The sequence below is a fragment of the Vipera berus genome (assembly GCF_964194415.1).
Source record: "Vipera berus genome assembly, chromosome: 7".
Classification (NCBI taxonomy): domain Eukaryota; kingdom Metazoa; phylum Chordata; class Lepidosauria; order Squamata; family Viperidae; genus Vipera; species Vipera berus.
In genome coordinates this window covers 1,977,074-2,099,254 of record NC_138209.1, presented here as the reverse complement: position 1 = coordinate 2,099,254, position 122,181 = coordinate 1,977,074, and the positions used below count along the sequence as shown (strand labels likewise).

General features: G+C 47.8%; 2 protein-coding genes across 2 annotated transcripts; both read right to left on the bottom strand.

The window, feature by feature from the left end:
- Window positions 1-2,051: 2,051 nt before the first annotated feature.
- Window positions 2,052-68,945, bottom strand: LOC308670952 (transcription factor COE1-like; the record flags this gene model as incomplete). The annotated part of the gene is made up of 13 exons (XM_081332793.1): window positions 2,052-2,294; window positions 3,279-3,367; window positions 5,459-5,585; window positions 9,647-9,780; window positions 11,241-11,358; window positions 15,181-15,262; window positions 28,401-28,469; window positions 30,117-30,190; window positions 36,732-36,787; window positions 38,004-38,067; window positions 39,795-39,951; window positions 67,394-67,515; window positions 68,553-68,945. The coding sequence occupies 13 exons, from the start codon at window positions 68,943-68,945 to the stop codon at window positions 2,052-2,054; spliced, it is 1,728 nt and encodes a 575-aa protein (XP_081188919.1).
- A 5,767-nt stretch (window positions 68,946-74,712) lies between these two features.
- LOC308670603 (RING finger protein 145-like) lies at window positions 74,713-90,247 on the bottom strand. The gene is made up of 10 exons (XM_081332187.1): window positions 89,981-90,247; window positions 87,479-87,587; window positions 87,154-87,245; window positions 85,989-86,224; window positions 84,073-84,251; window positions 81,633-81,773; window positions 80,450-80,632; window positions 79,626-79,773; window positions 77,607-77,963; window positions 74,713-76,324 (listed from the first exon to the last, which is right to left on the bottom strand). The coding sequence occupies exons 1-10, from the start codon at window positions 90,240-90,242 to the stop codon at window positions 75,860-75,862; spliced, it is 2,172 nt and encodes a 723-aa protein (XP_081188313.1). The 5' UTR covers window positions 90,243-90,247; the 3' UTR covers window positions 74,713-75,859.
- Between the last annotated feature and the right edge of the window lie 31,934 nt (window positions 90,248-122,181).

Sequence of the window (122,181 nt, the reverse complement as noted above, 5' to 3'; positions counted from 1 at the left end):
TCCCACTCTGCATTTTTATTTTCCTCTGGACTTTTCTTTGTTCACTCAATCACCTTTTGGAGATTTATTTATTTTTCTAAAAACATGCGTTTAAATTTTTTTCAAGCTCTGAAACTTAGGATGTAGCCATGAACGCTGCTTGCCGGCCACCACTGCCGACTTCTTCTTCTCTTCTTCTTCTTCTTCTTTTTTTCTTCTTCTTCTTCTTCTTCTTCTTCCTTCCTTCTTCTTCTTCTTCTTCTTCTTCTTCTTCTTTCTTCTTCTTCTTCTTCTTCTTTCTCCTCCTCCTCCTCCTCCTCCTCCTCCTCCTCCTCTTCTTCTTCTTCTTCTTCTTCTTCTTCTTCTTCTCTTCTTTTCTTCTTCTTCTTCTTCTTCTTTCTTCTTCTTCCTCCTCCCCTCCTCCTCCTCCTCCCCTCCTCCTCCTCCTCCTCCTCTTCCTTCTTCTTCTTCTCTTCTTCTTCTTCTTCTTCTTCTTCTTCTTCTTCTTCTTCTTCTTCTCTTCTTTTCTTCTTCTTCTTCTCCTCCTCCTCCTCCTCCTCCTCCTCCTCCTCCTCCTCTTCTTCTTCTTCTTCTTCTTCTTCTTCTTCTTCTTCTTCTTCTTCTTCTTCTTCTCTTCTTTTCTTCTTCTTCTCCTCCTCCTCCTCCTCCTCCTCCTCCTCCTCTCCTCCTCTTCTTCTTCTTCTTCTTCTTCTTCTTCTTCTTCTTCTTCTTCTTCTTCTTCTTCTCCTCCCTCCTCCTCCTCCTCCTCCTCCTCCTCCTCCTCCTCCTCTTCTTCTTCTTCTTCTTCTTCTTCTTCTTCTTCTTCTTCTTCTTCTTCTTCTTCTTCTTCTTCTTCTTCTTCTTCTTCTTCTTCTTTCTTCTTCTTCTTCTTCTCCTTCTCCTTCTCCTCCTCCTCCTCCTTTCTTTTTCTTTTTCTTTCTCTTCTTCTTTTCTCCTCCTCATCCGCGTCCTTCTCCTTCCCCAACATATAAATAACTTCAAGCACCAATCACCCCAAATTCATTTGCCTAAAGGCTTCGGACAAATACACGGATGAGACAAAGAGCCTCCATAGACAGAGACCATCTACCTCCAGAACCATCTCAACCGCAGCATCTACTCTCCTGTTTCCTTAATTCCAGGGAGAAAGCTGTGTCTAGGGAACCCGTCCTGCCTGAACTCCATCTCAGCAAATCTAATTCTGAAAGTAAATTAACTTGGATAAAAAGGGTCCTTCCTTCCAAGAAACGACAACCTCTCCGGGGCCTTCTTAGAAAAAGACCCCAGACTGGCTGAAGGGGCTGAAAAGGGGGTGGGCAAAAAGAGAGATCAGATAGTAGGGGTGGTGGTGTTATGTCCACCGTGGGTGGGTGGGAGGCTTCTGAGCCCCCCAAGGCCCGCAAGGCAGGAGAGGGGAAGCCGTGGGGGCAAACAGCAGCCAGAGCAGCTCCTGCATCCTTGTCAAGCCATGATTAATGGCTGCAATTTGGTGGCTGCCTTTAGCTGTCACTCGCCATCTGAAGCCCCCCCCCTCTTTCCGCCAGCTGCTCTCTGCTCAGAGGCATTAGCAGGCTTTCCCAAGGACGGCGGGCGGTGCAAAAGCCAGAGGCACCCAGACACCACGGCAGGAGCCCAGCGGTGCCCTCGTGCCGAGGGTGGGCACCAACTTCTCCTCCGACCTTGAGGAAGCCCTGGTTGCCCGTGCCATCCCACTTCCCTGCTGGAAGTCCCTCCAGGGTCCCTTTTCAAGGAGCGACGTGGGGGAAAAAATAATAATCCAAAAAAAAAAACAGATCCGCGAACCACTAAAAGCCCAAAAAAAAAAAAGTTAGAACTAGTAGCCAGCACGGATTGGTCAAAAAGAGATCACGCCAAACTAATCTTATTTCGTTCTTCGACAAAGTGGCTAAACCAGTGGGCCAGCGAAACGCAGTGGACGTAGTATAGTTAGATGTCGGTCAAGCATTCGAGAAAGTAGACCGCAACCTACTCCTTGTTAAGCTAGGAAAAGGCGGGTGGGATAAGACAACATTCACCACCAGACAGATCCGTAGCTGGCTGGCCAACCGTACTCAGCGAGTAGCCCTCGACGGCGCTACTACATCCCCTTGGAGAGAGGAGTAAGCAGTGGGGGACCACAAGGCTCCGTCTCGGGCCCAGGACTCTTCAACATCTTCTTCGTCAATGACTAAGATGAGGGAATGGAAGGGGAACTCATCAACTTTGTAGGTGACACCAAACGGACAGGAACAGCCAACAGCCCGGAAGACAAACTCAGGATCCCAAAAGAATCTCGGCAAACTCGAACGATGGGCCTTGTCCAACAAAAAGAGTTTCAACGTGGAGGAAAGCAAGGTTTTACATTGAGGCAGGGGGAAAATAAACACAAAAAAACCCAACGGTACAAGTAGAGATTTCCGTCGCTAAGCGAGACAGTCGTTAGAGTGAGTTTTGTCCCAATCTGGCAAACTTTCTTGCCGCAGTTGCTAAGTGAATCACTGCAGCTGAGGCGGGGAGGCTGCACACAGTTTGTAAGTGTGAAAGCGGGCGTGACTCACTTTTCCCAGGACCGTCGTAAATTTGAGGGGTCACTGAAGAAATGCTTGTAAGTCGAGGACTATCTGCAATGTGGGGTGTTGAGGGTGGGTGGGGGGGGCGCGCGTTCTTTTCCTTTACATTTTGCTCTTGTTCTTAGGATTTAGGGCCGTTACGTCTCACTTAGCAACGGAAATGTCGGGCTCCGTTGCGGTCGTACGTTGAGGACTGCCAGCATTTTTTTTTTTTTATCTTTAATCACACCTTGCGGTCACTTCGACCCCCACCTTGGCCACCGCCATCTTCCCTTTTTCAAACCAAAACCACCCCTGAAGTAAAAATAAATAAATAAATAAATAAATGCAGGAAAACAAGCAAGACTTCAGGACTTCTAAACGCTTCCGCAAGAAACGAATCGATGTGAATGGGAATAGAGCTGGGAGGGACCCTGGAGGTCTTCTAGTCCAGCCCGCTGCTCGAGCAGGAGAACCGATATCACGACGAGAACAACAAGACACAACTCCCTGCAAATGACAATCCAAACCAGCAGATAAAGAACAAAACCAGGTTTACTCAATATGTTTTTTCGTTTTTCGTTTTTCCTCTCATTCTCACCAGAAAATTCAACAACCCAGGACGGGCTCCTGTTTTTCCCCTCCAAGTTAAAACCGGGAGCAGCGCCCGGCGAGAACTCTCCCAGTGCGGCTGTGTTCGACGCAACGACACAATGGGAAGACGCTTAAGGGGAGAGAAGGGGGTCCTACCTTTGGCAAACGTTCGGGGTCCCCGGGATGCCGCGGGATCACCTTTTGGAGGCGCTGGAAGCCATAATCAATCGTTGGCTCATTCAGGGCTGCGGAGGGAAAGGAAGAAGCTATCAGACTGGCAGCGGGCGAAGAACGACAGGGAGTCCTCAGCTTACGACCGTTTGCGACTTTGGGGTGTAGACCTCAAGGCTATTCTATCGCCAGAGCCTGTTTGCTTTGGGCTTGAAGGCACCAGGGTAGAAGCTGGGAGACGGCGAGTTCTAGTTTTGCCTTAGGCACAAAAGCCGGTGAGTTCTAGTCCTGCCTTAAGCATGAAAGACAACTGGGTGACTTTGGGCTGATCACCAGGAGACCGTGAGTTCTAGTCCCGCCTTAGGTATGAAAGCCGACTTGGTGACTTTGGGCCGATCACCAGGAGACGGTGAGTTCTAGTCCTGCCTTAAGCATGAAAGACAACTGGGTGACTTTGGGCCAATCACCAGGAGATGGTGAGTTCTAGTCCTGCCTTAAGCATGAAAGACAACTGGGTGACTTTGGGCCAATCACCAGAAGACAGTGAGTTCTAGTCCCGCCTTAGGCATGAAAGCCGACTGGGTGACTTTGGGCCGATAACCAGGGGACGGTGAGTTCTAGTCCTGCCTTAGGCATGAAAGCTGACTGGGTGACTTTCTTGCTTTCTCAGCCCAGCCCAGCTTGCAGGGTTGTTGTTGTGAGGAAATTAGGAGGAAGACGAAGGTGTATTAGATACATTTGCCTCCCTGAGCTATTTACAAAGATAATAAGGCAGGATAATAGTAAATAAGTAAGGATCAATAGCAAGCCCAGTGCATCAGGGACCCCTGCCCCCTTTACCTGGATCCCCTCCCAGAGACACAGGGGCAGCTTCCTTGAACTTCCTCCTCTTCCTCCTCCTCCTCCAGCTCTGTTCCCCACCCCCAAGCCCAGATTGGCATGTGCTTTGTTACTACACTGGGATGAAGATGGATTGCTTGATTTAGTGTAAACATATGCTACGATTTCAGTTCTGGGCATCCTCCCTGCAACCTTAATTGCTATTGATTTCCCAGGCTCCCTTTGCTGCCCCCACCCCCACAGACCCCTTTTCCAGGCCACAGCATGCATGATTAGCCATGCAATGAGAGGGAGGGGGCAGCACACCCCTCCCTCCTGGCTGGGGTTATGTCCAGGAGGGCCGTCAAAGATTGGCGTGTGTGTGTGTGTGTGTGTGTGTGTGTGTGTGTGTGTGTGTAGATTCTTGGCAGTGGTCCCATCTTATTATTACTGTTGTTTTGCATGTACACTGAGAGCTTCTGCATTGGAGACAAACTCCTTGGGTGTCTAATCACACTTGGCCAAATAAAGAATTATATTCTGTTCTGTCCCTTCCTTCCTCTCTATCCATCCAACTACTTTTCTTTCTTTCTTTCTTTCTTTCTTTCTTTCTTTCTTTCTTTCTTTCTTTCTTTCTTTCTTTCTTTCTTTCTGTCTGTCTTTCTTTCTTTCTCTTCCTTCCCTTTCTTTCTTTCTTTCTTTCTTTCTTTCTTTCTTTCTTTCTTTCTTTCTTTCTTTCTTTCTTTCTTTCTCTTCCTTCCCTTTCTTTCTTTCTTTCTTTCTTTCTTTCTTTCTTTCTTTCTTTCTTTCTCTTTCTTTTTTCTTTCTTTCTTTCCTTCTTTCTTTCTCTTTCCTTCTCTTTCTTTTTCTTTCCTTCTCTTTCTTTTTCTTTCTTTCTTTCTTTTCCTTCCTTCCTTCCTTCCTTCCTTCCTTCCTTCCTTCCTTCCTTCCTTCCTTCCCTTCCTTTCTTTCTTTCTTTCTTTCTTTCTTTCTTTCTTTCTTTCTTTCTTTCTTTCTTTCTTTCTTTCTTTTCTTCCTCAGCCATCTCCCCTACAAGGTGACCCAGGGATCTTTTTACCTTTGAGATTTCCTTGTGGTCTCCCATCCAAGGAACACTCAGTTACATTAGTGCCACCTAGCCCTTGGAATAGAGTCAGTGGGGCAGACGCCTGCGCTTGCAGTCATTGTGTGGGGGGGCGTTTCATTGCCTGGCCCCTGGCCAACAGCTTTGTGACTCAACCGGCCCCTGGCAGGAGCCGTGGATGTCTCTCTCTCTCTCTCTCTCTCTCTCTCTCTCTCTCACTCATTTTTTCGTGCTGTCGTCTTCACTCTCGCCTGGCTCTTACCTGTGTAAACAAAACGCCCAGGTGCTCCTTTGCAAAACTGCTTCGACTTGTAGGAAAGCGTCACCTCCACCACGCCGGGGATGTGCCGGGGCGGCGTCTGGACCCGGATGGCATGTGGCGTGATCAACTGTTACGGGGAGAAGACGACGGTCAGACCAGGAGGGGAAGCTTTGCAATAAGGAAAGGGGGGTTGGGCAGGGGAGAGAAGCCATGGATGTTTGAGGCCGGTAGCCATCTCCTTCTCCTCTTCCTCCTCCTGCATCCCTTCTCCTCCTCCTCCTAATCTTCTCCTTCCTTCTCCTTCTCCTCCTACATCCGTTCTCCTTCTTCTCTTGTTCCTCCCCTTCCTTCTCTCCCTCTTCCTCCTCCATCTCTTCCCCTTCTCTATCTCTTCTCCTTCCTTCCTTCCTTCCTTCCTTCCTTCCTTCCTTCCTTCCTTCCTTCCTTCCTTCCTTCCTTCCCTTTCTCCTCCTCCTCCTTCCCCATCTGTGGGGTTTATTGTCCCTCACTCTAGGCCAGGGGTAGGCAACCTTGGCTCTTTTTATGATTTGTGGACCTCAACTCCCAGAAATTCTGGGAGTTGAAGTCCCTAAGTCATAAAAGAGCCGAGGGTGCCGACCCCTGGCCTAGGCCACACTTCTCCCTCCTGGCCACTCCACTTGGGAAATACTCAAGTGAAATACTCCACTTGGGAAATACACTTGGGAAATAGATAAGGAGCCACAGCAGTGGGTCAGAGAAATTTCCTTTTAGGAGGTGGAGAACGTTTTTTGAATGTGGCTGACTTTGCCCACAAAGGGGGTGCCAATAACCCCCAGCCCCCCCCCCCCCCAAATGAGGAAGGTGATGTGGCTCGGACCTGAAAACGTAAACTATTGACGCCTTAAATTTGTTTTTTTCTTGGCAACCAGAAAAAGACCCAGTTTCCCCAGGGGCCCAGTGACAGGAGCGCCAAAACCTATTTTCAGCTTTGGAGCCGAAGCAGACCCCTGAAGCAGCTGCTGGTTTGACCCCAGACCAAAAGCCGCTCTTTGGCTGAATTTCTCTAACTTTTACATTGTTTGGCCCGCTGGGGGTGGAGGTGGGCTTTGCGCCATTCATGCCTGCAGTTAACTTCATCTGGATTGCTTCTGCAAACTCTTGTGGGAGCAAAAGCTGAAGCCAAGACAAAAAAAAGGAGTGAAATCAGCCTGAGACTTTTTGCATTTGGCTGGGACTCAAAGGTCTTGCACTGGGGAAGATGGGAAGGAAAGGAAGAGAAAGGGGGGAAAAAGGGGGGGGGGAGAGAAAAGGGAAAAGGAAGGGAAAGGAGGGAACAAGACATAAATTGGTGGGATAGGAAGGGAAAAGAGAGAGAACAGAGGGGGAGGTAGAAGGAGAGGAGAGGAGAGTAGAATAAGAATCGAATAGAATAAAATAGAATAAGAAGAATGGAATGGAATGAGAAGAGAAGAGGAGAGGAGAGGAGAGGAGAGGAGAGGAGAGGAGAAGAGAAGAGAAGAGAAGAGAAGAGAAGAGAAGAGAAGAGAAGAGAAGAGAAGAGGAGAAGAGAAGAGAAGAGAAGTAGAATAAGAATCGAATAGAATAAAATAGAATAAGAAGAATGGAATGGAATGAGAAGAGAAGAGGAGAGGAGAGGAGAGGAGAGGAGAAGAGAAGAGAAGAGAAGAGAAGAGAAGAGAAGAGGAGAAGAGAAGAGAAGAGAAGTAGAATAAGAATAAAATAGAATAAAATAGAATAAGAAGAATGGAATGGAATGAGAAGAGAAGAGGAGAGGAGAGGAGAGGAGAGGAGAGGAGAGGAGAGGAGAGGAGAAGAGAAGAGAAGAGAAGAGAAGAGAAGAGAAGTAGAATAAGAATAGAATAGAATAGAATAGAATAGAATAGAATAGAATAGAATAGAATAGAATAGAATAGAATAGAATAGAATAGAATAGAATAGAATAGAATAGAATAGAATATGTGAAGTGGAATGGAATGGAATGGAATGGAATGGAATGGAATAGAATAGAATAGAATAGAATAGAATATGTGAAATAGAATAGAATAGAATAGAATAGAATAGAATAGAATAGAATAGAATAGAATATGTGAAATAGAATAGAATAGAATAGAATAGAATAGAATAGAATAGAATAGAATAGAATAGAATAGAATAGAATAGAATAGAATAAGAAGAATGGAATGGAATGAGAAGAGAAGTAGAATAAGAATAGAATAAAATAGAATAAGAATAAGAATAGAATAAGAATAGAATAGAATAGAATAGAATAGAATAGAATAGAATAGAATAGAATAGAATAGAACAGAACAGAACAGAACAGAACAGAACAGAACAGAACAGAACAGAACAGAATAGAATAGAATAGAATAGAATAGAATAGAATAGAATAGAATAGAATAGAATAGAATATGTGAAGTGGAATGGAATGGAATGGAATGGAATGGAATAGAATAGAATAGAATAGAATAGAATAGAATAGAATAGAATAGAATAGAATAGAATAGAATAGAATAGAATAGAATAGAATAGAATAGAATAGAATAGAATAGAATAGAATAGAATAGAATAGAATAGAATAGAATATGTGAAATAGAATAGAATAGAATAGAATAGAATAGAATAGAATAGAATAGAATAGAATAGAATAGAATATGTGAAATAGAATAGAATAGAATAGAATATGTGAAGTGGAATGGAATGGAATGGAATGGAATGGAATGGAATGGAATGGAATAGAATAGAATATGTGAAATAGAATAGAATAGAATAGAATAGAATAGAATAGAATAGAATAGAATAGAATAGAATAGAATAGAATAGAATAGAATAGAATAGAATATGTGAAATAGAATAGAATAGAATAGAATAGAATAGAATAGAATAGAATAGAATAGAATAGAATAGAATAGAATAGAATAGAATAGAATAGAATAGAATAAGAAGAATGGAATGGAATGAGAAGAGAAGAGAAGTAGAATAAGAATAGAATAAAATAGAATAAGAATAAGAATAGAATAAGAATAGAATAGAATAGAATAGAATAGAATAGAATAGAATAGAATAGAATAGAATAGAATAGAATAGAATAGAATAGAATAGAATAGAATAGAATAGAATAGAATATGTGAAGTGGAATGGAATGGAATGGAATGGAATGGAATAGAATAGAATAGAATAGAATAGAATAGAATAGAATAGAATAGAATAGAATAGAATAGAATAGAATAGAATAGAATAGAATATGTGAAATAGAATAGAATAGAATAGAATAGAATATGTGAAATAGAATAGAATAGAATAGAATAGAATAGAATAGAATAGAATAGAATAGAATAGAATAGAATAGAATAGAATAGAATAGAATAGAATAGAATAGAATAAGAAGAATGGAATGGAATGAGAAGAGAAGAGAAGTAGAATAAGAATAGAATAAAATAGAATAAGAATAAGAATAAGAATAGAATAAGAATAGAATAGAATAGAATAGAATAGAATAGAATAGAATAGAATAGAATAGAATAGAATATGTGAAATAGAATAGAATAGAATAGAATAGAATAGAATAGAATAGAATATGTGAAATAGAATAGAATAGAATAGAATAGAATAGAATAGAATAGAATAGAATAGAATAGAATAGAATAGAATAGAATAAGAAGAATGGAATGGAATGAGAAGAGAAGAGAAGTAGAATAAGAATAGAATAGAATAGAATAAGAATAAGAATAGAATAGAATAGAATAGAATAGAATAGAATAGAATAGAATAGAATAGAATAGAATAGAATAGAATAGAATAGAATAGAATAGAATAGAATAAGAAGAATGGAATGGAATGAGAAGAGAAGAGAAGTAGAATAAGAATAGAATAAAATAGAATAAGAATAAGAATAGAATAAGAATAGAATAGAATAGAATAGAATAGAATAGAATAGAATAGAATAGAATAGAATAGAATAGAATAGAATAGAATAGAATAGAATAGAATAGAATAGAATAGAATAGAATAGAATAGGAAGAACGAGAAGAGAAGAGAAGAGAAGAGGCGAGGCAGACAAAGCAGAGGATAGATAAAGGGAAATGGAGGGTAGTAAGAAGGAAGAAAGGGAAAGACAAAAGAGGAAGATAAAGCTGAATCCAGAAACGGGGGGGGGGCGGGGGGAAGCGGGGAAGCAGGCAAACTCACCTCACTCCAGACCAACATGGTGCCGAAGACCACCTGAAGCCCATCAAAGAAGTTGTCCCCGATCACAATCACGGTGGCCCCTCCCGTCGTCCAGCCTTCACTGGGGCTGATGGCTTTGATGCAGGGCGTGGCTGCTTCAGGAGGGGAGGGGGGAAAGAGGGGGGAGCAAAGGGTCAGGAGTCCCCCAGGAGGAGAGAAAAGACCCTCAGAAAGAAGGGGAGGGGAGGGAAGCAGGGCAAGGACGGGGGGGGACACCAAAGAGACCACGGGTCCCGCTCGCAACTCAGAGGAGATCAATCCTCTTGGAAGGAACAGCAGCCTGATGCGCCTTCCTCTTAATTAAGATCCTCAAGCCAAGCCAGCTTGTGGCCAGCATTGGCTGGAAAAGAGGTCATGCTAAACCGGGGTTAGAGATACCTGGCTTCCATGCCTGGTGGGTGTTCTTCTGCCTACAGGTAGGCCTCAACAGTTCATTTAGCGACCGTTTAAAGTTACAACGGCCCTGGGAAAAAAGCGACTTAGGACCTTTTTTTCACACTTATGACCCTTGCGGCATCCCCAGGGTCACGTGATCAAAATCCGGATGCTGGGCAGCTGTTCACATTTTATGACGGTCGCAGTGTCGCCGGGGGTCACGTGGTCCCCTTTTGCGACCTTCTGACAAGCAAAGTCAATGGGAGAAGCCAGATCCACTCAACAAATTAGTGTTACTGATTTAACACGGTGGCAGCATTCCAGTATTTGGGGGGCTGCCACCAAGAAGAGGGGGGGGTCCACTTATTTTCCAAAGCACCAGAAGTCAAAACAAGAAGCAACGGATGGAAACTAATCAAGGAGAGAAGCAACCTGGAACTAAGGAGAAACTTCCTAACAGCGAGGACAATTAACCAGTGGAACAGCTTGCCACCAGAAATCGTGGGCGCTCCATCCCTGGAGGTTTTTAAGACGAGACTGGACAGCCTCTTGTCTGAAATGGTATACTATAGAGTGTCTGCTTGAGCAGGGGGTTGGACTAGAAGACCTCCAAGGTCCCTTCCACCTCTATTGTGATATTATTATTATTATTATTATTATTATTATTATTATTATTATTATTATTATTATTATTATTATTATTATTATTATTATTATTATTATAAAGGTAAAGGTTCCCCTGCACATGCGTGCTAGTTGTTTCCGACTCTAGGGGCCGGTGCTCATCTCCGTTTCAAAGCCGAAGAGCCGGCGCTTGTCCGAGGACATCTCCGTGGTCATGTGGCCGGCATGATAGACGCCAAAGGCGCACGGAACGCTGCTACCTTCCCACCGTAGTGGTCCCTATTTTTCTACTTGCATTTTTACGTGCTTTCGAACTGCTAGGTTGGCAGAAGCTGGGACGAGTAACAGGCGCTCACTGTTACGCGGCACTCGGGATTCGACCCGCCAAACTGCCGACCTTCCGATCGACAAGCTCAGCGTCCTAACCCACTGAGCCACCACATCCATTTTTTATTATTTTTATTTATTATGGTTATTATGATATTATTATGATTATTAAGGGACTTTTGTGGTTTCTGGTGTGCAAAACTGAACCGTGTAACAGGCCAGGGGGTACCTTCTGAAGGATCCAACCGCCGCGCCCGGCGTCCATGTTTGGAATTGTTGTGGACAAACATGTTGTCGGACACGGCAAGGACATGACCGTCTACATTCACCGTCGTTGACACCACCACCTGCGGAGAGGGAAGCATCAGGAGGAGACGTGCGAAAGACAAAACAACCAGAAAGAGAGCTTTGAGGATGGTCGGGAGAGAAGCAAACGCGGGGGCAGCAGTGTTAGAAATGTAGCTGTTTGAAAAAAGCATCCTTCTATTGTTTGGGTAGCCGGTTGCTGTTGTTTTGACAAAATTTAACTTTTATTATTAAAGTAGCGAGAGAGATTAGTAAGAGAACAATGACTTCCAGAGAATGCAAAAGAAAATATGTAAAAGAAAGCCAGAAAGAAACCTCCCCTCCAATAAAAACCTAAATCTGTCTCTTTCTATATATATATGTGTGTGTGTGTGTGTGTGTGTGTGTGTGTGTGTGTGCACGCATGTGTGTGTGTGTGTGTGTGTAAAACAGAAAGACACACACACACATATGTGTGTGTGTGTGTGTGTGTGTGTTAAATGTTTGTTAAGCATTCAGAATACGCTTGCTTGGTCCCAGACACAGGACAAATCTTATTTCCTATTTCAGCCTAGCCCAAGGCCATCTACAGGCAGTAGCCACAGCAGTGGCAGCTCATATTTGTGTAAATTTTTTTTGTTAGCAAGCCAAAAATTTTTTACACACACACACACACACACACACACACACACACACACACACACACACACATAAAGGGGATATGTATACACACACACGTGTGTGTGTGTGTATGTGTGTGCGTCTTTCTCTTCTATCCTCTCTCTCTCAGAGAGCTATTTATCCTCTATCATATAAGGCCGCCTGCTTGGACTAGAAGACCTCCAAGGCCCAGCTCTATTGTGATTGATCTTTATATCTACATACAGTATCACTTCACTCTATCCTGCCCTGCCCTGTCCTGTCGTCCTTTGTCTGTCTGTCTGCTTACTTTCTTACCCACCTACCTACCTATCATCGTTATTATTATGGTTCATCACAGTCAGATGTTGAGATCTATCTATATCTCTCTCTCTATCATCATCTATTATCCATTATCTATCATATACCTTTCATCATCATCACCATCTATTCTGTCTGCCCATCTCTCTCTCTCTCTCTCTCTCTCTCTCTCTCTCTCTCTCTCTCTCTCTCTCTCTCTCTCTCTCTCCATCTATCATCTCTGTCTGTCTGTCTGTCTGTCTGTCTGTCTATCTATCTATCTCTATCATCTCTGTCTTGTCTGTCTATCTATCTATGATCTCTGTCTGTCTGTCTGTCTGTCTGTCTGTCTGTCTGTCTGTCTGTCTGTCTGTCTGTCTGTCTGTCTATCTATCTATCTATCTATCTATCATGTCTGTCTGTCTGTCTGTCTATCTATCTATCATCTATCTATCTATCTATCTATCTATCTATCTATCTATCTATCTATCTATCTATCTATCTATCTATCTATCTATCTCTATCATCTCTGTCTGTCTCTCTCTCATGTCTGTCTCTGTCTGTCTGTCTGTCTATCTATCTGTCTATCTATCTATCTATCTATCTATCTATCTATCTATCTATCTATCTATCTATCTATCTATCAATCATCTATCTATCTATCTATCTATCTATCTATCTATCTATCTATCTATCAATCATCTATCTATCTATCTATCTATCTATCTATCTATCTATCTATCTATCTATCTATCTATCTATCTATCTATCTATCTATCTATCTATCTATCATCTCTGTCTGTCTGTCTGTCTATCTATCTATCATCTATCTATCTATCTATCTATCTATCTATCTATCTATCTATCTATCTATCTATCTATCTATCTATCTATCTCTATCATCTCTGTCTGTCTGTCTCTCTCTCATGTCTGTCTCTGTCTGTCTGTCGTCTGTCTATCTATCTATCTATCTATCTATCTATCTATCTATCTATCTATCTATCATCTCTGTCTGTCTGTCTATCTATCTATCATCTATCTATCTATCTATCTATCTATCTATCTATCTATCATCTATCTATCTATCTATCTATCTATCTATCTATCTATCTATCTCTATCATCTCTGTCTGTCTCTCTCATGTCTGTCTCTGTCTGTCTGTCTGTCTGTCGTCTGTCTGTCTATCTATCTATCTATCTATCTATCTATCTATCTATCTATCTATCTATCTATCTATCTATCTAATCTATCTATCTCTATTCTCCTCCCTGCAGAATATTAATTTTGCCTACAAAATTAGTAGTCCACATTGGCTGGACTACAATACCCATTGCCCCAAACACCAAGTTTGGGAGGGCACAACTGGACAATCCTCTGCCTTCGAGGTAGGTAGCCAACCCTCTGACTACATATTAACCAAGGATGGTCAGCGGGGCACAAAAGCTGCCATTTTCAAATGCCTTGACAAACGAGCACAAGCCACGATTCAAAAGCAAGACCATTTGAGGATGAAAAAGTGGCACATTTTTTTCTCTCTTTTTGTCTTGCGTTGGCCATTGGCCGGAAATCTAAAAGGAGCCGAGAAGGGCTGTGCAAAGTCAGGTTTGTGGGCCAGGACTCCCCAGGTATCCCCCAGCCCTGGCTAGCTAGTAGCTTCATCAGTTTGCTTGTATAAGCATATGGTAATTGTGACATTTTTACATGATTAACAGCCATGCCAATTTGCATAGCCTCGGTGCCAGGCGGCCGGGCGGTTGCTAGAGCAAACACACCCACATTGATGAGCACGCTTGAGCCCCAGCGCTGCAAGAGAGCAGCGTCCGGGACCAAGAAGAAGAGCCGGTGTCCTTCAAAGCTGCTGGACTTTCAGAGGACTGGCCAAATATTTTAGCTCTTTGCATTGGCCACCTGGATTACAGGTGGGGTGTGGCCGGGGTATTGTTTGCTTCACTGACCTTTGCTTAAACAATACCCCAATCAAGGAACTGCCAAACAAGCTAACACTAAATGGCCCAACCGGAGAACTTCCCAGACCACCCCCACCAACACGGACTGGGCAAGCCCCCGGAATATAAATTGAGAGCAAACCCCACCCCCTTCTGGCACTGGTAGTGTTACCTAGTTGGGTCATGAGACGTCTGCAAAGAAACCATCAAGCTCAGAGAGCACCAAGGACCCCACAGTCGTCTTCCTCCTCCTCCTCTCCTCCTCCTTCTCTTTCTCTTTCTGTTCCTCCTCCTCCTCCTCCTCCTCCTCTCTTCAAACCCCACACCCTTCTAACCCTGATGACCTACTTGGGTCATGAAACGTCTGCAAGGAAACCACTAAGCTCAGAGAGCACCAAAGACCCCAGTCACTACTACTACTACTACTACTACTACTACTACTACTACTATTCTCCTCCTCCTCCTCCTCCTCCTCCTCCTCCTCCTCCCTTCAAACCCCACACCCTTCTAACCCTGATGACCTACTTGGGTCATGAGACGTCTGCAAGGAAACGACTAAGCTCAGAGAGCACCAAAGACCCCAGTCACTACTACTACTACTACTACTACTACTACTATTCTCCTCCTCCTCCTCCTCCTCCTCCTCCTCCTCCTCCTCCTCCTCCTCCTCCTCCCTTCAAACCCCACACCCTTCTAACCCTGATGACCTACTTGGGTCATGAGACGTCTGCAAGGAAACCACCCAGCTCAGAGAGCCCCCAGGACCCCTTGCTTTCCACGGTGCACGCAGGGGCACCGATGAGCCATCTTCTCCACAGCACCTCCCCCACCCCAACCTATGGGCCACCCTCTTCCTGGAAGTGAGATGCACGGCATTTTGTGCAAAGCCCCCCCCCCCCCGGACTCCAGGCGGCTGAAGCGGAGCAGAGGAGCAAGTGCTACAGAGGTGGCTGTCCCCTTTTCCGGAAGGGAAGGGCTGAAAAGAAGTGCCGGCCTCACCTGGAACCGGCGCATATCTCGGGGGTTACCAGCATTCTTCAAGCAGTTCTGGTTGCATTTGAGGAAGAACTTGAGAAAAAACCTAGAAACGGGAGAGAATAGGGGAAAAAAAAAAGCAACATTACCTGCTTTCAGGAATCCTTATTAAGAGTTCCACTATCGGCTTCCTCAGAACACACAAAGGATCTCAGGATTCCTTCCTTCCTTCTTCCCTCCCTCCCTCCCTTCTTTTTCTTTCTTTCTCTTTCCTTTCTTCCTTCCCTCTCTCTTCTGTCCTCTATCCTTCCATTATTCCTCTCCCTCTTTTCCTTCTTCCATCCATTTTCTTTCTTTCCTACCTCTTCCTTCCTTCCTTCCTTCCTTCCTTCCTCCATCCCTCCCTCCCTCCCTCCTTCTCCCACCATTCCTCTTTCTTCCTCTCTCTTTTCCTTCTTTCCTCCCTCCCTCCCTCCTCCCTCCCTCCCTCCCTCTTTCTCCCTCCCTCCCTTCCTTCCTTCCTTCCACCATTCCCCTTTCTTCCTCTCTCCCTTTTCCTTCTTCCTTCCTTCCTCCTTTCCTCCCTCCCTCCCTCCCTTCCACCATTCCTCTTTCTTCCTCTCTCCTTTTTCCTTCTTTCCTCCCTCCCTCCCTCCCTCCCTCCCTTCCTTCCTTCCTTTCCTTCCTTCTCTTCACTCTCCCTTTGTCTTTTCTCTCTCTTCTCTCTCTCTCTCTCTTTCTTTTTCTTTCCTTCCTTCCTTTTTCTTTCCCTGCCCCTTCCTCCCTCCCTCCCTCCCTTCCTTCCTTCCTCCCTCCCTCCCTCCCTCTTTCTCCCACCATTCCTCTTTCTTCCTCTCTCTTTTCCTTCTTTCCTCCCTCCCTCCCTCCTCCCTCCCTCCCTCCCTCTTTCTCCCTCCCTCCCTTCCTTCCTTCCTTCCACCATTCCCCTTTCTTCCTCTCTCCCTTTTCCTTCTTCCTTCCTTCCTCCTTTCCTCCCTCCCTCCCTCCCTTCCTTCCTTCCACCATTCCTTTCTTCCTCTCTCCTTTTTCCTTCTTTCCTCCCTCCCTCCCTCCCTCCCTCCCTTCCTTTCCTTCCTTCCTTCCTTCTCTTCACTCTCCCTTTGTCTTTTCTCTCTCTTCTCTCTCTCTCTCTCTTTTTCTTTCCTTCCTTCCTTTCTTTCCCTGCCCCTCCCTCCCTCCCTCCCTCCCTCCCTCCCTTCCTTCCTCCCTTCCTTCCTCCCTCCCTCCCTTCCTTCCTCCCTCCCTCCCTTCCTCCCTTCCTTCTTTTTTCTCCATGAATTATCAACTCTTCCTATCTGCAATTTCCCAACTAGACTGAGCTGACTTTTGGCATTTCCTGCTTCCTGTCCTCCCCAGAAGCTGTGGGTGAAGATAAAAAGAAGAGGTCGGCGTCCATATCAGGAGTGGCGGCATGTAGAGCTTAATGGCAAAGACGCCTCATAACTCAAAAACGGATCTAGCTGGCTAATTTCAGCTGGATTAAACTTGCCCTACACAGTATTTCAAAGAACTGCCCCTCGTTTAGGATTAAAATACAGTGCTTCTTTTCAAGTGTGTAACAAACATGGTTTGTTCCATTTGCAGCTTGGCCACAATGCACAATAACGGCAGAAAACAGCTTTAATGACAAGCAACATTAAATCCCCCTCATTTCAAAGCCACTTAGTTATAGCTAATTTGTTCTAAAAGTTACCAGCCAATTCTAGGAACAACTTCCTTAGAAAACTGCTTATTACTCATTAAATTAATATATCTATTAAGTTGTCACCCTGTTTCTTTTCTAATGTAAGCCTTTAAAATTTTTAGAATTAGGTTAGTTACAGATAGTCCTCAGGTCGTGACGATCATTTACGTCGCGAAGTGAGACAGTTGTGAAGTGAGCTTTGACCCATATGACGACCTTTCTTGCCACATTCGTTAAGTGAATCACTTCAGTTGTTAAGTTAGTAACATGGCGGTTAAGTGAATCTGGCCTCCCTATGCGGACTTTGCTGGTCAGGAGGTCACAAAAGGGATCGATCGATCACGTGACTGAGGAGACTGCAACCATCGTAAATGTGAGCCGGCTGCACTGCGTCTCAGCTTTGATCCGGTAATCGTGGGGACGTCGCAAGGGTCGTGTGTGTGAAAAAAGGGTCCTAAGTCACTTTGAACGGTTCTGTAAGCCGAGGAATGTCTGAAACGGTCTAGGGGTCTCCTGCGTGAGCAAGGGGGTTGGACTAGAAGACCTCCAACGTCCCTTCCAGCTGTATTCTGATTGAGGACGACCTCAAGTCAGAGGCAGGGCTTCGAGTGACAAAAAATTAAGGAGGAAGGAAAACGGAGGGGAGGGGAGGGGGTTGTCCCCAAATTCAGCTCACGAGGACTAGAAACTTCCCAACAAAACCCGAAGTGCCTTTACAGATGGCCGCTGCCTGCCTCTCTGCCCTGAAATTAAAAGTCCTGCCGGGGCAGATTCTTCGCTTCTCTCCTTCTCCATCCCGCCGTGGTCCCTTTTAAGGCAGCTCAGAAATAGATCCCTGTTTCTCTAAAAGGGTATTGATTGCAAAATGATCCCCGGCTGCCTCACAGGCAGCTAATGTCCCCCCACACACACACACACACACACCATCCCTGCAGAGAATGATCAATCAGGAATATGAACTCTGGGGATATCTGAGCCCCCAGGGAGGGTAGCGTGGCAGTGTTGGAAGCCAAAAAAAAAAAAAAGCTCTCGAAGGCAGGAGAAGAAGCAACGGGTGGAAACTAGTCGAGAAGCCAGCTGGAATTAAGGATAAACTTTCTAACGACAATTAGCCAGTGGGACGACTCGCCTTCCGAAGTTGTGGGTGCTTCGTCACTGGAGGCTTTTAAGAAGCGTTTGCCTGAAGTGGTCTAGGGCAGGGGTGTCAAACTCAATTTCATGGAGGGCCGAGTCAGCATTGCGGTTGCCCTGGGGAGGTAGGGGGTGGGCATGGCCGGGGTGGGCGTGGCTGGAGTCCGTATGGCCTACTGGGTGGACGTGGCCAGCTCTACATCGTTGGCATCAAGGGTGCCTATGGGGGGACCTGGGCAGGAGTGGGACAGATCTGGGGGTCTCTGGCAGAAGGAGGGTCTCTGGGCCAGAGCCAAGGCAGTGGGGGCCGTTCCCTCCCTGTTTCCAGGATGGCTTCGCGGGCCGCATGAAACCACTTCGCGGGCCGGATCCGGCCCCCGGGCCTTGTGTTTGACGTGTCTGGTGTAGGGTTTCCTGTTTGAGCAGGGGGCTGGACTAGAAGACCTCCAAGGTCCCTTCCGGCTCTATTCGGATTGAACTAGGGAGCATGGGATGAAAGCCCACACTGGGACAGGTCCCTTTTGCGCCTTCTCTGACGGGCTAGTAAGCAGGGGGGGGGCTCTGAAAAATCCCAATGAGAATAATAATAATAAAAAAACCTAGAGGTGTTAGGGTAGCAGTCTCCTAATATTTGAGGGGCTGCCCCAAAGAAGAGGGGGGGGGGTGGTCCACCTCTTCTCCAAAGCACCAGAGGGCAGAACAAGAAGCAGCGGATGGGGGGGGAAACCACCAAGGAGAGAAGCAACCTGGAATTCCTGACAGTGAGAACCGTTCGCCAGTGGAACCGCTTGCCTCCAGAAGTCGTGGGTGCTCCAGGTTTTTAAGGAGCTTTTTAAGGAGGACAGCCACGTGTCTGAAATCATATTATAGGCCAGGGGTCAGCAACCTGAAACAGTGAAAGAGCCACTCGGAACCGGTTCCCTCACAAAAGGAAAAACTGGGAGCCGCAAAAAATGTGTGCATTTTGAATTGATTGGATGAACTTTTTTAGTCCCACTTTTTTTTTTTGGACTACACCACAGGTCTGCAACCCGCGGCTCCGGAGCCGCATGCGGCTCTTTCAGCCATCTCCTGTGGCTCCCAGTCCTCTGCCATGTGCAGTCCAAAAAAAAAAGTGGGACTAAAAAAGTTCAACCAATCAATTCAAATATGCAGGGTAGGTGCATATCTCGCCTTGGCTCCACTCTTCAGTCAAACCCTGTTCTGCGCATGCGCGCATGTACGCACATGCGCACACATTTTTTGCGGCTCCCAGTTTTTCCTTTTGTGAGGGAACCGGTTCCGAGTGGCTCTTTCACTATTTCAGGTTGCTGACCCTTGGACTACACATAGCAGAAGACTGGGAGCCGCAGGAGATGGCTGAAAGAGCCGCATGCGGCTCCAGAGCCGCGGGTTGCAGACCTGTGTTATAGGCGAAGGACGGCCAACCTTCAGAACTTTTAAGACTTGTGGACTTCAAGGCTAGGCTGGCTGGGGAACTCTGGGAGTTGAAGTCCACAAAGGCTTAAAAGTTCCAAGGTTGGATAACTCTGGTCTCCTGCTCAAGGGGGGGAGGGAAGGGGGGTTGGACCAGAACAGTGGGGGCCTCCCATGATCTCCTTTTCCCGGGGAACGACCCACTGCCTCGCCTCCTCAGCCTTCGGTCGGCCATCCGGCTCAGAGGCGGCTTCTTTGAACTGCTGGCGGTGGGCTGCGGAGCCCCAGAGTGCGCCCGCCGAGGGGCCGGCAGGCTGTGGCTGCTGACGGACACCGTCGGCCCCCGTGCGCTCGCTGGCCTCTGTGTGCGGAGGCCGATGGTGTCAGGCAGCAGTTGCCCCAGCCCTTGCCTTGCCCCATGGCAATGGCACCCCCACAGGACGAGTCTCCTGCCTATCGCCCCACCTGCCAGAGACCCCCTTGGATCTCCCCCGACCCTGCCCACCTCCCCCACAGGCGATAAGGAGAAACCGGGGGGGGGGAGCGGTGAGGGAAAGAGGAGAGGAGAGGAAGAAGAGGGAAGTAGGAAAGAAAGGAGAAAGAAAGGAGAGAAGAGGGAAGAGAGAGGAGGAGGGTGGATACAGTGAAAGGGGAAATGGGACGAGCAGCACCCAAACTTACGTGTATGTATTTATGCATATGGCGATTTATAATACCTACAGCATTACTGATATAACAAATGTTAAATACTTGAAAAAACAATGTTTATATTTCATTGCTTATTTTGTGGTATATTAAAGGAACTGTGGAATAGATCGATAGATAGATAGATAGATAGATAGATAGATAGATAGATAGATAGATAGATAGATGATAGATAGATAGATAGATAGATGACAGATAGATAGATAGATAGATAGATAGATAGATAGATAGATGACAGATAGATAGATAGATAGATAGATAGATAGATAGATAGATAGATAGATAGATAGATTGATTTAAAAAAAGGGCGTCCCTCCCCACGAGCAACATTGAGGTGACCACACCCACCTTGGCCACACCCACCCAATGTGCCATGACCCCCACAGCCATGCCCCCCCCGGCCCCCCGGGAATAAATAAGTGGGTTTTGGGTTGCAGTTTGGGCACTCGGTCTCTAAAAGGTTCGCCACCGCTGGACTAGAAGATCTCTACGGCCTCTTCCAGCGTTGTGCTATTCTGCTTCTAACAGCAGATTCCTCCAGGAGAAGATGATCCAGGATTGCAGGAATCTCTTGCTGGGAGAAAGAACAGCTTCCGGCTTGACGGACCAATCGTCTCCGAGGTTGAAGTTCCTCCTGGCCTGGGCTCCAAGGAAAAGGGCAAATGGGGGTCTTGGACCCAGAAAGTCAGCGGTGGAGACAAAGCTGCCAAGAAAAGGGCGGGGGGGGGGGGAAGGACGCTCCCTTCCCCTGCCGCCTTTGAGGCTGATGAAATATTTAGCCTGCTTGTGCAAGGACCTATAATTGTCATTCTAGCATCAATAATTAACAGGTAGCAGCCCCCGGGCTGGCTGCAAGAGGAGAAAGGCAAGAGTAGAGAGAAGTGGGAAGAGGGCTCAACCGCCACAAAAGTCCCTGAAGAAGCCAAAGGCCCCCAATCAGCTGGTAGAAGAGAATATTCGTAGCTCTCTCGGTTGAACTGGGGGTGGGTGGGTCTGAGTGTGGTGGCTTTCTTGCAGGCGTTTCATGACCCAACTGGGTAACATCATCCGTGCCAGAAGGGAGTGGGGTTTTTGGAGAGGAGGAGGAGGAGGAGGAGGAGGAGGAGGAGGAGGAGGAGGAAGATTGTGGGGTCCTTGGTGCTCTCTGAGCTTGGTGGTTTTCCGGCAGATGTTTCATGACCCAACTAGGGAACATCATCAGTGCTAGAAGGGAGTGGGGTTTGTGGAGAGCAGGAGGAGGAGGAGGAGGAGGAGGAGGAGGAGGAGGAGGAGGAGGAGGAGGAGGAGGAGGAGGAGGAGGAGGAGGAGGAGGAGGAGGAAGATTGTGAGGTCCCTGGTGCTCTCTAAGATGTTTCATGACACAACTAGGTCATTATTTTTATTGTTATTTTTAATATATGTATTTACTGTTTTAGTTGGGCATATGTTTAATTTTCTTTTAACTTTTGTATTTTTGTATTTTTATATATCTGCCCTGTTCACCGCCCTGAGTCCTTCGGGAGAAGGGCGGTATATAAATAAAAATGAAAATGAAAAAAAAATGAAATCAGGGCTGGAAGTATATAAATGGAGATTGCCATCCCTCTCTCCTAGCACTGATGAAATGACCTAATTGAGTCATGCAACAGAGAGAACCAAGGAACCCACAGTCCTCCTCCTCACTCTCCTCCTCTTCACTTTTCTCCTCCTCCTCCTCCTCCTCCCCCTCCTCCTCTCCACAAACCCCACTCCCTTCTAGCACTGATGATGTTCCTTAGTTGGGTCATGAAACGTCTGCAAGGAAACCACCCAGCTCAGAGAGCACCAAGGACCCCCACACAGTTCAACTCTTGAGCTACAAAACTCCTCTTCTATCAATAAAACAGATGAAATTTGTATAAAACTTTCAGATTTGGTGACTTAAACTGTGAGAATTCCCTTAATTAGCATGGGTGGATTTCAACTGTTAGTACGGTTTTGTAAAGCCTTGGTAAGGCCACACTTGGAATCCGGCATCCAGTTTTGGTTGTCACTATGTAAAAAGATGTTGAGACTCTAGAAAGAGGGCAGAGAAGAGCAACAAAGATGATTAGGGGGCTGGAGGCTAAAACATACGAAGAACGGTTGCTGCAATTGGGTAGGTCTAGTTTAATGACAAAAAAGGAGTAGGGGGTGGCATGATATTTGAGGGGCTGCCACAAAGAAGAGGGGGTCAACTTATTCTCCAAAGCCCCTGAAGGCAGGACAAGAAGCAATAGATGGAAACTAACCAAAGAGAGACGCAAGCTGGAACTAAGGAGAAATTTCCTGACAGTGAGAACAATTACCGTATTTTCCGGCGTATAAGACGACTTTTTAACCCATGAAAATCATCTCAAAAGTTGGGGGGGTCGTCTTATACGCCCAGTCGTCTTATACGCCGGAAAATACGGTAATCAGTGGAACTCCTTGCCTCCAGAAGTCGTGAACGCTCCAACACTGGAGATTTTAAAGAAGAGACCGGACAGCCATTTGTCTGGAATTATATAGGGCTCCTGCCTGAGCAGGGGGGTTGGACTAGAAGACCTCCAAGGTCCCTCCCAACTCTTGTTATTTTGTGAAATGTCTAGGAGTTCATCACAGAAGTGAATGATTTCCAAGGAAATCTCGGTTTGGACTAGCAGTTCCTGAGGTCTTTGCAGGTGGTAATCAAGGGAGGGAAGGAACAGAGGACGGAAGAAGAAAAATTCATAAATTGGGGAGGGGGGGTGGGTGGGAGAAGAGGGAGGCAGCGCTCCCCATCACAAGATTGACAGTGGATTTGAAATTTTACACACACACACACACACACACACACACACAAACGCAACATGCTGCCCTCCCCTCGGTTACCTCCACCTCGGAATAAAAGAGAAGAGAAGGCCATAAGAATAAACACATGTCCGACTCGCTCACCTTCTTAAGTAGCCGTGGTGCATAGAAACCCAGGGAGTTAAAAATAAAGACAATGTGCATACATTAGCATAGCTAATGTGCCACGCTCCCCATTTAACATGCAAATTCCCAGCGACGCTGCCGAACACCTTCTGTTCCGAGCGCATAAATTTGAATTCGCAATTAGAATAATCTTGTATAATTAATGAAAAGCGTCAATTTTAGCTCCTAAGTAATTTGATTAACATGTTGATAGGGCACTTACCATGCTCTCTAAACCAGAGGGGCTGGCCGCCGTCGTCGGAGAGAGGAACGAGGGGATGAGAGAACGAGGCAGAGAAAGAGAGAAAGGGAGGGGGAGGGGAGGGGGAGAGAGGGGGAGGACGCCCCACACTCCCCAAACGTGTCAGACGGAATGGAAGGACGGCGTGGCTAGAGAGGAGAAAGTGGGCGGACGGGAGCCAGGAAGGGAGAATTAGGGCAACATTCGAACCCACTCCTGCAACCAAGAGACAGCAGGAGCCACCCAATTCAGTTTAGGACTTGACCATCTGAGACCCGGTCAAATGCAGGCAGTCCTCAACTTATGACAGCAATTGAGCCCAACGTTACCGTTGCTGAGTGAGACACTGAGTCTTGCCCCATTTTACGACCTTCCTTGCCGCCACTGTTCAGCGAATCACCGCAGTTGGTAAGTTGGTAAGGTGGTTGTTAAGCGAATCTGGCTTCCCCGTTGACTTTGCTTATCTGAAGGTCACAAAAGGGGATTGTGTGACACACACACACACACACACCCCAGGACATTGCGACCGTCCTAGGTACGAATCAGTTTCCAGGTGTCTGAATTTTGATCACGTGACCCGGTTGGTGGTGGGGGAAAAGATGCTGAAGCGGTTGTCTGAAAAATGGGCATAGTTCACTTTTTCCAGGACTGTTGCAACTTTGAACGGTCACTAAACAGACTGCTGTAAGTCGAGGTTGTACTAGAAAATGGCCACCTTGCTCATTTGCAGACTCCCGTTAGCACTCTGGCAATTATCTCCTTATTGCCTGTAGCCAAATGCTACCCTTCTTTGCAAGAACGGTGAAAGCCGTAGTCAGATGGGTTTGCAAGATGGCTGGTGGCGAGGGAAGGATAGGGAACACGGTGCCCCGAGTGACCCCCAGAGGTCCCGCCGGGCCCTTGCGGAAGGACAGCGTCAAGCAGGAACAACCAGACCCACATGGGATGACTTTAAACTAGCTACTTCATTGCTTGTGCCTATTTTACAGGAATCTTCCCAGACTGGCTGGTTTCTACCTGTCCCAGAATAAAATAAGGCTGAATGGAATTCAGAGGGGGCAGACTTTGCATTTTGTGGCCACGTAGGGATTCCAGACTAATTCCCTGTTTGACTCCTCCACTAGGCTGGGCCAATACAGGTGGTCCTCATCTTATGCGACTGTTCGAAGTGGGCGATGGCGCTGAAAATAGTGACTCATGACTGTTTTTCACACTTAACGACTGTTGCGACATCCCTAGATCGTGCGATCAAAATTCAGCCGCACGGCAACTGGCTCATATTTATGACGGTTGCAATATCCCGGGGTCCTATGATCCCCTTTTGCGACTTTCTGACAAGCAAAGCCAATGGGGGAAGCCAGATTCGCTTAAGAGCCGACTTAACAACTGCAGGGATTCAGTTAACAAGCGTGGCAAGAAAATGGGGGGGGGGAAATTCACTTAGTCACTGTCTCGCTTAGCAACAGAAAATTTGGGTTGAATTGCGGTGGTAAGTCAAGGATTGCCGGTATTCTTAACCTTTGGAGGTTTCGGGTTCTCGGAGAAAGGCTGCATCTGGAGGGAATAGGTCTGTGGGTGGGTGTGTGCGCACACACGCAAGCGTGCCCACCAGAAGGGAGGGCAAAAGCTCAATCACTCATTCCTTCTCCTGCTGCGTCGTTGACGTCTTCCTGTCGGATATCCTCAGCTTTGGGGGAATCTGGGTTGTGCCCAGAGATTTCCAAAGCAGCATGTAGGATATAGACCCGTGGTGGCGAACCTATGGCACGCGTGCCACAGGTGGCATGCAGAGCCTTCTCTGTGGGCATGCACGCTGTTGCCCCAGTTCTAGGCCTTCAGCCGGGTGTTATAAAACCTTTTCGCTTTAGGCCTCCGCCGCTGTGTGCAAAAAAAAAAAAGGTTCCATAAATCAACCAATTTCAATTTCTCGCAGGAAAAAAAAAAGATCTCGCAAAGTTGGAATTGATTGATTGAACTTTTTAGTCTCACCCAGTCTGCTGTTACCACTGCAGCCACGCCCACCCAACGGGCCACACCCAGCCAATTGGCCACACCCACCCAAAGAGCCACGCCCATTCAGCACCCGATGATACATAAGTGGGTTTTGGGTTGCAGTTTGGGCACTGGGTCTCTAAAAGGTTCACCATCATTGATATAGACCTTGTGCTGCAAATTCCTGGTCTGTACTGGCCCGGCTCCAGGATTTGCAAAGCTGACACCAACAAACTTGCTGGAATTTAAGCTGAAGGCGGCTGGATTTTTTTTTTTTGGTCCTGGGTGGAAGGAAGAATAAGCGAGAGAGCCGATGGAAGGAAAGGCTAAAAGATCAGCAGGGACAAAGGCGAGACAGCCTCTAATAGCTTTGATTCTTCTGCTTCTAATCTCCCCGCAGGCTTGTCAGTCCTCATTCTTCTCCACTGGCGGTCGGAGGCCTCTGCATTGGGGCTGAGTGACAGGCCGGTCTGCCCAGCTATGGGGCCTCCTCGCGCGGTGCCCGATGTTATCGGGAGCGGACAAAGGCGGGGGAAATGTCAGCGTGTTATCAAGACCCCCCAACTGCCACCGGGATGCGCCAGAAGAGGAAGGCTCCTATCATTGCCTTGGTGTATTGTCTGGGAGAGGGAAAAAGTGACTTGCATGAGTGCGTGCACAGACACGCACAAACACACAAGCACAGAAGGTGACAATAGGAGAAGCTTCCTGATTTCGGAGGGAAGGAAGCAGATGACTTGTTGAAGGGACAAGACGAGCTCCAGGCAAACCAGAAGTTAATTGTTTGCAAGGATCCTGGAACATCACCTTTCCTTTCCAGGTTTGGGTTGGGCGGGGCTGCTTTTTCTGCCCACCCCACCCCACCCCACCCTGCCCCCAAATCTTCCTCCAACAGCTTCCGCTGGGTCTTAGATACACCAGAGCCTTGCAAAGCAAAGACATTTCCCTTTTCTCCCAGGACACGACAGGTAGAATGGTGGAGCTGGGAAGCACCACAAGTCACAATGTGCGGCAGCAGCCAGAAAAGTCAACGCAGTCCTAGGCTGCATCAGCAGAGGGATAGAATCAAGATCATACGAACTCTTAGGACTGCTTCAGAAGGCCTTGGGAAGACCAAATGGGGAATATTGCCTCCAATTTTGGTCGCCACGATGTAAAAAAGACGTTGAGACTCTGGAAAGAGCGCAGAGAAGAGCAACAAAGTTGATCAGGGGTCTGGAGGATAAAACATACCCAGAACGGTTGCAGGAATTGGATATGTCTAGTTTAACAAAGAGAAGGGGGCCAGGGGTGACATAATAGCAGTATTCCAACATTTGAGGGGCTGCCACAAAGAAGAGGGAGAAATTCAACCGACTCTCCAAACAGCTGGAAGCAGGACGAGAAGCGACGGATGGAAACCAATCAAGGAGGGAAGCAACTAAAGAGAAATTTCCTGACAGTGAGAACAATTAACCAGTGGAATGACTTGCCTCCAGAAGTTGTGGGTTGCTCCCACACTGGAGGCTTTTAAGGTTTGAAAGAAGAGATTGAACAACCATTGGTCTGAAATGGTAGAGGGTCTCCTGCTTAAGATGGGGGTTGGACTAGAAGACCTCCGAGGTCCCCTCCAACTCTGTTACTCTGTTATTCCGAGAAGAGGCTGAGCTGTAAGATGGGGTTAAACCCGTCATCTGTTTAGAGTCATTGCGTTGTCGCAAAGACCTATGTCCTGAATTCTGTTGTTCCTTATCCAGTGTTCTGTACCAGCCTGCTACCGGCCCTGCAGAAAAGGCAGGGACAACCCCTTTTACAATAAGGCAAGAGGCTGGAATTACACCTGCCAAATTTATTACTACAAAAACAAACGGAACAAGACAAACCAAGAAACAGGAGCTTAAAGAAACAGGAACAATCCAAGCGGTTGCCTTCAGCAAACCAGCCCTCCCCACACATTCCCCTTATATAGGGTTCAGGGCGTGGCTTCTCTCTGCCTCCTTCCGAGAAGCCCCATTGCCTTCCTCTGTTTGCTCCTAATTGACTGCCTCCTGCGACGGGCGTCCTTGAACAGGGCCAGCTGTGGGTCATCTTCATCCACGCTGTCAGGCTCACACAGCTGGGTCTCCGTGGTGACCAAGTGGGAGGGGCCTGGCTGAGGGCTCTCATCAGCAAGATCTTCAACCCCCTCAGCAAGGTCTTCAACACCTCCCTCCTCCTCCTCTGAGTCATCCGACCCAACTGCCGAACCCACAGGCTGACCCTGAATCACAACATCCAGTACCAATTTAACTTTGACCATTATTTGTTTCTTTGTTTATTGCAGGGGTGTCAAACTCAATTTCATTGAGGGCCGCATCAGCATTGCGGTTGCCCTCAGGGGGCCTGGGTGGGTATGGCCTGGGTGGGCGTGGCCTACTGGGTGGGCGTGGCTGGAGCGCGTATGGCCTACTGGGTGGGCGTGGCCAGCTCTACATCATTCACATCAAGGGTGCCTATGGGGGCCTGGGAAGGAGTGGGACAGATCTGAGGGTCTCTGGCAGAAGGAGGGTCTCAGGGCCGGGGCCAAGGCAGTGGGGGCCGTTCCCTCCCTGTTTCCAGGATGGCTTTGCGGGCCGCATGAAACCACTTCATGGGCCGGATCTGGCCCCCAGGCCTTGTGTTTGACATGTCTGGTTTATTGTATCAGACCTTTATTATTTTTTTTTATAAATGACTCGAAATGGCGAACATATACAACACACGTTCCTCTTCCTCTTTTACCAAGAGAACCAACTCTATGAGTTAGGTTGGCCTGAGAGAGAGAGTGACCGGCTCAATGTCCACCCTGCCGGCTAGCTTGCTTTCGTGGTTAAGGCAGGACTAGAGTTCCTGGTCTCCTGGTGATTGGCCCAAAGTCCTCCAGCCAGCTTTCTTGGCTAAGGTGGGACTAAAATTCACGGACTTCTGCTTTCTAGCCTTAACCAAACTAAAGAAAGAACTTGCAAACAATAAGTGTTATTTGGTTAGACCGCGAGGGCCGGCCTTGACTCCCTCTCAAGGCTACTACGACTTAACCCTTCAACCAAATCTGGGTTTAGTTCTGCTCACAGGTTCTGGCTATCCCAGGACAACTGCAATGTGGACATTCAGAACTGTTCTTACCTGTCAATGATGACCGGATCGGAGGGGGTCTCGTTGCGGTTGCCACAACTTTTCTTGTCACAGCAGCGGCTGTCGGGTTGGGAGAAAACAGAGGGGTAGTCAGGCCAAAGGAGAAACTCAGGATTGTATATGATCTTCCCTGAACATCTAAAGCAGGGGTGGGGAACCTTGGCTCTTTTATGACTTGTGGACTTCAACTCCCAGAATTCCTGAGCTTTTTAAAGCAACCACATCTTTTCATAGAGGGCAGCTGTTTCATCCAGGGAAAAGAAGCAGCTGCTTTAAAGAGATGCAGACAGGGACTCGTACTCCGAAGCAGTTGCTAAGTTTGGACACCTGGGAACAGGGCTTACATTCCCCTCGGGGAATCCTGTTTTGCAAGAAACTATGTAATGGAATAATAGAGTTGGGAGGGACCTTGGAGGTCTTCTAGTCCAACCCCTGCTTAAGCAGTAAATCCTATACCAAACGTAGTTAATCCAGAGATGAAAACTCACTAACACAGCTAGTTGAACATGGATTTCTGGATTTATCCTCTCCAAAGGAGAGAGATGACCCGATCTTGTCTCAGTGTTAAGCATCCTTGCCTTTGCACGGCATACTTTTCGAGATCCCTACCCAATTACTGTTTTCTCAATCATTAGAGCAAGTACCATCCCTCACATTAAATATAATTAATCTCTGATCTGATAAACAGCCGAGAGCTCTAAATTCTTCCCCCCAACTCCCCTTGGGGGACCGGCAATTCCATCCCTCGTTCCATAAACAACAAAACCAAAGGCGTGCGTGGAAGCCACAATATTTTGCCATCTCGGAGTCGCTCCTACAAGTCCCGAGCCACCCCACCTATTCCCTTAGCCCCTGGGATCATTAGCAAGGTTCCTGAAGATCAATTAGCCATGAAACTTGGCAACGAGGCAGCCGTGCTAATTTGCAAAACACCAAGAGCAAACGCGCGCGGGTAAACAAAGCAGGCATTAATAGGTCACTCGGGAGCCTGGCTGTCGAGAGCGTGGCTCCTTCACCTTCACACACACCCAGTGGACCCACCTCCCAGCATTTGCTGAAGGAGGCAGTCCCCCACTCCTGACTGGTCCTGGGTGTGAGTTTAGCTACAGAGGCAACGTATACGCACACAGCCTGCCCAGTCTGAGTCCTGTGATTCCACTTAAGCCAGGGGTCTTCAAACCTGGCCCTTTGATGACTTGTGGACCTCAACTCCCAGAATTCCTCAGCCAGCCGCGCGCTAAAATGCTTTAAGGGTTGAAATGCTCCTCATTAATCTTAATTTAAACCACTTCACCAAGGCCCTATGAACCAGGCCCTTGTGTACAAGAACGGACGAACGACTGATTTAAACTAGACCTGAAGGATTAATTCGGGACACCCTTGTTGTTAGTTCAGAATGTTGGACAAATTTTGGCGCCACAGGTCCAACGTCCGACAAATCCTACATCCTGAATCCAACAGTGGGCAGCCAAACCCCCTTTCTGAAATCTAAATGGCTGTGGTTGCCATTTTGACTTTTTTGACCCTGTCCCTGCAGACATCCCCCTTCTTCTAAGCCACCGACTCCAACCTCCAGATCATCCTGGTTGTTGCCTCTGGTGCTCTGCGTAATGGTCTACGCCTACACACTCCAAAGTGTCCTGCTTCAAAGCCTCCCAGAGGTCCCCTTGAATGTCAGCCAGCCCGCCGTGCCCAGCCACGACTTACCTGCACATGATCTCGTGAGTTAACAACACCCGGCACATCTCGGGGTTCTTATCCTGACCTTCGTAGATGATGGCCTGCAATCAAGAAGGAGACACAACTTTAGGAAGTGCCCGGATAGTTGCAGACCTGCTGGTCTCCTGCAGGAGACCATAGTTGGTCATTCTGTGCAGAACGTCAACTATCAATACCATGAAGGCCTCCTTCCTTCCATCCTTCTGTCCCTTGCTGGGCACCCCTGACTCTATCTCTGTTGGGTCATCAGGAAAGGTCAGATATTTCTGTCCCGGACAGTTGGATCTCTGCCAGCTTCTGAAATAGGTCCACCATTACACAATGTGATGGTTACCTCCATGTAGAGCTCTACATGCAAGGTGCCCTTCAAGACCAAGAACAGAACAGAACAGAGCTGGAAGGGAACTTGGAGGTCTTCTAGTCTAACCCCCTGCTCAGGCAGGAAATCCTATACCATTTCAGACAAATGGTTGTCCAATCTCTTCTTTAAAGTCTCCAGCATTGGAGCATTCACAACTCCTGGAGGCAAAGTTATTCCATTGATCAACTGTTCTCACAGTCAGGAAACTTCTCCTTAGTTCCAGGTTGCTTCTCTCCTTGATGAGTTTCCATCCGTCGCTTCTGGTCCTGCCTTTGGGTGCTTTGGAGAATAGCTTGACTCCCTCTTCTTTGGGGCAGCCCCTGAGATACTGGAAGACTGCTATCATGCCACCCTAGTCCTTCTTTTCATTAAAGTAGACATACCCAATTCCTGTATGTTTTAGCCTCCGGTCCCATAACCATCTTTGTTGCTCTTCTCTGCACTCTTTCCAGAGTCTCAACATCTTTTTTACATCGTGGTGACCAAAACTGGAGGCAGGATTCCAAGTGTCCTGGTCTTGATGGGCACCCTTGCATGTAGATGTCTACAGGCCCTTCTCCAAAGCAGGAACCCACCATCTCCTCCTGCTTGTCTTCTTGCATGTGGTCAACTTCCAGGAACCGCCTTGCAGCAGAGAGAACCCTGAAGACAGCATTGTAAGGCCCATCAGTCCCAACTAAACCTAGCCTTAGTCTAGCTCGGGGCGCTTACTACAGCTCTAAAATGAAAACCAGGTTACCCTTGATTCAAGAGAGAGCAGTCCGAGACGGTTAATGGTGGCTTGGTCCACTGGCTGTATTTACCCGCCGTGTTGAAGTGGGATTCAAAAGGTAGCTGTGTTTTGCACAAATGCCAAAGCTTGGTTGACTTTAACCATGGTTTGTTTTTTCTGGAGAAGGGAGAGGTATATAAATAAGGTGTCTTGTGCAAATGCCACCTTTGAGGCGGCTTGAGGCTTCAGTGTATTGAGCGGATGTGGCAAACAGGCCGATTCAGGAGCAAAGTTCAAGGCGGCTGGATTACTGCGCTTCCCTCTAGGTGGGGCTGCCCTTGAAGACGACTTGGAAAGCTCAGCCAAGTCCAGCATACTGCAGCCAATGTTCTCCCTGGCCAATCCTGGTTCTGTCCCATGAGATTGTGGCTGCGTGTGTGTGTGTGTGTGTGTGTGTGTGTGTGTGTGTGTCTAATGGCTGTTGCTGAGCTTGTGAGTGCAATTCATAGAACACAGCATAACACAGTTGGAAGGGACCTTGGAGGTCTTCTAGTCCAATCCTCTGCTTGAGCAGGAGACCACCTCCCATTTCAGATAAATGGCTGTCCAGTCTCTTTTTGAAAGCCTCCAGGGATGGAGCACACACAACCTCTGGTGGCAAGTCGTTCCATTGGTTGATTGCTCTGGCCGTTAGGAAATTCCTTCTTAGTTCTAGGTTGCTTCTCTCCTTGGTTAGTTTCCATCCCTTCTTTCTCGTCTTTCCTTTTGGTGCTTTGGAAAATTGACCCCCCCCACCTTTGTAGGAGCCCCTCAAATACTGGAAGACTGCTATCATGTCTCCCCCAATCCTTCTTCTCATTAAAGGTAAAGGTTCCCCCGCACGTGCGTGCTGGTCGTTTCCGACTCTGGGGGCTGGTGCTCATCTCCGTTTCAAAGCCGAAGAGCCAGCGCTTGTCCGAGGATGTCTCCGTGGTCATGTGGCCGGCATGACTAGACGCCAAAGGCGCACGGAACGCTGTTACCTTCCCAACGTAGCGGTCCCTATTTTTCTACTTGCATTTTGACGTGCTTTCGAACTGCTAGGTTGGCAGAAGCTGGGACGAGTAACAGGCGCTCACTCTGCTACGCGGCACTCGGGATTCGACCCGCCAAACTGCCGACCTTCTGATCGACAAGCTCAGCGTCCTAACCCACTGAGCCACCGCGTCCCTTTTTTTCTTCTCATTAGGCCTACCCAATTCCTGTAACTGTTCTTCGTCTGTTTTATCCTCGAACTCCATAATCATCTTTGTTGCTCTTCTCCGCACTCTTTCAAGAGTCTCAACATCTTTTTTACATTGTGGTGACCAAAACTGAATGCAGGATTCCAGTTCTTGACTTACACCCACTTGTTTAGTGACCATTTGAAGTTACAACGGCACCGATCAGTGGTGGGATTCAAATACGCGAACAACTGGTTCTCTGTGTGGATGCCGCTTCCGGAAGTCCATTCTGGCCCTGGGCAACAAAGAATTTGCTACCGGTTTTGCCAAACTGGTGCGAACCAGCTGAATCCCACCACGGCTTATGATCGGTTTTCACACTTACAACCTTTGTAGCGTCCCCAGGGTCACAGGATCAAAATTCAGATGCTTGGCAATTGACCCACATTTATGATGGTTTGCAGTGTCCCGGGGGTGTCACGCGATCCCCTTTTGCAACCTTCTGGCAAGCAAAGTCAAAGGTCAAGCCAGATTCACTTAACAACCGTGTTATTGACTTCACAACGGCTGTGTTTCACTTAACAACTGTGGCAGGAGAGATTGTAAGATGGAGCAAAACTCACTTAACTGCTGTCTCATTTAGCAACAGAACTTTGGGCTCAAATCGTGGTCGTAAGTGGAGGACTACCAGTATGTTCCAGTTAATTCAAATAATGCTGGGCAATGTCTCTTTGGGCAAACAGCTGGATTTCCCAGGTGCAGACCGGGATCTGTAATTTTTTTTTTTAGCAAAGGTTGATTCTTTTCATTTAAGGTCAAGCATAAAGGGACGCGGTGGCTCAGTGGGTTAGGACACTGAGCTTGTCGATCAGAAGGTCGGCAGTTTGGCGGGTCGAATCCCGAGTGCCGCATAGCAGAGTGAGTGCCTGTTACGCGTCCCAGCTTCTGCCAACCTAGCAGTTCGAAAGCATGTCAAAATGCAAGTAGAAAAATAGGGACCACTACGGTGGGAAGGTCACAGCATTCCGTGCGCCTTTGGCGTCTAGTCATGCCGGCCACATGACCACGGAGACGTCCTCGGACAAGCGCTGGCTCTTCGGCTTTGAAACGGAGACGAGCACCAGCCCCTAGAGTCGGAAACGACTAGCACGCACGTGCGGGGGAACCTTTACCTTTACATAAAGTCAGACCTCTGGGAGAAAATCCAGGGTTCAAAAAACAGCGCTGGGCACCCCTCGGTGCAAAGTAGGTGTTAAACACCCACTGTCCCATCTGGGCCAGGCGCTCTTAACGCCCAGCCAGGAATCTACCTCTCCACTTAATGGTGTTGATTAATAAGATGGAAACTTAATGAAGCATCTTCAATTATTTTCAAGAATTAATTCCCTGGGAGTTCTCCAGAGCGAGCTTGTTCAGAGCGTGCAAATTCTAATGGTTACCGGTACATGTTTTTACCTCAGAGACCAATTGCACTTTTTCTCCGCCGGCAAATTTTAGCAAAAGGCCTAATTCTGGGGAGAACTGGGGAAATGGTCTGTCTTTTCATAACCTGGGTTGATGGGGACATTTGATTTGATTTAATCCTGGATGGATCAGTGATAATGTTTGCAATGATTTGTAGTAGATAAACTATTGGGGAGTTTCTATGAGTAAAATACAATAACTGATAATTAACCGAGAGCCTGGAATTTTTGCTTTGTCATTAATTTTAACTTATTTTTTCCTTCGTATATGCAACGTATCATGGGTCATATTGAGTTGCAAATGGATGTAGAAGTTTATAAATTTTTGACCTGTTTTGGGGGGACGTGATTAGTGTTGCAATATACAAGTAGTCCTCAGTTTATGGCCACAATTGAGCCCAAGATTTATGTTGCTAAGTGAGACATTTGTTAAGTGGGTTTTGTCGCATTTTATTGTTTTTCTGGCCACATTTGTTAAGGGAATGGCTGCAGTTTTTAAATGAATAATACAGTTTTTAAGTAAATCTGGCTTCCCCATTGACTTTGGCTTGTCGAAAGGTTGCAAAAGGTCATCACGTGACCCTGGCACAGTGCAACAGTCATAAATGTTAGTTGTCAAGTATCCAAATGTAAATCACGTGACCCTGGGAATGCTGCAATGGTCATAATTCACAATTTTCTTTTTAATGCTCTTGTCTGCTTTTGTTTTGCTTTTTTGGATTTTGTATTTTAACCTTTTTGAATAAAAGCAAGATTTAAAAGTTTACAGAAGTTGCCAGGCTCCTGATCTTTGGCTATCAGAATCTAACACGGTCGTCTTCCTACAACTAGCTTTGGACCTTAATGGTTGATTCTAAGTTGGATCCAACGAGGTCTTAAGTTAACTCACTGAAACTCCTGCTTCTCACTTAAGTCACCTGCTCGAAGTGTTTCTCTTTCTTTGCAATTAACTAAGCCTCAGAAGAGGTTGTTTTTACTTTCCGCGCCTGCTCTAGAACACAATTTAAGATTTGTTGCTTGGCTGGGCGGTTGAGAAGGCAAGAAACGGACAGTGAAGGGACAAGGAGAGAATTGAAGGAGAAGACACAGGGCAAGGCTTCTCAATGTTGGCCCTTTGAAGATGGGTGGACTTCAGGTGGCCAGAAAGGCCCAACAGAGACTCCACTTTCTCAGGGTCTTGCGGAAGTACAGGGTAGAACAACGGCTAATGACCCTCTTTTACCGGTCTACTATAGAGAGCGTCCTCTTGTATGGTATTGTGGTTTGGTATGCTGGTCTGAGAGCTGCGGATAGGAAAGCATTACAGAGGGTGGTGAGCACAGCACAAGACATCGTGGGCTGTCCCCTGACACCACTGGATGACCTCACCAGGGCCCGCTGCCTTGGAAGAGTGAGGAAAATCCTCAGGGATGACTCACACCCTGGACGGTATCTCTTTACTCTCCAACCATCGGGTAGGAGATATAGGAGTATAGCCAGCCGTACCAACAGGCTGAAAAACAGCTTCTATCCGTGGGCTGTTAGGCTTTTGAACGGGAAATAACTTTTATAAACTTTATGCAGAATTGACTTGCGAGGCCGGTGTGTGGTGCAATCAGTTCACGTGGTGTAATAAGATGGAGGTTTGTTGTCACTGTGAGTTGCGGGGTGGGAGCACGAAGGGAGGCTCAGCTAATTTCAATGTACACATGGTTGTACTTTGACAATAAAGGTTCATTCATTCAACTCCCAGAATTCCCCAGCCCGTAGTCTACCCATCTTCAAGGGGCCAAGGTTGAGAAACAATGCATTGGGATGACTCAGCATAGCAGTAGGGGTCTGTGGTGGTCTCTGAGATTGTTTTCTTGCAGACATTTCAATTAGCCAACTAAGTAACATCATCAGTGCTAGGCTGAAAGGGAAAATCACTAGTATAAACGAAGAGCAAACCCTTCTAGCTAGCACGGACAAGGTTCTCTAAAAAAGGTAAAGGTTCCCCCGCACATGCGTGCTAGTCGTTTCCGACTCTAGGGGCCGGTGCTCATCTCCGTTTCAAAGCCGAAGAGCCAGCGCTTGTCCCAGGACGTCTCCGTGGTCATGTGGCCGGCATGACTGGACGCCAAAGGCGCACGGAATGCTGTTACCTTCCCACCGGAGTGGTCCCTATTTTTCTACTTGCATTTTTACGTGCTTTCGAACTGCTAGGTTGGCAGAAGCTGGGACGAGTAACAGGCGCTCACTCTGCTACGCGGCACTTGGGATTCGACCTGCCAAACTGCCGACCTTCCGATCGACAAGCTCAGCGTCCTAACCCACTGAGCCACCGCGTCCCTTTAAGGTTCTCTAGTCAGGTAATAAAACATCTGCAAGAAAACCACCAAGCTCAGAGACCACCAAGGACCCCACAGTCCTTCCTCCTTCTCCTCCATACAAATTACCCTTCTAGCACTGATGTTATCTAGTGAAGTAATGAAACATCTGCCCAAACACCACCAAGCTCAGAGGGCACCTATGATCCCACAGTTCAGACCTGAGATGCGACTGGGGATTCCCTTGATAACGGTGCCCAAAAGGTCGTAAAATGGGGCAGGACTCACTTAACCTTGCTTGGCAACGGGAACGTTGGGCTCAACTATGTTCATAAGCCACCGACTGCCTGTAGGGTCCAGAAGGTAGGAAAGCCGTTTCTCTGTGTGAAAAGAGGCCCTTCATTGCAACTTCCTCCAAACTACAATTCCCAGCATCCTTTGGAGGACCTTGCAACGGGCGGGGGGCAGGGGTCTGCTTGTTCTGAATCCCAGAAATGTCAGCTCTGACCCTCTTAAGCACAGCCGAAAAAAGGTAAGGGCGCTTCCCCATCGTACCCCAAGCACAGGGCGTGGTTACCTGCTTGGACATGGAATCAATGAGTCGTACGTAGAGATCTTGCTCGGTTCGAAGCCCTGTGGAAAAAGCAAAGTTTGGAGAATGTTCAGAACAGGCTGGGGAATTCTGGGAGTTAGGAGCCCACCTCTCTTCAAGTTGCCAAGATTGAGAACCACAGCATAGGAGCTCAATATAACCATCCCTTGTTTTTTTACGCTCACAAGATTATTAAGTTGCCTCGTAGAGTCTCCACAATGTTTAACCATCTGTCTCCCTAGCCTGGGTCTATAGTACCAGGAGTAGGCCGCCTTGGCTCTTTTATGACTTGTGGACTTCAACTCCCAGAATTCCTCAGCTAGCATGGGGGAACTATGGCTCCCTTCATGACTTGTACACTTCAACTCCCAGAATTCCTCAGCCAGCATGGCTCAGCTTGGAAACCTCTCCCTTTCCCCTCAGCATAGCTGACTCAGGAATTCTGGGAGTTGAAGTCCACGAGTCATAAAGCGGCCTAGGCCTAGGCCAGGGGTAGGCAACCTTGGCTCTTTTATGACTCGAGGACTTGCAACTCCCAGAATTCCTGACCCAGCGTGGGGGAACTATGGCCCCCTTCATGACTCGTGGACTTCAACTCCCAGAATTCCTCAGCCAGCCACACTGAGGGGAAAGGGAGAGGTTTCCAAGCTGAGCCAGGCTGGCTCAGGAATTCTGGGAGTTGAAGTCCACAAGTCATAAAGCAGCCTAGGCCAGGGGTAGACAGGCTTGGCTCTTTTATGACTCGTGGACTTCAACTCCCAGAATTCCTGAGCCAGCATGGCTCAGTTTGGAAACCTCTCCCTTTCCCCTCAGCATAGCTGACTCAGGAATTCTGGGAGTTGAAGTCCACGAGTCATAAAAGAGCCCAGGTTGCCTACCCGTGTGATTCAAACTTAGCCACTCTTTCACAAGGCAGGAACGGTTTCTTACAAATGCTTTAGACCGGCTTTGCTTCCAATTTGCAAGAAGCCCAGAGTGTGGTTAAAAGAGGAGACTCCAAATGCAGACCTCCGAGTTGGGGTGAGGTGTGTGTGTGTGTGTGTGTGTGTGTGTGTGTGTGAGGTGGGGGGTTTGTCCTCTCCTCATCTGCTTGCAAACATACCTTGCAAGCTTCTGAAGCCTGAAGCCTCTCTTGTCTAGTCAACTGCAGGTGAAGGCTCAACCCAAAAGTTGCGTGAGCCAACGTATCTCAGCAGCTTCCGCCTTCACCAAAGGCAGCAGGGCTTCACCGCAGCCCCGGTTGTTGGGGGTCCTTACCGTTACTGTACAGCAGCTGCAGCCGATAGTGAATGCCGTTGTTGGTTTTCTCCCCGTTCTGCTCCTGTCAGGAGGAATGGAAAGAAAAAAAAGGCGCACGGTGGAGATTTTTCAACCTGGTGTTCCTCCAAGGCACGTTCCACCAGGAATGGCGGGCAAGTGGGAGACACGTTTCTTTGGAGTTACAACAAAGTGGAAAGGGAGTGGATAAACTGGGATTGCCTCTTGCTTTCTGAGTCTCGGGGAAATCCCCGATCTTCCTTAGGTCAAGATAGGGAGTTTAGGAAGGAGAGGCAGAGAAGCCAACCGTCTGAAAGTGCATCTTGCTGAAATTATCCTGGGGTGCAACCATCCCTCTTTTCTGCCTTGACATCCTGTCCAGATTGACTCATTCCTCAGCCCCCTCCTCTCTTTCTCTTTCTGTCTCTCTTTCCCTCCCTTTTTCTCTTTTTTCTTTTCCTTTCCTTCCTTCCTTCCTTCCTTCCTTCCTTCCTTCCTTCCCTCCCTCCCTCCTTCCTCTTTCTTTCTTTCTCTTTCTTTCTTTCTTTCTTTCTTTCTTTCTTTCTTTCTTTCTTTCTTTCTTTCTTTCTTTCTTTCTTTTTCTTCCTTCCTTCCTTCCTTCCTTCCTTCCTTCCTTCCTTCCTTCCTTCCTTCCTTTCTTTCTTTCTTTCTTTCTTTCTTTCTTTCTTTCTCTCTCTCTCTCTCTCTCTTTCTTTCTTTCTTTCTTTCTTTCTTTCTTTCTTTCTTTCTTTCTTTCTTTCTCCTTCTCCCTCTGTTTGCATGTGTGTGTGTGTGAAAATCTAGATGGCACCCCCCCCCCCAACTACACACTCAGTGCCCAATACACATCACCCTTATTAGATCAGGGTCTTTGCCCAAACACTACCCTTTAATTGTAGTATGGAAAATTAGATTTCTAGCGTGGATTGGACATATCGTAGTCAACCAGTTTTAAGGAGCCATTCACACTGCGCTAAGCAGGTAACTTGACAAGGTGGGCAGAGAAAAGGGCCGTTTTAATCTAAGAGAATTTATCGAGGTTTGTTTCTACTTGGAAATTGTTTCTGGACTTTTTGCCAGAAACTGGGGGGGAAAAATGGAAAGCTGGATTTTGATGATTAAAATGGTTTTGTTATTATAGGAACGACCTGAAACACTGTGGAGTGTAAAGCAAAATGTTGAGGTTGTGGGGATTTTTTTGTATTTTACTGCACTGAAAAAGGTCAGGAGCCACCCCTTGCACTTTCTTTGGTTTTCTAACATTTGGGTTTATTTGTATTTATATCTTGGAAGGACACCTGATAAAATTTATTAAAAGGATTAACCTGGTGGTTTTAGGTGAAGGCTTAATAAGAGGGATTTCCCTTCTCTTTTTCAAAGATAGATATTGTTCATAATGCCATAAGTTACAAGGATATGTTGCAGCAAATTTCCCTTGATGCTATTTTAGATTCTTGGGTGTTTCCACTTGCCACTTAATCCTGGTTCTTTTCTTTCTTTTATCTGCTGTGTCTCCTGCGGATTATGTTTTTTTCCCCCCTACAAATGTTCAATAACAAAATAAATCTGTGAATGACAAAGGCGCTCAAGGAGCCATCGAGGATATTTTCAATATTACTCCAGCAACCGTCTAGCTCTGCTGGATTCTGATGGCTGCAGGGGAGGGGAAAAAATATATCAAAATAACTGCAACTGGAAAGCTTTGGGGATATTCTACCCTGACTATTTCCTCTGCGCCTGTGTGCGTTTGGGGAGAGGTTTGAAAGAACCACATATGAGTTTGGACCTTACTCTGTCCTTCTCCACGAAGTCGATGAAAGAGGTCCTCTCGATCTCCACTGGCTGTCCGTGACGGTCATATATGGCAAGCACAAAGTGGAAAAAGTTGGATTTCCTGAGGTTGGATGGGGGCTGTTTTTCAAAGTGGGCCCGAGCCAGCCCAATGCCACTGGGAGGGAGAGAAAGGAGAAGGGGGTCTTTAAGTGGCTGTAATCCCAAACGTTTTCAGGGGCTGAGCTCAGCCTCCCTTTGAAGGCCAAAAAGCAGAATAACAAATAACAGAAAACAGCGTTAACAGAATAGCAGAATAACAGAGGAGTAACAATAACAGATTAACAGAGTAACAGAATAGCAGAATAGTAGAATAACAGAATAACCAATTAGCAGAGTAACAGAATAGCAGAATAGTAGAGTAACAGAATAACCGATTAGCAGAGTAACAGAATAGCAGAATAGTAGAGTAACAGAATAACAGATTAGCAGAGTAACAGAATAGCAGAATAGTAGAATAACAGAATTAACAGATTAGCAGAGTAACAGAACAGCAGAATAGTAGAGTAACAGAATAACAGATTAGCTGAGTAACAGAATAGCAGAATAGTAGAGTAACAGAATAACAGATTAGCAGAGTAACAGAATAGCAGAATAGTAGAGTAACAGAATAACAGATTAGCAGAGTAACAGAATAGCAGAATAGTAGAGTAACAGAATAACAGATTAGCAGAGTAACAGAATAGCAGAATAGTAGAGTAACAGAATAACCAATTAGCAGAGTAACAGAATAGCAGAGTAACAGAATAACCGATTAGCAGAGTAACAGAATAACAGATTAGCAGAGTAACAGAATAGCAGAATAGTAGAGTAACAGAATAACAGATTAGCTGAGTAACAGAATAGCAGAATAGTAGAGTAACAGAATAACAGATTAGCAGAGTAACAGAATAGCAGAATAGTAGAGTAACAGAATAACAGATTAGCAGAGTAACAGAATAGCAGAATAGTAGAGTAACAGAATAACAGATTAGCAGAGTAACAGAATAGTAGAGTAACAGAATAACAGATTAGCAGAGTAACAGAATAACAGATTAGCAGAGTAACAGATTAACAGAATAACAGAATAGCAGAATAGTGGAATAGCAGACTAACAGTTGGAAGGGACCTTGGAGGTCTCTTAGTCCAGGGGTCCCCAACACCCAGAACCGGGCCGCACAAACAAGCAAAACCCCATCCGTGAGATGCAGGCAGCACACAAAACCACGCACCCTCCGGTCCTCAGAAAAACCTCTCTCCATGGAACCGGTCCCTGGTGATGCCCAAAAGGTTGAGGACCTCTGTCCTAGTCTATTTTCTTCTACAGGTAGTCCTCGACATACGACCATAATGGAGCTTGTCCATGTTACCCAATCAGGTCATGAAATGTTTGCAAGAAAACAACCAAGCTCAGCGAACAACAAGAACTCCGCAGCTCCAAAGGTTTCACCTTGGAGCTTTGAGAATTTCAATCCAGAACATCTAAAGAACTTCAGGGCAGGAAATTTGTCCCATCGCCCCTTTTTTTCTGCTTTGTGGACAGCCTCCCTCTGAGAGTTCCCAGATAGTCACTTGCAAAAAAAATCCAGTTTTCTTATCTGCACACCACGTTGCATTCTTCTCAACGGCATCCTTTTGGGTGCACAACTTTGTGCCTTCCTTTAGAAGCAGAGGGCAAAATTCACACAACATCTAACAACTGGCCCTGGGAAGTCCAACGAGGAGACGTTCCTCGCGTTCTCCTTCCATGTGAAACTTCATCTACAGGTAGCCCTTGACTTCAACCACAACTGAAGCCAAAATTTGTGTTGGTAAATGTGTTCCCCCCCCCCGTTTTACAGCCTTTCCTGCCACGGTTGTTACATGGATCCCTGCAGTTGTGAAGTTAGTAACATGATTACTAACATGATTAAGTGACTCTGGCTTCCCCATTGACTTTGCTTGTCAGAAATCACAAAAAGGCAGGGGTCTTCAAACTTGGCCCTTTTATGACTTGTGGACTTCGACTCCCAGAATTCCTCAGCCAGGCCTGGCTGAGGAATTCTGGGAGTCGAAGTCCACAAGTCATAAAAGGGCCAAGTTTGAAGACCCCTGCAAAAGGGGATCATGTGATAGTGCAACCGTGATCACACAACCATGGGGAAACTGCACCGGTTGTAAGTGTGAAAAATGGTCATAAGTCAGTGAATTTCCAGCGCCCTTGTAACTTTGAACAGCCACTAAAGGAGCTGTTGAAAGTCCAGAACTATCTACATATTTTTAGGCCTGCCTCTGTATTTGTCAAGTCTGGAACTGCAGATTTTCTGCCAAAAAAAAGCACATTTTGGCGATACAATAATCTCTGCCCTAGCTGGAAAATGCCCACTGTGAGTATTACAATCCAGATAACAAATACTTGAAACTCCTGGGAACTATAACCAACACTTTAGGCACCTGGACGTGTACAGAAAGTGTGTCTGTGTGTGTGTGTGGGGGGGGGGGGAAGCAGGAGTTTCAGCTGCTTTGGAACTTGGAAAAACGAGTAATGTTAGGTACAAAGGAAATTTACTGCACTGGTTTCATTTATTTGGGTAATTAAAGTATAATGCCACTCTGCCAAACCCATCTGTGAGAAATAAGAGGGCTGGAGGAAGAAAAATAAAAATAAACGAAGGAGAAAATTTAGGAGATTAAAGGAAACCTGAAAGAGACAAGAAACAGCTGTCTGGATTGATCCAAAACCCAATTAGGGCCTGATACAGGTAATCCTCAACTTACGACAATTGAGCCCAACATTTATGTTGCTAAGTGACTGTTGCCCCATTTTACAACTTTTCTTGCAACAGTTGTTAAGTGAATCATTGTGTTTGTTACGTTGGTAACACGGTTGTTAAATGAATCTGGCTTCCCCCTTGACCTGACCTGCCTTGACCTGCCTTGGTAAGGCAGCACCTGGAATACAGTGTCCAGTTTTGGTCACCACCATGTAAAAAAAGATGTTGAACCTCTGGAAAGAGTGCAGAGAAGAGCAACAAAGATGATCAGGGGACTGGAGGCTAAAAGATATAAGGAACGGTTGCTGGAATTGGGTATGCCTAGTTTAATGAAGAGAAGGACGAGGGGTGACAGGGTAGCAGCCTTCCAGTATCTCAGGGGCTGCCCCAAAGAAGAGACAGTCAAGCTATTCTCCAAAGCACCAGAAGGCAGGACAAGAAACAACGGATGGAAACTGATCAAGGAGAGAAGCAACCTAGAATTAAGGAGAAACTTCCTGACAGTGAGGACAATTAACCAGTGGAACCACCTGCCTCAAGAAGCTGTGAATGCTCCAACACTGGAGGTTTCCAAGAAGAGATTGGACAACCATTAGTCTGGAATGGTATAGGGTTTCCTGCCTGAGCAGGGGGTTGAACTAGATGACCTCCAAGGTCCCTTCCAACATTATTATTATTATTGATCATCGCACAGTCAGCCAGATGTTCAGACTGGATTTGCCATTTTTGTCTACCTATCAAGTCCTTACCAAGGACCAGGGATAGGCAGATGTGGATATTTGATGGTATTACACATATCGTTGCAGGATGTAAGCAGTTCCTATTTATTATTATTATTTATTATTATTATTATTATTATTATTATTATTATTATTATTATTATTATTATTATTATTATTATTATTTGTAGATTATTCAAAGGAATTTTGAAGGCAGAAGGGAAAATGTGTGAAATCTCCAGCTGTCAACCTCAAGAATTTTAAGATGGGTGGACAACTTCCAAAGTCAGTGCTAAGAAGGGAGGGTGAGGTACCACTGATGATGTTACCTAGTTTGGTAATGAGATGTCTGCAAGAAAACAAGCCGGCTCAAAGGGCACCAAGGACCACACAGTTGGTGTTGATTATTGGCAAGGACCTGATAATCACTGACCAAGGAACTACCAAGAACACTCCCGCCATCATTGACGGGGCAAACCACTAGCATATATACAGAGAACAAACCTTACTCCCTTCTAGCACTGATGAAGTTGCCTAATTGCGTAGTAAAATGTCTGCAAGAAAACAAACAAACTCAGAGAGCGCCGAGGAACCCACAGTCCTCCTCCTCCTCTCTGCAAACCCCACTCCCTTCTGGCACTGATGATGTTCCCTAGTTGGGTCATGAAACGTCTGCAAGAAAACCACCCAGCTCAGAGAGCATCAAGGACTCCACAGCTGTCCTTCTCCTCCTCCTCCTCCTCTTCCTCCTCCTCCTCCTCCTCCTCCTCCTCCTCCTCCTCTCATTCCCAAACCCCCCTCCCTTCTAGCTCTGATGATGTTCCCTAGTTGGGTCATGAAACGTCTGCAAGAAAACCACCCAGCTCAGAGAGCATCAAGGACTCCACAGCTGTCCTTCTCCTCCTCCTCCTCCTCTTCCTCCTCCTCTCATTCCCAAACCCCCCTCCCTTCTAGCTCTGATGATGTTCCCTAGTTGGGTCATGAAACATCTGCAAGAAAACCACCCAGCTCAGAGAGCATCAAGGACTCCACAGCTGTCCTTCTCCTCCTCCTCCTCCTCTTCCTCCTCCTCCTCCTCCTCCTCCTCCTCCTCCTCCTCTCATTCCCAAACCCCCCTCCCTTCTAGCTCTGATGATGTTCCCTAGTTGGGTCATGAAACGTCTGCAAGAAAACTACCCAGCTCAGAGAGCATCAAGGACTCCACAGCTCTCCTCCTCCTCCTCCTCCTCCTCCTCCTCCTCTTCCTCCTCCTCCTCCTCCTCCATTTGTCCTCCACCACTGTGCAAAAGTCCACCAAGGTTTTCTCTGGTGTCCAGTTTTGGGGTCGGACTGAGGTCTTCCAGGGGGCTAGAAAGAAATTTTCCAGACCGGATAGTCTCTCCCAGACGTTTGGTCTCTCCAGAAGAGGTCAGGTCCATTCAGAAGGATGTTCCCTTGTAGGAGTTGGTGATGGCCATCAAAACCAACCAAGCCTAGAGTTGTTGGACCCCACAGTCCAACCCTGAACTATGGATATTCTCTTCTATTACTCCAGACCACCTTGCCAGTGGTTGTTCAAACCACAATCACCAAACCCTGAAGCTCAACAGATACCAGTCATGGGAACCAACCTCATTATATTGACGGGAGACAGTGGATCAGCGAAGAATCATTCAAGACCATCTAAGCCAGGGGTCGGCAACCTTGGCTCTTTTATGACTCGTGGACTTCAACTCCCAGAATTCCTGAGCCAGCATGGCTGGCTCAGGAATTCTGGGAGTTGAAGTCCATGAGTCATAAAAGAGCCAAGGTTGCCTACCCCTGATCTAAGCCATCTTCAGCCCGTGGAATCCAGGAAGCGCATCCTGTAACCACCAAATGGATGGCAACCTTAAAAAGCCCCTTTGAGTTGCAACGGTCCAAGAACCAACTGCGCCGACTTCACCACCAATTCCTGTGCCAAAAACACTTAAGAGCGGAAATAGGGGCCTTCGAGGTCTTCTAGTCCAGCCCCCTGCTCAAGCAGGAGAACCTCCTAAACCATCTCACTTGCCAAAGATCAAACCCCATATTCTTTTTTCAGTCCAAACCGAGCTGCAGAGGTAGAGGCAGTTATGAAAATGTATTCAAATTAAGTCAATCAGTTAAAAGGGTGATGATTAATCAACCAGGAATTCTTCCCCTGGCCCTCATTTTTATGCATTAAGGTATTCTGCACTTTGATATGAACTGAAAATTGCTTTTCATTCTTTTTTTTGGGGGGGAAACTACCCAAACTTCCAGATACGCATTTCAGAATGACAGAATAATAACAGAATAGCAATAACAGAGTTGGATGGGACCTTGGAGGTCATCTAGTCCAACCCCCTGCTCAAGCAGGAAGCCCTATACAATTTCAAACAAATGGTTGTTGCTAAGATATTTTAATTTAGTAGCTGGAAGAGTCGAGATACAATGAGGCAGAATACACAGTTGTAGTTGATTGGTTGGAGACAGAGAGAGAGGTGGCTCCTGCATGAGGCAATCTGTTCTGTGATTGGCTGCTGTGGGTAAAAGGGGGTGTTTCCGCGTTTCCCGCCTTTTTCTTTGTGTGTGCTCTGCGATTTACCTCATGATGATGTTCCTGTGTTGATTTTACCTCATGATGCTCCCGTTGGCCTGACTTGACTGATATAAATAAAGATGTTAAATATATTCATTTATAGAAAACTACAAGTTCATGTCAGCGTCTATGCCTGACTTCATTTGGACAGCTGCTGTGCAATTCCCTGACAGCTGTTCAGTCTCTTTTTGAAAAACTCCAGGGTTGGAGCAACCCACAAACTTGTTCCACTAGTTAATTGTTCTCAATGTCAGGAAATTTCTCCTTAATTCCAGATTGTTTCTCTCCTTGATTAGTTTCCATCTGTTGCTTCTTTTCTTGCCTTCAGGTGCTTTGGAGAACACAAGGTGAAGGCTTATTCAAGAAAATAGAAAACTGGGTTGGAAGGGACCATGGAGGTCACCTAGTCCAACCCCCTGCACAAGCAGAATACCCTATACCATTCCAGAAAAATGATTGTCCAATCTCTTCTTAAAAACCTTCAGTGATGGAGCACCCACAACTTCTGGAGGGAAGCCATTCCACTGGTTAATTATTCTCACTGTCAGGAAATAACAGAACAACAGAGTTGGAAGGGACCATGGAGGTCATCTAGTCCAACCCCCTGCTCAGGCAGGAGACCCTATTCCATTCCAAGCAAATGGTTGTCCAATCTCTTCTTAAAAACCTCCAATGATGGAGCACCCACAACTTCTGGAGGGAAGCCTTTCCACTGGTTAATTGTTCTCACTTTCAGGAAATATCTCCTTAATTCCAGGTTGCTTCTCTCTAATAAACTAATAGTTTCCATTAATTGCTTCTTGCCCTGCTTTGGAGAACAGACTGACACCCCCTCTTCTTTGTGGCAGCCCCTTAAATGTTGGAAGACTGCTATCCTGTCCCCCCCTAGTCCTTCTTTTCATTAAACTAGACCAGGGGTAAGCAATCTTGGCTCTTTTATGATTCGTGGACTTCAACTCCCAGAATTCCTGAGCCAGCTATGCTGGCTCAGGAATTCTGGGAGTTGAAGTCCACGAGTCATAAAAGAGCCGAGGTTGCCTACCCCTGAAGTAGACCTACCCAGTTCCTGCAACCATTCTTCATATTCTCCATCCCCCTAATCATGTTTGTTGCTCTAAAAATCTTCTTTATATCACAGCGACCAAAACTGGATGTAATACAGGTAGTCCTCGATTTACAACAGTTCATTTAGTGACTGTTCAATGGCAGGGGAAAATGTGACTCATGACCATCTTTCACACTCATGACCATCGCAGCATTCCCCCATTGTCACATGATCAAAATTCAGATGCTGGGCGACTGGTTCCTATTTATGACGGTCGCAGTGTCTCAGGGTCACGTGATCCCCCTTTTGCAACCTTCGGAGAAGCCAAGTCAATGGGAGAGCCCAATTCACTTGACCACTGCAATGATTCATTTAACAACGGTGGCAAGAAAGGTCGTAAAATGGGCCAAAACTCACTTAACCAATGTCTCGCTTAGAAACAAACATTTGGGGCTCACCCTGTAGTCGTAAGTCGAGGATTAGCTGTATTCCAAATGGGGCATTTCAGCTTCCCTGTAAGACTTCTTGAACAGTTCTCAAAAATAAATTGCTTTAAAGATAATAAATTGCTGATCTATTAGGGAGGCTGATTTTTTCCTCTCTTTCTGTCCTCCCTGATCGGGGCCAGGAAGAGCTGGTTTGGCCTTTCAATCCAGAAAAGGAAGAATAATCAGAGAAAACAGAGAGAGGACCGTCTTTTTTTCTTTAAAAATGCAAAACAAGGGTTCTCCCCAATTTGCAACGCAGACACAAAAGTGAGGCAAACTCCCTCTTTCACGGTGCAATTCCCTAAGGAAATAACTTTTCCGTCCACTGTTTTCTCCAAGATCTGTTTAGCTAAGAAACGAGAATCCAGAGAGAGAAAGAAGGAAAGTACGGTGGTAGCGGTGGAGGCAATGCAGGTAGTCCTCGACTTACGAGCACAATCGAGGCCGAAATTTCTGCTGCTAAACGAGACAGTCGTTCAGTGAATTTTGCCCCATTTCTTGCCACAGTTGTTAAGCAAATCACTGAAGTAACAACGTTGTTAGTGCAAATGGAACCAACTTCCCACGGAACTCAGGACTGCCCCCGACCTTCGCTCATTTCGCCGGGACTTGAAAACCTGGTTCTTCGAGCTGTTTGGCCCAGACTGAGGGGTTTTAATTTAATTTAATTTAATTGGGTTTTAGTTTAATTTCAGGGACTGTAATTTAATTAATAGTTTTAATTGATTTTAATTTTGTATGCTATGTATTTTAATTTTCCCTGTAAACCGCCCTGAGTCCTACGGGAATAGGGCGGTATATAAATTTAAATAATAAATAATAAATAAATAAATAAATCTGGCTTCCCCATTGACTTTGCTTGCAAAAGGGGATTCCCGGGACCTAGGGACCTTGCAGCCGTCATAAACATGAGTCAGTTGCCATGTGTCTGAATTTCAACCACACGACCACACTTGTGAGCGTGCAAAACAGACATCAGTCACTTTCTTCAGGGCCGTTATAACTTTGAATGGTCACTAAATGAGCTGTTGTTAAGTTTATCTGCAGACGTTGGGCTTAACATTTAAACAAAAAAAGCATTTAAACTTTTGTGCCTGGAGATCGCCGTGAAGCCTTACACACTGGACGAAAAACTTGACCAAGTGAATCATAGTTTGTTGAATGTTGGACGGGGGCCTGGTTGGTGATCAGCCAAACCAAGCAAATGGTTATCGTGGTTACACGTGTTGGCCCATCTCTTTTTGTAGCTGGGCTGACCCACAACAGGGTTTCTCCATCTCAGCAGCTTTAAGCTGGGTGACTTCAACTCCTGGGAGTTGAAGTCACCCAGCTTAAAGCTGCTGAGATGGAGAAGCACGGATCTAAGATAGGCTTGCGTGCTACAAGTAGTCCTTGACGTACGGCCACAACTGAGGCCAACATTTACATTGTTAAGTGAGACGTTGGTTAAGTGAGTCTTGCCTCGTTTTACGACCTTCCTTGCCACCGTTCTGAAGTGAACCGCTGCAGTTGTTACGTTAGTAACACGGTTGTCAAAGGAATCTGGCTTTCCCCATTGACTTTGCTTGTCAGAAGGTCACAAAAGGGGATCACCTGGGCCCTGGGACGCTGCGACCGCCGTAAGTATGAATCAGTTGCCAAGCCTCTGAATTTCGATCAGGTGGCCCGTGGGGATGCTTCAAAGGTCATAACTGAAAAACAGCCAGAAGTCAACCCTTCTTAGTGCTGTGGCAGTGTGCTTCGAGCGGTCATTAAGCGAACTGTTGCAAGTTGAGGACTATCTGTATTTGAAAGGTTTGGTCAATATTGCACAGAGAAGTTTCAGAATGTTAATGAATGAAGAGAAGGGGACCAGAAGTGAATTGACACGTTGGGTATGTGCCAAATGTCTACGAAAATAACCAAGCTCAGAGAGTAACAAGGACCCACAGTCCTCCTCCTCCTCCTCCTCTATGCAAACCCCTCTCCTTCTAGCACTAATGATGTTAGCTAGTAGGGCAATGAAACATCTGCAAGAAAACCACCCAGCTGAGAGAAGAGCAAGTTTTTATGTGTCCCTGTTCACAGTTTGAGGAGTAGTGATGAATCACCTCTCAATTTCCCCTGGAATACCTAATTCTAGGGCCAGTGTGTGTTCTCCTAAGGAAGAAGACTTAGGAACCATTTCCTCCTAAAACAAGTAGGAATTACAAGGAAACTAATAACGGGGCAGGTCTCCTCAGAGAAAAGAAACTGATTTTGCTAACTGATTAGAACAGCCGTTTGCGGTGCTGGTCATCCTGGACAGAAACTATCACGGAGGACCCTAAAAAGGCAGCTTCTCCCATCACACAGCACAACCACCCTGATCCAGCTTTCCCCAGCTTTTGCCTGACTACAAGTCCCATGATTCCAAGCCACTGCGTTGGCAGGGGATGATAGAATTATTGGTTTGATCCAGGCAGGAGATCTCGTATTACGGAAAACGGAAGCCATCCTGAACTGGGTGCTTCCAATTTAATTCCAACCAGTTGCAGAAATATTCCTTCCTTCCTTCCTCCCTCCCTCCCTCCCTCCCAATTCCTTCCTTCCTTCCTTCCTTTCCTTCCTCCCTCCCAATTCCTTCCTCCCTCCCTCCCAATTCCTTCCTTCCTTCCTCCCTCCCTCCCTTCCTCCCTCCCAATTCCTTCCTTCCTTCCGATTCCTTCCTTCCTCCCTCCCAATTCCTTCCTTCCTTCCTTCCTTCCTTCCTTCCTTCCTTCCTTCCTTCCTTCCTTCCTTCCTTCCTTCCTTCCTTCCTTTCTTCCTCCCTCCCTCCCTCCCTCCCAATTCCTTCCTTCCTTCCTCCCGATTCCTTCCTTCCTTCCTCCCTCCCTCCCAATTCCTTCCTTCCTTCCTTCCTCCCTCCCAATTCCTTCCTTCCTTCCTCCCAATTCCTTCCTTCCTCCCTCCCTCCCTCCCTCCCAATTCCTTCCTTCCTCCCTTCCTCCCTCCCTTCCTCCCTCCCAATTCCTTCCTTCCTTCCTCCCAATTCCTTCCTTCCTTCCTTCCTTCCTTCCTTCCTTCCTTCCTTCCTTCCTTCCTTCCTTCCTTCCTTCCTTCCTTCCTCCTTCCCAATTCCTTCCTTCCTCCCTCCCTCCCAATTCCTGCCTTCCTTCCTCCCGATTCCTTCCTTCCTTCCTCCCTCCCTCCCTCCCTCCCTCCCAATTCCTTCCTTCCTTCCTTCCTTCCTTCCTTCCTTCCTTCCTTCCTTCCTTCCTTCCTTCCTTCCTTCCTTCCTCATTCAATCACACACTTCATTCGTTCACTCACTTATTCCTTCCTTCCTTCCTCTTCCTTCATTCACTCACTTCTTCCATCCATTCATTCACTGATTCATTCATTCATTTTCTATAGCCGCCCATCTCAGTTAATGACTTTGTGCAGCTTTGCAATTCAAAAGAAATAAGATTACGGGTAAAAACTTTTTAAAACATTTAAAAGCAGTAAAAACAATAGAAAAACATCCCAAGTAAATATACACAGGAGCGGCGATCCAGGTAGTCCTTGACTTAAAATAGTGGCTATTCGAAGTTACAACGGCGCTGAAAAAAAACACTTATGACATTTTCACACTTACGACCATGGCAGCAGCACACACCCGCCCAGGGTCACATGATCACAGTTCCGATGTTTGGCAAATGACTTGTATTTATGACAGTTGCAATGTCCCGGGGATTACGTGATCCCCTTTTCCCACCTTCTGATGAGCCAAGTCAAGGGGGATTCACTTAACGACCGTCTTACTCACTTAACAAATGCAGCGATTCATTTAACAAGGGTGGCGAGGAAGATTGCAAAATGGGACAAAACTCACTTGACCAGATAAATCGAGGACTCTCTGTTTTGCAGGATAATCCTCCTTCCCCCAGTTCCCCAATTAGTGAGTGCTGGATTATTTATCAGAAAATCTGCAATTCTGGATAAAATCATTATTGAGACAGAGAGACCCACGCTTAGTGCAAGACTCTGGAGTTGCAACGAAGATTGCGGTAGCTCTTCCTTTGATTAAGCAAATGCGTAAATAAAATAAATGACTGGTGCATCATCCTTTGCACATCATCATCATCGTCATTTTAGCCACTGCCCACCCACAGCAGAATGAAGGCTTCCTCCTCATGTTTCCAACCAACATGATCCTAAGCTTTCGTTTCCCAATTGGGCCCTTGCTTTGCACTTACTCTCTTTAAAGTAACGTAATAACAGAGTTGGGAGGGACCTTGGAGGTCTTCTAGTCCAACCCCCTGTTCAAGCAGGAGGCCCTCTGCACAAATGGCTGTCCAGTCTCTTCTTCAAAACCTCCAGTGATGGAGCACCCACAACTTCTGGTGGCAAGATGTTCCACTGGTTAATTGTCCTCACTGTCAGGGAGTTTCTCCTTAATTCCAGGTTGCTTCTCTCCTTGATGGGTTTCCATCCGTTGCTCCTTGTCCTGCCTTCCGGTGCTTTGGAGAATAAGTTGACCCCCCTCCCCTTCTTTGTGGCAGCCCCCAAATATTGGAAGTGCTATCGTGTCACCCCGAGTCCTGATACAGAATAACAGAGTTGGAAGGGACCTTGGAGGCCATCTAGTCCAACCCCCCCCTGCTCTAGCAGGCTGCCCTCTAACATTCCAGACAAGTGGCTGTCCAGTCTCTTCTTGAAAACCTCCAGTGATGCAGGAGCCACAACTTTCGAGGCAAGTCTTTCTACTGATAAGATTGTTCTGTCAGGAAATTCCTTCTTACTTCTAGGTTGCTTCTCTCCTTGAGTTGTTCCTACCCGTTGCAAAACCACTTTCAGGGACTGGTGGGTTACCTTCACGTTGTCTGTCTGTCTGTCTGTCTCTCTCAGTTTTCTACTACTGCTGACTTTTTTTTTTCAAAAGACGATACTGGAGACAGCCCTAAAGCCAACAGCCCAACGACACTTTCAGCTGTGATCCTCGTGTGCGACAACGGGGGATTGGGTTTCTTGCTTACTGTCACCTGCTGATCCCTCGGGAGTTGCAGGCAGACGGTCTTAATTCCAGTTTCCTGTTCTGATTTTTCCTCTCCCCCACCTCTCATTCTGCTTGTCTGCCCCACCCCGCTCAGATATCGTACTTCAGTTTGTTCCAGAAATCAAATGCTAACCAGATTTCTTTGGATGCTGCCTCTGGAAGCCCAGAGTTGAATAGAATAGACAGAATTAACAGAGTCGGAATAATATAACAACAACAATAATAATAATAATAAAGTTGGAAGGGACCTTGGCGGTCCTCTAGTCCAACCCCCTGCTCAGGCAGGAAACCCTATCCCATTTCAGACCAATGGCTGTCCAGTCTCTTCTTAAAAACCTCCAGTGTTGGAACATTCACAGCTTCTGGAGGCAGGTGGTTCCACTGGCTAATTGTCCTCACTGTCAGGAAGTTCTAGGTTGCTTCTCTCCTTGACTAATTTCCATCCGTTGCTTCTTGTCCTGCCTTCAGGTGCTTTGGAGAAGAGCTTGACTTCCTCTTCTTTGGGGCAGCCCCTGAGATACTGGAAGACTGCTATCCTGTCACCCCTCGCCCTTCTCTTCATTATACTAGACATACCCAATTCTAGCAACCGTTCTTTGTATGTTTTAGCCTGCAGACCTCTAATCATCTTTGTGGCTCTTCTCTGCACTCTTTCTAGAGTCTCGACATCTTTTTTACATCGTGGTGACCAAAACTGGATGCCGGATTCCAAGTGTGGCCTTACCGAGGCCTTGTAAAGTGGTATTAACGTTTCATGTGATCTCGATTCTACCCCTCTGTTAATGCAGACTAGATGTGTGTTAACCCAGTGATTCTTTGTGTATCTCTGAAAAGTGAAGCAATTGATGCAGAACGCAGCTGCGTGGGTAGTGTACGTACTCCTCCCACGATCACGGGGACGCTTGCAGCAGCCGTAAGTGCTTAAAACGGGTAATAAGTTGCCTTTTTGGGTGCCGTTGTAACTTTGCTCACTAAACCAATTGCTGTAAGTCCAGGACTACCTTAGGTTGTAATTTTGACTGGTCGTAAGTTGGGGATCACCTGCGTATAGACACAGCCCTCTCAAATGTCTGTCGCTAAGCAAGACAGTGGTTAGGCGAGTTTTGCCCCGTTTTTACCATTTATGACCCCGCAACCGTCATAAACCTGAGTCGGCTGCCAAGCGCCTGAATGTCGATCAGGCGACCACGACAGTCGTTAAGTGTGAAAAACAGTCCAGAGTCACTTTTTCAGTGCCCTTTTTTTTTTAAAAAAAAACATCCAACGGTCACTTAATGAATTGTTTTTAAGTCCAGGACTACCTGTACCTCTCCTGCTAGGTATATTTATATTTTGGATGTTTTTACTGTTCCTTTTGCTTTGTGTGTGTGTGTGTGTGCGTGTGTGTGTGAATCTGGTGGAACTGCTCCAAAGGGTATCTCATATGGCACCCGAGGGCCCCCCTCCCCCCCCCGAAAAACAATGTTCTCCCTCTGCTTTGGGATGGCTTAGAGATGTCTTTCCCAGCACCTCCCAGGGGGCCGGACTAGATGACCTCGGGAGGGCCCTTCCATCGCACCATCCCACCGTTCTTTCGCAACTTGCCCCTCCTCCTCCTCCTCCTTTTCCACATGTGCTTGGGGGTGGTGGGGGTGGGGAGGCTGGCTGGCTGGTTGGGGGGCTGACTTGCACCTGACGCCCCCCCCCCATCAAAAGAAAGAAAGAAAGAAAGAAAGAAAAGCTAGCCCTCCGGTGCGTGCAGAGGAGGAAAGGAAAGTATTAAAAGGGGGAAACTTCCTAACTGCAGCTTCCCTTTCCTGCACCTGCATTTAATTCTGCCTCCCTCTCCCCAAAGGCCCCAGGAATGAGGGAGGGGCAGGAGGAGGGGGGGAGAGGCGGCAGATGGGGGGGGGCTCCGCCAGTCCCCGACGCTGGAGAAGCTTCCATCAATTATTCAAAGAAATCAGAGCACTTCCTAGCAAAGCAGGCTGGCTCTTACAGGAAAAGGCACCTCGGTCCGTGCACCGGACCGCCGCCAGGAAGCCGCGGCGAGGAGCATCATAAAACACAAGAAGAAGAAGAAGGAAGAAGGAAGAAGAAGAAGAAGAAGAAGAAGAAGAAGAAGAAGAAGAAGAAGAAGAAGAAGAGAAAGAAGAAGAAGAAGAAGAAGAAGAAGAAGAAGAAGAGAAAGAAGAAGAAGAAGAAGAAGAAGAAGAGAAAGAAGAAGAAGAAGAAGGAAGAAGAAGAAGAAGAAGAAGAGAAAGAAGAAGAAGAGAAAGAAGAAGAAGAAGAAGAGAAAGAAGAAGAAGAAGAAGAAGAAGAGAAAGAAGAAGAAGAAGAGAAAGAAGAAGAAGAAGAAGGAAGAAGAAGAAGAAGAAGAAGAAGAAGAAGAGAAAGAAGAAGAAGAAGAAGAAGAAGAAGAAGAAGAAGAGAAAGAAGAAGAAGAAGGAAGAAGAAGAAGAAGAAGAAGAAGAAGAAGAAGAAGAGAAAGAAGAAGAAGAAGAAGAAGAAGAAGAGAAAGAAGAAGAAGAAGAAGGAAGAAGAAGAAGAAGAAGAAGAAGAAGAAGAGAAAGAAGAAGAAGAGAAAGAAGAAGAAGAAGAAGAAGAAGAGAAAGAAGAAGAAGAGAAAGAAGAAGAAGAAGAAGAAGAAGAGAAAGAAGAAGAAGAAGAAGAAGAAGAAAGAAGAAGAAGAAGAAGAAGAAGAAGAAGAAGAAGAAGAAGAAGAAGAAGAAGAAGAAGAAGAAGAAGAAGAAGAAGAAGAAGAAGAAGAAGAAGAAGAAGAAGAAGAAGAAGAACGGTTGCAGGAATTGGGCTCAGCCAGTCTGGAGAAAAGAAGGACTAGCGGGGACACGATAGCAGCAGCGTTCCAGTATTTGAGGGGCTGCCCCAAAGAAGAGGGAGTCAAGCTCATCTCCAAAGCGCCCAAAGGCAGGACAAGAAGCAACGGAGAGAAGCAACCAGGAATTAAGGAGAAACTTCCTGGCAGTGAGAACAATTAACCAGTGGAACTCCTTGCCTCCAGAAGTGGTGAATGCTCCAACACTGGAGGTTTTTTAAAAAGAGACTGGACAGCCATTTGTCTGAAATGGTATTGGGTCTCCTGCCTGAGCAGGGGGTTGGACTAGATGACCGCCAAGGTCCCTTCCAACCCTATCATGTTCTAAATTTTAGGAATCCAACGTCATGAGTTCAAAGCCTTGTCACCATTGGCTCCACAGAGCACCATTCACTCGCTGCAACAACCAGATCTGAAGGACCACGGGCGACAGGATAGCAGTCTTCCAATATTTGAGGGGCTGCCACAAAGAAGAGGGGTGTGTGTGTGTGTGTGTGTGTGTGTGTGTGTGTCCACCTGTCCTCCAAAGCGCTCGAAGGCAGGACAAGAAGCAACGGATGGAAACTCATCAAGGAGAGAAGCAACCTGGAACTAAGGAGGAACTTCCTAACCGTAAGAACGATCAGCCAGTGGAACTGCTTGCCACCAGAAGTTGTGGCTGCTCCATCACTGAAGGTTTTTAAAAAGAGACTAGACAGCTACAAAGTCTCCTCCGTTAGTAAGGGGCTGGACTAGAAGACCTCCAAGGTCCCTTCAAGTTCTATTCTGATTGGTTAATCTGACAGGACACGCATGCAGAGAGAGAGAGAGAGAGAGAGAGAGAGAGAGAGAGAGAGAGAGAGAGAGAGAGAGAGAGAGAGAGAGAGAGAGAGAGAGAGAGAGAGAGAGTAATCTACCTGGCTTCATTGGGGTGAGTCAGCTTGCAATTTCCCCCAAACCAGCCAGAGGAAGCTGGGGTGGGGGTACGACCACAATTGAGCCCAAGCTTGATGTTGCTAAGCGAGACATTTGTTAAGTGAGTTTTGACCCATTTTACGACCTTTCTTGCCACCGTTGTTAAGTGAAACCCCGCAGTCGTTAAGGTAGTAACACGGTTGTTTAGTGAATCTCGCTTCTCCGTGGACTCTGCTTATCGGAAGGTCACAAAAAGGGATCCCGTGACCCCGAGGCACTGCGACCGTCATAAATACGAGCTCAGTTGTCAAACCTCCGAATGTAAATCAAGTGACTACAAGGATGCTGCAACGGTCGTCCGTGTGAAAAGCCATCTTAAGTCCCCTTTTTCACTGCCGTTGTAACCTCAAATGGTCACTAAACCAATGGTGTAAACTCTGTACTGGATACCTAAAACCATTGGGAATTGACAACAGGAATGGTTCAATTAAAGACCCAAAAGTCTACGTACTAAGTCTTCTGTTGTGACAGAAGGGAACGACCCCTTTTCAACTTCGAACAGCTCGACTTCATAAGTCGAGGACTACCTGTACAGGCACCCCTGCCACAGCTGTCTGGGTGCGAGTGCGAAACACAACCTGCGCTTCCCTTGGGGTTTCCAGGCTCCGAGGCCTCCATTGCCCTGTGGGATATTAAAAAAAAAACAAAAAACCACCCAAAGCCAATGCAAACGCCCATAGAAATGAATCGCCTCTTTTTTTGTGTCCAAAGAAGGCCGAACCCATCATCAACGGCAGGCCCTTTCCATTAGGAGGGGATGGCAAGCCCCTTCAGCTCCTCGCCCCACCAACTCTGTTCGCACAAAACACTCGCGCAAGCATCGACCCACTCGAAGTGCGGGCTTTGCACGAGGCGATGCTTTCCATGAGGAAAAGAGAAACCCATTTTTGTTTTTTTCAAGCCGGCAAAAAAAAAAAAAAAATCCCACCGATTTTAAAAGTCACAGCCGGAGTCTCGGACGATGAGGGGATGACGCGAAACAGCGACCGCTTTGAGCACGATTTGGTGTGAGCCCCGTAAGCGTGGGATCCTTTCTTCACTAGTCCAAAGTTTTGACCCGCAACCCAGGGTGGTCCTCTCAGCCCGGAAATCACCAGCCCCGGTACAGGTTAAGATGGCGGCGCCTGGAATGGCTGCGGCTGCATTGGCTCTTGAAGGCAAATAGTTTTGGGAGGGATATTAAGGGCTAGTATAGGCCACATGATCAGGAAGATTTTAATGTGTTTGAGCAACATGGTGGAACTAAGGTAACACACGACATACGACCGACAATCTTTGCTGGCATGGCGAGTTTCTAGTTGTTTTGGAACTGTTGGTGAGACCGTTAAAAGTCGTTGGCGCTGTTTGAATTTGTTCTACCAGCAGCAAGATCTGACTGCTGGCCTAGTGATGGATGCTACTGCAAATCAGGGCTGTTTCCAGAGGAGGCAGAGGAGGAGAGGACCTGGAGCTTATGGAGTAAAGGAACTGGATGAGGCTGTCGGCAGGCCCAGAGGAAGAGAGAGAGGCTTTTGGAGGAGTTGGTGGCGGTAGCAGCGTGCTCCAGGGGCGAAAAGAAGCAAGGCCTCTTAAAGGAAAAGGAAGAGTCAGCATCAGAAAAAGGAAAGAAGGCGAGGTTGTCAGAATACAAGCGAATTTGAGGGCTAATCCACATGGAGCCCCATTTCCATCTGTCCTGTGTGCCATCGTTCACTCCCTAGAGACTAAAATGGACAATGTGAAATTTGAGCGGGCCACGAACAAGGAGTATATATCAGAGGTGGTGACCCTTTGAGAGCTGTATGCAACGAAATTTCATTTTGATGTATGCCGATTGGTGTACATTCAAAGTGACAATAAAGTTATCATCATCAGTTGGCCCAAACTGGAAAATCCAGGCAGACTTCTCAAGAAAGCAACACAGGGATGAAAGAGGGGGGGGGGAAATCTGCATTTTGGAGAGGCACAAAAAAGACTTTGCTCCTTAAAGCCTCTAGTCGGTTCGTGGAACCAACCGTCCGGCAATATTCTGGCAACGTTCTGGCAGATGAAGAAATACCACTTTACAAGGCCTTGGTAAAATCACAGTTGGGATATTACATGCGCTTTTGCTGGCCATGATATTAAAAAGATGTTGAGACTTTAGAAAGAGTGCAGAGAAGAGCCACAAAGATGATCAGGGGGCCGGAGGCTAAAACATACAAAGAACGGTTGCAGGAATCGGGTGTGTGTAGTTTAATGAAAAGAAGGACGAGGGGGGGACATGATAGCAGCGTTCCAGTATTTGAGGGGCTGCCCCAAAGAAGAGGAGGGGGGGGGGTCAAACTATTCTCCAAAGCATTGGAAGGCAGGAGAAGAAGCAAAGGATGGAAACTAGTCAAGGAGAGAAGCAACTTGGAATTAAGAAGAAATTTTGTGCTGCGTCTTCAGAATTTATCAGTGGAGGTTTTTAAAAAGAAATTGGACGGCCATTTCTCTGGAATGGTATAGCGCAGGGGTAGGCCACCTTGGCTCCTTTATGACTCGTGGACTTCAACTCCCAGAATTCCTGAGCCAGCCATGCTGAGGGGGAAAAGGAAGAGATTTCCAAGCTGAGCCATGCTGGCTCAGGGATTCTGGGAGTTGAAGTCCACGAGTCATAAAAGAGCCAAGGTGGCCTGCTCCTGGCCTAGGCCTAGGCCGCTTTATGACTCGTGGACTTCAACTCCCAGAATTCCTGAGCCAGCCACGCTGAGGGAAAAGGAAGAGGTTTCCAAGCTGAGCCAGGCTGGCTCAGGAATTCTGGGAGTTGAAGTCCACGAGTCGTAAAAGAGCCAAGGTTGCCTACCCCTGGTATAGCGGGTTGGACTAGATGACCTCCAAGCTCCCTCCCAGCTCAGTTATTCTGTTAGGTTAACCGCGAATTCAGATCAAAACTCCAAAAACCCTCCTTACAGCTATAAAAATGTGATCCCCCAAAGCTGCAGATTTCGGAGCGGAGATTCCCTCGCATAGAATCTTCTCCTCAAAATAAAAATCTGACGTGTAAATTCCCTTTCCATCCCCACCCCCTCAAATTGATCCTTTATCCACCGATGGTTAATTTCGCAGCTGAAAAGCAAATCCTGCACGTGGGCCACAAGCAATATTGTCTTCTCTGCATCTGTTTTTTTTAAAAACTAATTTATTTATATATTGGGACTGGTTTTTAGGCATGTTGTTGCTTTTTTAAAAAAAAAAAATTAAAGCCTGTATGCTGGTCCAGAGTTAGTTTCGCGTGAGACGGGGGGGGGGGGGGGGGCTGTTCACATGCAACAAGTAAATAAAGAAATTCTAAAAACCGGCTCTCGTGGAATCTTTTCCCCTGTGTGTTTTTCAGAATTTAACACAACAGATCAGCAGGGAGGACGTTTTTGCTCCCTGGCTGCAGAATTTCAACGTCCCTTCTTCCTTAGCTGAACTTAGGCAGCAAGGAAAGTCACCCTCACCTGCGTCCTATCTTAAAATTAGCGCCTTCATTTCTCCCTTTATTATTTTTTTTGCAAACAAAGCTAATTCTGCACCCCAAGGGGATGGGATGATGATGGTGATGATTAAAGATTTAATCTTCAGTTGGATTCACAGTCTGGGACTTGTAAAAAAAAGTTAAGAGTTCAAATCCTAACCAAGGACCTAAGAGCTGTTAAGGCAGTTCCGCGTAGGGTAGGGTGTGTTTTTTCCCCCAAGAGTCAGAATATTCAGGTCTAATAAATTCAAAATTTCCACGTATTGAGGCAGCCCTTTGGGTATTGCTACAAGGGCTCCTATTACTATTGATTGGTACAAACATTATTTTCTTCCTCCACAGTCGCTCAACTTCAATTTGCAGATATTTTGTTATTTTTTTTCCTCTTCAATTTCCTCTTCAATCACCTGGTAGAGCAACATCAGGGAACCAGATGTTTTTAATAATAATAATAATAATAATAATAATAATAATAATAATAATAATAATAATAATAATAATCGCACAGTCAGCCAGATGTTCAGACTGGATTTGGCATTTTTGTCTACCTATCGAGTCCTTACCAAGGACATGGGATAGGCAGATGTGGATGTTTGATGGTATTATTATTATTATTATTATTATTATTATTATTATTATTATTATTATTATTATTATCGTTGTCGTCGGTGGTATTATTATTATTATTATTATGCATGCATCACAAATGCTTTCCAAGGGTTCCTAAGTGGCTGACCCACCCTAGACCATCATGCAGCCTGGTAACTGAGATTCAAGATTACAGGCGGTCCTCAACTTACGACAGTTCATTTAGTGACTGTTCAAAGTTACAACGGCACTGAAAAAAGGCACTTAAGACCGTTCGCAACCGTTGCGGCATCCCCCTGGTCAGAGGAATCCAAATTCGGATGCTTGGCAACCCAGCTCATGTTTTATGACAGTCGCACCGTCCCGGGGTCGTATGATTCCCCCTTTTGCGACCTTCTGACAAGCGAAGTCAATGGGGAAGCCAGATCCGCTTAGCCACCATGCTATTAGCTTAACAACTGCAAGGATTCACGTAACGATGGTCACAAAATGGGGCAAAAACCGCTTCATAAATGTTTCACTTAGTGACAGAGATTTTGGGCTCCGTTGTGGTCGTATGTCGAGGACTACCTTGCCTTCAGGACTGATCCCACCCTAAGTTTGAGCCTTTCTCCATGTTCTTATGCCATAAACAAACATCCTCGCTTAACAGACATCAGAGTCCTTCTGTACAAGCAAGAATGTTCCCAGACCTGCCTGGGAGAGGCAGAGCGATTGTGGCTGACGGTTCGCCACCAAACTCAAAGTGACGAATTCACCCATCTTGCTATTGAGTTAAAACACACACACACACACACACACAATTCCAGCCTTACGATGCTGGATGTAGACTGCCCGACTCCTCCTGACACGAGCAAGACCTGTTTATTCAAACGCATGTGCCCCCGCGCCATCAAATGCATATTTTGGGGTTAGATCCCAGTGTTGGTGGCTGATTAAATTATGATTTATTTCTATTTATCTCCTCTGCCGACTGCCGCTGTCGGTTGCACTTTAGGGACGGAGCAAGACAAAGCTTGAAGAGCCACAACGAGTTAAGTCTGCACGTAGCAGCTCTCACTTTCTCCCATCAAGGGCAGATCGGCTAAATTTCCCCCGGATTAGAATTCAGATGTTAAACATTATAGGCACAGAGATGTCCAAGCGTTTGTTAGAATTTTTTTTTCTTTTCTTTTCTGGATTGCAACTGTACAAACGTTGTTTGAATCCCTTCCGGCTGTTCTCTTCGGCTTGCAAGCTGCTTTGCTGATCAGGTGGACAGAAAGGCAGGGCGTAAGTCCCACGATCGGTAAAATAAAACACACACAGCTTTGCCGCAACAAATGGAAAAAGGGTTTGGTCCTTTTTAATCTGGCTTTGGAGACGACTTTCTCGGAAAAGGCCCTGACGTTGGGAAAGATGGGAGGCAAAAAAAAAAGGGGAAGGGGACGGCAGAGGAGGAGATGGATAGATAGTGGAAACCACCACAAAGATCTCTTTGATAGTTTGAAAGGCAAAAAAAAAAAGACAGGTATAAAAAGTGGAAAGAAGGCCACACATAACTTAAGGCAGAATATCAGCAAATAGCCCGAGGCTGCAAAGATGAAGTCAGGAATTTATTTATTTATTTATTTTAATTCCATTTATATCCCACCCTTCTCCGAAGACTCAGGGCGGCTGCTAAGGCTCACAAGGAAATATGAATAAGTCAAAAATAACAACAAACACACACGCCCCCCCCACACAAAAAGCTTCTTTCAATGTGAGAAAAAAAAGAAAAAAAAGTCAAAGAAACGATTGGATACGTGATTAATGGGAGAAAAGGGCAAATGTCAAGCAACAGGGAGAAAGCAGAACGGCTTCCGTGGAACCGGTTGCCTCCAGAAGTTGTGGGTGCTCCAACGCTGGAAGTTTTTAAGAAGAGATTGGGCAATGATTTATCTGAAATGGTGTAGGGTTCCCTGCCTGAGCAGGGGGTTGGACTAGAGGACCTCCAAGGTCCCTTCCTGCTCTGTTATTCTGTTTCGTTATTCTAACAGTGTCACGGACACAACAAGCATGAATTTGGGCAGACTTCGGGAGAGAGTGGAGGACAAGGTGGGGTGGTGTGCTGTGGTCCATGGAGTCACAAAGAGCCGGACACAACATAGTGACTGAACAATCAGGACAATAAATCCGGCTTTCAAAGGAAGTTCAACGTATGGCGATATCTCTCCACCTCCAAATTCAGCGAGGCTTTGCTGGGCAGCATTGTTAACTCTGCAACCGAAGTACCCATCCCTCAGCTCCTCAGCCCACCGGGCAGAGAAAACGCACAGCCCACAATTGAAAGAGAGAGAGAGAGAGAGAGAGAGAGAGAGAGAGAGAGAGAGAGAGAGAGAGAGAGAGAGATGAAAGGAAGGAAAATAAGTAGTTAGATGATGTAGGAAGGAACGGGAAAGAAGTAAGAAGAAAAGTTGGACTTATTCTGATTCACTTAGATAAATCTAGAAAAAATTATGGGGTGGATTTTTTTTTTAAAAAAAGTGGCTCACTCTGATTCCATGAAAGAGAAAGGCAAGAATATAATGTATGGGGTAAAGAGGTGATTTTCCTTCTCGTTGGCACAAGATGTAGAAGATAGATAGATAGATAGATAGATAGATAGATAGATAGATAGATAGATAGATAGATAGATAGATAGATAGATAGATAGATAGATAGATAGATAAGAGAGAAGAGAGATGAGATAGATAGATATGGATGGATAAATGATAGATAGATAGATAGATAGATAGATAGATAGATAGATAGATAGATAGATAGATAAGAGAGAAGAGAGATGAGATAGATAGATATGGATGGATAAATGATAGATAGATAGATAGATAGATAGATAGATAGATAGATAGATAGATAGATGAGAGAGAAGAGAGATGAGATAGATAGATATGGATGGATAAATGATAGATAGATAGAGATAGATAGATAGATAGATAGATAGATAGATAGATAGATAGATAGATAGATAAGAGAGAAGAGAGATGAGATAGATAGATATGGATGGATAAATGATAGATAGATAGATAGATAGATAGATAGATAGATAGATAGATAGATAGATAGATGAGAGAGAAGAGAGATGAGATAGATAGATATGGATGGATAAATGATAGATAGATAGAGATAGATAGATAGATGGATAGATAGATAGATAGATAGATAGATAGATAGATAGATAGATAGATAGATAGATAGATAGATAGATAGATAGATAGATGATAGATAGATAAAGATACAGACAGAAGAGACAGATGATAGATAAAAAGATATGATAGATATGATAGATAGACAGATAGAGAGAAGGATAGATGAAAGATAGAGATGACAGATGATAGATAGATAGATAGATAGATAGATAGATAGATAGATAGATAGATAGATAGATAGATAGATGTAGGTAGTTAGGTAGGTAGGTAGGTAGATAGATATGAAAGAGATGATAGATATGATATAGATAGATAGATAGATAGATAGATAGATAGATAGATAGAGAGAGAGAGAGAGAGAGAGAGAGAGAGAGAGAGACAGACAGACAGACAGACAGACAGGGCAGGCAGGCAGGCAAGCAAGCAAGCAGGGAGGGAGGCATTTCTATCCGGGCCAACTTTAGAATAAAAAAATGAAAAAATGAAAGACAGTAACGCTTCTTTCTGAATGAATTCAGCCCAGATGGTTCAAACAAGAATGAGGAACATTTCAAAAATGTGGAGGCTTGTAAGGACCAACCGCTGCCTTTCCCAGACTGACTCCTGGGAAAGTCAGATTTCATTTACGGAAAGGTTTGCTCCAGGGCCAAAACTGGAAAGAGGGAAATGTTGCCACGATAGACTCTGGAGAAGCAAGACAGCAAAAATCTCTCCTCCTCCTCCGTCGTCCCCTTCTCCTTTTGCCCTCCGTCTTTCCCAACATCAGGGCCTTTTCCGAGAAAGTCTTCTTCGAAGCCAGGTGAAAAGGGCTAGTTTCCATTTGTTGCGACGTAGAGTCCCTTAGCTTGGGGCCCCTTCCTCCATTCTTTAAGGAGACCCCCTTCACTTCCTCGCCAGGCCAAAACTGCCCAATTACGGCCTGATCCAGCAATCGGTAAATGCATATATTTTTTCCCCCAGCGTGCCTTGACCGACTGTCACCCACCAAGCCAGAACTATGTGACGCCTTTGCAGGACTCAACCGGAGCAGCCTAGCCCTGCCTCAGAGACCCGAACCACAGCCTAGAAACAAGTTGCACACCGAACGCAGAACCGGATTAAATCTCCAACGATGGAATAAGCAGACATCCTTGCCTCTTGGCTAGCAGTGATTGAGGATCAGAGACAGGCTTTGGGGGGGGCAGTTTAAGGGGCACCTTTTGCTCTGCACTCATCCTGACGGCGCTGGGCAGCTCTGGAGTGGACGGTCCACAGAAAATATAGAAGAAGAAAAAAAAAGGGGGGATATCTTTTCCAGCAACTCAACAGGAGCACCGCAAGATTGGAAGACGTGGAGAGACCTGGAGCATAGAATCGCGAAGAGTCTCACTGGTTAATTGTTCCAGCTGTCAGGAAATTCCTCCTTAGTTCCAGGTTGCTTCTCTCCTTGATTAGTTTCCCTCCGTTGCTTCTTGTCCTGCTTTCAGGTGCTTTGGAGGATAGCTTGACCCCCCCTCCTTTGCGGCTGCCCCTCAAATATTGGAATATTATTATCATGTCACACACCCCCTAATCCTTCTTTTCATTAAACTAGACATCCCCAATTCCTGCAGCCGTTCTTCATACGTTTTAAACCTCCATCCTCCCCCCCCCCGCCCCCCGGATCATCTTTGTTGCTCTTCTCTGCACTCTTTCTAGAGTCTCAACATCTTTTTAACATCGTGGCCACCAAAACTGGATGCCATAGTCCAAGTGCGGCCTTAGCAGGGCATTGTGAAGCGGTGCTCTAATTAAAGGTTGAGCTCTGAAAGGTTTGGAATAACTGTGTGTGGTGGGAGAAAGTGAGCGCTGAAAGAATTGGATCAATTAGAGAAGGGTTGGATAATGAGAATTTACAAACTGCGTCGCAAGATTCCTGCATGGGGAACCGTCTTCAGACTGTGTGTCGGGCCTGGTATGAAACTCCCAACAGATGGGGAAGGCTGGCACGGCAGAAAGATGATGAAGATGTGACATGATAACATCTTCCAATATTTGAGGGGCTGCCCCAAAGAAGAAGAGGGGGTCCACCTCTTCTCCAAAGCCCCTGAAGGCGGGACAAGAAGCAACGGATGGGAACTAATCAAGGAGAGAAGCAACCTGGAACTAAGGAGGAATTTTTCTGACGGTGAGAACAATTGACCAGTGGAACTGCTTGCCACCAGATGCGGTGAATGCTCCAACACTGGAGGTTTTTAAGAAGAGACTGGACAGCCCTTTGTCTGAAATGGTCCAGGGTCTCTTGCTGGAACCTGGGGTTGGACTGGAAGACCTTCAGGATCCCTTCCAACTCTTGTTATTCTGCTTACACTTGTACACTGCAGTATTTGTCCACAGGATGGATTGTGATGACATGTTCTAATATTTGAGGGGCTGCCACAAAGAAGGGGGGGCTGCCATGAAGAAGGGCTGCCTGTTCTCCAAAGCGCCCGAAGGCAGGACAAGAAGCAACGGATGAAAACTCATCAAGGAGAGAAGCAACCTGGAACTAAGGAGAAACTTCCTGACAGTGAGAACAATTAACCAGTGGAACCACCTGCCTCCAGAAGCTGTGAATGCTCCAACACTGGAAGTTTTTAAGAAGAGACCGGACAGCCATTTGCATGAAATGGGATAGGGTCTCCTGCTTGTGCATGGGTTTGGACTAGATGACCTCCAAGGTCCCTTCCAACTCTGATATTCTGTAACTGGCAGATACTAGGATCCAATTCTCTGAGAATCTTACGGGGGGGGGGGAATGAGTTGGGAAGGGGACAGACCCCTCCCCTCTCTCTCTTTCTCTCTCTCTGTCCTTCCCACCTCCCCATTCATTAGCTATGCAAGCTAATTCCTGATTTCCTTTGTTTAACCAAGCTGAATCCCCGTGCCCAGCCAGATTGGATGTCAAAAGGTCAGGGGACATTGGTGATCGATAGGAAATCAATTTGAATCCAAAAGAACCAGCTCCCCTTATTCGCCCAAGCCCTGGGCGGAATGATTCATACAACCCTGGTTTATTGACAGGCTGGAAGAGGCAGATTGGAAAGCAAGAGCCAAAGGGAGGGAGGTGGGTTTGAGATGCGGGCAAGTCCAGCGACAAAAGAAAATAAAATAGGTCCTTTTTCCATACTTCCAGAATCGGGAAAGATAATTAAAGCTACATAATTTTTTTTTTATATTTTGCCTGTGTGTGTGCGCGTTGTTTTTTTTTAAAAAAGGAACTTTAGAAGATAACTCGAAAGTTGGGGAAAACAAACCAAACAAAAAACAAAAAACAAACGGCAGAGATGATGGGTGTTACTAAAGGAGAACTCAGCCTCGCTCTTATTTCTAGCAGGATTCGGGTTTTCCATCCAGAAGTGTGACTTTACTTTCGAGGAACATTTTTCCAAAGCACCAAAGTCCCAGCAACATTCCACACAACAGAGTCTGTCGCCTTCGCACAACGGCTGTGTTGTCATTCCTCTCCTGCAGGGATACCCAGAGAGGACCGGAGGGTCCTCGAGGAGCACCAACAAAGGGGGGGTCTTCTGCATTTCGAGGGGGATGCTTAGATGCGGCGGGTGGGGTGTTCAACTGCTTAGCCCAAACATTCGGCACCCCAGCCTGAGCGCTGACCATCACAACCACCGTCTCCAACCACCACCACCACCCCCGTCCTTTGCAGCCACTCAAACAAGCATCGCCGTGCAAATCAACATTCCTGGTTTGTTCCTTTCCCTTCGGACCAGATCCTAACCCTAAAACAGCCCTTGGCATTTGAGAGGGGGGCAGGCGGGCTTCTCCTGGCGGGAAGAGGTGCCCTCTTCTGCTCTGGCTCTCCACCTCTTGAAGAAGGGGGGGGCAATCGGCAAAAGCTTGTGCCCAAGCCGGAGGGGAAACTGAGGCAGGGCAGGGAAGCGGGAAGGGAAGAAGCCCACGGAGGTAGCTGCCCTCCCCTCCTCTGGAGGGGGGGGGTAGAAGGAGAAGGATGGAGTGTAAGGGGGGGGGGTGTTCGTCTCTTGCATCCTACCTTTGCAGGGCTGTGTGGGCATCCAGGACCCCAGTGGTTTGCATCCAAGACCGGACAGCCGAGAGTCCCCCTCCGCTCAGGGGCTCCTCTTTCATGGTGAGCCCCCCTCTGGCCAGGCTCTCCTGGAGGGAGAACATCAAAACTGCCTTTTAGCGAGCGGCGAGAGGGGTGTGTAGTTGTGTGTGTGTGTGTCTGTGTGTGTGTGTGTGTGTGTGTGTTGTGCGCGTCGGGTGGGCGCGGGCGCGCGTGCCTTCCTCCAACCAAAACAATCCCAGCCCCCAAAGCAGGGGCTGTTGGGGGGTGGTGGAAAGAGAGAGAGAGAGAGAGAGAGAGAGAGAGAGAGAGGGGGGGGGAGGAGGGGGCGGCTAGGAAGAAAGTTTGGGGGTCTCCTCGCTTTCCGTGCCCGGCAGCCCTCCGGCGAGGACGGGAAGGCGAGGGGCGGGAGGCAGAGGCTGAGACCCCCCCCAAAGCCCAGCCTGGGCGGGGGTGGGCAGGGCAGGGGGATAGGCGGCGGGAGGAGGAGGAGGAGGAGGAGGAGGAGGAAGTAGGGGCTGCCCGAGGAGGAAGAAGAAGGGGCTGCCCGCGCCACCTGCCCGTCGCGGTGCCAGGCTGACAATCCGGGCGCGGGGCTGCTTTGCTGGCTTGGCGGCGGCGGGGCAGGCGGGAGGGGAGCGCTGGGTGGCGACGCCTCGGCGGGGAGAGGATGGAGGAGGAATCCGAGGCGAGAGCAGGAGACCCCGGGGAGGGAGGGAGGGGGGGAGGGGGGGAGAGGGGGGAAGGGCGGGGGGCAGGAGGAGGAGGAGGAGGAGGAGGAGGCCGGCCAGGGACGGCTAGGCAGGCGGGGCTGCCCCCGGGGCCACGGGGACCCCCGGGAGGAGCGGAGCCGAGCCGGGATGCAGACCACCGGTCCGCCGGAGGTGAGCCAACCTCCGGGCCGGGCGGGGGGGGGGGCCTGGAAAGGTCGGGGAGGGGGGGATGGAAAGGTGGGGGGGGCTGGAAAGAGGAAAAGTTGGGGCGGGGGGGCTGCTAGAGCGCTTGGTGTGTGTGTGTGTGTGTGTGTGTGTGTGTGTGGGTAAACGGGGCTGGGGGGGCTCCCCTCCCTCCCTCCTTCTCCCCCTCCCTCCCTCCCTCCCTCCTTCTGGCCGGCTGCGGACTTTACCGGAGCCGCGGGCAGGTCGGAGCGCGGAGCGGGGCTTCCTCCTCCTCCTCCTCCTCCTCCTCCTCCTCCATTGGCCGGCAGGAGCAGCAGCAGCAGCCGCCGCCGCGGGTCCCCGGGGAGCAGCCCGCCGGCCGGAGCGCCCGCCGCCCGCCGTCGCCGTCTCCACCGCCGCCGCCGCCGCCGCTGCTGGCCCTCGCCTTCCTCCCCCTCCCCCTCCCCCTCCTCCTCCTCCTCCTCGTCGTCGTCCTCCTCCTGGTCCGCTTCGTCCGGCGGCAGCAGCACCATCAGCACCGCCAGCCAGTGCGGGGCGGGCCCGGGCGCAGCCTCCAGCCGCAGAGGGAGCGGGCCGCCGCCGCCGCCGCCGCCTCCTCCGGCCGGGCCGAGCCGGGCCATGCCGCCTCCCTCCGCCTCCCCAGGGAGGAGGGGGCTGCAGCCACCGGGCCGAGCAGGCTGACATCATCCGGGGAGGGGCGGACTCCAGGGGACGGACGGAGGCGGCGGCGGCGGCGGGGATGACCGCGGGAGGGGCGCGCTGGGCTCCCAGACCCCCGCCCTCCCTCCCCGGGCATCCTCGCTGCCCCGCTCTCCCCTTCCCCCCCCCAGGGAGCCCCGGGACCCCTGCTTTGGTCCTGCTCCCCCCCCTCCGCGGCGCCCCTCCCTCCCCAGGGCAGCCCCCCGCCTCGGAAAGTGCGCGCCTCCTCTGCCGGGAGCCCCTCAAAGTTTCCCAGACTCTCCCCTCCCCCATCCGTCCATCTACCCCCCCCTCCCCGTGGCTCTGAGTGCCGCTCTCTGTTGCCCGAGAGCCCCCCCCACACCCCTTTATAGGGCCCTAGCCACAGCCCCCCCCCCCACTTTCTCCCTTTCCTTAACTGCTTCCTTTCATTCCTTCTTCCAGCTGAGGAGAGTCCAGCAAGCTCTGCTTCTCCCAAAGGGTTGGACACCCACCCACACACACCCGCACCCCGCCTGCATTCAGAGGACCCGGCTGCCAAGCTAGGATAAGATGCAGGCTTGATTGAGTCGCGGGGGGTGTCCAAAATCCTGAATAGGTGAGGGGTGAACAGCACTCCCCTTCTCCACCCCCCCCACCCCCCACCCACCCCCCTACTCACATTCTGCTGAAGTGGAGCTGAACGGTTTTTGGGCCCTGCCAGGCATGTGAATATGGTTGTTGGCTTGCATTGACCGGGTTTAGTGAGTTGTCTGAAACTGGCTGATAACCAAGTCTGCAAGCAGCCTCAGTTACTCCTAGTGAATTTTCCTTGTCCTCTCTCTTGTGCATCCCACAACGTTCTTCTATTCTATTCTATTCTATTCTATTCTATTCTATTCTATTCTATTCTATTCCATTCCATTCCATTCCATTCCATTCCATTCCATTCCATTCCATTCCATTTCACATATTCTATTCTATTCTATTCTATTCTATTCTATTCTATTCTATTCTATTCTATTCTATTCTATTCTATTCTATTCTATTCTATTTCATATTTTCTATTCTGTTCTGTTCCGTTCCGTTCCATTCCATTCCATTTCACATTATTCTATTCTATTCTATTCTATTCTATTCTATTCTATTCTATTCTATTCTATTCTATTCTATTCTATTCTATTCCATTCCATTCCATTCCATTCCATTCCATTCCATTTCACATTATTCTATTCTATTCTATTCTATTCTATTCTATTCTATTCTATTCTATTCTATTTCATATTTTCTATTCTATTCTATTCTACTCTACTTCTATTCTATTCTATTCTATTATCATTATTCTATTCTATTCTATTCTATTCTATTCTATTCTATTCCATTCCATTCCATTCCATTCCATTTCACATATTCTATTCTATTCTATTCTATTTTATTCTATTTCATATTTTCTATTCTGTTCTGTTCCGTTCCATTCCATTCCATTCCATTTCACATTATTCTATTCTATTCTATTCTATTTCACATTATTCTATTCTATTCTATTCTATTCTATTTCATATTTTCTATTCTATTCTATTCTGTCCTGTTCCGTTCTGTTCCATTTCACATTATTCTATTCTATTCTATTCTATTCTATTCTATTCTATTCTATTCTATTCTATTCTATTCTATTCTATTCTATTCTATTCTATTCTATTCTATTCTATTCTCTATTTTTTCCTATTCTATTCTGTTCTGCTCCGTTCTGTTCTATTCTTTATTCCACTCAGTTGCCATTGTGGTGCAGTGGTTAAAGTGCACCATTGCAGGCTGACTCTGCCCACTGCCAGCAGTTCAATCCTGACCGGCTCAAGGTCAATTCAGCCTTCCGTTCTTCCGAGGTGGGTAAAATGAGGACCCCGATTGTTGGGCACGATAGGCTGACTCCGTAAACCACTCAAGAGAAGGCTGCAGAGCACCGTGAACAAGCCTTAGTGTTGTTGCTGTTGCTTAACCACAGAAATGTTGGGTCCAGTTGTGATGGTTAAGTCGAGGGCTACAAACAGCTAGCAGGGGAGAATTGACACGTGGCTTACGGTCTTCTTCTCCAATCAGCTACTTGGCTGGTTCTACCGCAGAAGGAAATCTCCCAGGATTCTTGGCAATCTGTCGCTCTCTCCTGGCTAAGGATTCTGGGACAGCTCGCCCTGGTCAATCGGAAAGAGGCCAGACTGGGTTGGTGTTAGGCATAGCTGGAAGCAGGAAAGACAGCAGAGCGTCGCAGATTTCCACGGAAATCATTATGCTAAATGGATTGTGGCTTGGAGTCAAAATGCCATTGTCCTGGGTGTGTTAGAGAAGGAAAAAAAAGACACCCGGAGAAGCCTAGCAAAAACACCAGGAAGGAAGGAAATAGCGAAATCCCACCTTTCTCTCTTTCCACGCTGTGAATTTTAGCAGCTAATTATTTGTGTAATGGCAAGTCTGGCCAGGAACCAGCTTCCAAGCCTCTGTTGCAAAATCTCCAAAGCCCGTCCATTGTTTGTAAGGGAGGGCGAGGGATAACTTTCATTCCTTGTATTAATTCCAAAACCGTTCCAACGTGCAGTGTGTTTGGTTTTTTTTTTGTTTTGGAAAGGGAAACTTGAAACGGAATACACCCCTGGAACAGACCCGACGCAAGGACTGGGGAGGTCACCTAGTTGGGGAATGAAACGTCCGCGAGAAAACAAGCAAGCTCAGAGCGCATCAAGAGACCCACAAAATTAATATATTCAAGAGTCCTTGGTGGTCTCTGAGCTGGGCGGTTTTCTTGCGGACGTTTCGTTACCAAACTAGGTCACATCATCAGTGCCATGAGTGGGGTTTGGGGGGAGGAGGAGGAGGAGGAGGAATGTGGGATCCTTGGTGCACTCTGAGCTTGGTGGCTTTCTTGCAGACATTTCATTACCGGACCAGGTAACATCATCAGTGCTAGAAGAGGAGGACGACTGTGGGGTGGTTTTCTTGCAGACATTTCATTATCTCTACATGGGGCTGCCCTTGAAGACCACCTGGAGGCTTCAGCTGGTGCAGAATGCGGCCGCGCGGGTTGTGGTGGGAGCATCCCGATACTCCCATATTACACCCCTCCTGCGTGGGCTGCATTGGTTGCCGGTTGCCCTTCGGGTGAGGTTCAAGGTGCTGGTTCTTACCTATAAAGCCCTACATGGCTTAGGCCCGGGATACTTGCAGGACCGTCTGCTGCCAGGAATGACTTCCCATCGCCCGGTGCGCTCACACAGAGAGGGTCTCCTCAGGGTGCCGTCGGCCAGACAATGTCGGCTGGTGACCCCCAGGGGGAGGGCCTTCTCTGTCGGGGCACCCGCCCTTTGGAATCAGCTCCCCCGAGAACTTCGGATGGCCCCAGATCTCCGGTCCTTTCGTCACGACCTAAAGAGATACCTTTTCCAACTGGCCGACTTGGACTGATGACGAGGGTTATAATTTTGTTTTAATTTTTATTGGTTTTTAGTGGGGCTTTGTAAAATTTAATCTCTTTTAGTATTTGTATTCATTGTTTTTGTTTTATTGTTGTCAGCCACCCTGAGTCCTTCGGGAGATAGGGCGGCATACAAGTCCCATCATTAAATTAAATTAAATTAAATCTGACTAGTAGGTAACATCACCAGTGGTAGAAGAGAGTGGGGTTTGCAGAGAGGAGGAGGACTGTGGGGTCCTTGATGCTCTCTGAGCTGGGTGGTTTTCTTGCAGACGTTTCATGACCCAACTAGGTAACATCCTCAGTGCTTAGAAGGGTGTGGGATTTGCAGAGAGGAGGAGGACTGTGGGGTCCTTGGTGCTCTCTGAGCTGGGTTTTTTTGGCTGCAGACATTTCATTATCCATCTAGGTCACGGGTGTCAAACTCGCAACGTCACGTGGCGTGGCTTTTTCCCCCATTGCCGGCAAGGGGCGCAGGTTTTGGCGCGACGCATCCAGCTCGCGGGCTGGCAGTTTTGCCATCCCTGCTCTAGGCTGTATCATCCGTGCTGGAAGGAAGGGCAGTTTGCTGTATTCGTATACAGCAAAATCATATCCAGTGCCATCTGTATATACACTTAAGTCCTCGAGTTACAACTGGTTGCTTAGAGACCGTTCAGTTACAACGGATCCAAAAAAAGGGTATTTGTGACCTCTTTATGGGGCCCCCTCATGGTCACGTGATCGTGTTTCGGGCACTCAGCATTCAGCGTCCATTTATAACCGTCTGCCCGTCTCGTGACCATGGGACCACAAAACGTGACATTTTTATTTGTGTTTTTGCCAGAAACCCACATTTACTTTTATTTTTTGGCAGCAAATGGCCACTGGGCTTGCTGGACCGCCACGGTGTTTGCTTAATGACCACATATTAATGCCCGTAGGACTGAATGGATTTGCTTAGCCACCCTTGGATTCGCTTAAGAATCACTGCAAGAAAGGGAATAAAATTGGCTCGGTCACGGGGCTGCCCTGACTTACAACCTTCGTGACTTACGACGGAAATCCCGGGCTCCATTAGCGTTGTAGGTCGAGGACTATCAAAAGCGAGGTGGAAGAACAGAAGACTGATGAAGGGATGCACGCGTGCAGACGGTGCTCGGCTAGTGTCTGCTGAGTGACACTTCAAAGTTACGACAGCACTGGAAGAAGTGCGGGGGTGAGGTGTGACCGTTCCTCACACTTACCACTGTTATGGCATCCCGACAATCACATGATCCAAATTCAAACCCTTGGCAACTGACTTGTACTTACGACGGTCGCAGTGTCCTGGAGTCACGTGACCCGTGACTTCTCCAGAGTAAGTGCGGATTGTCCTTTGGAGCTGAGTGACCTGTTTGGGAGGGCAATAACAGACTTGGAAGGGACCTTGGAGGTCATCTAGCTGAACCCCCTGCTCAAACAGTAGACCCTATACCAGGGGTCAGCAACCTGAAACAGTGAAAGAGCCACTCGGAACCGGTTCCCTCACAAAAGGAAAAACTGGGAGCCGCAAAAAATGTGTGCACATGCGCGTACATGCGCACATGCGCAGAACACGGTTTGACTGAAGAGTGGAGACAAGGCGAGATATGCATCTACCCTGCATATTTGAATTGATTGGTTGAACTTTTTTAGTCCCACTTTTTTTTTGGACTGCACATGGCAGGGGACTGGGAGCTGAAAGAGCCGCATGTGGCTCCGGAGCCGCGGGTTGCAGACCTGTGACCTATACCCATGGTGGCGAACCTACGGCACGTGTGCCACAGGTGGCACGCAGAGCCCTCTCTGTGGGCATGTGCGCCATCGCCCCAGTCCTAGGCCTTCAGCTGGGTTTTATAAAACCTTTCCGCTTTAGGCCTCCGCTGCCGTGTGCAAAAAAACCCCAGTTTCAATCAATCAATTTCAACTTCTTGGGGGGGGGGGAAAAAAGATATTGCAAAGTTGGAATATTGAACTTTTTAGTCCCACCCAATTGGCCACACCCACCCAATGGGCCATGCCCCCCAACACCCAACGATACATAAGTGGGTTTTGGGTTGCAGTTTGGGCACTGGGTCTCTAAAAGGTTCGCCATCGCTGCCCTATACCGTTCCAGACCGATGGCTCTCCAATCTCTTCTTAAAAACCTCCAGTGACGGAGCACCCACAACCTCTGGAGGCATGTTCAGGAACAGATCTTGACTCGACAACCACACAGAACGCACACTGCGGTGCAAGGAAAACAACTGAGAATCGACTGGGTGGCAACTGAGATATTTTAAGAAATTCAGAAACTCCCCATCCTTTCACAAGCCCAATTTTTGCCCCTTTCCACCCCCAACCCTAACCCAGAAAGTCCACCCGTGTGATTAAATCTCTTAACGCTTTGGTAAGATTAAGCCCACTTTGGGCACCCCAAATTTTAACTGCAGACCCTGCAGGATTTAAGGGTCCTCTCCGGCAGGTCCCCCTTGAATTTGAGGGGGAGGCGATTGAGATACTGTCCCCTCCTCCTCCAGGGTTAATGACCCCATTATTTTTTTCCCCCAGAATCTGCCCTCTGCCCGATTGTGGGTTTTCTTCTCTTCCTGGTTGCACACCGGAAGTCTATGCCTCTCCTCTTATTTCAGGGGGTCCGATTTTGGCAACTTTTAACACCCATGGGCTTCAATTCCCAGATTCCCCCCCCCCCATTCTGGAAGTCCACGTGTCTTAAAGTTGCCCAGATTGGGAACCCCTGCCTGGGGTGGATCTCCTGGGGTGGAACTCCAGCCTGGGATGGATCTCCTGCAACACAACTACCGCAACGTACAGTGGGCGGAAGATGACAAAGAGGAATTTAACACCTGCACTGTATTTTGTGACCTCACGGGGCTGGGACACCCCCGCTGGGAAGATTCAGGGGGATCTTTACCTGGGACACCAGGCGAATTACCTGCCTGTCCTTTGGACTGTGAAGACACCTCCCCAAAAAGGCTGCTGGGCCGAGCTACCAGGCTGAACTCAGCCAGCTGGGTTTGGAGAATTGAGCCAACAGGCTTCCCCAGTGCAACCAAGGGAAAAGAAAGGTGAGCCAAGCAACGGGGTTTCCGTGCAAAACTTCGCATGGCTCGAAAAAATACGCTTTTCTTCGGCTGATTTTCCTGAGTGGGACCGGCAAAAAAGGCAACTGCCTTGGTAACAGGAGGAGGAAGGGAGGTTTTTTGGGAGAAATGCCCCTGAGTGAAGGTCGAGGGTCAGGAATGGACGGGGGAAGGATGTCACTCAGGCTATCCAGTTGCTCCTGGTTTCTCCTGGATCGCGCCTCCAGTCTTGGCATCCCTGCCCATTTCTGCAAAACGGCTGGCAGTTGTTGGCAAGGGCACCCCTCGGAGCCGAGGGCCAAGGGGGACTGGTGTCTCTTTGCGCGTTGGATCATCTCAGCTCGCTTTGGGAAGGGGGCTGCCCCAACGGCCGGACCTCTACTGATTCACCGAGTTTTCGGAGACTTTCCCGAAGAAGCATCGGGTCACTTTCTTCTGCTGTGGGGGCTCTTGGTTGGGGAGGGCTGAGCCCAGGCAGGGCCCCTCCTGGACCGTGATCCACCTGGGGGTCTTCCTCAGCTGACCCTACTGGCCAAAGGCGAGGCTGCTCGGTGTAGCAGGACATGGACCCGTCATGATCGGAATCTCCTGTTTTCTCGTGGCCGATAGATGCGCCACACTCCGGCTGGGGTCTCGCCTCTGGTCCAGCGCTGCTTCCTCGCTGAATTTCCTGGGAAGCCGGGATTTGAACCGCCTGGTGGCAGAGAGGACAGGTGTCCTGCACGTAGAACCACTTGCGAAGGCAGCCCTCGTGGAAAATGTGCCTGCAGGGCATGATCACGGCCAGGCTCATCTCCTGAAAGACAGACAGAAAGTGTGTGTGTGTGGGGGGGAGGTGAGGAGGAGACATCCAGGGAAGATCTGAGTTTGGAGGGGATGAATTTCGGCAACCTCCAAGAATTACAAATAACTCCTCTAGAACAGGGGTAGGCCACCTTGGCTCTTTTATGACTTGTGGACTTCAGCTCCCAGAATTCCTCAGCCAGCATGGGGGAACTATGGCCCCTTCATGACTTGTGGACTTCAACTCCCAGAATTCCTGAGCCAGCCACACTGAGGGGAAAGGGAGAGGTTTCCAAGCTGAGCCAGGCTGGCTCAGGAATTCTGGGAGCTGAAGTCCACGAGTCATAAAACAGCCAAGGTTACCTACTCCTGCTCTAGAATAAAGAAACGTCTTGCCTATGCTGAAGTTTAAGGCAGGGGTCCCCAACACCCGGTCTGTGGACCAGTTCCGGGCTGTGGCCTGCCACCAACCGGTCTGCACAAACAAGCAAAGCCCCATCCGTGGGATGCAGGCAGCCCACAAAACCACGCACCCTCCGGTCCACAGAAAAACCTCTCTCTGTGGAACCGGTCCCTGGTGCCCCAAAGGATGGGGACCTCTGCTTTAAGGGATGCAGGTAGTCCTCGAGTTAATAATCACAATTGAGCCTGACATTTCTGTTGCTAAGTGAGGCAGTTGTTAACTGAATCCGGCTTCCCCCATCGACTTCACTTGTCAGAAAGTCACAAGAGGGGGGGGTGTCACGTGACACACACACACCCCCGGGATGCTGCGACCGTCATGAATTTGAGTGCCTGAATTTAGATCACGTGATCACGGATGCCGCAGCGGTCGTAAGTGTGAAAAACGGTCACGACTCGTTTTTCCCCCCAGTTGTAACCCAATGGTCACTAAATGAACTGTCGTAAGTCGAGGACTACCGGCAGATTGGCAAGCGGCATACTCCCGACTGGATTTTAAGCAAAGGCTGCAACTGAAGGCCTCGCTCTGCCTTCGTCTGATCGCAAGCAAATTCAACAGACCCAGCTCAATCCTCGGCAGATGAGCCAATGAGGAGGAGCGTGGAGAACCCACAGAGCCTTAGGGAAATGCAAGAGGTGGGCGGGACCCCAGAGATCATCCATCCAACCCCCTTCCGCAGGGTTTAAAATATCCCTCCCTCAAGCTATCGTCCTTCGGAGGCATTACACTACAAATCCCATCTGCCCCCCCTGGTTTATAAGGCCCCGGTGTGTGTGTGTGTGTAGGGGGGGAGGCAACCAGTCTGTTGGGGGGGGGGGAGAGGGCGACTCACCTGGAAGCAGATGGCACAGAGGTCGTTGTGGTCCCGCAGCTGCCTGGGGCTGGCCCTGGGGAGGAAGCCGATCTTCCTGGCCGCCTCCCAGCGGAGCGAGAAGCTCCTCCAGCCGGATTGGGCCCGGAGCCAGATGTTGAAGTAGGAGTGGACAAGGATGACTGAGGCCCCCACCCAGGTCCACTCCCCCATGATGGAGCCCCAGGTGCCGTAGGCCACCACGCACAGGGCCACCAGGAACTCCAGCGTCCGGCTGAGAGCGTGGACGACGTACAGGATCTCCTCCATCTTCTCCACAGGAATCCCCTGGAAGGGCTCCATCACGAAAAGGCCGTAGACGAAGAGGGTCCCCAGCACCTGTGAAGGGGGCAGGGGGATAACAATAACAACAACAACAACAACAACAACAACAATAATAATAATAATGATGATGATGATGATGATGATGATGATGATGATGATGTTGGAAGGGACTTTGGAGGTCATCTAGTCCAATCCCCTGCTCAGGCAGGAAACCCTACCAATCCAGAGAAATGGCTGTCCAATCTCTTCTTAAAAACTCCAGTGATGAAGCTCCCACAACTTCTGGTGGCAAGTTGTTCCATTGGTTAATTGTTCTCACTGTCAGGAAATTCTTCCTTAACTCCAGGTTGCTTCTCTCCTTGATGAGTTTCCATCCGTTGCTTCTTGTCCTGCTTTGGAGAATAGCTTGACTCCTTCTCCTTTGGGGTAGCCCCTGAGATACTGGAAGACTGCTATCCTGTCACCCCCTCGTCCTTCTCTTCATTAGACTACACATACCCAATTCCAGCAACCGTTCTTCGTATATTTTAGCCTCCAGTCCCCTAATCATCTTTGTGGCTCTTCTCTTCACTCTTTCCAGTGTCTCGACATCTTTTTTACATTGTGGCGACCAAAACTGGATGCAGTATTCCAGGTGTGGCCTTACCAAGGCAATGTAAAGTGGTAGTAACACTTCAGGTGATCTTGATTCTATCCCTCTTGTTGATGCAGCCTAGAACTACGTTGGCTTTTTTGGCAGCTGCAGCACACGGCTGGCTCCTATTTAAGGGATCGTCCACTAGGACTCCGAGATCCCTCTCACAGTTGCTACTACTGAGCCAGGTTTCAACTGATTTGCGTACCGTTGATTTTTCTTGACGAAGTATAATATTTAAGTGGTTCTCCACTAGGACACCGGCGCCCCTCTAATCACTTCTCTGGCCACAGTGGTTAAGCGCACTTTTGTTTTTTCTTGTTAATATTCCAATACAAAGACACAATACAAAACGATAGGAATACCAGGCAAGGCAGAAGTGCAATTGTTAAGTTAGCAGCACGGTCGGTGAGCGAATCCGGCGTCCCCCTCGACTTTGCCCGTCGTAAGGTCGCAAAAAGGGAAATCAGGGGACACCCCACCCCCCTGGGCTGGGACCCCGTTAACCAAGTCACACAGAGAGGGCCTCCTCAGGGTGCCGTCGGCTAGACAATGTCGGCTGGCGACCCCCAGGGGGAGGGCCTTCTCTGTGGGAGCACCAGCCCTGTGGAACCAACTCCCCCTTGAGCTCCGGATAGCCCCGGATCTCCGGTCCTTTCGCCGCGGCCTCAAAACATTTCTTTTCCATCAGGCTGACCTGGAGTGACGATAGGGTTTTTTAAAATGCTTTTTAATTTATAACTTCAATTTTAATTTATTCTATTGGGGCTGTTAATTTAATTCTTTTTAACTTTCGTATCGTTGTATTTCATTGTTGTTAGCCGCCCTGAGTCCTTCAGGAGATAGGGCGGCATATAAGTCCCAATAATAAATAAATAAGTCCTCCACTTATGACCGCCACGGAGCCCAACCTGATCGAAGTGGTTGCAGGGGAATGACTTGCCCCCAGAAGCAGGAGACTGGACAGCCTGGCAGAGGGTCTTCCTGCTTGAGCAGGGGGAGGGGGAGAGGGTTGGGGTAGATGACCTCCAAGGTCCCTTCCGGCCTTTGTTGGGGTTGATTTGGGGAACGCCGAGCCGTACCTGCAGGGAAGTCAACATGCAGCTGGAGATGAGGATCAGCAGCCAGAAGTCCAGCTGGAAGAAATGGGCCATCTTGTAGGCCATGAAGGCAGGAGACCCCAAGAGAAAGACGCAGAGGGTCACCCCACGGACGTGTTTCCAGAAATTCCTGCAAGAAGGGAGGAGGGGGAAAAGGGCGTGTGTGTGTGTGTGGATAGAAACATGGATGAGGAGATCCCCCCCCTGCAAAAAAAACTCTGGTCCCTCGTGAACGCTGCACCCCGTCTCGCAGGCCAGAAGGGACCACGCTGGGGCTAGACGGCCCTCAAGGAGTGAAGAGGGGGGGGGCAGCAGATACAAGCAATCCTCAACTTACGACCACAATTGAGCCCAAAAAATTAATGATGCTAAGCTTTTAAGTGAGTTCCGCCCCATTTTACAACCTTCCGTGCCCCGGTTGTTAAGCGAATCCCTGCGGTTGTTAAGTTGGTAACAAGGTCCTTCAGCGAATCTCGCTTCGCCCACCGACTCGTCAGAACGTCACAAAAGGGGGAATCACGTGACTCCGAGACACCGCGACCGACTGTCATAAGTGTGACTCGCCAAGCGTTCCAATTCTGACCAGGAGAGGCTGCAACGGCCGTAAGGGTGGAAAAGGGGTCACGAGTCCCTTTTCCCCCCCCCCCGGTGCCGTCATAATTTCGAACGGGTCACTAAAAGAACAGTCGTACTGCCTTTGGGTTGTAATTCCACACGGTCGTAAGTTAAGGACCACTCGTGGTTAACGCCCCCTCCCCAGCTGCATGGATGCCCCCCTCCCTCCCCAGAGGGAAATGCCCCCTCACCTGCTCTGCGACGCCCCCAGCACCAAGAGAAACGGCTCGGCGATTTCGCTCATGGACTGCAAAGTGGAGGTGGCCACGATGAAGAGGATGATGGCGAGCAGGTAGGTCCTCTGGAGGAGCTGCAGGTCCAGGAGGCCCGTCTGGATGGCCAGCAGCAGCAGCGTCACCCCTTCCGTCACGCCCCTGCGCGGGTGGGGAGTCAGCAGAAGGATGGGGGGAGATTCTGTAGCCTCCCCCCCCCAGTCCCTGGGGGCTGCCCCCTGTTTGTAGGGCTACGATGAAAGATCAGTGGGGGCTCTTCCAGAGAGAGGAAGAGAGAGAGGGAGGGAGGGAGGGAGGGAGGGAGGAAGCACGGGAAAAGAAGAGAATGGAGAGAGGGAGGGAGAAAGCGAGAAGGAGAAGAGGGAGGGAGAGAAGGAGGCAGAAAGAGGTAGGGGGAGAGAAAGCGAGGGAGAGGGAGAAGAGATACAGAGAGAGAGAGGGAGGGGGGAGAGAGGGAGGGAGAGAAGGAGGCAAAAAGGAAGAGGGAGGGGGAGAGGGAGAGATAAGGAGAGGGATACAGAGACGGGGAGAGAGAGAAAGAGGAAGAGAGGGAGGAGAGAGAAAGCAAGGGAGAGAGAGGGAGGGGGAAAGAGGGGAGAGAGCGAGGGAGAGGGAGAAGGTGAACAGGGAGGGAGAGGAGGAGGCAGAAAGAGAGAGGGAGGTGGAGAGAGAGAGAGGAAGAGATAAGGGGAGAGAGATACAGAGAGACAGGGGGAGAGAGGGAGGGAGAGAAAGAGGAAGAGAGAGGGAGAGAGAAGGAGGGAGGAGAAAGGGAGAGAAAGCAAGGGAGGGAGGAGAGGGAGGGAAGGGGAGAGAGCGAGGGAGCGGGAGAAGGTGAACAGAGGGAGGGAGAGAAGGAGGCAGCAAGAGAGGGGGAAGAGGGGGAGAGGGAGAGAAAGGGAGAGGAAAAGGGGAGATATATATAGGAAGAGATGGAGGGGGGAGAGGAGAGGGGGAGAAGGAGAGAGAGGAGAGAAAGAGGGAGAGGAAAAGGGGGGAGAGATACAGAAAGAGAGGGAGGGAGAGAGGAGAGGGGGACTAGAGAAGGAGAGAAAGAGGGAGAGAGGAAGAGATAAGGGGAGAGAGAGATGGAGAGGGGGAGGAGAGAGATGGAGAGAAAGAGGGAGGGGGATGCTCTCACCTGTGGGCAACGCTGCCCTCCTGGAAGTCACCCAAGCCGGTTAAGTACAGCTTGCCCATCTGGAGCAGCCCCAGGGCCAGGTAGGAGACGGCGAAGGTGAGTCCGACGAGCGAGTAGGGGGTGCTGCAGCATTTGGCCACACTGGGAAGGCCGAAGACAGGAGAAGCTGGACCCCCAGAGCTGCCTCCGGTTTCGGACAGCAGCCCCCCCCCTCCCCAGGACCCCCACGGACGCCCCCCCCGACTCCTGGCCTTGGAGCGTGGGGGGGAGGGGGAGGCAGAGGAAAGACCACCCCCAAAGCTATTTTTTCCCCCCAAAGGCAGCCGGACTTTCTTGTTTTTCTTTGGAGACGTTTCGCTTCTTATCCCAGAAGCTTCTTCGGTTCTGACCGCCTGGTGGGGAACAGAAGGACCGATATTCCTTGCAGTCCTCTGGACATTAAGGTAAAGGTAAAGGTTCCCCCGCACATGTGTGCTAGTCGTTTCCAACTCTAGGGGCCGGTGCTCATCTCCGTTTCAAAGCCGAAGAGCCAGCGCTTGTCCGAGGACGTCTCCGTGGTCATGTGGCCGGCATGACTAGACGCCAAAGGCGCACGGAACGCTGTTACCTTCCCACCGGAGTGATCCCTATTTTCCTACTTGCATTTTTACGTGCTTTCGAACTGCTAGGTTGGCAGAAGCTGGGACGAGTAACAGGCGCTCACTCTGTTACGCGGCACTCGGGATTCGACCCACCAAACTGCCGACCTTCTGATCGACAAGCTCAGCGTCCTAACCCACTGAGCCACCGCGTCCCTTCCTCTGGACATTAGGACGGGTCAAAGAGTCCAGTTGCCTTTAGGGGAAAAAAGCACCTTTGGGACCAGCCTGACGTGGAGGATCGAGAAGCTCCACAGACACGCAAAAGACCCCTTTGGCATCCTGGCTGGGAATTATGGACCAGGAGTCATTTGCTTCGAAGCCAGAAGCGCTCCTCTTGAGGCCATGAGTTCCATCAGCTCCATTAAGTCGTATTTCCAGGAGGAAATGCTTCGTTGTCTCTGCCTTGAACCCCCGGATGGGCCCAAAAAAAGACAACTGTCAGTTCCCACCAAGACCCCCAAAGATGTTCCCTGTAGTTTTTCCTCTTTAAAAAAAAGTTATCTCATTTCCTAACCCAGAACGAGCCAGAGAGATACAGGCGGTCCTCGACTTATAACTGTTCATTTAGTGACCAAAGTTACCACGGCACTGAAAACAGTGACTTATGGCCATTTTTCACACTTAACGGCCGTCGCAGCAATCCCCAAAGGTCACGGGATCAAAATTCGGACCCTTGGCAACCGGCTCCTGTTTATGACGGTCGCAGCGTCCCCGGGGAGGTCACCCCCCCTTTTTGCGACCTTCTGACAAGCAAAGTCAATATGGGGGAAGCAGGATTCGCTTAAATGACTGCCGTGACTCACTTAGGAACGGTAGCAAAACGAAGTTGTAAATTGGGGCGCAACTTCTTTAAACAAGTCGGCTGAGCAACGGACATTTTGGGCTCAATTGGGGCTGTAAGCTGAGGACCCCCCGTGTTCCTTTGGACTCATATTTTATACCCACCAATCGGGCTCCTAAATAACTCAGCGCGATTGGATGAGCGACTGGATGACTGAAGTTTAAAGGGACAGGATTAAGATCAGGTGAAGTGTTAATACCACTTTACAAGGCCTTGGTAAGGCCACCCTTGGAATCTGGCATCCAGTTTTGGTCACCACGATGTAAAAAACATGTTGAGACTCTGGAAAGAGTTCAGAGAAGAGCCACAAAGATGATTGCGGGACTGGAGGCTAAAACGTATAAGGAACAGTGGCTGGAATTGGGGATGTCCAGTTTAATGAAGAGAAGGACCAGGGGGGACAGGATAGCAGCCTTCCAGTATCTCAGGGGCTGCCCCAAAGAAGAGGCAGTCAAGCTCTTCTCCAAAGCGCCCGAAGGCAGGACAAGAAGCAACGGATGGAAACTCATCAAGGAGAGAAGCAACCTAGAACTAAGGAGAAACTTCCTGACAGAACAATTAACCAGTGGAACAGCTTGCCACCAGAAATTGTGGGTGCTCCATCACTGGAGGTTTTCAAGAAGAGACTGGACAGCCACTTGTCTGGCATGGCGTAGGGTCACCCGCCTGAGCAAGGGGTTGGGCTAGAAGACCTCCGAGGTCCCTTCCAACTCTGCCGTTCTTTTTTTTTCCTCACTTAGCATTGTCCATTGGCCAAGTTTGGCTGCCCTTGTGCGAACCGAAGGGGCCGAAGTGAGGAGGGGGTCTCCGATGCTTCTTGCGAACTTTGGAGGGCAGAAGAACCGAAGGGGATTTGCAAGGTGCTTTGGGGTGGGGACGATGCCAAATCCGAGGATTACACTTACACACACACACACACACACACACACACACACACACATACGTGTGCAGCTCTTACCTGCTAAGGAAGAGGAAGATCCACCCCTGCTGGGAGGAGGAGGAAGAGGAGGAGGAGGCTGCCAAGGTGAAGATCTGCAGCGTGAACAGGACGAGCCAAAAGGTGGAGAAGACCAGCGGTACAGCCAACCGTCTCCAGAGAGACACAGCCAGGGTCACCAGCCAATACGGTCCCGGATCCTGGAAAGAAAGCCCGCCCCCAGCTAAGGACGGGCTTGACTGACACCTGCCAGCATCCAATGGCAGCTGGCTAAGAGGGTGGAGGAGGCGAGCAGGCCGGGCAAAGCTCGGCCAGCACGACGACCCTGCGAGGCGGGCAGCTGAGAAGCCCGACTGCACTTTGGGGGAGGTGATGAGGTTCAGCCCCATGGGACAAGCGTGGCCTTTCCTGACCCCTTGACCAGCCCTTGGCTGAGGGGAAGCACTGAGTCAAAGGGCTGGGGGGGGGGTTTACAACTATCCCTCATTTCTTTCTCTCTTTCTTTCTTTTTCTTTCTTTCTTTCTCTCTCTTTCTTTCTTTCTTTTTCTTTCTTTCTGATGTGAATTTTTATTTATTTCCAAGATTAAAATACAATATTTCTCTCTCTCTTTCTAATGAATTTGTATTTATTTCCAAATTTAAAATACAACTTTCTTTCTTGCGTTTGCTTGCTTTTTCTTTCCTCCCCTCTTTGCTCCTTTCTTCTCTCCATTCCTCCCTCTCTCCCTTTTCTTCCTTCCATCCATCCATCCTCCCTCCTTCCTTTTTTCCTTCCTTCCTTCCTTCCTTCCCTTCCGGTTTTTGGGAAATTAAGTTGGGGTCTCAAGGCCAGGCTGTTCTGTCCCCAAGAATCGCCCACCGGTTCCTTTGTGGAGGGTAACAGAAGGGAAGATTTATTTTATTTTATTTTATTATATTTATGTACCGCCCTTTCCCGAAGGACTCAAGATGCCCAATCCCCAACTCTGAGTCTGCCTCGGAGGGACGAAGTTTGCGTGTTACAGCGCAGGAGGTTGCCTGCCTCACCGCGACGCTCAAGAGCTGCGCTGCTCTTTGCCATCCTGGGCGGCCTCCGTGCCCACAACCACCAAGCCCTCTTGGCCCAAGGCTGCCTCAGAAAAGCCAGTCTGGGACGGAGCCCCGTGGCCCTTGATGGGGGGAGGAGGAGGAGGACTATGGGGTCCTTGGTGCTCTCTGAGCTGGGCCGTTTCCTTGCAGACGTTGCATGGCCCAACTAGGGAACATCATCAGTGCTAGACAGGAGTGTGAGAGGAGGAGGAGGAGGAGGAGGAGGAGGAGGAGGAGGAGGAAAGACTGGGGGGTCCTTGGTGCTCTCTGAGCTGGGCGGTTTCCTTGCAGACGTTGCATGGCCCAACTAGGGAACATCATCCGTGCTAGAAGGGAGGGGGGTTTGCAGGGGAGGAGGAGGAGGAGCACTGTGGGGTCCTTGGTGCCCTCTGAGCTGGTGGCTTTCTTGCGGACGTTTCATGACCCAACTAGGGAACATCATCAGTGCTAGACAGGAGTGTGAGAGGAGGAGGAGGAGGAGGAGGAGGAGGAGGAGGAGGAGGAGGAGGAGGAGGAAAGACTGGGGGGTCCTTGGTGCTCTCTGAGCTGGGCGGTTTCCTTGCAGACGTTGCATGGCCCAACTAGGGAACATCATCAGTGCTAGAAAGGAGTGTGAGAGGAGGAGGAGGAGGAGGAGGAGGAGGAAGAGAAGGAGGAGGAGGAGGAGGAAAGACTGTGGGGTCCTTGGTGCCCTCTGAGCTGGTGGCTTTCTTGCGGACGTTTCATGACCCAACTAGGGAACATCATCAGTTCCATAAGGGCGTGGGGTTTGTGGAGTGCAGGAGAGGAAGAGGAGGAGATGGGCTTGCTAGGGAAGGGCAGGCCCAAGGGGTCCCCTGCTTGCAGGAATCCCTCTCCCCCAACGTACCTGGAAGAACTCTCGGCAGGCTGCCGCGGCGCTGCGGAGGAGCCCCACGAGTTGTCCAGCTGCCCCGTAGAGGAGCTCCAGGGCCGCCAGGGCTGCCCCACAGGCGCTGACGGTGGGCAGGGCCTGGGGAGGGAGGCCGCAGAGCCGGGCGGCCAGCGGGAGGAGGGGGGCGCAGAGCAGCCCCACCTGCCGGGTCTTCAGCAGCCGAGCGCAGAGGGCGATGACCGCGGCCTGCCCTGCAAAGGACGCAGAGGGAGAGCGGAGCCGTCTCGTCCACCGATTCCCCGTCCATGTTGGGACACGGGGACGGGGGGGGGGGAGAGGGGACCACGTAAACTCCCCCCCACACACATTTTCCTCCTGGGCTGCCTCTCCCTCCTGCTGAGACTCCGCCCCTCCTGCCCCCCCCGGAGGGGCCTCTGAGGTCGACCCAAGGCTGAGTTTGGCCTGCTGGGTGAGCCTGGGCCAGCCATTCTCCATTGGCCCCACGGAGGATGCAATGGCAATTAGGACCCCTTGCGGACGGAGCCTGGCGAGGGAAGGGGAGGCCAGGCAGTGGCCAAGAGTCAACTTTCCTTCTTCCTTTCCCTTCCTCTTTCTCTCCTTCCCTCCTCCCCCCTTTCTCTGCTTTCTTCCATTCTTCCTTCCCTCAGGCCTCCATCCTTGTATGTATATCCTCCCTCCCTCCCCTCTTTTTCATCCCTCCGTTTCCTCCCTTCCTCTTTCCCTTCTTCCTTCCTCCCTCCCTCCCTCTCCTTCCTCCCTCCCCTTTTCTGTCCCGTTTCCTTCCTTCCTCTTCCTTCCTTCCTTTCTCCCTCCTCTTTTCTGTCCTGCCCTGTTTCCTTCCTTCCTCTCTTTCTTTCCTTCCTTCCTTCCTTCCTCCCTCCCTCTTTTCTGTCCCGCCCTGTTTCCTTCCTTCCTCTCTTTCCTTCCTTCCTTCCTTCCTCCCTCTCCTTCCTTCTTCTCTTTCTTCGTCCCTCCCTCCTTTCTTTCCTTCCTTCCCTCCCTCCCTCCCTGTCTCTTTCCCTCCCTCCCCCCCTCCCTCCACTCTCTTTCCCCCAGGCACAGCACCCTCTGCCTGAGCCACGCCAGTTTCCAGCAACAGGGCAACCAAGGAAGGCCATCAGGAGACCCCTCCCCAACCCTCCCCGCCTCCATTCCTCACCAGTCAGCGCAGTGGCAAAGTGCCCAAGGGCCACCCGGTCCTCGTAGATGGCGCCCTGGAATCCCCGCTCCGCCTCATGGTCAAGGTAGTCCCTGGAAGCCAGTGCGTTTAAGTCATAAATAAATTCGACGCATCAATACAAAGAGCCCTGCGAGGTAGGCTGGGCTAAGGGGAGCAACGTGCCCGGCTGGCGCAAGGGGTCCCCGGCTGGCGGAAGGGATCCCCGGCGAGCTTCCGAAGGCTGGACGGGGGGGTCTCCCCACCCCTCCTCCTACGGACTTTCCTCCCGGGGGTGGGGTGGGGACCCCCGGAGCGCCCCACTTACCAGGTGGCCTGGTGGGCCAGGTAGAGCAGCAACAGCGCCACCAGGTGGAGGTAGAGCTGCACCAGGCAGCGGAGGGGGAGCAGCACCACCCCCAGGCACAGCAGGTGACCTCAGGAAAGGGGGGGAAGGGGGGGGAGAAAGTTGCATTTCGAATTTTTTTTCTTTAATTCTTACTTTTATCCCGTCGCAAACCGTCTCTTCCGCAGCGAGATAGGCGGCCGGTGGGGGGGGGGGTATACGTTTCAGGAATAAATACGAACACAGCTGAGCCCAACCTTTCCGTTGCTAAGCGAGACACGTTAAGCGAGCTTTGCCCCATTTTGTGTTGTTAAGTGAGTCACTGCACTTGTTAAGTCAATCACACGGTCATTAAGCGAATCCGGTTCCCCCCCCCACCCTTGACTTTGCCTGTCAGAAGGTCGCAAAAGGGGATGATCACGTGACACACACACACACACACACACACACCAGGGCACAGTGCGACCGTCATAAATGTGAATCAGTTGCCATGCATCCGAATGTAAATCACGTGACCACAGGGGAATGCTGCAATGGTCGTTCAGTGAGAAAAACGGTCGTAACTCCGTGGCAACTCCAAAAGGTCACTAAGCAAGCAGAAATACGGGCAACGCACCTGCATCTTCCCCCCCCTTCCCCCCCCCTTCTTTGCCTGCAAATGTATTCTCACAACTGCCAGCCGGTTAAGCTTTCTCGGAAATGTTGCTGATAGCTTTGTGTGTGTGTGTGTGTGTGTGTGTGTGTGTGAGAGAGAGAGAGAGAGAGAGAGAGAGAGACCCACCCCATTTCCCAGGTAGAGGTGTGTCTGTGTGTATGTGTGACTCCCGCCTCCATTTCCCAGGTAGAGAGTGTGTATCTGTGCGTGACCCCTGTCCCATTTCCCAGGTAGAGGTATGTCTGTGTGTGTGTGTGTGTGTGTGTGTGTGTGTGTGTCTGTGACCCCCGCCCCCATTTCCCAGGTAGTTTATGTGTGTGTTTGTGTATCTGTCTGTGTGTCTGTGTGTGTGTCTGTGACCCCCGTCCCCATTTCCCAGGTAGTTTGTGTGTGTGTTTGTGCATCTGTCTGTGTGTGTGTGTGTGTCTGTGACCCCCGCCCCCATTTCCCAGGTAGTTTATGTGTGTGTTTGTGTATCTGTCTGTGTGTGTGTGTGTGTCTGTGACCCCCGCCCCCATTTCCCAGGTAGTTTGTGTGTGTGTTTGTGTATCTGTCTGTGTGTGTGTGTGTGTGTCTGTGATCCCCGCCCCCATTTCCCAGGTAGTTTATGTGTGTGTTTGTGTATCTGTCTCTGTGTGTGTGTGTGTGTGTCTGTGACCCCCGCCCCCATTTCCCAGGTAGTTTATGTGTGTGTTTGTGTATCTGTGTGTGTGTGTGTGTGTGTGTGTCTCTGTGTGTGTCTGTGACCCCCGCCCCCATTTCCCAGGTAGTTTATGTGTGTGTTTGTGTATCTGTCTCTGTGTGTGTGTGTCTCTGTGTGTGTCTGTGACCCCCGCCCCCATTTCCCAGGTAGTTTATGTGTGTGTTTGTGTATCTGTCTCTGTGTGTGTCTGTGACCCCCGCCCCCATTTCCCAGGTAGTTTATGTGTGTGTTTGTGTATCTGTCTCTCTGTCTGTGTGTGTGTGTGTGTGTCTGTGACCCCCGCCCCCATTTCCCAGGTAGTTTATGTGTGTGTTTGTGTATCTGTCTGTGTGTGTGTGTGTGTCTGTGACCCCCGCCCCCATTTCCCAGGTAGTTTATGTGTGTGTTTGTGTATCTGTGTGTGTGTGTGTGTGTGTCTCTGTGTGTGTCTGTGACCCCCGCCCCCATTTCCCAGGTAGTTTATGTGTGTGTTTGTGTATCTGTCTCTGTGTGTGTGTGTCTCTGTGTGTGTCTGTGACCCCCGCCCCCATTTCCCAGGTAGTTTATGTGTGTGTTTGTGTATCTGTCTCTGTGTGTGTCTGTGACCCCCGCCCCCATTTCCCAGGTAGTTTATGTGTGTGTTTGTGTATCTGTCTCTCTGTCTGTGTGTGTGTGTGTGTGTCTGTGACCCCTGCCCCCATTTCCCAGGTAGTTTATGTGTGTGTTTGTGTATCTGTCTGTGTGTCTGTGACCCCCGCCCCCATTTCCCAGGTAGTTTATGTGTGTGTTTGTGTATCTGTCTGTCTGTGTGTGTGTGTGTCTGAGACCTGCGCCCCATCTCCCAGATAGAGGTGTGTGTATATGTATTGCATATACGTATAGTATGTATGTATACGTATAGAGTTGTGTGCGTTGGAGAGGGCAAAGCGAAATCCAGCTGTGTCACCTAACCCCCCCTCCCCCCTCCAGGCTACGCATCCTTTTGCGGGTTTGTGCCTCTCTTTGCTGGGTGCCGGGGGGGGGGGAAATCATCGCTCTAATTCCGCCTGGAGCCCCCCCCTGCAGCCCCTCCTGCGCCCCAAAGCCCGCCTGCGGGAGAAGGTGCGTCCCGCGGGCTCTCCGGGTGGTGCCCTTTCCGCGTCCTCACCGGCGTAGTAAAGGCTCCACAGGCGGCCGCCCCGCAGCTGAAGCCGCCCCGCCAGGGGGCGCCCCGTCTCGGCGAAGGCCTGCACGTCCCACCGGTAGAGCAGGTCCAGGAGGACGAGGGGCGGCAGCCGCAGCACCACCTCGGCCAGCCGCTCCAGCCAGCCGGGCATGGCGCGGGGTATGGGACCCCCGGCCGCCCCCTCCCCCGACACGCTCCGCCCCCCGGCCGCCTCCCGCGCTCCGCCTGAAGGCGCGGCGGCCATCTTGGGTCAGGGCACGGCCGAGTGTTTTTTTTTTTCCCCTCCCCTTTTTCCCTTGGGCGCCACGTGGCGGCGCGGAGGCGCAATTTCCGCGCGCCGCCATGTTTAGTGAGGGCGCGGGAAAAGGGTCGCTCCTTCCGGGACTCCTACGCCTCCTTGGGCGCCCTCTGGAGGCCGTGGGAGGAAACGCCCGTTGCCCGCAGCTGGGTTGGACTAGCAGACCTCTGGAGGTCCCTCCCGGCCTCAGGATCCGAGGAAAAGCGCCGGCCGCCCCGTCTGAGATGGACAAACCAGACCTATGCGGAGATAATCAGGGAGTTGCAACCTTTGCAAATGTAATCAGGGCCGCGCAATGAAGAAGCCGCATTGATTTGCGACCTAGTGTTGTTTTGGGTGCCCTGAACTCTTGCTCGATGTGAGGCTTTTAACCGGAGTGTCTGACTGCAGCCTTCCAGTATTTGAGGGGCTCCACGAAGAAGAGGAGGGGGTCAACTTATTCTCCAAAGCCCCCGAAGGCAGGAGGAGAAGCAACGGATGGAAACTCATCCAGGAGAGAAGCAACCTGGAATTCAGGAGAAACTTCCTGACAGTGAGGACAATTAACCAGTGGAACTGCTCGCCACCAGAAGTTTTGGGGTGCTCCGTCACTGGAGGTTTTTAAAACGAGACTGGACAGCCAGTTGTCTGAAATCAGTGCTTTTTTTGTAAAAGAAAAAGGTGCTGGAGCTCACACAGGTCATACAACCCGCCTTGCCTATCCTACAAGGTTCCATCCAAAAAAGGTGCCGGAACTCCGTTCTGAGCGTTCTAGGAGAAAAAAAGCCCTGTCTGAAATGGTAGAGGGTCTCCTGCTTGAGCAGCGGTTAGATTATTAGAAGGCCTTATAAGGTCCCTACAGAAGGATCTGGACAGACTCGAACACTGGGCACTATCTAACAAAATGAAATTCAATGGTGAAAAAAGTAAGGTTCTACATTTAGGCAGGAAAAATCAAATGCATAGGTATAGTATAGGTGGTACCTTGCTCAATAGTAGTAACTGTGAGAGGGATCTCGGAGTCCTAGTGGACAATCACTTCAATATGAGTCAGCCGTGTGCTGCAGCTGCCAAAAAAGCCCACAGTGCTAGGCTGCATTAACAGAGGGATAGAATCAAGATCACATGAAGTGTTAATACTTTACAATGCCTTGGTAAGGCCACACCTGGAATACGGCATCCAGTTTTGGTCACCACGATGTAAAAAAGATGTCGAGACTCTAGAAAGGGTACAGAGAAGAGCAACCAAGATGATTAGGGGACTGGAGGCTAAAACATATAAGGAACGGTTGCTGGAATTGGGTATGTGTAGTTTAACGAAGAGAAGAGTGAGGGGTGACATGATAGCAGTGTTCCAATCTCTCAGGGGCTGCCCCAAAGAAGAGGGAGTCAAGCTATTCTCCAAAGCGCCCGAAGGCAGGACAAGAAGCAATGGATGGAAACTAATCAAGGAGAGAAGCAACCTGGAACTAAGGAGAAACTTCCTGATAGTGAGAACAATTAACCAGTGGAACCACCTGCCTCCAGAAGCTGTGAATGCTCCAACGCTGGAAGTTTTTAAGAAGAAACTGGCCAGCCATTTGTCTGAAATGGTATAGGGTTTCCTGCCTGAGCAGGGGGTTGGACTAGATGACCTCCAAGGTCCCTTCCAACTTTTTTATTATTATTATTATTATTATTATTATTATTATTATTATTATTATTATTATTATTATTATTAGCTCTAATTTGATGGATTGAAATGGAGCCAAGAGTCAAACAGCCACGTCCCAAAGGTGAAGGCCCCACACCCATTTGCACCACTCTGGCGACCCCGAGGACACAGATAAACCTCCAGGTGGCCACGACGACTCCCTAAGAGAAGGCAAAGGACCAGGTCGTCTGCAAGGAGTATAAATCCTCCCATTTCTCCCACCATCCACTCAGAGCCGAAGAAGCTCCTGGGAGGAGAAGCCAAACGTCTTCAAAGGAAAACAAGGAAGTCCAGTCACTTCCTGAAAAAGCACCTTCGGGACCTGGAGGACAACAGTAAATGTCATGTTTTTATGCAGCCAGGAGGTGGCGCCAATGTCTTTCCTATGATAAAAGACGCTTATGGGGCCTTGTTAGGAATTAAAAGTCCTAACCTGGTTTGGGTGAAATACATATAATATGGTTGTGTACCTTTAAGAAGAGAAATTTTATTTTATTTATTTTTTTATTTTAATTCCATTTATATCCCGCCCTTCTCCGAAGACTCAGGGCGGCTTACAAGCTTAGCAGTAGCCTTCATTCTATGTATATGCCTGCTTATTAGGGCTTTCACACACACCCCAAGCGGCATTATTACAAAGTCAGCTTATTGCCCCCAACAATCTGGGTCCTCATTTTACCTACCTCGGAAGGATGGAAGGCTGAGTCAACCTTGAGCCTGGTGGGACTCGAACCTGCACTAATGGTAGGCAGCTGGTGTTACTTAAGGAGGCATTAGCCCACTGCTCCACCATGGCCTAAGGGTGTGACTAATTCTATTCTAATTCTAATTCTAATTCTAATTCTAATTCTAATTCTAATTCTAATTCTATTCAGCATAAATGAATTTCAGATGTTAGACTTACTATCTCATGTTTTTTCTCTGACTGACTTGTTACTGTGTGTATTGATATTTGACTTTTAACTGGTAAGGATTTTTTGACTTTGACTTTGTTTACTCCTAAATTGTTATTCAACGGTGATTCTTCGTTACTGACCTTGGATTGAAAACTGGACTATATGTAATTGTGTTTTTTTTGTTTTGTGTTATATTGTCTGAGTAAAAATATAGTTATGATACAACTCAAGTTAGTTTGCCTTTTACTGTTTGCTTCTTAAAGGTCCCAGTACACTTTATTTTATTTTATTTTATTTTATTTAATAATATTTATATACCGCCCTTCTCCCGAAGGACTCAGGGCGGTGAACAGGGCAAGAATAAAAAATACAAAGTTACAAAAATTAAAAAAGGATTAAATATATGCCCACTAAAAACAGTAAATACAATATTAAAACATTGTGCATTGCAAGCCTTGTATAAGGAAGGCATTCTGCACATTCAAATTTTGTTTCGTATTAACAGGTCTTCTCTTCCTTCTTTGCGCCTTGCAAATTTGGGATTTCTAGACCCGGGAGAGAGGATCTGGTCAGGGTCAGGATGCCGCTGAAATCATTCCGAATACCAGTGCAGGCAGTTCCTGAATTACAGCCATTTGTTTAGTGACCATTCAAAGTTACGACGACAGAAAAAAAGTGACTTGTGACCGTTTTTCACACAGGCGGCCGTCGCACTGTCCCCATGTTCATACGATCAAAATTCAGACGCTTGGCAGCTGGCTCATATATACGACGGTCGCAGCGTCCCGGGGTCACATGATCCCCCTTTGTGACCTTCTGACAAGCAAAGTCTATGGGGGAAGCCAGATTCACTTCACGACAGGGTTAACAACTGCAGTGATTCGTTCAGTCAATCAATCAGAATAGAGCCGGAAGGGACCTTGCGAGGTCTTCTAGTCTGACCCCCCCGTAGAGACCCTCTACCATTTCAGACAAGAGGCTGTGCAGTCTCTTCCTCAAAAGCTCCAGTGATGGAGCGCCCACAACTTCCGGTGGCAAGCTGTTCCACTGGTTAATTGTTCTCAATGTTAGGAAGTTTCTCCTTAGTTCCAGGTTGCTTCTCTCCTTGGTTAGCCTCGATCCGTTGCTTCTTGTCCTGCCTTCAGGTGCTTTGGAAAATTAAGTTGACCCCCTCCTTTGTGGCAGCCCCTCAGATACTGGAAGGCTGCTACCATGTCACTAGTCCTTCTTGTCTCTAGACTGGCCATTCCCAAATCTGCCACCGTTTTTGGTATGTTTTAGCCTCCAGGCCTTTAAGCATCCTAGTTGCTCTTCTCTGGCCTTTTCCCCAAAGCCTCCACATCGGAAGAGTCCCGTCCTTTTATCCCTTCCTCAGTGGAATTGGCATCCCTGGCAAACGCCACACCTGCTCTGCCTCGAATTATCCACGCCACTTAAGGCCGGACTCCCGGTTTTCGACAGGCAGCTTTAATCAAGGTTTTTCCACAGTCCCTTTTGCAGCGGCTCTCCCGAAGGATGCCGTGAAAATGGCAATTTGCAGAGATCGAGGAGCGAGAGTGTGTCTGTGTGTGGGGGGGATGGGACGGGGAATGCTTTTCCTGCGCCGGGAATGGTTTTATTAAGTGATTGACGTTTGACATCTTAATCCACCGGGTGGTTTTGGCTGGCGAGGGAGAGAGGTACTAAGGGGAATGAATCTGGAGGAGCAGGTGGGGACAAAGATGGACAGGCTTCTCCCCTTCTCGTTCTCCCGCCCGTGTGCAGCGCAACAGAGTGGAAACATCTGATGAGGCTTCCCAGGAGACTCAAACGAGGCTAAGAAATTCATTAACACAATGTAAGAACGTCTTCAAAGTAAAAAAACCAAAACCAGAAACCAAAACTCCAGATGTTGCCCAGTGTAGCAGTTCTTAGCTACGCAGAAGGAGGTTTGTAGAAGGAAAAAATAAAAAAAAATCCGCAAACAAACGAGGATTTGTAAAAAAAAATTTAAAAAAAGGCCATCCTGTTAAAATCTGTGCTGCAATTTTTCAAGACGTTCCATGCTGGGCTTTCGATTTGATCGAATACACTGGAGGTGTTGCAATGTCCCAATGAATTGTTATGTTACACAGGCTCTCAGATTCGGCTCGTGGCCACACCTTCACACATTCCCAGCCCAGATCAACAGCCACACACAAAATCCCTTTAAACCCAGTGCTAAGGCAGAACTGGTGCTTTACAGTAGTGGGAGATGCAGAGGATTTAAAGGAAGAGCAAAACTGCGCGCGCGCGCGCACACACGCACGCACACACACAGACAGACAGACACACTGTCAGGACCCACCTCAATCCACATCTTAGGAAATAAGAACTCTTGGATGCAAGTTTAGTCCAAAAGGAAAATGTTTACTAGGATGGAATTGATTGTGGCAATACAAGACGGAATCTAACAAAGTTACATTTCAATCCTATATAAAGCATTCCCATTTCAGCCCCTCCCCTCATCCATTTGGTCAGATGTCAGGCCCTTCCATGGGAAAGGGAACTCTCCTTGGTTTTATGGTTATTGCTTCCCTTTTTGTTGTAAATGAAGATGCAATCCGATCTGTCACTCCCCCTCCCTCCCCCAGTTCAAATGTTCCCTGTTGTTTGAAGATGCCTAAAGTCTATCCTCTCCCCCCCCTTCGGAGAGATGGCAGAATCCCCAGAATAAGCACATTGTTCTACCTATACATTTATGAAATGTGATATAAATGGATTCTGACACACACTCTGTCCTTCCAAACTAGGCTGGCAGGCACTAACCAGCCTCCAAGTCTGGGCCCAAAGATGACTCCAAGAACGAATGAATACAGAAAAGAGAGATACTTTTTTCATTATTTTTTTTTACTAGCCCTTTAAGTTTCCAGATAAGACAATGCTTTTATCTACAAAAAAGAGAAAAAAGCAGGACCGAGATTGGAATAGCGATGTCAAAGTCCTGACTCGGGCTACTGTGTTTAAGCGGCAATTTTATCGTTTCCTTTGTACTCTCGCTGAGTTGATCAAAACTACTCATCTTGGCTCATTGTTCTGCCAAGGGCTAGGACAGCCACCTCAACTCCGGAGTCTTCTTGCAAATGCCCTTCTGAGGCTCATCACACGGATAATTCATCCAGCATTTATAAGGGGTTGGACAGCTGCTGCTCATTAGCACACACGGGTTGTCTTTGGGAGGTTGTGGAAACCCATCGACCCAGTAACTGAAACGGAGAAGCAACACTGTCAACCCTCCACACAAAATAAGTGCTCTTTTGACAGAATAACAAGAGTTGGAAGGGACCTGGGAGGTCTTCTAGTCCAACCCCCCTGTTCATGTATGCGACGCTATGCCATTTCAGACAGAGGGTGGTCCAGTCTCTTCTTAAAAAACCTCCCGTGTTGGAGCATTCACCGCTTCTGGTGGCGAGCTGTTCCACTGGTTAATTGTTCTCCCATTCAGGAAATTCCTCCTTAGTTCCAGGTTGCTTCTCTCCTTGATTACTTTCCATCCATTGTCTTGTCCTGCCTTCTGGTGCTTTGGAGAACAGGTCGACACACACAGACACAGACACAGACACACACACACACACATTTTTTTTGCATCAATGAAGGAGAATATTTGAAATGAGGGTTGAGTTGTGGGGTCCTTGGTGCCCTCTGAGGTCAAGAGGGTTTTTTTTGTAGACATTTATTACCCAACTAGGTAACAGCACCAGTGCTAGAAGAGAGTGGGGTTTGCAAAAAGGGGGAGGAGGGTGGAGGTGGAGGAGAAAGAGGAGAATGAGTGGGGTCCTTGGTGTTCTCTGAGCTTGGTTGTTTTCTTTTAGACATTAAGCAACCAAACTACGTCTTTTCTACAAACCTCCCCCCTTCCTTCTAGCACTGATGATGTTCCCTAGTTGGGTCATGAAACGTCTGCAAGGAAACCACCCAGCTCAAAGGGCACCAGGGACCCCACAGTCCTCCTCCTCCTCCTCCTCCTCCCAAACCCCCTCCCTTCTAGCACTGATGATGTTCCCTAGTTGGGTCATGAAACGTCTGCAAGGAAACAACCCAGCTCAGAGAGCAGCAAGGACCCCACTGTCATCCTCCTCCTCCTCCTCCTCCTCCTCCTCCTCCTCCTCCTCCTCCTCCTCTTCCCTTCTAGCACTGATGATGTTCCCTAGTTGGGTCATGAAACGCCTGCAAGGAAACCACCAAGCTCAAAGGGCACCAAGGACCCCACAGTCCTCCTCCTCTTCCTCTGCAAACCCCCCTCCCTTCTAGCACTGATGATGTTCCCTAGTTGGGTCATGAAAGGCCTGCAAGGAAACCACCCAGCTCAAAGGGCACCAGGGAACCCCCACACATTGCATCATCTGCCCCCCGATGTGAAGCCTTTCCAAGCTGTAGACAAACTGAAATGGTACACTTACGTAGGATAGGCTGGAACGTTGGGGTTAAGCCAAACAAATGTATTCTCCTTGGCCTGATACCTGTATCCAATCCAGAAGTTGCCGTATCTGGAGGCAACTGATGTTCCTAAAAATGCCTGGAAAAATGAAATCACAAATTCTTAGGGTGAGTAAGGCAGAGAGATTCTCACCTGGAACATTTTTTTTAAAATCAGAGACAGCACAGAATCATCAGTGGAGGGAATACGTAGAAGCGGAAATACAATCCATAATAGGGTATACGTAGAAAAGAAGCGAGCTATGTCAGATTCCTGAAGAAATGCAACAATTAGAACGAACCAAGGAGAAGCTTGGGTGTAATCTGTTTTCCCCCACTATAATTTTATCAAGGATTTTATCAAACAAGTAAGAATAATACAAACCCCAAGACAGAAATACATAATAAAATACATACAAACGCACAGAACACTTTTTAAAAAGTGCAGGGGAAAACTCAAAATAATAATACAAGTTAATAATTAAACGTGAAAGCTAACTATAAATTAATCCATTGCACCCCAAAACAACAATCATCGCCCAATCCCATTAAAAAACAAAGCAAAACTTTAGGCATCACCAGAGATAAGCAAATTAATGTTCCTTTTTTCTACCAGCAATATTTAAGTCCCACAAATAAAGTTCCAGTAACTGCTCTCTTGTAATCTTTTTGTCTTTTCTCTCAAAATCCTTGACCTGAAAACCTGGCTCTTTGAGCTATCTGGTCTGGACTGAGGGGTTTAATGTTTTTAAATTGAGATTTAATTTTTGCGGCTAGACTTAATTTAATTTTATTTTAATTTTATATTGGATTGTTTTTAAATTTTGCCTTGTAAACCACCCTGAGTCCTTTGGGAATAGGGCGGTATATAAATCGAATAAATAAATAAATAAATAAATCTTTATCAAAATCCTTTTGTAGGTCCAGAAAATTAGCTCCAGTAAATCTCTTATAGCCCAATATATAAAAAATAATAATCCACATTGCTTTTTTGGTTTATTATTTACATATATTTTTAATTTTTAAGTCATAGCACAATGTATTTGTAAATCCAGTATTTCCGTTCTTCCTTACCAGTTGCAGTTTTTAAATCCACCTTAAAGTCCATTTTGATTTTATTTAATGGCACTTTTTGAGTAATGCCTTTTGGTTCTCTTATAGAGCTACATAGCTCAAGATCTTCTTTGACCCAAGCATTAAACGTTTCCTTTAAGCTAAAGCGTTAAAAAGGGCATCTGGTGTCCTTTAGTCTCCAAATGTCAACATCTTGTTATCAGCTCATAAACAAAGAAATATTTTCCCATAAGAGAGGATCCTTTTAATTAACAGAATAAGAGAATAGCAGAGCTGTTGGAAGGGACCTTGGAGGTCTTCTAGTCTAACCCTCTGCTAAAGCAGGAAACTCTACACCACTCCAGACAAGCAGCTGTCTAGTCTCTTCTTATAAACCTCCAGTGTTGGAGCACCCACAATGTCTGGTGGCAGGTTGTTCCACTGGTTAATTGTTCTCATTGTCAGGAAATTTCTCCTGAGTTCTAAGCTGCTTCTCTCCTTGATGAGCTTCGATCTGTTGCTTCTTGTCCTGCCTTCTGGTGCTTTGGAGAACATAGGGTGTCCCCCCCTAGTCCTTCCCCCGCACATGCGTGCTAGTCGTTTCCGACTCTAGGGGCCGGTGCTCATCTCCGTTTCAAAGCCGAAGAGCCAGCGCTTGTCCGAGGACGTCTCCGTGGTCATGTGGCCGGCATGACTAGACGCCAAAGGCGCACGGAACGCTGTTCCCTTCCCACCGGAGTGGTCCCTATTTTTCTACTTGCATTTTTACATGCTTTCGAACTACTAGGTTGGCAGAAGCTGGGACGAGTAACAGGCGCTCACTCTGTTACGCGGCACTCGGGATTCGACCCGCCAAACTGCCAACCTTCTGATCGACAAGCTCAGCATCCTAACCCACTGAGCCACCGCGTCCCTTGTCTTCATTAAACTAGACGTACCCAATTCCTGCAACTGTTTTTTTCATACGTTTTAGCCTCCAGTCAAGGGATCATCTTTGTTGCTCTTCTCTGCACTCTTCCCAGAGTCTCAACATCTTTTTTATATGGCGGTGACCAGAACTGGGTGCTGATCCCTCTCCTGCACCCCAGGCTTGAAAGCACAAGGACAGCTTTCAATCAGCTCTCTTGCTGTCTAGAGGTTCTCCGGAGACCATCGGTGCCAGGAGAGGAATCCGCAATGGGCACAGCCCATTTGAGGCTGGTGTCCTTTTCTGCGAAAGGAAGGCCGGGCTGAGGGTGGGGACAGAGCAAAAGCCGAAAGGAACGGGAGAAAAATAGTGCACTTACTTCCTCGTCGCTATCCCGAACCGACACGATTTCAGCTTTCAGGCTAGTACAGCGGTTAACCCATTTTTCCTGCTGAAGCAGCTGGTCCCCAAAATAATACATTTTACCTCTATAGATTATCCAGTCTTTGGAGAGTTTGCCTTGGAGGTCCTCTTTGAGCCAAATCGTGATTTTGACGTGGGGAAGAGAAAAGAGAGGGGAAACCCACACAATTTAAAAGAAGCAGGGTTAGGTTAATATTTTCAACGTAATTTATTGAAACGTGTTATTTTTTTTAAAAAGAAAAAAAAGCCCCCAATTCAGAGGCCCCCAACCTTTGGGGCATCACCAGGGACCGGCTCTGTGGAGAGAGGTTTTTCCGCAGACCGGAGGGTGCGTGGTTTTGTGTGCTGCCTGCATCTCACGGATGGGGCTTTGCTTGTTTGTGCGGATTGGTTGCTGGCAAGCCGCGGCCCGGTACCGGTCCACGGGCCGGGGGAGTTGAAGACCCCTGGACTAGGAGGTAACCGAACTTTCGAGCTGTTTCTTTCGGCGCTTAAGGTAACTTGCAATTTTGGATTGTCTGTTTCGTACATTTTCTCATAAACGTTTTGGGGTGGGATGTTCACGGCTTCCCAGATTTTCACTGCAGGAGACTAGTATAGTCCTCAATTTACAACAGTTCGTATAGTGACCGTTCAGAGTTACAACGGCACAGAAAAAAGCGATTTGTGAGTGTTTTTCACCCGTACGACCTTTGCGGCATTTCGATGGTCAGGCGATCAAAATTCGGATGCTTGGCAACTGGTTCATACTTATGACCGTTGCTGTATCCCAAGGTCACGTGACCCTCCCCCCTTTTGCGACCTTCTGAGAAGCAAAGTCAGCGGGGGGGGGCCATCCAGATTCGCTTAACAGCCGTACATAGTACATAGAAAAATAAGGTCGCTGGCCTGATTGTCTGTGGAGATTCTCCATCCTCCAGGTCAGGGTGGTCCCCAAAGGTGCTTTTTTCAGGAGGCAACTGGACTTTCTTGCTTTTCTTTGAAGACGTTTCGCTTCTCCTCCAAGAATCTTTTTCAGCTCTGACCGGATGGTGGAGAACGGGAAGATTTATACTCCTTGCAGACAGCCGGTTATGTGCCTTCTTTTAGGGAGTCGTGGAGGCCACCTGGAGGTTCACCTGTGTCTTCAAGGTCAGTTGAGCGATGCAAACGGGGGTGGAGCCTTCCCGGAACAACAGAGTCCTTTCAGCAGTCCCAAAAAGGCTCCACACCCATTTGCACCACTCAGGTGACCCTCCAAGTGGCCTCAACGGCTCTCTAAAAGGATGCAAACGGCCAGCTGTTCTGCAAGGAGCATAAATCTTTCCATTCCCCACCATCCAGTCAGAGCTGAAGAAGCCTCTTCAAAGGAAAACGTCTTCAAAGGAAAAACAAGAAAGTCCAGTTGCCTCCTGTAAAAAGCACCCTTGGGATCTCTGCCCTGCTAACTACCTAGCCAGGTGGGCCCCTTGGCGCAGGTGGCCCCTTGGGAGCATGTCTCGGGGCAGTTTTTTTCTCAACCTTGCCTGCTTGATGATATGTGGACTCCGATTCCCAGAATTCCCCAGCCAGCATGTCCACAACACACCTGCAAGGTGGCAAGGTGGAGAAACCCTGCCTTAGGGAACGTCTTTAGCCATGTCTCGGGAAATGCCATCCCTCTATCCAGGTTATTTATTGCAAACTGAGACAAACTGTCCTGGACCCACCCCTGGAGGAGTTTGAGTCAGCAGAGGACAAAGCGGAGCCAAGCAATGGCCTGGATTGGGGCTCGGAGAGTGCGAAGCTGATGGAGCAGCCTCAGCTGGGTCGATCGGATGAGTAACAGTCTGAGGCTGAGCAAGGTGAGTTGGCCAGCAGGCTTCAGGTGAGGACCAGGAGCAGCTGCCACTCATCAGCAATGAGCAGAAGGGGGAGTCCACACCTTCTCCCGATCCGAGGACACGTCGAGCAGAGAAGAGACAGGCACAAGGTTGGTCAGCTAGACTATTCGCGAGGAGGCATCCTCACCTCTCGTGAAGGGCTGCACCGGCATTGCCTACTTAATCCTGCCCTGAGGACTTGAGCCTTGCTGGAGCAATGTCTGTGGAGATTCTCAGTCATCCAGGTCATATAGTTAAAGCACCTTTGGGATTACTGCAGCAACGTGCCCAGTTTTGTGCCTTGGGTGCTTGTGCGTTGTATCCTGATCGTTTGACTCATGGACTGCTTTCCTGGACTTCGTGTGTGCTCACTGGACTCAGTTACCCAATGACTCTTTCCGTGCCAAGCTCAGAGTCCAAACCTGCGCAATGCATCTGCTTTTCTGTTTGCGTGTGTTGTGCATGTGTTGAATAAACACCTGTAGAATGCACGCTGTACGTAGAGGTGTGTGGGGAGCGTGGCAGCACACAAACTTACCAAGCGCACTTTCAAGTTCTTGATGCTTTGTAGACAACACTGCCAAAGGTATTGTCAACTTCTCAGCCTCCAGGATCAAATCGGTATCTGAAACGTGTGTAGCAAGAGCACCAGCTCAGATCTTGAGTGATCAAAATTGTTATTGGTTGATCGAAGCATAAAATGCGGAATACGTACGAAGAAAAATGGAAACAGAGGTAAAGCTGGGGAGGAAAAGGGGGAAGAGGGAAAAGTCTAGGGCAGGGGGGGGGGAAGCAAAAAAAAAAAGGCACTGACTTCCGACTCCTTTTGGTGCAGTGGAATAAGGTAATATAAGTAGTCCTCAACTTATAACAGTTCATTTACTGACTGTTTGAAGTTACAATGGCACTGAAAAAAGTGACATTTTTCACACCGTTGCAGCATCCCCCGTGGTCACGTGATTTATATCTGGATGCTTGACAGCTGATTCATATTGGTGACGGTTGCTGTGTCCCGGGGTCATGTGGTCACCTTTGGCGACCTGGCAACCAGCGAAGACAATGAGGAAGCCAGATTTGCTTAACAAGTCCCTTCTTTCAATCCCATTGTAATTTTGAACTGTCACTAAACGAGCTGTTGTAAGCCGAGGACCACCTGTACTGCTGCTTTCAGCCTATTAATCTATTGTTGTTGTTGTTGTTAGCTGCGAAGTCGTGTCCGACCCATCGCGACCCTATGGACAACATTCCTCCAGGCCTTCCTGTCCTCTACCATCTTCTGGAGTCCATTTAAGATTAATCTATTAATAAAAGACAAAGATCCCTTCCTGGCTCTCTGGCTGCAGAGTTAATTAGGAAGGAAGGCGGCTGATGTGGTAATTAAGTGGAGAACTTGCCTCCGAGCTCAGTAGGGGGCCCGGCCACCCAGTGCCCCCTTTTGGACATTCCGCTTGAGAACTTTGTTGCAGCCTTCGATTGCTGTGCTGCAGGGGTCCCCAACCCCTAGGAACTGGGCCGTGCAAACATCTGTGCCTGTGTGGGATCTGGCTCTAGCTCTGAATGGAGCTGAGCATTTACTGGCCGGCTGCCCTCCCTGACGCCTATGCAGAGTTTGCAGCAGATAAGTTCCCTTTTTGTGCCCTAGGAGAGAGAAACATCTGCTGCTACCCAGAATTGGACTCTCAATTTTCTGAATGGGAGGTGAGTGTCTTCACCACGATGCTGCTCGCTGTACTGTACATTATGCTGTGGAAATAAACTCTCCTCTTGTCCAAGCAATTCACCCAGTATGTTTCTTTTGATCAGGGGTCTCCAATCTTTTCGATTCCATGGGCTGGTGGCAGCGGCGGTGGCGGCTGCTTCAGTGGTTTTGGCGGTGGGAGGGGATGGTTTGTGCATGCAACCTAAATCCTACGCATGCGCAAACGAAGCTTTGTGCGTTTGCCTGCCTGGTTGGCTGCCTGTTCCTAATGGGACATGGGACAGTATTGGTCCACAGCCCAGGGCTTGGGGACCCCGCTTTAGATGACCCAGCCTGGATTCATACCCAAAACGTTCTTCTAGCAAGGGCGCGCATGAAGTGTGCGCATGAGTGCCGGTGCAGGGAGATGGAGGAGAGTGGGTGCTGGTGGTTGTGTGAACGGGTGCAAGCAGAAGGTGGTCAGGGAAAGAGGGAGCAAGGAGTGGGGGTGGGGTGGGGTATGGGGAAGCAGGGCACCGATTGGTGCGTGCATGAGTGTGAGCACTGGAAGGGCCAGGGAAGGGGCTTGCTGGAGGGGTACAAGCAGTGGTGGGATTCCAAGAGGGGAACAACCGTTCTCTGTCTGGATGCCGTTTCTGGAAGTCCATTCTGGGCCCGGGGAACAAAAAATTAGCCACCGGTTCTGCCGAAGTGGTGCGAACCGGCTGAAACCCACCACTGGCTACAAGTCAGTGAAGGGAGGAGGAGGACATGATATGTACACTGTCACGGTTCCGACAAAGAACTTCAAGGCATTGTTTACCTTAAAGAATCTTTTGTTATACTCACATAGCTTCAGCACTTACATATTAGAAGCCAAGATCTGAGTTTTCCTCCCCGAACACATCTTATCAAACCCAATTCCCTCCCTTAATTTAACGTCATTAATCACATTCTCCAATTAGTTTAAGATGCAAACTTCCCCTCCTGTTTAACAACCCGCCAAATTCTTCTCTTCTCTTATTACAAACAGTCTTGAGATACATTCTCCCTACACCTCCCCCCCAAAACTTCCACTAATTCTAGGTCCAAAACAAATACATGAGTTAAAGGAAGGCTACATCTCCCCATGTTGTCAGGCAAGAACATCTGATGTTAGCAGCATTGACATCCGCACGAAGCAAGAACAAGGATGAGGAAGAGTTAAAGGAGCAACTTGTGACTTTTCCTGCTGGCTTCCCTCTTGGTGTTCCCTGTGGTGGGAAGCCAGCAGAAGGAAGTTGGCATCATTCTTTCCTTTCGTTGGTTACCTTCTTGGCAAACGTTTGTTTTTGTCCAGGGAAAAGAGCCAGGTTCAGACACAAAGGGTTCAATTTTACTGATTTATTGCTCAAGCCAATGCACGGGAATCTTCTCAACTAATGGTTTGCACCTGGGTAAAGCTAGATAGGTTTCGACAGCATTTGGGGGGTGGGGATTGGACCTTGTTCTCTTGTGACTACATAGACTCATAGAGACTCTAAACTGATTCCTCATTTGACTCCTCCCTCTGGCTCTGTCAGTCTCTCTCTTATGGTTTTTTTTCCATGTGCACAGCTTCCTCACTTAGCAACATAAATTTGGGGCTCAGTTGTGGTCGTAAGTCAAGGACTACCTGTATTGGGTTCATCTTGAGATCCAGGGATTGAAAGTAAAGCTGAATGTATAATAGGTAGGATTGGTGGTGGGATTCAGCCAGTTTATACCACTTTGGCAGAACCGGTAGCTAATTTTTTGTTGCCCAAGCCCAGAATGGACTTCCGGAAGCGGCATCTACACAGAGAACCGGTTGTTCACCTATTTGAATCCCACCACTCCTTCCTTCCTTCCTTCCTTCCTTCCTTCCTTCCTTCCTGTGGTGGGATTCAGCCAATTCGTACCACTTCGGCAGAACTGGTGGCTAATTTTTTGTTGCCCAGGGCCAGAATGGACTTCCGGAAGCAGCATCCACAGAGAGAACCGGTTGTTCACCTATTTGAATCCCACCACTCCTTCCTTCCTTCCTTCCTTCCTTCCTTCCTTCCTTCCTTCCTTCCTTCCTTCCTTCCTTCCTTCCTTCCTTCCTGTGGTGGGATTCAGTCAATTCATACCACTTCGGCAGAACCGGTGGCTAATTTTTTGTTGCCCAGGGCCAGAATGGACTTCCAGAAGCAGCATCCACAGAGAGAACCGGTTGTTCACCTATTTGAATCCCACCACTGCACGTGACCCTGGGATGCTGCAACCGGTTGCAAGTGCAAGGTAGCTGCCAGTGCCCCATTTTTGTTCATGTGACCCCGGGTGAGGAGATTAGGCTGAAGTGGCCAAGGCCCTTCTTCCATCCTGCCCTAACCCATGTGCAAATTTACACCTTCAGAATGGAACTCCTTACTTACCGTTAAGCAAGTCGTAATTTGGATCCACGGATACCATATAGCTCCTGATACCTGCGACTGCTTTCCGAAGAGAACCGTGTTTTAGCTTTTCCATCAAACCTACAACAGAGATTTATTATCAGGTGGGCTTTTTGACCACGACGAAATCTTGCTAACCGCACATACTCAAGGAAAACAGAGTTTAGTGCACCTCCTTTAAAGGTTTCTTCCCCGTGAAGTCACAAATTGAAATTTTGACTGCAAATACAGGTGGGTGCCTTCTGAGCCAGCAGTTTCTCTCACTGAGGTTGGCTTTTCATTCATCGTTACTCTGATTGCATGAAAGCCGACGGGCCCATCCAGGGACACAAACGCACCCAAACTCTTCTCCAAAGTTTCAAGTTTGTCGTGGAGATTTGGGGGAGAAGGAAAAAAAAAGGCCTCTAAACTCAGAAATCGATCGGAAAGAAATTTTAAAACTTACACAGAGCGCCAATCCAAGAGGTGCACAGAAGCAGACAGAAGAGGATTATGAAGCCGACGATGACCAATCGGTGGGCTCCGGCGATTGGAGCTTTCGTGACTGCGGTTAGGGAAAGCAAACATTGATTAAAAAAATAAATAAAAATCCATTCAGTAGTAGCAGGAAGGATCACCCTACCCATCTTCACGATGCGTTTTCACTTGCCGTGGGACCCTAATCTGCAGCTGCTCCAGAACTGGGCCCTCGGCCGGCGAACTAAACAGAAGCAGCTTTCATGAAAAGCTCACTTTTGAAGGCCACACAAAATCGGCCCTTCGCTCTACGGTGGTGTTGGAAGAAAAATCAGGTCCAGTTCCAACCTGGGAGAGAGGTGCTGGAAAAAAAATGGAGGCTGGCTGCTTAGGAAAGATTTACTGATGAGCAGAACCCACAGCAGCATGCAGTTCGGGGACAGCTGACAAAATGGAGTTGAGAGTAGGTGGGTTTTTATACGTTCTGTTGTGATTCAGGGTCAGCCTGTGGGTTCGGCAGTTGGGTCGGACGACTCAGAGGAGGAGGGGGGTGTTGAAGAGCTTGCTGAGGGGGTTGGAGAGCTTGCTGAGGGGGTTGGAGAGCTTGCTGATGAGAGCCCTCAGCCAGGCCCCTCCCACCTGGTCACGACGGAGACCCAGCTGTGTGAGCCTGACAGCGTGGATGAAGATGACCCATAGCTGGCCCTGTTCAAGGACGCCCGACGCAGGAGGCAGTCAATCAGGAGTAAACAGAGGAAGGCAATGGGGCACCTCGGAAGGAGGCAGAGAGAAGCCACGCCCTGAACTGTATAAAAGGGGAATGCGTGGGAGGGCTGGTTTGCTGAAGGCAACCGCTTGAATAGTTCCTGTTTCATAGCTCCTGTTTCATGGTTGGTGTCTTGTTTTGCTCTGTTTTATGTTAATAAATTTGGCAGGCTTAATTCCAGCCTCTTGCCGTTTGTAAAGGGGTTGTCCCTGCCTTTTCTGCAGGGCCGGTAGCAGGCTGGTACAGAACACGTTCGTTATATGTTCTTTGTGTTTGAGATGCCTGTTCCTTGTGAGATGTATTTTGATCTGAACTTGAGTGTGCCCTTTTAGTATTCTAATGATTGTTGCCTGACTCTCATTGTGGCTGGGAGGTCATGCCCTCTCCTTGGCATGGTCAAAATACATTTCCCAACAAAGAGGCATCTCAAACGCAAACTCCAAAGAAGGCATCAAAATCCACCTACGCTCAACTCCATTTTGTCAGCTGTCCCAGAACCACTTGCTGTAGTCACTGAAGTTTCTGGCTAACAATAAACGGAGATCTCCTTTCCCAAATGCAGCCTGCCTTCAGCTCATTTCTACAGCGTCCTCCCGGCTTGGAACAGGACCTGGTTTTTCTCTCCAACAGTTTCAAAATGTCTCAGTTTGAATAAACTTTGGCCCAGTTGCCATGATTTAACTTTTTAAGATATTCAGTCCTCGCGCTTATGATCGTCACGGCATCTCTGCCGTCAGGGGATCAAAATTTGCATGCTTGGCAACGGACATGTACTTCTGACAGTATCCCGGGGTCATGTGATTGCCATTCGTAAACCAGCGGGTTTCCGACAAGCAAAGACAATGGGAGGGAAGCCAGATTCGCTTAGCGACTGCCCGGGTTCACTTAACAACTTCAAAAAAAAACCTTCATAAAGTGGGTGTGACTTACTAAACAAACGTTTTGCTTAACCATGGAAATTCTGATCTTGATTGTGGTCAACTACCTGCATGGGGCACTGAGATCCTCACAGAGATTCTTTGGAAGAGTAAAAATGAGGCAGAATAAAAACAGCTTACCTTTCGGTGGTACACTGGGAGCCATGTTTCCTCTTCAGGGCACGCCACAAACCATCTTGATTTGTGCAGCTAGAGAATGAAATGGAATATAAAAACAAAGCAATGTTGTAGCGGGGCAGCAAAATGGAAATAGTTTCCCAATCGATTTTAAATCTCCTGTCATGGATCTTGGGGCCTTGAACGACTTGCTTCCAGAAGTTGCGGGTACTCCAACCATGGAAGTATTTAAGAAGAGCTTGGACAAATATTTGTCTAAAATGGTATAGGGTTTCCTACCTAAGCAGGGGGTTGGACTATTCCAAGCGCCATTCCAACTCTGCTATTTTGTTATTCCGTGTATTTGTACAGAAAGTCCTCAACTGATTGAGGAGTGCCTACTATACTTTTGCTTCCTGGTGGATTGTTTATACCAGGGGTCTGCAACCTTGACCGCTTTAAGACTTGTGGAATTCTGGGAGCTGAAGTCCACAAGTCTTAAAGCGGTCAAGGTTGCAGACCTCTGGGTTATGCCATCTGTGTTCTTGGGGACTGGGGATTGCTTCCTGTTGTGGGTCACAGCCCTCTGGAAGTAGCCAGGTCACCCCTGATCTGTCCCTCCCTCTATCAGGTTTGGCATTTTGGATTGCCTGACTGCTTCTGAGGCAAATGAGGGGTCTGGCCAGGCATGGACAGTCTCCTCATGGGCCTTGCTCAAGAGCCTCACAACAAAACGCAACAATCTGAGGGAGATGAGCAGTTCAGAAATAGGGTGGAGAAGGAAGGAAGGAAGGAAGGAAGGAAGGAAGGAAGGAAGGAAGGAAGGAAGGGCCTAATTTTCTATTTAAAATTGTTTTCAGGTGCAACATTTTCCCCCCTCCAGCCCTAAAGATCAAAACAGCCACTTCAAGGTCAAAGTGCATAATGGTTAAGATGATGGGCTGGAGACTGTCAACAAGTGAGTGGAACGACTTGAAACAGACCAATCACGGATGTCATTTGTACTAAAAGCAGCCATCTCCGAAAGTTTTGAAAAAGCCATTTATCTACCCTACCCCAATGGTTAAGAGATTGCGCAACACTGTCAATCCTTTAAGTTGTAAAAACCAACCAACCAACCAAGAAGAAATAGGAAGATGGCGGCTCTTGAGCTTCTAAGCGAAGCAACCTTGAAAAGAAATGTACTTCTATTCCCCAACTGGGTGGGGAGAGTAAACATTTCACCCAATTTCTCCTTAATTCCTCCCCCCCCTCTATTGGGAGAGCGTAGTGGAAGTAAGAACAGAATCCCTAGGGGTCCCTAGACAATCTGTAGACCCTCCATCTACTCCTGAGGTTGAGCAGGTGAGAAGGACCAACCTACTAAGACCTTCTCCTCCTTCTTCCTTTTTCAATTTTTTTCTTCTCCCCCTCTTGGTACCTATGGCTGGATCTTCCTGCAGCTGGTCCTAGGACTGTTGGCTTTCTTTATGATGCAGATTATTTGGCTTCTGCTGCTCTCTGATTGGCTGGCTACTCTGCCCAATCGGCATTCGGTATTTAGCTTTCAGCTTCCTCTCTCTGGCCTTTTGAAACTGGGACAGGAATACTATTAATTAGACATGAGTAATTAATATTATTAATAATTAAGATCAATAGGAAGCTTTTGGTGAGGAAATGGAAAACTGGACACCCCGTGGAGAGTGGAGACATTGTGGTGGAAAACAGCAGCTGAAATCTCTCCAGAAAAAGGAGAGATCTTGAGTTTGCCCAGACATATTCCGGACAGCTGGTTTTGGGGTTTCTTTCTTTCTTTCTTTCTTTCTTTCTTTCTTTCTTTCTTTCTTTCTTTCTTTCTCTCTCTCTCTCTCTCTCTCTCTCTCTTTCTTTCTTTCTCTCCTTCCTTCCTTTTCTTCCTCTCTCTCCTTCCTCTTTTCTCTTTTTCTCCTTCCTCCTTTCTTCCTTCCTCTTTCTTTCTCTTCCTTCCTTCCTTCCTTCCTTCCTCTCTTCTTTCTTTCTTTCTTTTTCTTTCTTTCTTTCTTTCTTTCTTTCTTTCTTTCTTTCTTTCTTTCTTTCTTTCTTTCTTTCTCTCCTTCCTTCCTTTTCTTCCTCTCTCTCTCCTTCCTCTTTTCTCTTTCTTTTTCTCCTTCCTCCTTCCTTCCTCTTTCTTTCTCCTTCCTTCCTTCCTTCCTTCCTTCCTTCCTTCCTTCCTTCCTTCCTCTCTTTCTTTCTTTCTTCTTTCTTTCTTTCTTTCTTTCTTTCTTTCTTTCTTTCTTTCTTTCTTTCTTTCTTTCTTTCTTTCTTTCTTTCTTTCTTTCTCTCCTTCCTTCCTTTTCCTCTCTCTCTTTCCTCTTTTCTCTTTCTTTTTCTCCTTCCTCCTTTCTTCCTTCCTTCCTTCCTCTTTCTTTCTTTCTTTCTTTCTTTCTTTCTTTCTTTCTTTCTTTCTTTCTTTCTTTCTTTCCCTTTTTCTTTGAATACTAAAGTGAAGATCTTATGACTTTTGTTTTTATTTTATCACTTTTTAAAATACTAAATAACAGCATTTTCCCGTGGGAGGAGTTCTTATAATCAATTTCAGTATGCTAACCCCTTAATCAAACTCAGGATCCCAAAAGATCCTGACAGACTTGTACAATGGGCCCTATCCAACAAAATGAGTTTCAATATGGAAAAAAGCAAAGTTTTACATTTAGGCAGGAAAAATCAAAGGTATAAGTACAGATTGGGCGACACCTGGCTTAAAAACAGTAGCTGCAGCCAATTTTGTTCACCGTATCACAAAAAAGATGTGGAGACTTTGGAAAAAGTGCAGAGAAGAGCAAGTAAGATGGTCCAAGGCCTGGAGACTAAAACATACGAAGAATGGCTGCAGGACTTGGGTTTGGCCAGTCTAAAGAAAAGAAGAAATAGGGGAGACACGATAGCAGTATTCCAGTATTTGAGGGGCTGCCACAAAGAAGAGGAGGGGGTCACGTTATTCTCCAAAGCACCAGAGGCCAGGACGAGAAAAAATGGTTGGAAACTGATCAAAGAGACAAGTATTTATTTATTATTTATTATATTTTATTTTTATTTTATTACATTTATATACCGCCCTTTCCCGAAGGACTCAGGGCGGTTTACAGGGTGATTAAAAAACCAAGATACAAAAGTTAAAAACAAGTAACCTGGAATTAAGGAGAAACTTCCTGACAGTGAGGACAATTAACCACAGTGGAACAGCTTGCCACCAGAAATCGTGGGTGCTCCATCACTGGAGGTTTTTAAGAGGCTAGACAATTTTAGCAGTATACAGGTTTGGATACAAGTAGTCCTTGATGTACGGCCAGCGTTGAGCCCAAAATTTCTGTTGCTAAACAAGTTAAGTGAATGTTGCCCCACTTTAAGACCTTTCCACAATTGTTAACTGAATGACTGCCGTTAAGTTAGTGACGTGGTTGTTAAGTGAATCAGTGCAGCTGTAAGTTAGTGACCCTTTTGTTAGGTGAATCTGGCTTCCCCATTGACCTTGCATGTTGGAAGGTCACCAAAGGGGATCACGTGCCCCCGGGACACTGCGACCATCATAAATGTGAGCCAGTTGCCAAGTGTCTTAATTTTGATCAGGTGACCGACCATAGGGATGCTGCAACGGTCATTAAGTGTGAAAAAACCATCATAACTCACTTGTTTGGTGTTGTTGTAATTTGAACAGTCACTAAACGAACTGTTGTAAGTTGAGGAGTGCCTGCATTCTGTGTTGGAGAAAATAGAAAATAGAAAATAATGGGTTTGATCTGTGTTTTAAATGAAGCTCCATGTCATACTCCCCAAGAGCCAGCAGGTGGTGCAATTTGCAAATGGATTGAAAACTTGGAATTTATAACAGATTTCTTCAACTCAGCCAGGCTCCAGACAGGTGGGGAGTAAAACAAGAATGAAATTTAATAAGATCCACGGTATTCAGGAGCAGCTGCAACAGGTATCAAAAAAGTAGGATGCACCCAGAAGCATGCATTTACAGCTGATGTCTTTTTTCTTTAAAAAAAACCTTCTGATACCAGTTGACAATAACAAAAGTTAAAGCCTAATTTATTTGGATTCCACGGGGTGGGGGGTGGGTGGGGGGGTGGGCTAAGATGAACCTAACCTTCTCTACTGAAATTAAGCCCAATTTCCATATATCTTGCACCAATATCACTGAAAGAATGTCACATTAAAAAGTCATTCTGGTGTTTGTCAAGGTTTCCTCTAATCAAGCATTTTATTTTATTTTATTTTATTTTTTATTTATTTATTTTATGTTATTATTGCTTTATCATTTTAGTTTATGATTTTAGTTTGGTTTGGTTTGGTTTCGCCTACAGATAACTACCCTTTCTTCTCTTTCAAATAGAGACCAATGACACAACAGCGAACCGAGAAACAATATCGAGAGTTTTTGAGGGGCTTGGCAAGGAAGTTAAGAAGTTAGGGGCACAAGGGACGTTTTCATCTGTACTTCCAACAAAAGGTCAACATCCAATGAGGCAACAAAGGATGTTAGAAATGAACCACTTTTGGATGAACCTCATCTGCTTTTGCCTAGATTGGTGGCTTGAAGTCCCGTGGGATCGCAGCCCCAGAAACTTCTAGTCTCCATGCAGAACAGCTCGATTCTGCTGCCCCAAATCCTCCCAGCAGTGTGCAGACATACCTCATGTGCACTTAATGACCTGCGCATCTGATTAGTGAATGCGTGGAGTTTTCACGTTCATTTTACGTGGTTCACTCCGACGAATCTTGGGGTTGTGAATGTAATGGGCAGGCTCCATTACATTTGTAACTCGAGGACTACCTGTACATAAATGACCCCACACAAAAGGCTTTGAACTACCTCATAAAAAATGGACAGCCCTGAACAGGATTTACACTTCACATGGCATCTGCCAGGATTCCCTGTATAAATGGGGCGTCCTGTACTATCTTCCCCTCAGTGGGATTGAGGGGGTCCCACATCAAACTGTAGATCATGTAGACCATGACCGGATGTAAGCTGAAAGCGTCTACCCATCCAGTTTCTGATTTGTTTCATATAAATGATGCTGAACTTCAGTGGTTAGATGATCTAAACATTGGTATCTGAATATAGATTTTTTAAACATTTATATTTTATTGTGTTTTTAATTCAGCTGAAATGCTAATACAGATATGGGAACAGTTGCCGGAATTGTGTATGTCTAGTTTAATGAAGAGAAGGGCCAGGGGTGACATGATAGCAGTGTTCCAATATCTCAGGGGCTGCCCCAAACAAGAGGCAGTCAAGCCATTCTCCAAAGCACCTGAAGGCAGGACACGAAGCAACAGATGGAAAGTAATCAAGGAGAGAAGCAACCTAGAACTAAGGAGAAATTTCCTGACAGTGAGAACAATTAACCAGTGGAACAACCTGCCTCCAGAAGTGGTGAATGCTCCAACAGTGCAAGTTTTTAAGAAGAGACTGGACAGCCATTTGTCTGAATTGGGATATTGGACTAGATGACCTCCAAGGTACCTTCCATCATCATCATCATCATCATCATCATCATCATCATCATTATCATTATTATTATTATTATTATTATTATTATTAAACTTTTATTCATAAAACATGAAACTCAGTCAACTGAACAATCAAATTGACTGGCACTAATGGTTGACACGGGTTGCTGCCAGCATCCTAGGTATCAACCAGATCTCCTTAAAATGTAAGATGTTCCAAGTAGCGCAGTTTTTTGTAGCTTTGCTGGAGTTATTGCAGGAAGCTACAATTTCTTGATGTATTTTGCAAAGTTTTTGGACATAGTTCCTAGTGCCCCGATGACAATGGGTATCACCGATACACATTTCATCCATAATCGTGCAGTTTCGATGGCTAGGTCGCAATATTTCATAATTTTTTCCAGTTCTTTTTCTTCAACTCTGGCATCTCCTGGTACAGCAATATCAATCAACTGTATGCTTCGGTTCTCTATGACTGTGATATCTGGCATGTTGTGTTCCAAATGGTGATCTGTCTGTATTCAAAAGTCCCACAAGATCTTCACCCTCTCATTCTCAACAGCTTTTTCCACCCTATGCTCCCACTACTTTTCGGACACAGGCAAGTCATATTTTTTACACAATGCCAAGTGGATTAATTTAGCAATTCGGTCATGTCTAGCTTTGTAATCAGTTTGCGTGATTTTGCTGCACTCACATATTAGATGTGAAACAGTTTCAACTTTGCCATTGCAAAGTCGGCAATTTGGATTGTCAGTGGATTATTGTATCTTCGCTTTCATGGCATTAGTTTGTAGTGCTTGTTCTTGAGCAGCCAGTATTAAGTCTTCCGTTTCTTTCTTCATGGTTCCCATCTTAACCCATTCCCACATCAAGTTGTTATCACATTTTCCTTCAATGTTTTTCAAATGCTGTCCATGCAAAGCTTTGGTTTTCCATCTATTTAATCTGTCATCCAGCTGCTTCTACCTGCTGTTGGATTCCCCATGTAACAAAGAATCCAAAAGCAACTGCTGTCATTGCAGCTAAACAGGAACACCATCAACTCAAAGGCCAAGGAGGGAACTGGAAGAGGGACTTTGGAATGTTTGACATCATCAGAAAAAGAGCTGTCAGTTTGGCTGAGAGGAATTCTGAGCTGATCCGGGAAGATACAAATGAGGGGGGCTGACGTCAAACCGGTTGAGCTCCCGGCATCCCTGGGGCACTCTTCTTCACGTGTGGCTGCTGGGCTGACATTATTGATTGACTAAGCCATTGTGATGTAATATGATACAATAACTGAGGTCAGAGGTCTTGCTCTGACTCACAAAGCTCCACTTGGTCTTTGCACTAGACAAGTGGCAGTCTGATTTCAATCTTTGGGTAGCGACAAGGATGTTCACAATGTCATCTCCTTCCTTTATTCTGAACTAGTAAGCACATCCAAAGGTTGCCTTATTGATTGGGCGTCTGGGTGCATGCAGATGTCATGTAGGCTCACGAGAGAACTTGCAAGATGGGTGGGGATATCGCAGACGAATTGTGAAAACGCTTCAGATGTGGTTTAGTAACCCTCACATCATTAGAGAATCCTTCCGCTGATTTCTACGAAGGTTTTAGGGCTCAATTTCCTTGTAGTGGTCTAAGGATCCTGCACATTTTCTCCTGTTTGGATCAAGGAGAAGGAAGATGGAGGTCCTAGCAGTCATTCTCTTTTTCACATCCTAGATAATGGGAGGGAAAGTTACGGTTTTGCAGGAAAGGTTCTACGGTCAGAAATCAGCCAGAGTGAACTAGTCCAAGAGTCACTACAGGCCAGTTAAGATACTTTGCAGACTGAGGACCTAGCTGCAAAAGGTTGGGTGGTCCATGCGGAGGTCTGGATTCTGGGTTTTTAATGACATAAAAGATTAAACTCCATAGGAAGAAGTATATTATATTTCTGAATATAGTTTTTTTTTAAAAAAATAACCTGTGTCATATTCTATAAACTCCAATATAGGATGAATGATCATTTGGACTAAGAAGATAAAATGGCACCCAAACCACCCCCCACTCCTCCACGTATGTTGCTTAAACTCTTCTTATTTCCCACCTCTTTCTACAAAGCATTGCAGATGCTGCCTCCTTTTCCATAACATCTCCATCAAAGTTAAGTCTAAAGGATGTGTACTCCCAAACTACTCAATTGCACAAAAAGATTTTTTCAGGGATCTAAGTGCAAGAACTTGGCGGTCCTTTAGATAGTGTCTTTTGGGTGCTGATGATGTTGTCGGCTTTGCCTGGTGTTGTTTAATGGTGCTGTTCCATCTGCTGCCTTCTGTGCTATCCAGAGCTTCTGAGTCATATTACAGGATATTGATGCTTATTTCTGAAAAGCAACTCTACCTGCATTGCAAACTAAAGATTCTTTTTTCTTTCTCCTCCTCCTCCTCCTCCTCCTCCTCCTCTCCTTCTTCCTCTTTTACCTCTCCTCATTTCCACCTCCTCCTCCCATGCAAATTGTTGAAAGAAAAATCTTCATCAGGGTCCAGTCCAAGCTGGGAACAATCAAAATGGGGACTGCTTTAGAAAGCAGTTTGTGGCTGATGAGCGTTGGATTTTTTCGTGAGAGGGATTGTTGATTCTAGGGATCTTTGCCTTTCTAATCCCATCAGCTTTCTGGTTTCAATCTTTCTGTCTGTCAAAGGTCCCAAGCCCAGACCTGAGCCCAACAGAAATACAATCACTATGGGACCAAGGAAAACTTGGTTTATTCAGGTTGGGGAAGTAAAGGCACACTTTGGCTTACAAAGTGTTAACCAGCAATCACAAAATAAAGTCAGCGCTGGAAGCTACTGCCTCCCAGCACCCTAGATGGATACCGTGCCCCACCTGGACCCACCCCCACCCAACTAACTACCATCTGGAGCTACGATTAGGAGCAATCATCCCACAGCTACATTCCTCTTCTTCTAGCATGTAGCCTGTCCAGGACTCAGTTATGTAGTTTACAAGCCTGGCAGCAAGGAAAGGCAAGGACCAGGAGCAGACTCAAAAGCCCCACCTGTCAACGCTGCTAACATTGGATGTTTCTGCACTGACAACAGATGGAAATGTAGCCATCTTTTCCCTTTCGCTTTTAGAGTTAGATGATGCTGGGAGGGGGGGATGTGAATGAGAGTCTAGCTACACATAACAACACTAAACCTAGTGTGAGAATCAAGGTTACTGAGCCCAGAGTTGATAAAGAATTGGTGGGCTGGAGAGCTGGAGAGGAAGCCTGCACTTCAAGCTAATTGGGGAATGTGATTTATGACTGTTAATTGGATGAAGGAATTGTGCTTTGATACTAGGTGCTCAGGTGAGGGGAATTCAGTTTTTGGCTTTATGTAAGGCTGATCTTCTCCGATCAGCTGTTCTGCAGACTGACAAACAGCTGAACTGGCAAAACAGGAAGTTCCGGCTGTCCCCCATTGTTCTGCGTGTTGGCTGGATGGCAGCCGGCTGCCAGAGGGCTACCGCTGCCCAGCTGGGTTCCCAGCATGCTGCTGAAGGCTGTTGCCGTTGCTTCCAGCAGCTGCCATCGCTTTGTCCACCAATGGAACCCCCCCCAGTTAGTGTCAAACCCAACAGGGGCTTGACACTGACAAGATGATCACATCTGCATTTCTACAGAACTACTTTCTGCTTGGGGGAGAGAGACTTGGGGCTATTAAGAAAAACTGGGCATGCTTTTCTGCCTCTTTTAAGATCCTTTGAGGAAATATATTCTGTCTTTTTAATATTTCCTTCTCTGGGGGTGGGGCTGACTTCCAACACAAATAAGTGGAACAAAAATAGAAAAGATCTAGGAAGCGGGAGGGGGCAATTATAGGTAGAGATGGTGGAGGTGCAATGGGTGTGTCACTGCATGTTTTTTTAGTTTGTCTGAAAAGCTGAATTCTAATTGTACATTTCCTTCTGCTCTGCACCTGTGTTGATACCCTATCTGGTAACCATAGTGAATGTCATGTGGTCTAGCTATGTTATGAGTTAGCTTTGCTGTGTGCACAAGCGTAAAAAGTTTTTCTAGTTTTTGTCTTTACATTTTTCCTTTACTGTCTGATGGAAGAGGATGTAGTTGGTTAGCTTTCTTTGTTTATATATATATATATATATATATATATATATATATATATATATATATATATATATATATATATATATATATATATATATATATATATATATATATATATATATATATATATATATATATATATATATATATATATATATATATATATATATATATATATATATATATATATATATATATATATATATATATAGGTAAAGGTAAAGGTTCCCCCGCACATGCGTGCTAGTCGTTTCCGACTCTAGGGGCCGGTGCTCATCTCCGTTTCAAAGCCGAAGAGCCAGCGCTTGTCCGAGGACATCTCCGTGGTCATGTGGCCGGCATGACTAGACGCCAAAGGCGCACGGAACGCTGTTACCTTCCCACCGGAGTGGTCCCTATTTTTCTACTTGCATTTTTACGTGCTTTCGAACTGCTAGGTTGGCAGAAGCTGGGACGAGTAACACGAGTAACGAGTTACGCGGCACTCGGGATTCGACCCGCCAAACTGCCGACCTTCCGATCGACAAGCTCAGCGTCCTAACCCACTGAGCCACCGCGTCCCTATATATATATATATATATATATATATATATATATATATATATATATATATATATATATATATATATATATATATATATATATATATTTCTTTTGTGATTATATGCATCGGGCTTTATTTTCCTTCACCCATACACATTATGCATCATCTGAAGCACAGTCCATCGCCCTCTGATAGGAAGAATTATTCCTTGACATTGGTTGCAGAGAATGGTTTGATTTATGTTTTTAGATGATGCATGTTTCTGAGACTGTTATCAGTTAGTTAGTTCTGGCGACTGAGGAAGCTGTGAATTATTCCTTGACAGGGTGCTCCTCCGTCTCTATCTGTAAATGCCCCCTCCCACTTCCTAGATCCTAGACAGCCCACAGGGAAACATAGGGGAGTCCAGTCAAAAGGAGACCTCTTTTAAGGAGCGCCTTCTTTTGACCTTCCGAAGCCGTCTAGACCAGCTCCTCCCTCCCTTTAACCCGACTTAAGTTAAAAAAAAATTCCAAATGTGATGTCTTCCCTTCCAAGGCTGCCGATATGAACTGTGGCAAAAGTAGAGCTCTCACCGCATGGGCTTAGAAAGTTGCTCAACATTTCCGTCTCTGTTGAGGGATGCAAAACTGTTCTTGGGCCATTAGGCAACGGGAGGGGTCCTTTGCTTGGAATGCATGAGACCGCCTTCCAGGAAAGAGCAGGGGTCGGGGAAAAGGAATGGTCAGCCTCACAACTGATTAAACTACCCATTTGTCTTCTTCCAGCACCTAAGAATGTTTTCGAGCGATTCGGTGACTACCTGGATTCAGATCAAGGCAAACAAAGAACTAAAATACTGGTGTACCTCTTCTTCGTTCTTGCTGTGGTGATGACCTGGCTGTGTAAGTTGTCTTCTTACAAGAGATTGATAAAGGCTTTATTTGAAGGTCCTGTGGAATTTTCTTCAACAGGAGCACTGATTTCTCTCCCCACATGCAAAAGACTCTGTATTCTAATGGCTTGGGTATAAATTGAGAGCAGACCCAACTCCTGACTAGCACTGATGAAGTTCCCTAGGAGCCCTCATTTCAACCCTGAGCTACAAATATTCTCCTTTATTGTCACCTCCCACAGATTTCAATGAATTTTGGCCAGGGAACAATTCAGTTTCTGTCTTTCACAATCAGGAAACCTTCATTGGCTCTGCTTTGCCTGCTTAGGGAAAATAGCTTTGGTGATATTTTAGCAAGTTCTTTTCAACTTCCTTGAAATCAACATCCCAAATCTTCTGACGCTTGTACCAACTAGAATGGCACCATTTCTCTTTTCAAAGGCATCCCAACTCAGGTGACTAATAATATCATAAGAGAAACAACTGACATAGAACCACTCTAAAACTACATATTGTGCTTCCCTGAAAATAAGCCCCTCCCCTAAACTCAGACCTACCCTGATTTTTTGGGAGGGGGGCTAATATAAGCCCTACCCCAAAATAAGACCTAGTTAGGATCCTGTCCATTCTGTCCCACCTCACTGCCGCAATGGGGCAGGAGGCCACGCGGCACATCGCACCGTTGCCACCACAAAGAGGCGATGCAGGTGGGGGAGGGGGGAGCTGTGCTACGCGCTCCACACCCTCTTACCAGTACTTCATCCCCTCCCCTTCTAGGCCATTCTTTGATCAGCAACCTTTCACTCCCCTCCTGAGCCGGACTGCCATGCTATGGTGGATGGGATGGGCGGGGTAGACCCGGTTCCCCTCCACCAGTTTGGATCCAGGAGGGAGTGACAGCCAACAGCTCCACTGCCGCTGTGCGCCACTGGAGGGGCTTTCTTTAAGCTTCGCCCACAGATTACCTGCCCAGGTGCAGCAGCCACCTCTTTGGCCTCTGCCAACTCTCCCGGCTGCCTGCCTCCAGCTGCCCTTCATTGCCTGTCTCGCGGAGAACGGAGAACGCCGTGGCTCTGCGCAGGGATGCAGAGCAGAGAACAGCACTTGCTTGCTGCCTGCACTGCTCCACGTCTCCCTTCTGGAAACGGCAGCCCTGTTTCCTGGAGCTTCTCCTCCCGGTGCAGTTTCTCCCTCTTCCCGAAAGCATTTCTTTGGTAACCTGCTTTCCAGCTCTGGCGCGTTTCTCTCCTGCTGCAGATTTCGCGATAAGTTGGAAGGTCTGACTGAACTTTTTTAGTCCCACAAACTCCATTTCCCAGAAGCAGAAGAGAAACGCGCCCGAGCTGGAAAGCAGGTTAGCAAAGAAATGCTTTTGGGAAGAGGGAGGGAGGAATTGCGCCGGGAGGAGAAGCGCCAGGAAACAGGGCTGCCGTTTCCAGAAGGGAGATGCGAGGCAATGCAGGCTGTTCTCTGCTCTGCATCCCTGGGCAGAGCCGCTGCGTTCTCCGTTCTCCATTCTCCGCGAGACAGGAGACAAAGGGCTGGTGGAGGCAGGTGGCTGGGAGAGTTGGCGGAGGCCAAAGAGGCGGTGGCTGCGCCCAGGCAGGTAATATGTGGTGCAAAGCTTAAAGAAAGCTCCTCCAGTGGTGTACAGCGGCAGCAGAGCCGTTCGTCGTTACTCCCACCTGGCTCTGAAACGGCAGAGAGGAACCGGGTATACCTTGCCCATCCCATCCGCCAAGCATGACAGTCCGGTTTGGAAGGGGAGTTAAAGGTCACTGATCAAGGAGTGGCCTGTCGGTGGTGCTGGTGGTGGTGAAGTACTGGTAAACAGGTGCGAGGCACGTGGGGCAGCTCCACTCCATCCCCCACCTGCCTCGCCTCGATGTGGCAGCAGCAGTGCGATGTTCCACGCAGCCCCTTGCCTCAAACGGCCACAGCATAACTGGACTGGCAACCACGTGGGCTGCTGGACGGGGTTGTTGGTGCCACTGCCATGAGGCGAGACAAGTGTCACGACAAATATATCCCCCAAATTAAGACCGAATGCCTCTTTTGGAGACAAAAGTAATACAAGACAGGGTCTTACTTTTGGGGAAACACAGTAATAAGAACACAATGGAGACCCCAAAGAAGATGGAGAGACAACATCAAAGAGAGACGACAAGAGCATAAAGAAATGACGGCCGAGGCCACCAGAAGAGCAAGGAGCTTCTTCAGTTCTGAAAAAGAGAATGAGAAGCGGAACATTTTCAAAGAAAGCACCAAGAAAGTCCAGTCGCCTTTTGGGAAAAGCACCTTTGGGACAACGATGACCTGGAGGACTGAGAATCTCCACAGAGAGCTCAGGTGCAGGTATCGAGTTAAGCTGAATGTGAGAAGAGACCGACAAAGATCAAGAAACAGACGAAAGCAAGCTGAATGTAAACCCAAATGGTGGGAATTGCCAAGAAGAGAAGCCAAAGCCAAGAAAATAAAAATATCCAGAAGGAACTTAGCAAGGAATTTCAGGGAGCAACCATAGGAGACAAAAAGCAGGATTCTAATGACTACCGCTTTTATTCTTAGGTTTCATCATTTGACTTTTCAAGAGCTGTAAACTGAACGTAGTCCTCCACTTACAGCAGTTCATTTAGTGACTGTTCGAAGTTAAAACATCAGGCTTTCGCACTTATCACCATTGCAGAAGCCCCATGGTCACGTGATCAAAATACTTGGCAACGGACTCATATTTATGACGGTTGCTGTGTCCCCGGGTCATGTGATTACCTTCTGAGAAGCAAAGTCAAAGGAGAAGCCAGATTCTCTTAACAACCAAGTGACTAACTTTGCAACTGCAGTGATTCACTTAAGAAATGTGGCAAAGAAGGTCGTAAAATGGGGCAAAACTCACGTAACCAATGTCTCACGTATCAACAGAAATTTTGGGCTCAACTGTGGTTGTAAGTTGAGGACTATCTATGGTACATAATTTATTTTATTTATTTATTTAATTAAATTTTTATACCGCCCTATTCCCGAAGGACTCAGGGCGGTTTACAGGGCAGCATAAAATACAATATAAAAACAGTAAAAAATTAAAATAGATTAAATTAATTAAGCCCAACAATTAAAACAATATTAAAAGCTAAAACCCCTTCAGTCCAGGCCTGATAGATCAAAAAACCAGGTTTTCAGGTCCCGGCGAAATGAACGCAGATCGGGGGTGGTCTGAAGTTCCACCGGTAAATCATTCCAAAGGGCAGGCGCGCCCACAGAGAATGCCCTCCCCCTGGGGATCACCCGCCGGCACTCCTTAACCGCCGGCACCCTG

Coding starts and splice junctions, on each gene's coding strand:
- LOC308670603 (XM_081332187.1), bottom strand. CDS start 90,242: ATGGCCGCCGCGCCTTCAGGCGGAGCGCGGGAGGCGGCCGGGGGGCGG. Junction 84,252..85,988: donor CCTGCCGAGAGTTCTTCCAG/GTACGTTGGGGG, acceptor CTTTCTTTCCAG/GATCCGGGACCGTATTGGCT. Junction 81,774..84,072: donor ATCTTCCTCTTCCTTAGCAG/GTAAGAGCTGCA, acceptor CGGCCTTCCCAG/TGTGGCCAAATGCTGCAGCA.